At 37.9% G+C, this 144,179-nt stretch overlaps 7 protein-coding genes and 1 long non-coding RNA gene across 11 annotated transcripts; 3 read left to right on the top strand and 5 right to left on the bottom strand.

Annotated features, from left to right (window-relative positions):
• The first annotated feature begins 17,257 nt into the window (after window positions 1-17,257).
• On the top strand, window positions 17,258-19,836 carry LOC131301963 (uncharacterized). The gene is made up of 4 exons (XM_058328493.1): window positions 17,258-17,648; window positions 17,748-18,376; window positions 18,470-18,972; window positions 19,056-19,836. The coding sequence occupies exons 1-3, from the start codon at window positions 17,604-17,606 to the stop codon at window positions 18,756-18,758; spliced, it is 963 nt and encodes a 320-aa protein (XP_058184476.1). The 5' UTR covers window positions 17,258-17,603; the 3' UTR covers window positions 18,759-18,972; window positions 19,056-19,836.
• Window positions 19,837-19,985: 149 nt separating this feature from the next.
• On the top strand, window positions 19,986-26,505 carry LOC131301653 (uncharacterized). Its single transcript, XM_058328031.1, has 4 exons — window positions 19,986-20,288; window positions 20,439-20,622; window positions 20,715-20,860; window positions 26,329-26,505. Exons 1-4 carry the CDS (start codon window positions 20,001-20,003, stop codon window positions 26,503-26,505), a joined length of 795 nt encoding a protein of 264 aa, XP_058184014.1. The 5' UTR covers window positions 19,986-20,000.
• A 6,501-nt stretch (window positions 26,506-33,006) lies between these two features.
• On the top strand, window positions 33,007-37,553 carry LOC131301962 (uncharacterized). 2 transcript variants are annotated; one of them, XM_058328491.1, is made up of 8 exons: window positions 33,007-33,153; window positions 33,307-33,513; window positions 34,519-34,614; window positions 34,713-34,817; window positions 34,920-35,174; window positions 35,264-35,320; window positions 35,478-35,752; window positions 37,124-37,553. In XM_058328491.1, exons 1-8 carry the CDS (start codon window positions 33,124-33,126, stop codon window positions 37,134-37,136), a joined length of 1,038 nt encoding a protein of 345 aa, XP_058184474.1. In that variant the 5' UTR covers window positions 33,007-33,123; the 3' UTR covers window positions 37,137-37,553. The 2 variants fall into 2 exon arrangements, with proteins under 2 accessions (XP_058184474.1, XP_058184475.1); XM_058328492.1 differs by lacking the exon at window positions 34,713-34,817.
• A 16,992-nt stretch (window positions 37,554-54,545) lies between these two features.
• LOC131301961 (ferritin-like catalase Nec2) lies at window positions 54,546-55,931 on the bottom strand. The gene is made up of 3 exons (XM_058328490.1): window positions 55,533-55,931; window positions 55,227-55,452; window positions 54,546-55,054 (listed from the first exon to the last, which is right to left on the bottom strand). The coding sequence occupies exons 1-3, from the start codon at window positions 55,883-55,885 to the stop codon at window positions 54,674-54,676; spliced, it is 960 nt and encodes a 319-aa protein (XP_058184473.1). The 5' UTR covers window positions 55,886-55,931; the 3' UTR covers window positions 54,546-54,673.
• Window positions 55,932-70,946: 15,015 nt separating this feature from the next.
• Window positions 70,947-72,179, bottom strand: LOC131301652 (putative F-box protein At5g55150). Its single transcript, XM_058328030.1, has one exon. It carries the CDS (start codon window positions 72,177-72,179, stop codon window positions 70,947-70,949), a length of 1,233 nt encoding a protein of 410 aa, XP_058184013.1.
• Window positions 72,180-81,195: 9,016 nt separating this feature from the next.
• LOC131301958 (metal transporter Nramp7.2-like) lies at window positions 81,196-127,116 on the bottom strand. 3 transcript variants are annotated; one of them, XM_058328486.1, is made up of 13 exons: window positions 126,980-127,113; window positions 95,850-95,928; window positions 90,683-90,723; window positions 90,519-90,597; window positions 89,434-89,538; window positions 87,725-87,834; window positions 87,082-87,263; window positions 86,491-86,560; window positions 84,211-84,372; window positions 83,436-83,540; window positions 83,196-83,327; window positions 82,993-83,088; window positions 81,196-81,779 (listed from the first exon to the last, which is right to left on the bottom strand). In XM_058328486.1, the coding sequence occupies exons 1-13, from the start codon at window positions 127,097-127,099 to the stop codon at window positions 81,471-81,473; spliced, it is 1,590 nt and encodes a 529-aa protein (XP_058184469.1). In that variant the 5' UTR covers window positions 127,100-127,113; the 3' UTR covers window positions 81,196-81,470. The 3 variants fall into 3 exon arrangements, with proteins under 3 accessions (XP_058184469.1, XP_058184470.1, XP_058184468.1); XM_058328487.1 differs by lacking the exon at window positions 126,980-127,113 and adding an exon at window positions 96,195-96,400; XM_058328485.1 differs by lacking the exons at window positions 81,196-81,779; window positions 82,993-83,088; window positions 83,196-83,327; ... (7 more) ...; window positions 90,683-90,723; window positions 95,850-95,928 and adding exons at window positions 113,692-114,309; window positions 114,571-114,666; window positions 114,781-114,912; ... (7 more) ...; window positions 124,968-125,008; window positions 125,234-125,312 and having other exon boundaries at window positions 126,980-127,116.
• On the bottom strand, window positions 101,495-102,619 carry LOC131301960 (uncharacterized). Its single transcript, XR_009191484.1, has 2 exons — window positions 102,297-102,619; window positions 101,495-102,255 (listed from the first exon to the last, which is right to left on the bottom strand). It is a non-coding gene; the product is annotated as an uncharacterized LOC131301960 (long non-coding RNA).
• Window positions 127,117-130,531: 3,415 nt separating the features above from the next.
• On the bottom strand, window positions 130,532-139,919 carry LOC131301959 (metal transporter Nramp7.2-like). The gene is made up of 13 exons (XM_058328489.1): window positions 139,772-139,919; window positions 137,901-137,979; window positions 137,712-137,752; window positions 137,478-137,556; window positions 137,251-137,355; window positions 136,814-136,923; window positions 135,736-135,917; window positions 135,131-135,200; window positions 133,861-134,022; window positions 132,777-132,881; window positions 132,525-132,656; window positions 132,349-132,444; window positions 130,532-130,974 (listed from the first exon to the last, which is right to left on the bottom strand). The coding sequence occupies exons 1-13, from the start codon at window positions 139,889-139,891 to the stop codon at window positions 130,669-130,671; spliced, it is 1,587 nt and encodes a 528-aa protein (XP_058184472.1). The 5' UTR covers window positions 139,892-139,919; the 3' UTR covers window positions 130,532-130,668.
• Between the last annotated feature and the right edge of the window lie 4,260 nt (window positions 139,920-144,179).

Genomic DNA, 144,179 nt, shown 5'->3' with positions numbered 1-144,179 from the left:
CGATCAGGTATCATATACTTGCTACCTCTCATTAGTTGAACCTAAAAATGTGAAAGAAGCCTTAATGGATGAATGTTGGATTAATGCAATGCATGAGGAGTTGCACCAGTTTGAGCAAAACAATGTATGGGAATTAGTCCCCCGACCATCACACACGAATGTTATTGGCACGAAATGGATTTTTAAGAATAAGTCTAATGAACAAGGTGTAGTTGTCCGTAACAAGGCCCGCGTAGTTGCACAGGGTTACACTCAAATTGAGGGAATTGACTTTGACGAGACGTTTGCACCTGTAGCTAGGTTAGAATCCATTCGTATTATGCTTGCTGTTGCATGTTGTCTAGATTTTAAATTATTCCAAATGGATGTAAAGAGTGCTTTTTTGAATGGTGTGATCAAAGAAGAAGTATATGTGGCTCAACCTAAAGGGTTTGAAGACCCTCATAACCCTGAACATGTGTATCGTTTAAATACAGCATTATATGGGCTGAAACAAGCTCCCCGCGCTTGGTATGATAGATTAACTACATTTCTCCTAGGTAATGATTTCGTTAGGGGGAGTGTTGATAAAACTTTGTTTGTTCAGCGTAAAGGTAAACATATGTTAGTGGTTCAAATCTATGTGGATGACATTATTTTTGGTTCTACATCTCATTCCCTTGTGAACAAATTTTCAGATTTCATGCAAAAGGAATTTGAAATGAGTTATTTTCTTGGGATACAGGTTCGACAACTTGATCATGGAATTTTTGTCTCTCAAACAAAATATGCTCTTGGTCTTGATAAGAAATTTCGATTAGAGTTTGCTAAACACTCTCGCACACCCATGAGCACTACCACGAAACTCTCTAAAGATACTGATGGTGTCTCGATTGATCAAACTCTGTATCGTAGTATGATAGGCAGCCTTTTGTACTTAACCGCTAGCCGTCTTGATATAGCCTCTAGTGTAGGAGTGTGTGCTCGTTATCAAGCTAATCCTAAAGAGTCTCATCTTACAGCTATCAAACGTGTCATTAAGTATGTGAGCGGTACTGTAGGGTATGGTATTTGGTTGTCTAGAGATACTAATGCCAACCTGGCGGGTTACTCCGATGCCGATTGGGCTGGTTGCGCAGACGATCATAAGAGTACTTCTGGGGGGTGTTTTTATATTGGGAACAATCTCGTGGCTTGGCTAAGCAAAAAATAGAACTCTATATCCTTATCTACAGCTGAAGCCGAGTATATCGCAGCAGGGAGTGCTTGTACTCAATTACTCTGGATGAAACAAATGCTAGAAGATTACGGTCTATCTCAAGGTATCCTCACCCGTTATTGTGACAATACGAGTGCCATAAATATCTCTAAGAATCCAGTACAACATTCACGAACAAAACACATTGATATTCGACACCACTTTATTCGTGATCTTGTTGATGAGGGCATTGTCTCTCTAGAGTATCTAGACACTACTAATCAAAAAGCTGACCTTTTCACCAAACCCCTTGATTATCTCCGCTTCGACTATCTTCGCAAGTTAGTTGGGGTCTGCTGCATTGATTGAATTCTTTCCTTCTGTCTTAATTTCTTTGGCATATTTTTGTTTGTCTATAGTCAGTTTTTTTTTCTTTTATTTAAAAAAAATTAATTTAATTTTGTTTGTGTTTTGGGCTGCATTATCTATCAAATTGCTTTCATTAATCTTCCATTAGCATAGACATTCAGGACAAGGCATGAGCATCCGATGTGTTTTCTCTATCTTAGATACATTTAGACGGTGAGTGTTGCATACTACATGGACGTGTGTTTTCCACCATCTCACGGAAATACTAGATTGCCCCTTTTCACATGCTGTTAGTCTCATGTACGTGGCTATGTTCTCGTGTTCATCCCTCTTTGAGATTGACCTATGGCTATCATTCCCTCTGTGATGTTATCGTTGTATTTGCTCTTCTCTCCTAAAAACTCCTTTTGAGTATTAGTTTATTCTCTACCTATCCGGGCATTCATTTAGTAACCCGGCAATTAAAGTGAGGTATCACTACAAGAAATTACACCATTGCCGACTAAAATTTCCCGACTAAAGTAAATTTAGTCGCCAATTGTTGAACAAATACCGACTAAATAGTTTTAGTCGGGAAACAATAATTTTTGCCGACCAAATCCTATTTTTGTCGGGAAATAATAATTTTTGCCGACTAAAAAATGAATTTAGTCGGCGAATATAAATTTTTCCCTAATATAAAAAGTCAATTAATGAAAAACATTTTCCGACTAAATAATTTAGTAGGGAATAGTAATATTTGCCGACTAAAATTACATTTGGTCGGGGAATATCAATTTTTCCCGTAATATGAAAAGTCAATAAATGAAAAACATTTCCCGACTAAATAATTTAGTACGGAATGGTAATATTTGCCGACTAAAATTACATTTGGTCGGGGAATATCATTTTTTTTCCATAATATAAAAAGTCAATAAATGAAAAACATTTCCCGACTAAATAATTAGTCGGCGAATATCAATTTTTCCTAATTTAAATAAAAATCAATAAATGAAAAAATATTTCCCGACTAAATAATTTAGTAGAGAATAGGTTTATTTGCCGACTAAAATTACATTTGGTCGGCGAATATCAATTTTTCCTAATTTAAATAAAAATCAATAAATGAAAAAATATTTCCCGACTAAATAGTTTAGTAGGGAATAGGTATATTTGCCGACTAAAATTACATTTAGTCGGCAATTATTAATTTTTTTCCCTTTCAAACAAATTTCAAGGAAATATTTGTCCCGATGACATTGAGCACGATGCAACCTTCCCGATCGAAGCCGTTCTTTTTTTATCTTTCTTAATCATAAGATTTTTGTAAATTTTTGGTTCGATCGGGTTAAGGAAAGCCGTTTATTGGCATGCAAATTCTTAAATAAAAAGAATTTTGTTGGCCGATCACGTATCTATTCATATGCGGTTAACTTCATTCTTAGTATGAATGATCTATCTCTTCAAAAAAAAAAAGTATGAATGATCTATAATTCGTATTACATCAAAGATAGATGATTTGGATTGCAAAAAAAGACCTCAGGCAGGGCTTGGTTAGTTCACTATAACACTAAAACGTCTCCGAACTCATTAAATATCTTTTGATCATGTGGTCCCCGATATCGAGTGATCTTCGATTTTGGTGACAACGTTACAATTGGTAATAAGTGAAATCCTAACGGTTCAGATCGGGCATTATAAAAAATTACTCGACAATTATGTTTACAATCTATACTTTGATTTACTTGATAGTCAACTAGGTCTTATGTTGCACTCATTATTGTAGAAGGCACACGATCGCGAGAAAATCATTACGATCAACACCGTTCATGTTGTTACACTTGTTGAATAATTCATTCTGGTAAATTTGTGGCTCGATCAAGTTTAGATAAACCCTTGTTATCTCGTTAAAGAATGATTTTTTAACCCATATAATAAAACAAAAATAGATTGGTTCTAACTGGGCAAAAAATACCTCAAATGGGGCTCGGGTGATAATGGTTCTAATTGTGTATTGGAGAATAGGTTCTGTCTTTTTATGAATGTGATTGAAATATTATCTTTTAGTGTGTTGGTAAAAAAAAAATGGGAAAAATTTAAAAAAAAAAAAACCTTTGAACTTATACCGCAATGTCCCATAGGCTTTCAAACTTAACGTATTTTCAATTTAACCTCCAAAGTTTACAAAAAAAAGCGGGAGACTTAAAGAATAGTCCTCGGGTTCTACTCTTTGTAAGTTTTCATCCGGCACTTTTTGAACAGTTATGTTTTCATCCTTTTAGATGGTGAATTACCTATATTACCCTTTTTATAAGATATTCATATGTAGGTGTATATTTCCTTCCTACATTAGTGGAATTCTAATAATTATAGTCACCTAAAATCGTGGGTTGATTTATGGATAGAAATGGGGGGAATTTTCAAAATTTAAAATCTTTAATGGATATATACTAAACCATTCTCTCTCCTTAATTTCGTAAATTTTTAAATTCTTAATTTTTGTGACATTTGGTAAGTTCTTAATTTTCGTGAATATGGTTCGACCAATTTCACGGAAATTCATGATTTATTTAAAAAATATGAATACACCATTTTTATTCATGAAAACACAATGAATAAATTAATCAGAAAAATATGAATAAATTAATTGAAAAACATGAATACTCCATGATTTTAATCGATCATGAATAAATGAAAAAATTAATCAGCCATGTTTTTCATGAATACACCATGAAAAACATAAGTACACCATGTTTTATTCATGAAAAACAAAGATAAAAAATATGAAAATCATGTTTATTCATGATTCACAGTCCCTAATTTGAATCCCAATATTATTTTTTACCACAACAATATTATTGTACACATAAAGAATTTGTAACAAAACATGACAAATAAGTTACATATAGACAAGATTACTTTAATTGGAAGCACTGAATAGTTTCTCTTCTCTCTGTTCTATACATTTGGAAGCACTTGATATACTCCATGGAGGAAGGCGACAAGCAGATCAAATTGACGGCAACCCGAATCCGCAATGAAAAACAGATTAAGGGTGTACAACAACGGCAGCAATGGCGACTAGTTGATCGGCGACGGTGACTGATTGATCGGCGAAGTGGTGATGGAAGGTGAGGCCGTCGACCGAGGTCGCTGGGGGATGGCGAAGGGATCCCGCTTGCGTCCCGCTGCGGCAAATTGAAATGGAATTTTCCGGCTTCGGGTTTGTGCTCGCCACTGCAAATTGGGAAATTGGGGGGGGGGAAAGAGATGGGGTTGTGTGTGTTAATTATGCCGAAATTTTGGAATCCTAATTAGGGGTGGGGCGGTTTTAATTCATTGCCCAAATTTTTGGGATTCAAATTAGGGATGATTATCCTAAAATTAGGCTAGAGGACCTTCAAAATTATTTTTTGGTCCCCAAAGTCCATGCCTATATATACATATATTATATATATAAAGGGCAATCCTGGGATTATTTAAAAGTGGGGATGGAAACATAATTGTTCAAAAAGCACCGGATGAAAACTTACGAGGGATGAGATTTGAGGATGAATATTTAAAAACTCCAAAAAAAGCTTACAATTAAGCCTTTGCCATCATTTTCCGTCAAGTTACAAATAGAATTATGAAATGTGTACTGTTCATCCAATGTTTAATATTTATTTGGACCTATTACGGATCCTATAAAAATGATTCAAACTGCGAGTCATTCTTAAAATGTTTTTTATAGGTTTCATAAAAAAATTAGCCCAATCCAATATGGGTAGTGCTCTCATATGAGTTAAGGGATCTCTTAGGGTGATCATTGAAAGCTTTTAAAACCAAAAATTAATTATGATCATTTCGGATAAAATTATCAGAAAAATAAAATCTTCGCACCAGTTGAAATAGATTGAAAATTGGAGTACTTAATTTTTTATTCATATTTTTAAAAAAAATTCACAAATAGATTGAACCGGATAAAAAAAAATTAAGTCCTCTAATTTTCAATTTGTTTGGACCGATGAAAAGATTTTATTTTTCTTATCATTTTTTCCTGGATGGTCATATAATAAATTTTTGACTCTAAAGCCTTTCAATGAACACCCTAAGAGACCACTAACTCATATGAGAGCTCTATTCAAATCGTATTGGGCTAATTTTTTTAAAGAACCTATAAAAAAATATTTTAAGAATGACTTGCAGTTTGAATAATTTTTATAGGATCTATAATGGATTCAAATAAAAATATTAAACGTTGGATGAACAGTAAAAAACTGAGGGTAAAACAAACAAAATCCAATGGTATAAGTATTTTTATTACCGAAAAGTAAACAGAGAATACCGGTGGTTGAGTGCCAAGTTGGGTGTGAAATGAAACACAAGGTCTCAGGTTCGAGACTTTAGAGGCTCTGTTCGGAAAGGAAACCAACCAGGCAAATACAAAAGGTGCACAGGAAAGAGGAATATTATATATCCACTTTGGCCCTTTAATTATTTTGTAATATCACTTGATGCCACAATGCGATTATTATTGCCGACTAAATATTTAGTCGGCAAAAGTTACATTTCCCGACTAAAATAGAAACCGCGACCAAGTTTTTAGTCGCCCCATTTAGTCGCTAAAATCATACATTAGCCGACTAAACCTTATTTAGTTGGCAAATGTTCTATACATTAGCCGACTAAACCTTATTTAGTCGGCAATTACATTTGCCGACTCTCATTCCCCGACTAAATTGCCGACCAAATTATTTAGTCGGGAAAACCATTTTGCGACTAAAAAGGCCACATTAGGCGACTTAACCTTTAGTCGGCAATTGTGTTTTTTCTTGTAGTGTATTCTCCCTCTAAGCGTTCGCATAAAAAGATGGATAGACTTTGTGAAGGTATGCTTGTTGGACCACTTGCTTAGTAACCGGGCAATTGGGGTGAGGTACTCTCTCTCTGAATGTTCACGTCAAACGGCAGTGGGGTAAGAAAGAATTCCTTTGTTTGAGTTTAAAAAAGAAAGAGGGGTAAAAGAAAAATCAAAAGCAAAAGAAACTTTATTATAATAAAGAGGGGGAGTCTGTTCTTGAGGGGGAGCATTGCCTTCTAGTCTAGCTGATCCACATTGCGGACCTAGCTTGGTTTGACTTCTTGAGGGGGAGTCGTCTTGAAACTCCATGTGTACATGAGAACCGACCCCTATGTTTAATTGAGCTTGATATGATTTCCGTGATACACACACACTTTGACATTCGGCCATGTTTTGTGTTACACATTCGTCCTCTCGATATCTCTATGATGAGGCATTTCATCGGTTGTTCATGGTTTGCTTTTGATGTGTGTGTTGATGGTTGTTAATGATCGTGATAAGAGCAGGTGTGTTGCTCAAAATATACAGACGTTCATCTTGGTAGTCTTGCAGACAAGGATTTGTTTATGGGCCTAAGCTTTGCTTCTATTGCACTCAGTCAGTTTGCCCATCTGCATTTGGTCATAAGCTACTGTGTCTTTTTCACTCATACAATTCCTAATGGAGAGTTTTTATTAACTTTTAAATAATAATAATAATAATAATAATAATCAATCAGAATACACTAACAGTTGCAAAATCCTATTATCCAAATAGGAGTGTTTATTGTAGCATTTCCCTTATGTGATGGATTCAAATGCCTGGTGGACGTTCAAATCCTCTCTCCTTTCCCTCTTTGTTTCACCTTTCCATTTTGGTTTACATTTTAGTGGCTATGAGATGAGTTTGTAAGTGTTACTTGGACATGAAATGTGGTGGTTGAAGTGGGAACATTCTGAAGTACTAATTTCACACGAATAACTACAAATAAGGAAATTTCAAGAGTAGATTCAAAATCCCTTGAAAACTTTGGCATAATAAAAAGAGAAAAAACCGTCCCTGAAAATCTGAGATAACCATGATGAAAATGTTTTCTCCAAGCAGTTTTCTCCAAGCGTACTCAACTACTCGGCTTCAAGATTTTTATACCCACTATCTAACTTTACTACCTATCCAAGAGAACAATCAGAAACTATCACAGATTACCATGCTTTTTTAGCCCCATTGTCAAACAACTAACTTCAGACAAGAAGCCAACACACGGTTTGCAGAAAAGAACGGAATACCTTCTTCTTTTTCTGATGCTTTTAAAGACTATCACACATGGGGTATTGTCAAATAACCCGAAGCAGAGAAGGTCAGATGTCTAGTAATACATATATATAAGGGACTCACACATACAAAGCAGGACTTGTTGATCAAAGGTAACTCAAACTTACGGAGTTTCACTTGCAGACTTGTTGCGAGATGTTTGGGGTTTGATCTCTACCGAAGTAAATATCTATCACTACAACAAACATGAGTTTTAATAGCTTCATTTTATAGCATTCTTTTAAAAATGCTGTGATAGAGCTGCATCCTCATCTAAAGATAGCGTGCCCTGCACTGTAGGGGAGCAAAAAATCTTCCACAGCGTTCCATTAAATACATTACAGCGTTCACCCCATTTAAGAAAAAAGGCGCGAGTCTCAATTCGGTGGAAAATTTTCACCCGCGAAAATACTCGGTGGGAAATTCTACTCTCTCCCCAATTATGTACAAATCTATTTCCAGTCCCATTTTAAACCCTAACATACTCTGCCTCTCTCTCTCTCTCTAAACTAGATGGACAAGCCGATTCCCCTTTCCAGTATGGCGCCTGGAGCTGAGTAACGTCATCCTTGCAAAACCCTTCCGTCGTCGCAACCTGCGCTACCGTCTCTTCCCTCTCCACCTCCACGTTGCTGTTGCCGGAAAATCTACACCGTGAAGGGGCATCACGTTTTGCATTAGCTCAGCCACTTTGAAATTAGAGTGATAAGCTTTCGATAATGTACAAACCCAGCCACAAACCCAGTTGTAGGGTTGGATTTTGGGGTTTTGAAACATGCACAAACCCAGCCACTTCGACAGCGATTATCTTAAATATTTAACAGGCATATATGTACGATTAAGCAATTTTAGGGTTGGATTTTTGGGGGTTTGTGTAATACCCGTTCCGAAAATGCACGTGCATCGCATTTGACATGACATTATACATCTCATTTGATAATTGCATTTATAGATTATTTCATTTTATATGTTATAGGGTGTATTATGTGAATGTGTCTTATTAAAAAAAAAGAAAAAGAGTAGAAGATCGTGGAAACAGGGGGAAACATCCCCTTTGTTCTATTTTGTCTTGGTTAAATACATACCCATGTGGACCAAATACATACCACCTCATGCTTTTAATTGGAGTCAATTGAAACTCAAGTGAACCCTTGGCTCTTCTTTGCCGCTGCTGCTCACAGAGAGAGAGAGAGAGAAGAGGAAGAAGATTAGGGAAAACCTAATTAAGAGTAAGCCCTATATTTTTATGCTTAATTTCTTGTGTTCTTTGTTTTTGCTGAATCTGATATCGAAATTAAAATGGTAGAGGAAGAACGATTGAAAAGAGTTAGTGTTTGGTTATTGATTCAAGAAGAGTCTGCATTTTGGTTCGATTATGCAAAAAAAAATGGAAACGATGCATATTTCTTTCATGTTTTGGGAAATGATACAGCTAGGCCTGTCAATGGGCCGGATCCGATCCGGATCCGACAGATCCGGATCCGGATCCGGATCCGATAAGACAAAATCCGATCCGGATCCGATAAGACTCAAATCCGATAGTGGTAATCCGGATCCGAATCCGAAAAATCCGGATCCGATCCGAAAATCCGAATCCGATCCGGAAACTTTTTTTACTTCAAAAATTTTAGCAAAAAAAAATATTTTTTTCAAAAAAATACAATTTTTTTTTTCAAAAAAAAATTATTTTCCGAAAAAAAATTTAAAAAATAAAATAAAAATAAAAATACAACTTCTTAAACATTTTTTTTTTCAAAATAAAAATTTTACTATTTTTTTAAAAAAAATTAAAATTTTTAAAAAAAATGAAGTTCGGATTCGGATTGATAACGGATTTAATCCGATCCGATCCGGATCCGATCCGAATCCGTATTGAATTACCGGATCCGGATTATCGGATTATCGGATCGATGTTATCGGATTCGGATCCGGATCCGGATCGGATTTTTCGGATCGGATCCGGATCGAATCCGGTCCATTGACAGGCCTAGATACAGCCATGGATATCAGAATGTGTAGTTTAGGTTCTGATTAGGTCATGGGATCTGAGTTTTACTTCAGAAAATTCGTTTAGCCTATGGGCATGCAAGTTAGAGTTCAAACAGAATTGAATTTTCCAGGTTCTTGATGAATTTTTATGACCAACTTTTTGACCTCGTAATTTTTCAATATTTTTACTGGAGATGCCTTTATATGTCTAATCTATTGTCTTAGAATTTTAGGATTTTATTCAAAGTACATAAATTTATAAAAATCCGACACTGAGCTGCTGTCGTAGAACTCACTGTGCTGACAGCACCGTCGCACTTTACGGAAACGACTATATCTCAGCCTAGAAAACTCGAAAACACATTCCGCTTGTTTTGTTGGAAACTAGACACATAGAGCTTCAAAAATATGTAAGCCACGTGCCTTAGTTGTGCTTGAATAATATCAGATTTCAGCTTGAAGTTTGGCCAATAATCTGTTCTCTGGAATTCACTGCGAGTTTTGGGTCTGATTTGTATCTGTTTAAAAATAGTTATCAAGGTCAGAAAATTCTGGAATTTTAATATGATGTTCCTTTATGTGTCTGAGTTTTACGGTAAAAATCTCGTGGCAAACTAATTCATTGAAAAATTTTAGAAATTCGCAGAGCATAGCATGGTTGGATTTCATAGTGCATTTCATTTGCATTTGGCATGAGCTTTGGTAGTGAACCTTATGGGTGGAGCGTTATTCATATTGTTTTTCTAGGTGGGGATATCATAAGGACTGTCACTGTGACGTCTCCTGCTCGTAGGGAATAGATTCGGTAGCGGAGTCGGCATTTTTGTAAGGTGAGAATGTACAGCTTCAATAATAAATTGAAATGTCTCTTTTCTATTTATACAATTGTGGTGCTATCTCAACTATCTGAAAAGTGTTCCTTTGGTTTGAGAAAGTTTTTGGACATAATCTTTGCTTAGATGGATTAAATCTATTTCATGTGTTGAAAGGAATTATTTTTATGCCTCTAGTGCCAATGTTCTTGTTAAGCAAGCTTGGTTGTGGCTTGCCTATGGTTGATTGGCAAACTTGGTTGCTGTTTGCCGGTAAGCTTGGTTGTTGCTTACCTTTTGGTTGATTTCTAATCTAACTTGCTAGCACCTACCATTGGTGACAAAGAATGGCCCTCTTCACCGCCGCTATATGCGAGCCTGTGAATGAGGTCACGGTACCGTCTTAACTCTTGGTCGTGAGGTAGACGACTCGTTGGCACATTTGGTAAAATGATATACCACTATTTTGGAGTGGAGATGAAAGGTGTGAGTATTTGCAATGCTTTGGAACATGCTGTTGGAATGAAATTGCAAATTGAGAAAGTTTATTGAAATGATGAAAATGATGCACTAGGCGAGTTTTGGTCACTATTTAATCAAATTGATATTGGCTGGATGTTTTGACTTCAGTCCATCTAAAGTGTTTAATCGCATTTCTTTTTATTATGTTGCTAATGTACATTCTCCTGTAGCCTTTTTGGTTGCAGTTTCTCGTTGAGCAAGAGGTCGATCCACTACAGTGCCTGACAAGTGTATATAAAGGTTGCTCCTGTAGATCTTTTAATTGGAGCTATGTACTTTATGGTATGCAAGGTTGGTGTGGTTGAATAGGAAGGTTAGTACTTTAGACTTGTTCAGTTGTAAAAAAAAAAAATTAAATAAATGGGTTGGCACTTAGTTGTATAAACTGTTGGGTTTGATGTAATAAAATCTTTCGTTTGGTTTCTGCAGCGAGTTGTAGTTTATTTTACTAATTTATTTTCAAGGCGCTAGTTTCAATAGTTGCGCAGGCTGTTTCAGGTGTCATGCCACTTAGGGCGGGCCTTAGTCCTGCCGGAGTGGGGTGTGACAGTTTGTGATTCTGCATTGTGTATTAGAAATTAAGGTTTTTTTTTTTTAGGTCGGTGAGATTTTATAAACGTAGTTTGCAGAGGACAGAGCATAATTTATTTTAAATTATGTGAGCTCCTACACTACCTTTTGTGAAACAACTATAAAGAAAAGTTTTGAAGTGGTCCACTAGTTGTGTTTTAATGTCTGGGTTCTAGTGTCCCTATATTACTTGAGTTAATATAATATGCTTATTGATGTCGATGCATAAATATTGGTGTATTATTGTCATTGCATGGATTAACCTATGTTTCCTTATTAATATCCTGACCTTCCTCGTTCTTCTATTTCTTGATTCTGCAGTTAGAGAAGAAAACATACTGCATTGGTAGAAGTAAACAGCCAGTTCAGAGAGTGCTCAATAGGTTTGATTTGATTTTTGCTAGGATTGGCTGAGTATTTGATTTTTTGTACATGACTTACTTGCCCACATTATCTTGACATAGTGCCCAAGAGTGGATAGGTTGGTTGTTCTACAATAGTGCAATTTTAGAAGTCCACTGAAGTTTATGTAGTGTGTTTTTGTCTGAAGTTAATTATCAATTGATTGGTTGTTGGCTAGTCGAAACTAGTTGAAACAAGATTCTTGCAAAATCATGTGTTTTTTGTGAGACAAGTTTTGAGCGAAAGCTAATCCTAGTGGGAAAGTTAGAGGCATGGGTCCCGTTACTTTCCTACTAACTAACTGAACACAGTGCTTTTCCCACTAGGTGTGTATTGCTTCACCCCCTTGTTGGTTTCTTTTGAGTACAAGCTACAACCTGACCCTCATGGCACTCCCCAAGAGAGGTCCATTTTGCCACATAAAGGTTGACCAAGTGTTTTATCAAGATCATTATTAGACAATTAATGTTGAGATAGATATTGAATAACTGAGACTAAGCCATGAAAGCTTGAGAGACAATGGGAAAGAGAACTAAAGAAAATCAGGAGGTAGAAAACAGCTAATGAGCACAACTTCCCAGCTTCCCAAAATTCACTGTATCTCTGCAAAACTTGGCTGAATCAGTGAATAACGTTTGCTGTTCACTAAATATTTACCCAGTGTTTTAGTTTTTCTGAGTTGCTGATCATTTGGCAGATTACTCATCCAAACTTTCCTTATTCAAGTTTAGCTTCTTGTCTGAATATGCTACTCAACGAATTTAAGTTGGCACGGTGAAGTGCACGTTTTCATTTTCATGGCGAAGTGGAGAAATTTATAGCCAATTGGCTTGAAAATCCTTGTGTTTCCAAAATTTTACTGAACCTCCGTAAAACTTTACTGAATCAATAAGCAATCTTTTCGGTTATACACAGTTTTATGAGTCCAGAAAAGAATTCCGGTCTTTCTTGGATATGCTTAACGTTTTGCTAATTTTCATCTGGATTTTTAATTGTTCAAGCTCAGAGCTGGATCTGCCATTCCGAATTTTAGTACTATTGGAGTTCGTATTTGTATGTCTAAATTATATCGGGATAGGTTTTTGAATGCTTAAATCCTCACATTGGTCTAAGATATAATTTATTTTCTTTTTTGGTCCTCTTGTAGATTGGCAATGATGTTTCCCAGTTTGTGGGCCTGCTTATATTGAACCAGCTTTTACAGGTCAGTTACCATTTCGGATATCCATTACTTGGTTCAGTTTTTTTTTTTTGGGTAAATCAGCTTGAAATTAAAAAAAGAGGCTGACCGAATATCAGCTTGAAATTGAAATTGGTTCAGTTATTTGTATATTCAGTTGTTTGGTTTTTATTCGTCGATTTAGTAGGCCTCATTGTGTATAGTGGTTAGGATCAGTTGATGATTCTATTGTGTGGTAGTTATATCAGGCATGAAAACTATTTTTGCAAATTCTATACTTGTTGCACATTACACTTCAAGATAAAGGTGTTTCTGACTTTCTGTAAGGTGTGAATTTACATCTAACGTGAATATTTTTACTATCTTTTTCCTTTCCCTTTCTTACAGACCTTTTTCTCTAATTTTGTTGTTTTGTTCTGTTAATCAAGTTGGAAACAAACAAATGAAAGTCAAAACTTATGTTCACACAATATTGATGTAAATTCTGGATAAATAATGGGAAGGTAACATGAATCCATATTTTGATTGTCCTAACTCTGCAATTTGGCATCGAGAGGTATACATGGATAAAATTTGGCCAATTTACTTTACAGCACTACAGCGAAACAGTTTTGTAAGACTTAGCTAGCTTGATATGGTTGTTGGCTCATTTCCTAACAGCTTCAGCTTTTGGGAATCTTGGTGACAACACCTCCTGTCTCGAAATGCCTGTCGAGGGGAAATTCTGGCTTCCAATTCCTACTAACGCGCCTAGGACGCTTGGCAGATAACCTGGTCACTGGGGTGTATTTGTTTTCCCCATGTATATGTAGAAAAAATGTTCCCTTCCAAATCTGTCAAGACTATGCTCTTGATGTGTGCCTGTCAAACTCTAGTACCTCTTCATGCTTTGCTGACTCATTCTTTGCCTTCCCTCTATCGGGGTGATGTATAGTTCAAACGAAAGACTAGATCAGGGGTAACAAGGGGCAGAATTTGGCTTATGACGCATGAGCTAAGCTGATCTCTGCCCTCTTCTTAGAACTTCCAAACTTCATTATCACCTATGCTGTTTCATTGCTGAATGATGACTTACCCTTTTAAACAAATAATCTCAACTTATGCACATGGCAGTATTTTTTTCCTTGGGCTGGAGTTACTAATCAAGTTTCCTTTTTTGTTGACCTGTGGGGATGGTATTCTGCTTATTATTTGTTATAGGTTCATCATAATAGAGTAGAGTGGACACTGCTAGAATTATTGGGTATCCTTTTTATGCTCTCACTTATCTTATCTTATGTTCATCTTGCAGTCTATGCAACGCAGGGATCCACCTTATATTGGTTATATTTACGCCTTCTCAATTTTCATTGGAGTGGTATGTGTTGAATCTTTTGTTTTCTTTTCTAGATTGTCTTTTCTTTATTTAAAATGTTTGTTCATTTATGTTTCAGAGTTATGACCCGTCGTATACTTTGGTTCTTTTCTTACTTCGATATTTTACTTATTTTGAGTATAAGGACCTTGCGGTTACCTTGACCTTGTGACCAGGGTTGGATTCTAAATGAATTACTGTAATTGGACATTGCTGGTTCTAGACTGGCCGCCTAGTTGTAAGGTTCAGATAATTGGGCAACCTAGTAGTAGGTTCATGTATGATTATACCAAGATAGAATATGTTTTAAGTATTCTTGGGCCATCTTTTTTTGTGGTTGTCTGTGAAGCCCGGTATCTAAAAATGTACTTACGAGACTTTAATTAGGTTACTAAACCCAATTTATAGGCTAAAGAAAAATGATCAAGGTTTAAGGGATTTTTTTTTCAGTCGACGTTTTTTGGACATGAGGATAGCATGATATAATTTTAGGGGTTCAATACTTTTCTTTAGAAAGCGAACGACACCGTAATGATCTACACATTTTAATTAGTCTACGTTGTAATATTTTTTTGAGTTCGGAACTCGGACATGAATAATTGAATCAGAATAATTTTTAGTAAATAGCAAAATTAAGTTTAGTAATCCATTTACCTTAGCACCACGTGTCCAAGCTAGGAAGTCCAACTATTACAAGTGTCCAAATATCCCCTAAGGTAAGGATGAATCATCAGTATATTTCATGTCTCAAAATAACTAATAGCCATATATGCTGTTAATTGCCAAAGAAATAGGAAAAAAGAAAGAGAGATAAAATGGTAGAAAGGAATTGGAGGTGAACTGGCGAAGTGCCCTTTCCTTCCAATCGACCGTACATCTTTACGCACCACCGCTTGCCGTTCAGGAAATTCTTTGGGTAAATTCCTCTTTCCTCTTCTCTCTCTTTTCCCTACGCAGACCACCACACGCGGCGACGGTCCTGGCGGACTTTCCCATTCCGTTTTCCCCTTTTTCTGTGGCCAAAACCAGAAGTAGGGGTGCCGCTGCTGTGCGAGAAGTATGCTGCGTATCTTTGCATCTAGTATAAAATTAGAATGTGTGTTTGTGAATCGTAAGGGAGAAATCAGTAGATTAAAAGAACTTTCAAGCAATTACAATTTCAATTATTAAGAGCTTACTGGTTCTATAAAAATGCAGACAACTTAATTGCTAAACAAAGTCTAGTTCTCTGGGTAACTTGATTAAGAATAGGAGACCTATGTATTAAGCCCAAACCCCCTTCTGAAATCAGTTGGCCAACTCAAGATCGAGAAGGCCTCTAGTCTTTCAATTTCTTTATTGAACGTATCATGACACAAAGGGATTGACAAATAGGTCGGTCCGAGGAATAAGAATGAGAAGGATCGAGTCTTTTGCTTAAGCTCTCGAGAAGTCAAAGGTGAGATACTCTATTCTTAGTTATATTGAGCTTCCAAGCAAATTATGTTATGTGTTTTATAGGCCAAAAGTTATGATATGCATACAAGTTATAAAGAAAGCATGATCTGTTGAAAATGATGTTTGCTTCTCATTTTATGCCATGGAAATATGTTATGAACTCATTATTCAAAGATGGCGATTTTTATGAGAATGGCTATGTTTAAGAAGGGATTATTCCATGAACACCAGCCTTGCCATCTAAAGGTGACGGTGTAATGTTATTATGATTCTCTGAGCGCCTTGTCATCTAAAGGTGAAGATGTTATGACGTTATGATGCTATGAACTCAAAAGAAAGTTGATGTATCCAGACAGCGGTGTCCCGGGTCAGGGGGACGGATTTTAAAGATACCATGACCAACGAAGGGGTTATAAGGGAGGAATGATATGTGGCACCAGCTGCCAGTGATTTGATCATTTTACTGGGATAGGGTCGTGACATTGTCTTTTTTGTATTGATATGTTACTAAATCTACAATTGGTACTTTGGGTCTAATTCTTGAATCTCAAATGGTTGTAATGTGAAACTGTTTCACATAGGTTGACTTATAAGTGTTAGCATTCTCGTTTGTCAACGGATCATGAACTTATTTCTGTGAGTAGATATTTTGTCTTTGAAATTTTTAGCATTTTGGTGGAGGATATTGACGGGTCTAGGCAGCAATTACCAAACCAAGTTCCTAATAGCAGACCCATACTGCTATTTGGTAAGGATTGCAAAACACTAATGCTTCAATGTGCTAACTGAAAGAAATTTCATTACATTAGAAAGATTCATCAATTAACCAATATGTTCTCACATCAACACCAGTGATAATTCCCAATCACGATTATGAGCTCATCATCCATCCCTAACTGTTCACACTTCACTCAATATTCATCAAGCACTAGCTAACATGGCATCATTTTCTCAGCCTTCCACTCCATGGATCCTCTATTTCTTGTGTCATGACTCATGGCAAACTTTTCTTCTCTCTTTTGCAGTAATCTTCTTGAAGGGTTGTTTCCAGCACATTGACAGGTATTTACTTGCTTCTTGAAGCGTTGTGATTTATACACCCTATTTTGTGTTTTGGACTTCAACTTTTCTTGACGTTATCATGCCAAGAGGTTAAACTCTTTTATGTACTGTGGAGTGATTCGATTTGTCAAGTATACACCCATAGAGGCCTTTGATCTCTGTGTTGTGAAACCAATGATCAGTTAATTCACCTACTATTGTCTTTATAAAATTTTCCTTAATCGTTGAATTGAATGACTATAACTAGTTCCACATTCAATTTGAGGGCAATTTTAATGTGGACAATGCATGATTTTCCAGCATATGGGAATATTGCCGGGTGTGTGACGAAGGGTAAATTTGCATGTCCTATATGTGGAGAAAATACACATTCTCTATGGTTGAAATTCAGTAGGAAGACTGTATATATGTGCCATAGGTGCTTTCTTCCACCATCTCACCCCTTTCAGAAGAAAAAATCATGGTTCGATGGAAAGGAAGAAAAGGGGAAAAAACCAAGAATCATGACTGGCAAAGACATTTTGCATGCTCTGAAAGATTTTAAGAATGATTAGGGGAAAGGTGGAAATGGAAAAGAAGGAAGCAAAAAACGAAAGCGAGACAGTGAAGATAAACAAATGTGGAAAAAGAGGTCAATATTGTTTGATTTATCATATTGGGAGGTAAGTGTTATCAACCAACATTTTGATCAATCTACCTATTACAATTATATATATTGGTCCTAGTGTAGTTTATGATTGTTTCTCTACTATTCTATGTAGGAATTGCCAATACGTCAAAATTTAGATGTCATGCATATTATTAAAAATATTATTGAGAGCATTATTGGCACGTTGTTGGGTATCGATGGAAAATCCAAGGATGGTTTAAATGCTCGCAAGGATATGCAACATTTGGAAATAAGGCACGACTTGCATCCAGAAGATCGTGGGTCTAGGACATATCTTCCTCCGGCTTCCTATACACTTTCAAAAGATGAGAAAGAAATATTTTGCAAGAGGTTATTTGACTTAAAAGTGCCTGATGGGTATAGTTCAAATATTGGGAATTGCGTATCAATGGACGAGTTGAAGGTCACAGGTCTCAAATCTCATGATTGCCATGTGCTAATGCTTCAGTTGTTGCCTGTAGCCTTAAAGGGATTACTACCAACGGGACCGAGAAATGCGATACTTCGCCTTTGCGCATTCTTCAATAGATTGTGTCAAAGAGTAGTTGATGGAGAAGAAATGGCATCCCTTGAGGTTAAGGTGGTTGAAACGTTATGCATGCTTGAGAGGTTCTTTCCACCTTCGTTCTTTGATATCATGGTTCACTTAACAATTCACTTAGGACGAGAAGCACGACTTTGCGGGCCAGTCCATTATCGTTGGATGTACCTTTTTGAGAGGTGAACACCTTTTGCTTTTTTGATGCATCATCATCTACGTTCTTTTCCAACATCTATGGTTGTATAATGTCAATGTACTCTCTTCATGATTAGACATATGAAGATATTCAAAGGAAATGTTGGAAATCATGCACGACCTGAAGGTTGTATAGCAGAACGTTACCTCGTAGAAGAGTGCATGACATTTTGCAGCCGGCACATGAAGAAATCTGTGGAAACATGCCATAGGGGACCTCGCAATCAAGATTTTGAGAACGATGTAATTCTCGAAGGTCGTCCAATATCAGCTGCCACATCCATCACATTGACTGATGAAGTTTTAGAAAGTGCACATCGTTATGTGTTATTCAATACAGCCATAGTGGAACCTTATTTGGAGTAAGTTTGATGAAATTTTGGTTGCATAATTCACAGAATTTCGTACACAAATAAAAGTTTGTACAGCCATGTGAATCACTTACTTGTTTGTTTCATTTTCTATTAGGATTCATATGGAGGAGTTAAAGAAATCGAATCCTAGTCTTGGTCTTCCAAAAAATAAAAGTTTACTTTTGAAGAGGCAAGCTGACAACTTTTCAAAATGGTTGAAGGAAAAGGTTACCTCTTATTTTGTTTGAGGTTTATCAAGTTTAATATTGTAATCAATATAGTGATAATTGGTTTGTGTATACTTGAACAGATTCAGGTAAAAGCATGCGCAAATAATGAATTGGAGAGACTACAATGGCTTGCTAATGGTCCTAGAAAGCATGCCTTGAGTTATACAGGCTATATCATCAATGGGCAGCGGTTCCACACAAAGGAAGTTGAGAAATCAACCCAAAATAGTGGTGTTTCCATTGATGCGACAACTCTGTGTAGATCGAGTGTGAAGGACAATGCACAAGTTGTTGATGTAGTTTCATACTACGGGGTGATAAAAGATATAATTTTGTTAGATTATCACACATTTCAACTGCCATTGTTCAAGTGTGATTGGGCAAACATTGGCCATGGTGTTAGGATGGAAGATGGTTTTACACTTGTTAACCTTCACCAAGGTCAGACCCAATATGACAAAGAGCCATTTATCCTTGCATCCCAAGCAAAGCAAGTTTTTTATTCAAGGGAAACTGATTCTTCGAATTGGTATGTTGTACTAAAGGCACCTCCTAGGGGCTTTTATGACTTGGAAATGTACGAAGAAACCGTGGATACATCTTGTAGGCCGCAAGATGTTTCAGCACTTGGTATGGACAATGACGATGATGATGAAAGGATAACTAACATTAGAGGAGATTGTGAGGGTACATTGATTGAGGATTTGTAGCCATCGCACCTTTGTAACTTTTGGTTTTTCTTTGGAACTTTTGGTATGTTGTATTAAAGGCACTTGGTATGTTGGAACTTTTGGAAGTCTTGTCAGGATATTTTTGGTTTGGAACTTTTGCTATGTTGTATTAAAGGCGCCTTCTAGGATATTTTGGTTTGTCTTATTTATTTATTTGTATCTTGCCATCGTGCCTTGGTAACGTTAATTTGTTATTCATAATATACTTGGATATTTGTAACTTTAGTTTGTTATTCCTGCTACATTACTGAACAGAAACAGAGCTGATTTGTTTTCTTTTATGTATTCAGCACCATGTATGTTCAGCCGGGATGCTTTTCCAAGAAGTTGGCAGGCTATGAGAGGGTAAGGCAAAAAAAAATTGAACAAAACTTTTTAGAAATGAAAGCTTTAGGAATCAACGTGCCAAAGTCATTGCTTGGTAACTATGAAGAAATATGTGGTAGCGGTAAAGGTAATGATAAAAGAAAGGACATTGGGCATGTGGTCAATGGTGATCCAGACTATGAACCATGTGATGGTGAAGGAAGGGGGACTTATGATAGTGACAATGATGATCCCTCGGCATCTCAAGCAAATCAGGTAATGATTCTATAGGATGTAATAAACTCTTTAACAGATTAATGTACTTCTACTTGTTTTTGCATATACATGCTCTTTCTATTATTTACGTGAGCATTACAATGTTGTCCACTCTCTTTCATTGATGCATTGCTTCTCTTATGTTTTCAGGTGAAAGGTACAAGTCCAAGAAAGAAGAAGGGTTGTTCTAGTGCACAACTTTTGAAAAAATCACAAAGAACTCAAGAAGATGGTGGCAGCCCCCAAGAAGCAACCCAAGCTCAGCAGCTCCCCACATCACCTACTGATCAAACTGACATGTTTTGCAACCCACATACGGTTGTTGGCTGCGTGGGTGAGTAATAGTGTTATGAGATTATTTCTTCCTAGTACTCTTTTTATGTAATATTTCTGAAGTGCAATCATATCCAATGCAAAATTCTACAGCAACTCCTACAATCCCTTCAATAATGTCACAAAATCTCAAACGCAAAAGAGGCCCTACCAAGCTGAAAACAATTGCTGTAGATGGAGGTAGTCGGATTGAAGTTAAGTTTTGTGGGCACGCGCCCCGAAAATCGCTCGATCTTTGGGTTCCCTTTTTGAAGACTGGGCGCGGCCCTCCTTTGAAAATGCGCGGCGAAACGCCTCGATTCAGAGTCGCCACTCGGGTTTTAGCGGTAGGAACACCCAAGGAACCGAACTCGAAAACGTTTTTGCCACGTTTGTTTGATTTTGAAAAGGCTTGTAGACTGGACCGTCGTCACCTTCGATATCTGAGGTTCGGGAGCCAGGTTACGAGAGGGGAAGGGTTTTATGGCACCCCCTCTCGCCCAATCCGGAGATCGGTCTCTACTCGGGCATTTCATGAAAACCTTTGCCTTTTTCTCTCATTTTATCATTTTTTAGCCAGTTAGGGCGGGGGAACAGTTAATGGGGACGAAAGCGGTAACAAATTGCAGTTTATGTGACAAAATGCTTATGAATGATTTGATTGCGATGCTAAGTATAGATTGAGAACAAGCACTGAGCATCCCGAGCAAACTGCAGTACGCCGTCACAAGGTGACGTGAGCAGATTCTGCCAGCATGCACTGGTCGAGCCACTACATGGTGATACAACCTGCGCACGCCACACATAAACTGGCGTACTCCACTTGTTGGATCTCTCAGTCTTTGTTTGCAACCCTCTGGACTCTGGAAAAGGACCAGCGCACACCCAGGGCAAACCACGCAGTTTAATATAACAGAATATACACAGTCACAGGCAAAATGAATGGCTTTAGGCCATGAAAGAAAGCAGAACACCCCAAAACAGTGTGGGACAGAAGATAGGCCTATCTTACGCTTCAGATGCAAGGGCCAGTCACCGGACCCAGAAGCCTACTGCCGTACGCCAGTATATTACTGCCGTACGCCACTTTGCCTTTGATTCCAGTGTTTGGCTTTGCATCATCTGGGTTCTGGAACATGACCAGAAGGATCCCAGAGGCCTTTACATGACAGAAATGAACAAGATAGGATGCCACCACTAAACAGTTCTAAATATGGAAAGCAGTAAACTGGTTATTAGCATGCTAAGGTGGTCGACAGAAAGATAAAACAAAAGGAATGACGATCCATGATCCCCACGCCGGTTATGCCCATACTGCCATGACTGGCGTACGGCTATTGTAAACTGGCGTGCGCCATGTGTCAACACACACGATAGCTGTATTTTATCCATTTAAGGCCAGGACTAGTATTATCTACTAGCCTGGACCTTACTGACCCCCCTCAGGAGTTGAAAACGAAAAAGAACACAAAGGTGGTATACCTCTTGGTATTGTGGTTTGGTGGTTGTTTTTGAACTTGAGGGTTGAAGATGGTGGCTTATATGATGACTGGGTTCCAGCAGGATGTGTGGAAGTGTGTGACCTTTTCTTCTCCTTCAATGGATGAAAGGAGATAGAAGGCTTGAAGAAAGGAGAAGAAGAGAGATGGCACCTTCTTAATGTGGCTAACCCTTTTGTGAACTTGGTAACCCTTTGCAAGAGTGTGAGAGGGGAGTATATATAGAGGGGAAATGGACTGAGATCAGTTAAGGTCAGGCCTTGTTTGGCTGGTCTTAGGAACAAAAGAGGCCTTCCATGCATTAAATGCATGGGACTAGTTGATGGGGGGTGTAGGAGAGAGAGGGGACGCCCCTGCCGAAAGCAATCATCAAGGACACTGTGGCCGACGTCAGGGTGGCACAAAAGTCCCGCCCAAGTGGCTGAATAAAGTTGATTTGACTGGGTTTGACTGGCGTGCGCCATTTCTTACTGGCGTGCGCCAGTATAAGCTGGACCACTGGTCGATGACTGACACGTGGCAGCTTACTGGCGTACGTCACCAAGACACTGGCGTATGCCAGTTGGGTTTTGCTGGGGCCGTTTGGCTCTGGTTTGAAAGGTTTGAAATGGGTTTTGGACGCTCAAGGCTTAAGCACACCCTTGTCCTTGATCTGTTTTCGACTATAATCATCATTGGGGAAATAAAAGATCGACAAATAACGTTATCTGGACAGTCCAGAATGGGGTGTCTACAGAAGCCCCCCTTTGACGGCACTTGAAGCACCATTGACTGGAGACAAGTAACGTCAAAGGTTTTCTAGACACCCTCTTCAAGGCTATCCAGAATACGTAAATTTTTAAAGAACCTGTTTGATTTGAAGTTGGGGCGGACAGACCGCTTCTTTGTTGTCTTTGACGGATAGATCACACAATGCGGACTCTCCTGGGGAACAATCTTTTTTGCAACAGCATCGACTCTGTTGGGGAAAAAGACTGTGGGACGGATAGATCGTCGTTGATTTGAAATTGGACGGGTGGACCGTCGTTGATTTGGATTTGGACGAGTGGATCGTCGTTGATTTGAATTTGGACAGGTGGATCGTCGTTGATTTGAATTTGGACAGGTGGATCGTCGTTGATTTGAATTTGGACGGATGGACCGTCGTTGATTTGGATTTGGACGAGTGGATCGTCGTTGATTTGATTTTGGACGGATGGACCGTCGTTGATTCGGATTTGGACGGGTGGACCGTCATTGATTTGAAGTTGGACGGGCAAACTGTCGCTCGTTTGATTTGAAAGTGGACGGGCGAACCGTCGTTGAGTTGAGAGTTGGACGGGCAGACCGTCGTTGATTTGACTCTGCTTGGGGAAATGGTTTAATCGCGGAATGATGAACGTTGTTGGGGACCAAACCTTATCCGGCACACAAAGAACTCTAACAATCACGGGTAGGTCGCGTCAGGGAGGTTAAATTCCATCTGTTGGGAATCAGAGCCAATCTCCTTATCAAGGACCATCCGAGACAGAGCAATAGGACTGCTGGAAAATGTGCTCTAAGCTGGTCTGAAATAGAGGTAGTCATACAGAATGGATGGACCATCGTTGAACATGGATGATGGATCATCGTTGAGGATGACTCGGGAACTATCGTTGATTTGAGACGGTGGGTCATCACTGAAGGACGACTCGTTGAACCATCGTTGATTTGAGACGGTGGGTCATCTGTGAGGACGACTCGTTGAACCATCGTTGATTTGAGACGGTGGCTCATCACTGAAGGACGACTCGTTAAACCATCGTTGATTTGAGACGGTGGGTCATCACTGAAGGACGACTCGTTAAACCATCGTTGATTTGAGACGGTGGGTCATCACTGAAGGACGACTCGTTGAACCATCGTTGATTTGAGACGGTGGGTCATCACTGAAGGAGGACTCGTTAAACCATCGTTGATTTGAGACGGTGGGTCATCACTGAAGGACGACTCGTTGAACCATCGTTGATTTGAGACGGTGGGTCATCGTTGAGGACGACTCGTTGAACCATCGTTGATTTGAGACGGTGGGTCATCGTCGTTGAGGACGACTCGTTGAACCATCGTTGATTTGAGACGGTGGGTCATCGTTGAGGACGACTCGTTAAACCATCGTTGATTTGAGACGGTGGGTCATCACTGAAGACGACTCGTTGAACCATCGTTGATTTGAGACGGTGGGTCATCACGGCAGGACGACTCGTTGAACCATCGTTGATTTGAGACGGTGGGTCATCACTGAAGGACAACTCGTTAAACCATCGTTGATTTGAGACGGTGGGTCATCACTGAAGGACGACTCGTTGAACCATCGTTGATTTGAGACGGTGGGTCATCACTGAAGGACGACTCGTTGAACCATCGTTGATTTGAGACGGTGGGTCATCGTTGAGGACGACTCGTTGAACCATCCTTGATTTGAGACGGTGGGTCATCGTTGAGGACGACTCGTTAAACCATCGTTGATTTGAGACGGTGGGTCATCGTTGAAGGAGGACTCGTTAAACCATCGTTGATTTGAGACGGTGGGTCATCGCTGAAGACGACTCGTTGAACCATCGTTGATTTGAGACGGTGGGTCATCACGGAAGGACGACTCGTTGAACCATCGTTGATTGATTGAAAAGACGATATTCTGATCATTGTTGATTGATTGAAAAGACGATAGGACGACATGGCTGATCGCCGTTGATTTGATTGAGAGGGACGACATGGCTGATCATCGTTGATTTGATTGAGAGGGACGACATGGCTGATCATCGTTGATTTGATTGAGAAGGACGACATGGCTGATCGCCGTTGATTTGATTGAGAGGGACGACATGGCTGATCGTCGTTGATTCGATTGAGAGGGACGACATGGCTGATCGTCATTGATTTGATTTGAGAGGGACGACATGGCTGATCGTCGTTGATTTGATTTGAGAGGGACGACATGGCTGATCGTCGTTGATTTGATTGAGAAGGACGACATGGCTAATCGTCGTTGATTTGATTGAGAATGACGACATGGCTGATCGTCGTTGATTTGATTGAGAAGGACGACATGGCTGATCATCGTTGATTTGATTGAGAGGGACGACATGGCTGATCGTCATTGATTTGATTTGAGAGGGACGACATGGCTGATCGTCGTTGATTTGATTGAGAAGGACGACATGGCTAATCGTCGTTGATTTGATTGAGAGGGATGACATGGCTGATCGTCGTTGATTTGATTGAGAATGACGACATGGCTGATCGTCGTTGATTTGATTGAGAAGGACGACATGGCTGATCGTCGTTGATTTGATTGAGAAGGACGACATGGCTGATCGTCGTTGATTTGATTGAGAAGGACGACATGGCTGATCGTCGTTGATTTGATTTGGGAAGGGACGACATGGCTGATCGTCATTGATTTGATTTGAGAGGGACGACATGGCTGATCGTCGTTGATTTGATTTAAATGGGTAGCACAAGCCATTGCTGCTTTGAATTGTATTCTAATTGCCAAAGTGTGCTCCAAGTGCTAGTGGAGTGGGACAGTGAGGCTGTGTGCTTGACATTTGCCATGGAGAAATGGATAGGGAGAACAACATGTGGCACCCCCCTTACAATTGCACTTTCCCAGAGCAGCAGCTTCGGCTCCAGTTCCAGTAGTGACTAGATCCCAGGTATGAACCCCCAAAATCCTGATTACTGGCTGCTTTCGATACTGGATAGGCATGCTTTGACGCTGGATAGATTTTCCCTGTTTTCAACAGTTGATATACAATATGCAATGATATGTACGAAATTGAATGCATAAATTGAAAATGCAAGGGCAGACTAGGGCGGCCTCTAGAGGATTGATGGCCTAGGATGGCCACATAAACAAGAGTTACAGAAAGCGGTACTGTCACCTTAGCCACAGCTCAGAGACACGAGAGCAATAGATAACCAGTGGCTAGAGGTGTGCAGTTGAAAGAAAGGCCCATAGAAAGGGTGGCTCGCGCCAAAGAGTTTTTTAGAGGCCCAGAGAGAGAAGTCTGAGAGATTAAGAGAGAGTGAGAGAGAAATAGTCCATCAGCGAAAGCCCCCTCAAAAGAGGCGGATGGGATAGGAGCCCCAGGTACTTCAAAGAGATCAAGAGTGACGACAACGACGAGAACGAGGCTGAGCTCTACCACTGAGGACTACCATTGAGCCTCTTTACTTCACTGTCCTTTCCTTCTGAGACGCGCTTCTAGATAGACGTTGAGCGGGCCAGCATGCCTCAGTTGACATTTAGGAGTGGCATTGGGTCGACGTACCCCTTTTCTTTGATGCTGGGGCGGATGAGCCCCGTAGATAAGCTTTACTTGGCCTTGAGCCGACATGCCCTCGCTGCTCACAAGACTCCACTGCTTGTGGACCACAGATGGTAGAGTAGCAATGTAAATTGCATTTTTCAGTTTATTTGACTCTCTTTTGAGAATGTCTAAAAGAATGCATAAACCAATCACTAATATCTAATTTGCATTGACAAGCGAACTGAATCGACAAACACACACATATGTACAGACTCGCCTAGCTCAAATGAGAAAGGAAGAAGAGCCCCGGATATGTCACGGACTCCTAAACATATGGAAAACAATGAAATTTTGGGCATTAATGTGCCAAAATTCACAGTATCCCTTAGACAGGTGAAACTGACACTTGCATAAGATCCAATAAATGTACATTGACCCGTACAAATCGGTAAAATTAGGAAAAGCATCCCGATATGACAATGGATTGAGAAACTTGAAAAGTGTCGCAAAGATGGACAAAAGACACAAATGATGACTCATATAGGCCCGGACTGACACCGACACCCCTGTACAGCCACATTAGGACCATATGACTCGCACAGCATGACAAGACTTGGTAAAAGCCCCTTCAACAAGATTTGAGGTGCTTTGAATTTGAAATGTGCCCCCGAGCGGCCAAAAATCTTTGTTAGGCGTGATGGCTGCCTACTACTGTCTGATGCAGGAAATGAAGAAGCGCGCGCATGCTTGAGATCAACGCGCATCACTTTTGTACGAGTGCGTGTGAGCCTCAAACTAGCGCGCGAGATTGCAAAGCTGCTGCAGCCGCTTAAAATAAACGTTTGCTGAACTTAGAATAAATTGTGAGCCGTTAGGCCTCATAAGCATTTCGTTCTGTTTTTGATGCTTCAAAATATTTTAAGGCTTTTGCTCAGCTTTAAAATTGAAAACAGCAGTTTGCATTAAACTTGAAAGACGAATGACATCCCCCTTCTGATTCTCCAATGAATCAATGGACTTCAGCCTACCAGTCAGCACTTCGGCTTGTCTTGTTCTCGACCTTTCTTGACCCTTGATGTGCACCAAAGCGTCAACCATGGATCCAATTGATAAAGTATGACCGAGCCTCGAAGAGAGACTGCCTATGTATCCCTTTCTAGGAATCAGGTCAAAACGTAGTTCAGGCAAAGGTTCACTCGTGTGTTTCACCTCTCTTTTTATGCTCTAACTTTTGCCTAGTACCACCCTTTCAGGTTTTCGGTCTAGGGAGCTTTCGACTTTTTGCCAATTCATTTTTGCCTAGACCGCCTTCATAGGTTTTCGGTCTAGCAGGCTGCTCTAACTTTTGCTTGGAATTGCCCACCCTTGTGGTTTTCGATCCAACGAGCATCTCTCAGGGATAATAACGCTTGAGTTGATCTGGGTTGACCAAGGTATTGAATTTGCTGCCGTCGAGGTTGATGATCTTTGATTGTAGCCCCAAATAGAATGACTTTGATAGTGAAAAGGGTCCTGACTACTACAATTAGAAATGCCTCGCTCCAAACCACTTTTGCACCCTTTTAATGTGCGCTTGACGGAACACTGCTGTTACTATTTCGAACATGGTACGAGGCCTGGAGCCTTCTGAGCTTCTGCTTTCTGGCTTGGCATTCGGCGGCAGGGGATTTGATACTTCTTTATCCCATGATCCACGCCAAGCGTGTCTTTGTGAGACCATGCCAAGATATTGTTGAATTCTTTGAACAAGTCTGAACGGGCGCAATACTCTTATGGGGACAGCGCTGAACCAATTTGAACCATCCGGGGGTCTGCCCCATCTTTCAAGTTTATTTGAAATTACTTCTTCTTTTTAGAGGCTGAGCATGCCTTTCGTCTTCCCTTTCGGCGAGGGAACACATTTCCTTGGGGATGATCCCATCGAAATCTATCCCTTCGTCGTCGGAGTCGACACGGTTTATTCAAAAGCCAGCAAAGTACTTAAAAGCAGGATAATGCATATCATAAGAACCCTCGGGGTAGCCAAGTACAGCAAAAAGACTCAAATTGAGAATAGAAGCTACGACATGGAGGGCCAAGAGGCACGAGCTCCGACTCAGAGCTAGACTTAGACGACTTGACAGACACTGCGTCAGACTCAGACTCGAAAGTGTCAATGCAAAAGAGACGCGATTTGAAAATGCAACTTTTATAGTTACCCTTGACTTCCTCGCAGAGAGGTGGGAGCTAGAGGACAACAGGCTCAAGCAACAACACTTCGGCTTCTTCAGCTTCTTCGTCCAAACCCACTTGAGAGAACTCCTTGAACAATAGCCCCAAATTCTCATGATTGAAGGATCCGAGCCAGTCCGTTTTCTCCTTTGATTGATTAAGCTTCCTCTTGAATTCTTCCTTTGTAGGCTTCCAGGTATCGGCGGTAAGGACCACGACTGCACCTATGGCCATCATGTTAACCTCGGGTTCGGACGGGAGAGACAAAATTGGCTTGGTTTGATTTTCGGGCTAATGAAAAGGGTTGGGTTGAATATGGTGGAGCTAGGTTTGATTTGAGTGGAGCTTGAGTTGATTTGAGTAGAGTTGATGGATATCTGGTTAACACATGGGTTGGAACCGTGTTGGAGCATGAAGTTGGATATGACACTGGGCTTTGATGGGAGTGGAGCTTGAATGGTGCCATTGTCAATGAGATTTTGAATTTCATGTCGAAGGCGGAAGCAGGCATCGGTGAGATGGCCGGGCATTTGATGGAAAGCACAATAGGCGTTTGGGTTGTAGTATGCTGGGAATGTTCGAGGCGAAGGAGTTGGAAGGAGTGGCTTGAGGAAGCCAGCTTCGAGGAGCTTCTCATAAACCAAGGACAAAGGCGTGGAGAAACGGAGAAGGTCCTTGGTGGGTTCCGGCGATTGGATTGAGGAACATGACACACTCTTTTGCCTTTGGGATTGATTTCTTTGTCGCGCATATCCTCCCTTTCAGCGTTGGCTTTGAACAAGGATTCAACATTCTCCTTCGGGTGAGTCCTGGCTTCATGAAACTCAGCCAGGTCTTTGAACATGTCCTTCGAGCACTGCTTGGTTCCGACTGCAGGAGTGTGGCAAGCTTGAGAGGATTCCTTGATCAGCCCCATATCTGGCTGCGGGGCTATGGTGGTAAAGAGGTCAACCAATCCCTGGACCATAGCCATTTGTTTGTCCATTTTCTGGTTCATTTCTTGAACAACCCTCTTTAGCTCAGCCAGCTCTGTTTGTGCTGCCATCTTGGATTGATGAGTGAGGAAGGTGATATGGCTTTGGAAGTGACGGTGAAATAGCCCTGGCAGACGCTCCTAAGTAGGTTTGGCTCTTTCCTTCAGTGAAATGGCCTAGAGCTCTTGACAGCAAAGTAAATGAGAACTCAGTGGTGTTCCTGCAGCAAGCTTTTGAAAGAATTTGAAAGAATGCAACGCGCATGTCATTGTCGTCGGTGTCCTCCTAGACTCTATGACTAAAGAAAGTCTGCCTTACGACACTCGGACAGCTGCCATAGAATCCTCGGATTTTCTTTTCGACGGTGTATCCTTGATTGAATCGAATGTTACTAAGGGATGCCAAGACGGCCTAAGTCTTTGACTTCCTCCCCTCTCGAGGTTTCAAAGTTGGATTTTGGAACACCTCGGCGTAGATGGCATGATACTATAACCGAAATGGCGTAAGCAGCACTGTGCCGGAGCCTGGTGTAAGTGATTAGCACTTTTAACCCGAGTGGTGTAAGCACCATGCCATTCTCTCCGTTGTTCCTAGTTTTCGGTTTAAAACCTCGATGGGGTTTAAGACAAGGACTTAGGAAGTATCGATTTCCCGAAGTCTCATGGATTAAGGATTTGAAAATTCTGGTAACGTGCAACATCGAGATGCACGACTCGTCATCGGTCCAAGGCAACGCCGAACGGGCGCATGACAGACTCGACAAAAGATATCCTAAAAAAAGCCGCCCTAGCATGCTCCTACGCAAAACGATCATGAATGTATGTACAGGCATGCGATATGGAAAGCGGTAACACATAGACAGGATATGGGGTTAGAAGCAAGTAATCCTACCCTGCGGGTTCCTGTCTTAGGTTGAAAGGTTCTAGTGCTTTGTACACGCTGTAGAGGCCGGTTTTGGCTTAAAGGGGTTCCTCTGACTAGAGCCGCGATATACCTCCCATTGCAACGCGTAGAGCAAAGCAATGGTCGAACGGTAGTACGACTCATCATCGTCCAAGGTTGTTGGGCGTTCGAGGACCCCAGGCTCCAGTAAACTGTGCCGGTTACCCAAAACACCTCAACGGGGCTGACCAACCATCGATACGAACGGAGAATGCCGAAGAATGATTCAATGAGAGAAAATGCCACACTTTTAAAAACAAATGCCTTTTGAAGCTTGGCTCACTTTTGTTAATTGATACTTGGAGAAAACTACACAAGAGAACAATAAGAAAAAGCCCCAGTTCGGATTGGTCGGATGCTGAGATCCTGTTACGTTACCATTCCGTTCTTCAGCAGCGCGAAGCGTACTGTTTTGACAAGCTTTTGAGAATTGTTCCATTATGTTTTAATCGCCAAATATCAACCAACGCAATTTTCCCCAACGGAGTCGCCACTGTGGACACGCGCCCCGAAAATCGCTCGATCTTTGGGTTCCCTTTTTGAAGACTGGGCGTGGCCCTCCTTTGAAAATGCGCGGCGAAACGCCTCGATTCAGAGTCGCCACTCGGGTTTTAGCGGTAGGAACACCCAAGGAACCGAACTCGAAAACGTTTTTGCCACGTTTGTTTGATTTTGAAAAGGCTTGTAGACTGGACCGTCGTCACCTTCGATATCTGAGGTTCGGGAGCCAGGTTACGAGAGGGGAAGGGTTTTATGGCACCCCCTCTCGTCCAATCCGGAGATCGGTCTCTACTCGGGCATTTCATGAAAACCTTTGCCTTTTTCTCTCATTTTATCATTTTTTAGCCAGTTAGGGCGGGGGAACAGTTAATGGGGACGAAAGCGGTAACAAATTGCAGTTTATGTGACAAAATGCTTATGAATGATTTGATTGCGATGCTAAGTATAGATTGAGAACAAGCACTGAGCATCCCGAGCAAACTGCAGTACGCCGTCACAAGGTGACGTGAGCAGATTCTGCCAGCATGCACTGGTCGAGCCACTACATGGTGATACAACCTGCGCACGCCACACATAAACTGGCGTACTCCACTTGTTGGATCTCTCAGTCTTTGTTTGCAACCCTCTGGGCTCTGGAAAAGGACCAGCGCACACCCAGGGCAAACCACGCAGTTTAATATAACAGAATATACACAGTCACAGGCAAAATGAATGGCTTTAGGCCATGAAAGAAAGCAGAACACCCCAAAACAGTGTGGGACAGAAGATAGGCCTATCTTACGCTTCAGATGCAAGGGCCAGTCACTGGACCCAGAAGCCTACTGCCGTACGCCAGTATATTACTGCCGTACGCCACTTTGCCTTTGATTCCAGTGTTTGGCTTTGCATCATCTGGGTTCTGGAACATGACCAGAAGGATCCCAGAGGCCTTTACATGACAGAAATGAACAAGATAGGATGCCACCACTAAACAGTTCTAAATATGGAAAGCAGTAAACTGGTTATTAGCATGCTAAGGTGGTCGACAGAAAGATAAAACAAAAGGAATGACGATCCATGATCCCCACGCCGGTTATGCCCATACTGCCATGACTGGCGTACGGCTATTGTAAACTGGCGTGCGCCATGTGTCAACACACACAATAGCTGTATTTTATCCATTTAAGGCCAGGACTAGTATTATCTACTAGCCTGGACCTTACTGACCCCCCTCAGGAGTTGAAAACGAAAAAGAACACAAAGGTGGTATACCTCTTGGTATTGTGGTTTGGTGGTTGTTTTTGAACTTGAGGGTTGAAGATGGTGGCTTATATGATGACTGGGTTCCAGCAGGATGTGTGGAAGTGTGTGACCTTTTCTTCTCCTTCAATGGATGAAAGGAGATAGAAGGCTTGAAGAAAGGAGAAGAAGAGAGATGGCACCTTCTTAATGTGGCTAACCCTTTTGTGAACTTGGTAACCCTTTGCAAGAGTGTGAGAGGGGAGTATATATAGAGGGGAAATGGACTGAGATCAGTTAAGGTCAGGCCTTGTTTGGCTGGTCTTAGGAACAAAAGAGGCCTTCCATGCATTAAATGCATGGGACTAATTGATGGGGGGTGTAGGAGAGAGAGGGGACGCCCCTGCCGAAAGCAATCATCAGGGACACTGTGACCGACGTCAGGGTGGCACAAAAGTCCCGCCCAAGTGGCTGAATAAAGTTGATTTGACTGGGTTTGACTGGCGTGCGCCATTTCTTACTGGCGTGCGCCAGTATAAGCTGGACCACTGGTCGATGACTGACACGTGGCAGCTAACTGGCGTACGTCACCAAGACACTGGCGTATGCCAGTTGGGTTTTGCTGGGGCCGTTTGGCTCTGGTTTGAAAGGTTTGAAATGGGTTTTGGACGCTCAAGGCTTAAGCACACCCTTGTCCTTGATCTGTTTTCGACTATAATCATCATTGGGGAAATAAAAGATCGACAAATAACGTTATCTGGACAGTCCAGAATGGAGTGTCTACAAGTTTGACGAGAATGGTCAACCAATCGGTGCTGGATCAATCAAGTTGTCTTCTTTCTTAGGACCTCTAGTTCGAGAGATTGTACCATATACACTTTCAGATTGGCGAAAGCTTCCTACGGGAATGGCAGAAATCCTATGGCAATCCGTTCAGGTATGGTATAGTGCCTAAGTATAATGCTTTTAGTTACATAATTCTATCCGACCAAATGTGGTGTCATTATTTCAACTCTATTTTTTCTCATACTATTACTCTTCTGGATGTAAAAATTATAGAAAATCATGTAAGTTACATTCAAATTTTTAGGTAAGATTCAATCTTCATGAAGAATGGCATAGAGAAATGGTTTTCCGGAAAATGAATGAAGATTGGAGAGCCTCAAAGTCGACATTAGTCAGAAAAGTAAGAAATGCTTCAAATGAGGAAGAAAGGCTAAAGCTACAGCCTGATAACATCAAATCGCTCCAAGATTGGAAGGATTTTGTGAAGGAAAAGACTAGTGAACAATTCAAGGTATGTGCACCTTGTCCATACACCAGGTTATTCCTGATTTTTTTCTTCATTCTCTCAAAAGAATAAAGCATGTTAGGTTCATCTTGGTTTGCTGTTTTTGTAGCTGTGCCTGCTGTTAGTGTTTGCTGTTATATGCTGCTGTATGTTAAAAGCTTTCATAGCATCTTTTGGGAGATTTTAGTGCTGTTTGTGGGTGTGTTTTCTTGCTATTTTGCTGCAGTTTGCATACTGGTTTCAGCTGATTTTGATGCTGGTTTGTACTCTTTTTTCTGAAAACTTAATTTTTTAAATTACTGACTTATGGCAGGGTCTTTTGATAATAAAGTTGACTAAAGTGGTCAATGGTGCTTAATTAATACTATACTGCCCTAATCTTATTCTTCCTCTCAATGAAGGTTTGTTATTTTGTACCAGTGGAAATATAAAATCCGTTTGATGCCTCAAGACAATTGCCCAATTCCTAAGTCATCGTAGTCATAGCTAACCAAGATAAAAGTAAGGCTGGCCATTATAACTGAAATTCCAACTGTTCCCTGCTGATTTATATCAAAAGAATGGTCGTGGTTTCCTTTGCTGCTTCTTTTTCTAAAGAAAAATGGATCCAAGTTCAAATACACGTGTGCAAAATGCATTGCTTGCTTGCATGTAATCTGCTTTCTGATAACTGGAAAATAAGATGCGGTAAATAATTTATTATGTTTGGAATCTAGCTAACACTGTATTTGAGTACCAATAAGTGAGTTACATCATTCATTTGGTATGTTGGCGGACAATTCATTCGAATACGGAATCTCATAAACAAGAGGAGAGCTGGAAAAGTTTTTAAGGCAAGGGCCGGGGAAGAAAGATAGTTTTCTACTTTGGTGGACAAGTCATTCCTAAGTTGTTGTAGTCATAGCTAACCAAGATAGAAGTAAGGCTGGCCATTATAACTGGAATTCCAGTGGTTCCCTGCTGATTTATATCGAAAGCATGGTTGTGATTTTAGTTTATTCTTGAGTTTAGGTTAGAAGCAATAAATTCAAAGGTATGAGACAGAAACAATTGGAGCTGCAGCATACTATGAGTCGTAAGGGATATGCACGGTTGACTATTGAGCTGGTAATACCTTTATTATTTTGTTTATTATCAAATATCATTGTACTTCACATTTATAAACTATAACTTCAATTCTGACTAGATATTTGTTTTTACTCTAGAAAAAGAAAAATGATGTGTCCTCTATAAGTAGAGCTGTTGTTTGGGCTGATGGACATACAAACAAGAATGGTCAACCCGCAAACAAAAAAATTGCTCAAAAGATTGTAAGGCCATGGCTCATTCTTTATATGTATGTTTTATTGGTTATATATGTTCACAGTCTGGTCCTAGTCATTTACGTTGGCTTATCGTTATGCCATTTTTAGAAAGATATGGAAAGAATTGAACGGGATAAACCAAACTCATCTTCAACTAATCTGAAAGAAGATGCTCTTTCTCAAGTGCTTGGTCCTGAGAAGCGTGGCCGGTTAAGAACATTTGGAAAAGGAGTCACACTAACAAGATTGACTATATTATCACAAATGAATGGTCAGTTTGATGCACTACGTGAAGAAAATGTTCAGTTGAGGTCTGAAATGTCATGTGTGAAAAATACAGTTGAGGAGTTAAAGAAAAGCCAAGTAAGTAGCTTATCATTTTCTTCATTGGTGGTCATTTCGGATTACTTTGAGTAACGACGTTTTATTTGTTCTGTTTTTGAACTTTCTAGGTTCAAAGTTCGGCAACAACTGAAGGAACACCAACTACACCCATTGTTTCTCCCTCGGTAAAAAAATGTTTACTTTAGCATTTGCAAAAAATAGCATAATCTTACATTGTTGCATAAAAGATGCTGAAGGGTAAAAAATTCCATCGATTACATTGTTGCATCGAATTATGTTGTTATCATTGTTTAATTTTGTTATATCAATTTGTTGGTAAAGATTGTGAACATCAGTCCGAATACCAAGTGCAAGTTGCTAGATTGGATGGGGACGGGAGACGTAGTTGCTGAAGGGCGTTGGTCTTCGAGTGATCCAAATGAAACATGTCATTGTGTTCCGATCGGACCTAACGCAATGAAAGTTTGGGTGGATGTAGCAAAGAAACCTGAAGTGTTTCTTTGGAGGCCTACAAGCGATCTGACCTATGTCGTCGATGCAGTGGGAACTACCATCGCATGGCCTGCTAGTCAAGTTATTATGGACTCTTCGCCGGGGTAATGTACATTCCCTCCTTCATATTGAGTGAATTCTCTTAGATGATAAATGTATGACTGATTGCTACTGGATGGGGGAATATAACCATTTGGTTCTCTCATGAACTAACATTCTACATTCACGAATAAATAGTAGATTTTCAACATGGCTTGATACATACAATGGGCGTACAATCTGGTGGTTGAGCAAATAACCCATAAGAGATGACTAATGCAGTTCATACCTGGCTAGGCTATGTGTAAATAGCGGATTGTTACAAACACGTCTAAAGGCCTAGGAGGTTTGATTAATATTGGTTCTTGGTTATTCACAAAACTTTGGTAATAGATCCTTGGCTTTCATCTAATATGCGCATTTTACTAGTAAGTGAATGTACCTGCTTTCTGTACCAGCGAAGAGGACATGATTTGTCAATTGAACTTTTTGTATTGAAGCTTATTAAAGGAGTTTTTGGTCTTCCATGTATTCAACAGCCATGTATTGGTCACCATGTGCACCTGGGGAAATTTTCACCAAGGAGGGAAAATGCAAGAAGTATTAATTATGCAGTATTAAGTTTCTTTATTTGTTAGTCATATATTAAACTTGGGTCTTAATTGGGACTACACTGGTATGGCGAGCAGGTTTCAGATTTAAGCAATAGCACCCTAGCAATTGAATACATTGTTGTTTTAGTGTCAAATTGTACTATACCTGTGGGGCATCTTTTCCTGAGCTTTAGAGTTTTCTAGAAGTGTTTTTGGGATATAAAAGGATGTCAGACAAGCTCTGAGTCATTCACATAGTAATGAGATTCTTATGGTTCTATTCATTACTCAGTTCAATTCACGGTTCGTGTATCGATAAAAACTTTTATAGGTGACCTGTGAAACTTCCGATTCATGATTTGATTTGCAACTTGGGATTGCATTGTCTTTGTACAGTTGTGGGTAGAATAGTCAATATATTGGATGATGACATTGGCAAAAGATGTGGTAGTACCGTAGTAGCAGTATGATGGCAAGTTAATAAACAAAGCTCGATGCTTCTGAAGCTCCTTAGTTGAACAAGTTTGGGCTCGTGTTCGGCTTATTTAAAAGTTTGCTTGAGATCTGTTGAAAAATAAACAAGTGAGATATCTTCAATCCATTTTAAAGCTTGCTAAGATTGAACAACTTGCAATTCATATATGCTCATTAGCTCGTTCAGTGTTGTTAGGGTTGTGAAGTTATTTGTTTTACTCAGAGTTCGTTTGTTATAATATAGCATAGATTTTGCTCGTGGCCATGAGACTGTCACAGATATTGGACACAAAATATATATTTGTATACGACTCTTCAACAAGTAACATTCTTGCACTCTTCTAAGTCTCTTTCTTGTATTGTATGTAGGTCGATTGGTTGAAAGAGAAGATCGATATTTCATCACTTTTTGCTAGAGATGGAGATTATGATCTTGCTAGTGTTGGATGTTGAAGTTTTTGCATTGATGTCTCCTTTTTTTTTGTAGAGCCTCAATGCTCCTTTTTTGTATGAAGACATAGCTGGGATGATCCTCTTTTGTATAGCTGGGATGCTCTTCTTTTGTATAGCTGGATGCTCCTCTTTTGTATAGCTGGGATGCTCCTTTTTTGTATAGCTGGGCAACTTTCCTCCTTGAAAATGTTAGCAAGATGAAGGCTATAGCTAGCTAGGTACTTATATTTAGACTTAAGTGATGTTAGATGAAGTCTTCTATTGCAGGATTTTGTATGGAACAATTAATGTATAACTATATGGGAGCTTCTTTATGGCAATTATTAAACTTGACGATTGGTTTTAATTGGTTCTTTTCAAAGCTTTGTATAGGATGCGATGAATGCTTACAATTGTATATATGAAGATGACAGGTTATAGCGGGCATAAATGCTATGGAATGTACCATTACTGCAGTTGCTTATTCATAGCAATTTTTGAACGCTAGGGAAGGTCTCCAATTTATAGCAGGCTTTGAATGCTATGGAAGGTCTCTTATTCATAGCAAGCATTGGACGCTATGGAATGTCTCATATTTATAGCAGACATTGAACGCAATGGAAGGTCTCATATTTATAGCAGACATTGAACGCTATGGAAGGTCTCCTATTTATAGCAGACATTGAACGCTATGGAAGGTCTTGTATCTATAGCGGACAATGAACGCTATTGAAAGAAAGGACTTTTAATTGCGTCGCCTAATAAGGCGTTCGTCAGAACGCTATGTATATAGTTTTATAGCGTTTTTGGCACGCTATAAAAGGGCTTATTTGTTGTAGTGTATTTTGAACCGATATGAACAATTCCTCTTTGCCATGGTGAACCGAGAAAGTTTACATAAAAATTCAACTCCCTATAGTATCCACAACAATGAGTCGGACATTTGGCTTGCAAGCTGAAAGAGGCTTTGTAGAGTCTCCTTCAGAACCGTGACTTCAAACAGATAACTACCAATCCCTCTTTGTTTACAAAGCATTGCAACCTAGTACAATTGTTCTATTGTTCTGTTATAAAAAATCCAGTTATCACTGTGGGTGGTTTCACTGAAATTTAGAGCTTCGAGCACCTTCTACGCAAAAAATCTGGCATATAGGATTTTTAGGCAAACTAACTTGTACTGGTTGGTTTAGAATAGCCTACTAACATGAAAAAGTTGAGAACAGGACTCGATAAAGTATGTGCTGGGCCTTGTTTAACAGAATGATAAATGATGAGAGTGGAGGCCTTGAGTGACAATTAGAAGTTGGAGATGCCTTGTTGATTCTGAATGGGAAGGGCTTGTGTCTGACAGAACTAGAGGGGATAAGGGCAATGCAAACCTAGCTTCCAAAATGCAGATACTAGTACTTCCTCGGCTCATGTAGCTAAACAATGGGCTAACCCACCAAAATTCCTCGAACTTAGCTAGAAGTGAGCCTAGAACGCAACAATGAACCTTAATTTGCTCGAGTACCAGTCAAAGACCACACATCTACTGGAGCAGCAGGGGCATATCCAATCTCCCAAGGTTCTACTACCCAAGGTCATTCGATACTAGGTGGCACCTCTAAAGTATCTAACTTCCTTTCCTAAAATTGATTAAATGAAAACGAAGCAATTATAAAAGACTGAGAAGCGCCGTTCAAAAAAAATAAAAGACTGAGAAGCACCAGTATCAAACAAGTATAAAAACACACATGTTCTTTTTGAAAAGAAGATACCACTGATCACAGAATTGGCTGACTGATCCAGCTCCATGTCTCAGCCTTTTCCTTGACCAGAACTCTACCTGCGTTGGTACTGAAGTTCCTCAGTTGCTACACCTAAGGGCCCAGCTGGAGTTGAGGAAAACACCATAGTAAATTCGATTTTTTCCGTAAACCTAGGCATTGAACATATGAGACAATCGGCGAAAGTAATATATACAAATTAAGAAACACGCACATTTTCCTGTGTCTCCCATATGCCCTGGACATGGTATGGCCAAATTGTTGTTTTGTTTTTTTTGTTTTTGGGTAGTGAAGGAACAGCTCTACAGTCAAGCCACTAAATGGACCCGACTGCAAAATACAAATCTCAGGGGGAGCTGGCTCGGCCACACCAGTCACGGCCCCCACTCACTGCAAGGTACTCACCCTGTGGGGAATCTAATCTCAGACCTTGAGGAGTACTCCCAAAGCCTGGCCATTCTTGTTTTGATATTGGTTGCATATGTGTTTGCTGCGGATTTCATCTTAATTACCTCTTATTGACTTGCAAGCGCATGCTTAACTCCTTTCATATGTTTTATAAGAGTTGCACCGCCCTAAGCGGTTGAAATCAATCAATTTACGTAACAATGCAATCAATATCAAAAAATAAGAATTTGGCCATACCTCTTACGGTATTGCAAGCGCATGCTTAACTTACGTTCATCTTCAGCAGGCTAGAGAAATTTTGGTTATGCTGAGACTCTGAGACAATATGAGGTTGTGCAATTAATCCTTCACGAAAGCAAAATAACCAAACTCCCATCATTACAAACCATGAAAAAGGAATAACAATGACAAAGTAAAAAACCAAGACCAAAGTGAAATCTAATCAGCATGAACCATGGTATAAACTAGCTAGTTAGAATGTTGCTAATATTGCATTGGGGTAATCCACACGGTTGGTGGCTTTGTAGATTCAGAGTGTGTGGAGTAGAGAGTTTCAAAGATGGAGTCCGCTATGTTGAATACACCAATGTCATTACCCGAGCGTATACAGAACCTGTGACTTCCAAGATTAACAGTGCAAAGGATTGATTCAAGCCAACGAATACTGCCCCACCTTCAAGATCTTTTACATCAATCCACTTTGGCTCTAAACCACTGCTCATGTCTAGCTTGAATGCTTGAAAGTCAGAGGTTTGGCTGATAAAGTTGCGGGTACTTGTATCACAATTGTTGTCATAATCAAACGATTCAAACTCATCAAATTCTTGTTCTTGATTATTGGCATCATCTTCATTAGCGTTATTTTGTTGACCTTCATCAATATCCTATTCGTCAGATTCAACCTGTCTGTCAGATTCAACTAAATCGCCAGAGATATCAACTTTTCTCAAAATTTGAAGTAATTCTCCGCCAAACTCCGCCAAGTACCACTTTTACACATAAGGAATCAACCGTGGAGGGGATATGCAGAGTTCAGTCACTTTTGGGTGAGGTAAATTCACGTCGAAAATACAAATTCCTCCATAGTGATCCATTATATGAAATACTTCCTTACAGAATATAGCATCTATGTATCTCCATCGCTTCGGCCCCTCAATCGCTGTCCAAACTACATCTCCAACCTTACAATAAGCCAGCTCATAACACCCATAGAAAACTAAAACAAAGCAATCCATCGAAGACCAAGACAATGGAATCGTGGATAGAATTGCTTTGCTTACGTACCACTTGGACATACGTGTATTTCCTGGTTCCGGCATCGGGAGTGAAGCCACCGGAGGCAGGCTGATCCGGACACCCGAGATTGGCTTATAAATATACATGGTCATGTTTTTTTGAATTTTTCCGCAATAACAAGCCAACCTCGGTGTCACCCGCGACAAAGACTCTCATGAGCGACAGATAGGACTGGCAAATCATGGTATCCTTACCCACAGGAAATGCTAGGAAGCCGCGGGTTCGGGTTGCGGTGGTGGGCCCGCCGGTTATCATTAGTCCCGGGACATTAACAGGGAATTTGTTGCTACGGTATTCTAGTACGTCCTATTGACCTCCATAATCTACAGACGCCCCAAAAAGTGATTACTGTAACCACCTTTTAAAGAATCAAACTCCATTTGTCTCTTGGGATTTCATTCCAATTAGCCATGGTTTTTCACAGCCGAATAATCTATTGTGGAAACAAGGCGGACTGTAAACACACAGAGAGAGAGAGAGAGAGAGAGTACCAGGAGGATATGTTGAGCGTTGGAGGTGCCCTTTTTGCATTGTGCTTCCTTCTGCTGTAAACCCTAGTTTATTTTTTTTTGAAAGGAACCCTAGTTTATTTATAGGAGTACTTTCGTAAGATGATTTGAATTCCTTTCCCAAGACAAATTCCGGAATAGGGGTTTTGATCATAATTTGACTAAGGTGGTTTTTCACTTTCCAGAAAAGTAACTTTTTAAAAAGTAATGTAATTTTAAATTAAAAAATTATGTGTTTACGTAAATAATTTTCTATTAATATGAATTATATTTGATAGATTTCATTGAGATCTTTTAAATGGTGTACAAAAATATTTAAAAAATTATTTCTTATTTCTTAGAGTTTTCTCATTGAGAGGAACTACTAATGCAAAAAGTTTTACGCAAAATTACAAGTTGAATTCTTTTTGAAAAAAGGTAAAGAAAAAATTCCACCAATATTATTAAGGCAAAGTACCTATGTACATATAGACTTGCACACATGCTCGTTAACTTTCATAAGTCTTGGGGCAAGCTCTTTCCAACTCAAATACTATCAATAGAGTTATTGCCCAAATAACAAAATAGTGGATTTTACACAAAAATCACATTTTTGTTAGTACGTTCACTTTTATAATACAAGTTTACACAAATACACACTTATAGGGCTATTAAATGAACCAAATAGCTCGAGATTGGCTCGAATTTTGGCTTGTTCAAACTTGTTTATAAAAAATATAAACTAAGTTCAATCATGTTTTTTTGTTTGTTTATGAATTCAAGCTAACCTTGAACATACGAATGTTTGGATTGATAGGCTCGTGAACAAAGGAATCATTTTGTAAATAATAAACATATAGGGGTACGTTAATAAATATTCTAAAATATGATATATGATTACGTTCATTATAGATATGTCAGAAGTTTTTATATAGTACTATTGCATCAAAAAGAAAACCTTCTAGGTGAGATGTGAAAATTTAGGGCTACATTAAATCATATATAACTCTTCCATGGAGAAATTCAAATGAGATATTGAGCAAATTTGGGGCTACTATCACATTCTTCTAGCTAGGGTTTTCTTGGCAAAGATTAGAGAGGTAATTTAGTGGTAACTGTGGGCACGCACCCCCGGAAATTTTATGATGAAAATTTTGGGTGTGGCCCTTTTCTGGGAAAAAGAAAGCGCGGCGAAACGCTTCGATTCAGAGTCGCCACTCGAGTTTTAGCGGTGAAACACCCAAGAAATCGAACTTAAAACGTTTGCTACGTTGTTTGATTTTGAAAAGGCGTAGACCAGTCCGTCGTCACCTTCGATATTTGAGATTCAGGAGCCAGGTTACGAAAGGGGAAGGGTCTTATGGCACCCCTCTCACCCAATCCGGAGATCGGTCTCTACTTAGACATTTTATAAAACATTAGCATTTTTCTCCCATTAATCATTTTCAACCAGTTAGGGCGGGGGAGCAATTAAGGGGGATTTAGACTGTAACAAGATGCAGTTATGACAAAATGTTTATGGATGATTTGATTGGAATGATAATATAGGAAATAGGTTGAGGATAAGCACTTGTGAGTGATTTAAGCAAGCTGAGGTACGCTGGCCCAAAAGGATGTGTGCAGGCAATAAACCAGCATGCACTGGCCAGGCCACTACATGCTAATAAGACCTGTGCACGCCACTTTATAACTGGCGTACTCCAGTTGTCTCAAACTCGCAGTTCCTGTTTTTCAACCCTCTAGGCTCTGAAAAAGGACCAGTGCACACCCAGGACAAACCACACAATTTAATATCAGCATATATATACAGGTACAGACAGATTAAATGGCTTAAAGCCATGAAAATTAACAGAACATCCCATAAACAGTGTGGGAAAACAAATGGAGACCAAGACTTAACTGCCATGCAAGGGCCAGTCATTGGACCAGTCATAACTATCGTATGCCAATCATAAGACCCCGTACGCTAGTTACACTATTTGGTCAGCGCTTGGCTTTGCATCATCCGAGCTCTGGAATATGACCAGAAAGATCCCAGAGGCCTTCCAAAGCAAATGAAAGTGAATATTGAGATACTACAATTACGCAGTTCTAAAATACAGAAAGCAAGAGTTTAGTTATTAGCATGCAATAAGGTGATAAAATAAGAATGAAAGAAGAACACAGCTGATCAGTGATCCCCACCCCAGTATTGTACATTCGACCATAACTGGCATACGGCTTATTGTTACTGGCGTGCGCCACTAGTAGCTATACACGATCCTTGAAACTTGCTAGCTTCAGGGCCAGGACTGGTATTGATCACCAGCCTTGACCCTGCTAACACCCCTCAGGGGTCAGAACAGATTACAGAACAAAAGGTGGTATACCTTTTGGTTTAAGCTTTGATGATGGATTTGAGCTTTGAACTTAAGATTTGGTAAATGGATGGAGAGTTTATGGGAGTGAAGAGAGTATGAGGAGGCTCCTTGGTTCCTTTTTCAGTGGATGAAAGAAGAGGAAGCAAGAAGACCAAGGAAAAAGAGAGAGAAAGAGACTTGGGAGCTTGATGAATGTAACCCCTTGCCAACTTGGTGAACCCTTTGCAAGAGTGAGAGAGAGGGGTATATATAGAGGGGAGAGGGCTGTAACCAGCTGAGTTGGGTTGGTTGGCTTTGAAGGGAAGTCTTCCTTCTCATTAATGAGAGGGAAGAGTGATGGAAGACTTGTGTGAGAGTGGGGGAACATCCTCTGCTCGAAATCACTTCTAAGCCGATCAACCAGTGTACTGGGTGGCACAACAGTCTCGAGTACGTGGTTGAATAGTGAAGTTTTTATTGGCTTTGACCGGCATACGCCCACTTGATACCGGCGTGCGCCAGTAGTAACTGAGTCGATGGTCGATGACTGACACGTGGCAATTTACTAGCACACGCCAGCGCAGTACTGGCGTAAGCAAGTAGGGTTTTGCTGAGACTATTTGGTTCTGGCTTGAAGGGATTGAAATACGGTTTGAATGAGGTTCGGGAAGCTCAAAGCTCAAACATACCAACAATCTCGAGATGTTCTTGACCATATTCATCATTGGGGATCAAAGACCATAAATAAACTAATCTAATCTGGACAGTCCAGAATATGGTGTCTACAGTAACATACTTCATCTTCCCTTCTTCCATTTAAACTCTAGGTAGCTTGCTTTTTTATGTAATTGTTCTTCCTAAAAGCTCAAAACTTCATGAGCCTAAGTTTATGCTTGGAAACTCGAGATTGGCTTGTATATTCACAAGCCAAGTCAAGCTTCTCACGGACACAAAATTTCAAATGCAAGCCAAGCTTGAACAATTAGTCCCAAAAAGTTTTCAAGCTCAAGCCAAGCTTGTAACGACCCGAATTTTCGATCTTTTTTTTTTTTTGTTACAATCCATATTTTTTTGTTAAAAGCAATAATAATAATAATAATAATAGAAATCGTTTTTTTAATACAATTTTTTTTTGCATGCAATATAGACATGCATGCATTTTTTTTTCCCCAACACATAAGCATGCATGGGTACACCACTTCATCTCCCTTATCTCACTCTCCTGCAATGTCTCTCTCTCTCTCTCCCTCCCTCCCTCTTCCAGTTCACTCTCTCTCTCCAGCCATTACTCCCTCCATTTCTTTTTCTCGAAGAAAAAAAAAACAAATTCATCCCCCATTGCCCAAACTGAAAATTTCTTGATCACCAAGCTCAATTCGAATTCAATTCGTTCATATCTGTTTCCTGCCTCCTCTTTAGCCCCAAAAACAGTCACAATTCATCCAATTCAAGTTCCATGAACCCAACTCCATTAAATTCAATCTTATCTTTTCCATCCAAAATTCACCTATAAATACCCTACCCCGTTAACCCACGATCACATCACGATACTCATCACACTCCAACGGTCTGAAAATAAGAGAAAAATCGAAGGAAACCAAGCTCCAAGCTATGGAGTTTTAGAGAGAGAGAGAGAGAGAGAGAGAGAGAGAGAGAGAGAGAGAGAGAGAGAGAAAAGTGGGTTTCGTGCGTAAACCCAACCGAGATCTGATCCAACCATCCCAATCACTTTCTATAACCCCAAGCATCCCCAAAAACATTCAATTCGGCCCCAAAGTTCCCGAATTGCCAAAACCGAAGTCGTTTTCCCCAAAAATCAAGTTTTTGATTTTCAATCCAATTTGATCAAACCAAGGTATTATAATCCATTCCAACTCTTCTCTAAGTATAATTAAGTGTTTTTTAGCTTAACCCTATACCCCAAATGGATTCATGCATCGAAACCGAAGCGAAACGACGAGAAAAACCGAACCTGGTAGACCTTCGAGTTGTTTCAGCCGCAAGAACCAGGCCTCGAACCTTGCAAGCCACAAGGTCAAATCGGCTAGACCTTGTGGCAAGTATTGTTTTGTTTCGAAACCATTTTGCGACCTCCCAAACAATATTTTTGACACCTGGACTATTTTTTCTAAACTTCTCACAGTTCAAAGATCATACCTTGTTAATACCATTTTTTATTTTTTTATTAATTATTTATTCGTTATCTTTCAAGATTTTGCAAACGAAAAATCTTTGCGACCTTCCGAACAACGCTTTTAACACCCAAACTATTTTTCCTAGACTCCTCGCACCTCAAAAATGATATCTTGTTAATCTCATTTTTTTTATTTAATTTACTATTGATTATTTCTTTTACAATGTTTCCAATCAAAATTACCTTATGACCTTATAAACCTTGTTATTAATGCCCGAATAACTTTTTTTAGACACTTTACACTCCTAAGATAAAACCTTGTTAATATCAATATATTTTATTTATTAGATTATTTATTTCCTAATTATTTAACTTTCGGAAATTTTCTGTAATATCTTTACTTTTTAAATATCCTCGCGACCCTCCGGACCCACTTTTTGATACCCGAGCATGTTGCGTAGGACCGCTAGGACTTTTATTAATATCATGTTTATTATTCTAACATTTTGATCGATTTAATGTATTTATTAATCAATCTAATTTCATCAATAGACTAATAAAAGCCTAGACTTACTAATATTTGAATAAAATTATTATTGTCATTTTTTTATAATAATTAGATAAAAGTTTCTTGTATTATTATTTAACTTATTGGTCATACAAGATTAAAGGCAACGGCCCATTTATAAAAAGTTACATGATTGTCCTCCTTATTATTTATTTCAACTATCACTTTAATTGCTTGTTTATTTCTCCAACTCTTAATTTATTGTGGAAGATTGGACCTTAGAGACATGGGATGGTTCACGAGTAAAATTTGACCTAGATGTTACTAGGCAATGGTTATTTGGGAGAAAGAGATGTTAGAAGATGCATGCGCAGGCAGATTGTGTGAAATGATTTGAAACTAGCGAGTAGTCCAGTGATGTGATTTGAAACTGGCGGGTTGCCTGGTGATGATTTCAAACCTGGCAGGTAGTCCAGTGATGTTTTGATAAAACCTGGCAGAGGTCCAGCGATATTTCGCGTGTGACAGTAAAACCTGGCGAGTGATCTAGCGATATTTTGTGATGATAAAATCTGGCAGTTGGTCCAGAGACGTTTTGTGATGATAAAACCTGGTGGATAAGCCAGAGATGTTTTGTGATGATAAAACTTGGCGGTTAGTCCAGTGACGTTTTGCGATGATAAAACCTGGCGAATAGTCCAGAAATGTTTTGTAATGATAAAACCTGGCAGGTGGTCCAGTGATATTTTGCGATGATAAAACCTGGCAGGTGGTCCAATGATATTTTGATGATAAAACCTAGCGGATTGGCCTAGTGATGTTTTGTGATGATAGAATTGACGAGAGTTCAGTGGTGATCTCAGTGTGGTGATTAAGGTAGGCGAATCCTAATTATGGTCCGAGCGTGACTAGCTTTTCTTTTCTTTTTTCAGGCTATTGGACAAAGTAATGAATAAATTTATGTGTGTTTTACTTTTCCGCATTGATGATATATTGTTACCTGCTAGCTGTCATGTAAGAGGGGTGGTTGGGTTGGATTATTTTACTGGGTGATTTATTACTCACATGTACATCTGTATCCTGGTAAATCGGTTGCTTCGGCGATCAATTTGCCAGTGGGTGTAGGATTCAATGGAGGAGCAGTTGGACACAGGAGGAATATCAGGGGCAGAGATCGAGTATACTTGGAATTTGTATCAAGACTAGAGTCGCTCTGGAGTTATTTCAATAAAATTTTATTATTTTAAAGCCTTCGAAGATGTTTGAAAAATTGGGGCATTACAAAGCTTGAACTCTGGTAACAAGGAGTTAAGCTAAGCCTGAACAATGCAGTGTTTGGCTTATTTGACTCAATTAGCACCCTTACACACTTATTCACAAAGTAGGGTTGCAAACGAACTGAGCCGCTCGTGAGCGGCTCACAGCTCGGCTCGTTAGTGGTTCATTCAAGCTCGGCTCGGAAGTTAAACGAACGAGCTCGTGCCATTTTTTTCAGCTCGTTTTGTAAACGAGCCGGGCTCAAGCTAGGATAACTTCGGCTCGAGTTGGCTCGGCAGCCGGGGTTTATATACTTAAGTTTAGGATTTTTATTATTATTTTATAATTTGTTCTTTCCGTTTTCACTTTCTAGTCAACCAAGGGAGGCGAGAGCACACGCACACCAATACACCTCCGCTTCATAGAAAAATGAAAGATATATACCTTCACAATCAAAATATTTTTGATTGTATTAGGCCTTTGCAAGGATATGTATACATTTTTCATTGGTCCATTGAGACTCGTGAACAAGCTCGAGCTCAAGTTAAGCTAAGGCCCGCTCGGCTCGACTCATTAAGTTTTCATTGAGCTCGAGCTCGGATTCGTTAAAAACTTAATAAACAAACCTAAACACTGTAAAACTCGACTCGACTCGTTTGCAACACTTTACACAAGACACAAAACAATCTTCAGCACAAGTAGTTATCCAATCGAGTGTTCGCCCCACCATCCCACGGGATCGACCATCCCTCTCGGGCCAACTGTGAGCTCTAACACATTTGACACAAATCCGGTTCGGCGCCCCTTGACATTTTAGTACCAAGTGAGCAGAAGAACTGCCACTGCCCGCCTAAAAAGTATTATTTCCCATCACAAAAAAAGTACAGTATTATTTCCTGTAGTGAGTCCCAAGTGAGCAAAAGAAAGAGATTTTTACCTCTTAAGTACATAAAAATGAAACTTAATTCCTATTAAGAAGAGATGGAATTAATTAACACTAGGTCCATTTTTATAAAAATACATTTACTATTAATGAAAGTGTCACCCTAGGATTTTAGAGTATACTAGAATTTTATGGTACCTTAGTGAGTTAGTGGGTACCCTAAAATCTTAGGGTATCCTAGGATTTTAGGGTTTTAGGGTACCCTAGGATTTTAGGGTACCTTAAAGTTTTAGGTTTTAGGATACCCTAGGGTTTAGGGTACCCTAGAGTTTAGGTTTAGATGTTTTCATAGAGCCCTAAGGTTTAGATTTAGCCACTTTCATAGGGGTTTTATGGTGCACTTTCATATTATAGGGTTTTAGAGATTTAAACACTTTCATAGGGTACCCTATGGGTTTAGGCATTTTTATAGAGTACCCTGGGGTTTAGGCATTTTCATAGGGTGCCCTAGGGGTTATGCAATTTCACTGTTTAGAATTTTAGGCACTTTCATAGGGTTTTAGTGTTTCGTTAATTAGAGGAGACCCGGTGGTAATTACTTTCTATTTTCTGGACTTAGAGGTAAAATGCCCGCAAAAGAACTTTAGAGGGGGATTGAGAGTGTTGAATATAAGAGAAGATATATATTATTGACTTCGAGGTAGACAGACTCCCAATTTTTTTTTTAAAAAAAATCAATTTTACTTCCAAAGTTATCGTTCATTATTCAAATAGACCATTTTCATCAAATTCCGTCAAATTGATAACGAAAATTGCTAACAGGTGTTGCTTTTTGTTAAATCTTGAATTTGTACCCCTCTCTCTTTCTCACGCACCCCCCACCAATCTCTGATTCCGGGGGTGTTTGGAAGCTGCATTTTCAGCTTCTCATTTTTTGGTTTTTACATTTTTGGTATTTGGTTGCTGCTTTTGAAAATGTGTTTTGGAGAACACATTTGCTGCCTACTTTTATCATTTTCCAGTTTTTACATTCCAAGTGTTTGGCAGCTTTTTTTAAAATGAGTTAAGCCAAAATGGCGTTGACAATTTTTGGTTTAGAGAGCCAAAGTGAAAAAGAGGTCCGAAGGTGCTTTTTCCATTTTCTGATTTTCTGATTTTACATGCAATTACGAAAATACCCTAGCCTTAGTTACCTTAATTTCATTCTATACCTTCACCTTACTCTTGTCTCTATCCAAACCCTGCGTGTGTTTTTTTTGTTCGGTGGGCTGGTACTTGTAAATGTAAAAAAAGTTCTTTCCGATTGAAATAATGTATCAACGCAAAAGATCAGTTTGTCTGAACATCGATAGGTATGTTAAAAGTTGAGTTTATACACGGAAAAATGGACAACCGTGATCTGTCAACTGTTTTTAAAGTTAAATTGTTCACGGTCATCCATTTTTTCAAGTAAAAGCTCAACTTTTGACATACTTATCAATGTTCGGACAAGCTGATTTTTTGCTTTGATATATTATTTTGCGGGCCCTACAAGATGCACGGTTCGAATTTTTAAAAATACGCGCGAAGGAGGCCCACACTAGAGCTGTCAGACAGCCCCTTGTCCGGTTGATCCAGACAGAACTTATTCTAATAATAAAGTTTGTGTGGTTTATTTATTTTATTTATTATTTTAATGATTCCTTAATTTAATCGTTCTCTTATTTCTAAGAAACTTATACGACAATATTTAATTTTTTTGTATGAGCAAATAAAAATTAAAGACTGCATAAATTTATTTTCCAAAAACTATATAAGTATAAATTTAAATTAGTAATTAACATTACTTATGATAATTATATATATATAATAATAAAGAACCAATGGCAACGTGGTAAAAAAATCAACCCATAATTCATATTCATCATATATTTCCCAAACACTACTCATATTATAAAATACATTATGGACATATTCATCCAAACACTACAGATTCAAAATACATTCTGACCATAATTTAAAAAGGCAAAAAGGCAAAAAGCTGAAAATGAAAAGACAAAAAGTAGACTTCCAAATACTTTACTAAATTCAAACTATATTCTAATCAAAAAGCAAAAAAGTTAAAAACGAAAAGCCAAAAATTAGGCTTTCAAACACCCCCTAAATAGAAAACGTGAAAATGAGAATGCAAAAGCTTATCTAAGATGATTTTTGGATTTTGGCGTTTTTTTTCCTTTTCTTTCGAGAATGCATTATGGTATGCATTTTGGATTGGGCGCCCATAACACTCAGAAACAAGGAAAAAAACAGAAGAAAAAAAAAGGCATTATGCAGATAGTTGAGTGGCCAAACAGGCCCTTATTTGGGGATTAGGGGAGTAACATATAAAACCACGTGAGGTATGCAAGGAAAAGAATACGTACTACTAATACTCTCACTTCCTATATCAGTATTTGTTACTCCCTCCGTCCCTTATTTATAGTCCGGTATTCTACTTTGGGCTGTCCCTTAATAAGTGTCCATTTTGTAAAGTTAGTGGTTAAAAATTGGTGAATTATCTATTTTGTCCCTAAAAATAGATTCCATTTTAAAAAGTAAGAGAGTAAAAGTGTAATGATGATGGGTAAGTAGGAAAAGTGGAGGAAAAAGTTGATGTGAAATGTATAATGATGATATCTTTTTAATAAGTTGGAATTACGAAGTAGGACACTTAAAAATGGACGAAGGGAGTAGTTCATTTTCGACATTCTTGTCATGTATTGAATGATTTATATCTTTTAATTTGTAATGGATTCCCTGATTTTGGAAATTCTGTATAGTAGAGTGAAGTGAAATCTATCATTTAAGATCTATAGGGCGGTTCCGAGAACATCTAAAACATACCTAAAAAATATCTCAAATTTCAATTTCATAATTTTCGATCAACTTTTGATGATCTGAGTAGCTCAATGTGTACAAAATGTGATTTTAAAGGTACATATTGAGCGGCTCGAATCATCGAAATTTTATCAGGAACTTTGGGGTGTTTTTTTACCTGTCCCCGAAACCGCCCCGTAAAATCTATATTACATATTTTTAAAAATTCTTTTTTAAAGGCAAGTATATTTTTTTAAGGTGTGTGAAATAGTAAAATGAACAAATAAACACGGACGTAGTATATTCTATTTGATAATACATTTTCATCCGCGCTCAAGTGAATGAATAAGGAGTCAAAGACAGCGCCTAGTCTGTTGTCAGCTACAGTAATTGTTAATTCTTAATTAATTAAACTATTTTTAATTAAAGTAATCCTAATTAAGGACCATAAGCCACATGGATCTATCGATACAGCTTCCTTTTGGTTAAGCAATCTTTCTCTAAGAGTCAAGACTCGATAAACAAAGAGAACGAAGTACGGAGTATGTATCAGTCACCTTTACACGGGGGTTCGCACAATTAATTAATACTGTAATGTCCTATGAAGTTAATTGAATATAGCTAAAACAATACTTATTATATTACTCCTTCCTTTCTGATCTAAGTATGTATACTGATTGTAGGGCTGCTACGGGAACCGAACGGGGAACCGACAGGCATGCAGGACCCATTCAGTTTTTAAAAAAATATCATTGTACAACTCAAATCATCTGTACAAACCCCGGAGTGGGCCCAGCCACGGTGGCCATCGGTTCCCCTCGTCGGTTTCCTTAAATTTTCGATGGTGATTGTATTTTGTTTTATCAACTCAAGTATCAGTTTTATTGGCCCTGCCAAAAGAAGGTAGAAGCAATTTTACCAAAAATGATAGGAGCAGAAACTACAAATTCATACAAAGTAAAACCAATACTGAATTTACAGCAACGAATGATGCTAAAAAAAATATTAAATTTGTGTAATACCGTACCAGTTAGAGTACCAATTTTTCTATTAGTACAGTAAGGATTGGTACCGGTGGTATGGTTTCAAATTTATTGTTATTAGTGTTATTTTTCCACATCAAATAATTTTTTTTGTATAATTGGGGCCTTAGGGTTTGGGTTGGCCCTTTTAGGCCTTGCCTTTGTTTTGGGTTGGATTGTAAATCTCGGCTTTAGGCCTTTGGGTTTTGAGTTTTGTTGTTTAAATCTAGGTATCTTGAGGCCCATAGCGTGTCTTGGGCTTAATCCCAGCAGGGATATTTCCATCCAACTTTTTGTTGAATTCTCCTTTCCTAATTTGATGTACTACTTGTCAAGTTTCTTATAAAACTTTTGCTGCCTATAAAAAAATACACATTTTGTCGTGGGAAATATTTCATTTCATTTTGTTAATTGGGTTTGGGTTAAGAAATATGAAAAACTAAGCTTAGGTTCAGTGAACAATATTAAAATTAAAAGAGCAATAAACTATGTATTAAGAAAAAGTCTATCCACACATCTTTTACTTATATTCATCTATTCTTGTAGTCTTGTACTAGAGAGAATTCTACACGGCCCCTCCGTGTAGAATGGGTTGAGCGGCAAAGTGATGAAGAATTGACACGTGGCAATGTGAAAGCAATTGTTTCATCCTTGCTTATGTGAGCTCTTTTCTGGTACTTTGTAAAACAGATACTTAATTATGTGAGTGCTAGAGACAAAAAATAAATTATGACCCTTTAGAATAAAATAATAAAAAAATAAAATTTTTGCCACCGGTTCAAACAGATTGAAAATTATAGTACTTAATTTTTTTACCATATTTTTTAATATATAAACAGTCTAAAAAATTAAAGTGTTCCAATTTCAATCTGTTTGAATCGGTGTGAAGACCTTATTTTTTGGGTCATATTATTCTTTACGGTCATAGTTAATTTTGGTTTCCAAGACTCTCATAATTAAGTATCTGCTCTATATTATCCCAAAAAAAAAGTAAATACTTAATTATGAGAGCCCTATAGACAAAAATTAATTATGATCATTTAGAATTAAATGACCAAAAAAATAAGATCTTCGCATCGATTCAAACGGATTAAAAATTGGAGCACTTAATTTTTTTATAGCCTGTTTATATATTAAAAAATATGATGAAAAAATTAAATGCTCCAATTTTTAAATCGTTTGAACTGATGCGAATATCTTATTTTTTGATTATTTTATCATAAGTGGTCATATTTATTTTTTGTCTCCAGGGATCTCATAATTAAATATCTGTTCTTTCTGTGGGATCCTGTAAGACAGATACTTAATTATGAGAGTCTTGGAGAAAAAAATTAACCATGACCCTAGAGAATACTATGATTAAAAAAATAAGATCTTCACACTGGTTCAAACAGATTGAAAATTGGAACACTTTAATTTTTTAGACTATTTATACATTAAAAAATATCCAATTTTCAATCTATTTGAACCGGTGCGAATATTTTTTTATTTTTATCATTTTATCCTAAAGGATCATAATTTATTTTCATCTCTAACACTCTCATAATCAAGTATCAGTTCTACAATGTACCAAAAGAGAACGCGCATATGCAAGGATGAAACAATTGCTTTCAAATTGGCCACATGTCAATCATTCATCACTTTGCCGCTCAACCTATTCTTCACGGAGGGGCCGTGTAGAATTTTCTCTCCTTGTACTAATATCAAGTCTATGTTTTTTACAATTTTTTCTTCCTTAGAGTTGTGCGCTTGTTCTGGCATTCTCTTCTGCTTTTCTCCCCCATCTCTTTCTTTCCTAAGTACAAGAGTATCTGGTTTGCTAAGAAATACGAGCACTTCTAAGGAGGCGGCGTGCATGACATTCGTCTAAACACGTCTTACTAATTCATCATCATTTTTTGGAATTGGACACTCTTAATTTGGTTATTTGGGACGCTCATGTGAGTCAGGTCCATTATTTAGACATGCATGAAGCACATTGGTAGCTGTTAGAAATAGGTCTGCTCCATCTATGGTTGAGTTATTTAGTAGATTCTCAAAGATACATGGACTGTCTATTGGTGGATTCTTTTTTGTTTTTTTGTTTTTGAGTTCTATGTCGAGGTTGACTAGAAAATGAATGATGAATTTATCTTTTGGTGAACATGTTTTTCTGAAGCTTGACAAAATTTATATATCATTACCTTCTGAACAACAAAATTTCTAATGCCGGTCTAGTTAGTTCGTATTGGCTTTATCGATAAATTACCATGGAATTCTATGCCGCTTTCACTTGTGTCTGTTTTCTGGGGGCTTGGCAGACATCTTTTGCCTGTTGCTACAGCTTCCAAAAGCAAGTTGAGTGGAATCTGTTTTTTTCGCCAATCTTGCTGGTGTTTTTATTGAAACACCAGTGAAGCAAGACACAGAAACAATGCACAAACACAAATGCCCATTGTATTATTTACTGTAATCATCACAACATCATTACATCTTAGCAGTCGTCGTTTAATTATTTGCTCCGCATATATTATATCTTTGTATAGAGCAAATTAAGCCAGTAATACGTTCAATGAGGCATTTTCAGGAATTCTTTGGCTATTCTTCCATTTCCTCCGAGAGGGTAGAACCCACCGGGCAAATGCTCACTGCCAGTGTTATACACGACCCTCAGTATCTCCCCCGGAGTTCTCTCATAAGAGATGGAGTAGAAATTCGCTGATAACACGTTGGTCTCTGTACGATTTTCCGCTCCTAGCTGAGGTGGGACTATGATGCCTTTATCCTTGATGCCGCACATCGCTAACTTATTTCTGAGCTCTGAAATGCGGATGGTAAACTCGGCCACCGTATGGTTATATGGATGCACAAGTTCTTCAGCTCGCTCGTAGAGGTACATTCGTATAACCGCGTCTTGGCCGGATTCAACTCCCAAGAGTCCTGCCAAGAGCTGTGCGAAACAGATAAAAAGGGGAAAAAAGAAAAGAAAAAAGAAAAGTTACTTGGGTGATGAATCTACACAAACAAAGTTCATTGCAGCCCCTTTCCGAGAGATTACCAAATAGAATGGACTATTTGTGCAAAAAAGGACAATGAAAGCTATTCTGTTAGGAATTAATTACCCGCTTAGTCTGGTAGCCGTTGATAAGAGGATTTGCTCCAACGTAACCAACAAGTCCCATGTATGGAATCACGTAGCAACTCAACATGTAATTGAGGCTATCACGATATGGGTCGAATGGAGGATCGAGTTCATACCCGAATGCTTCATCAAACAGTTTTGCAAAGTTTTTCGGGCTTACATCCAATAGAGGCCTTGGAAACAAACCTACTGTTTTTTCAAGGGCCCTGCAAACAATTGGTTTATTCACGCATTAGCCAAATAAAAATTCGTGTAATATTGATTGTAACGGGACAGAAAGATGAACCTGAGATGACCGACTTCTTGATACGCAAATTCCGTGATGATATTCCTCGTAAGAGAATCAAGTTTGGCTTTTTGGGTGCCAATTGGTGGGGGACCGCCCAGAACTAACTGCGGCGCAAAGTGGTCGAGTCCATACCCGAGTGCTGCCCACAAGAAGTATTCAGCTTCCAAAAACTCAAGGTTCACTGCAAATTGCAATGTATCCACGTCTTCTTCATATACCGGGATTGCGTGGGGTGGATATGGTGACTCGCAAATAGGGTTGGATGAAGAGATGGAGATGCAGTTGCTCATGATTGACATCCATATTATTAACCTAATCAAGGAGAAAGTGGAGGCAAAGAGAACCCCCATTATTGCTGTGTTTGTATGTGTGTGTGTGAGAGAGAGCGGGAGGGTATGAGATGAAATACATGAGAGAGTTTAATGGAATTTATAGAGAGGATAAGTCTATGGAAGAGTAGCTTTCGCTTGTAGGATAATTCATACTCCTATTTCAAATGACCAAATTAAATTTTGTAACATTTATTAATCAACGAATAGGATTACTTTATTTCGGAGAAAACACCCACTACTCCTCTTGCGTGTTTAGGAAAACAAGCACAAATCAGATTTAGAGGCATAGGGGTTGTTTGATATCCCATATTCAGCATTTGAAATTGAAATAATTAAGTAATACATGATTAAGTAGATTTGATAACCACATTTTACATTGCTTAAAAGATTAAATACCACTTAAAATATAGTGCAAAAAAGTGATAAAAATTAAGTAGCTTTGAGCTACTTAATTCTGATTGGATTCTTATATTCTTGTATTCAACCACCACCACAGTCATCACTCAACCACCGCCACAACCGCCACTGCTCCACCACCATTACTACTCCACAACTACCACTACCACGCTACCACCACAACCGTTACCACCACAACCACCATCACTCCACCACCACCAACACCGCCACCACTCCACCCCCACCACCATCACTCTACCACTACCACCATCATTACTCCACTACCACCACCATGACGCTACCAACATTACTCCACCACCACCACTACTCCACTACCACTACCACTCCACTCCACCCCTACCACCATCACTTCTTCACCACCACCACCACCACCACCACCACCACTACTACTCCACCAAGCTACCACCACCACCATCACTCCGCCATCACCACAGCTAACTTGCCACCCTTACCACTACTACCATGTCACCACCACCACCACCATGCCACCGTTGCAACACCATCACTCCATCGCCACCATCACTCCACCGGCCTCACCACTACCATTCCATCACCACCACCACCACAATCACCAAAATTAAAGAGAATCAGAATTAAAATTAATTCATTAATTTTTAATTCAGTACTTAATATGTTTATCAAACAGCTTTTCAACTTTAAAAAATCAGCATTCAGCTTTCAGTATTTAATTTTTCAGCTTTCAGCTTTCAGTTTTATCAAACAGCCCCATAGTTTCTGACTTTTACCCCATAAACTAGAGTTAATTTGGACCATGTGATTTAATGTATGAGCATTTACTTGATCACACAAGCCAACCGTGCTACGACCACCGCACGTTGTGTGGGACGCATCCCGGGTCTCACAATAATACAAAAAATATATGTATTGTCACGCCCTGGGTTTTCAACACAATAATAAAGGATTTCCGTATATAAAACCTCACACTATTTAATACGATATCCCAAAATGATACAATGTCCCCCATTTCCATAATTTCATTTCAACATCCAAAGTCCCCAAAAATATTACATCATTGGCTCCGAGGCCCTAAATTAACACAAGTACAAAGTATTTAAAGAAAGTTAAGAGTTTACAATATTTCAAATCAAAAGATTTACAAATAAAGTTACAAATACATCTTCCAAAAGGGATTTACAAAGATGGATAAGTAACTTCTCCACGTTAGCTTTCAAAATGTGTCCACGTCCAAGCATTCAATCGTGCTAGCTACTGCCCTGAGTTAGTACCTGAAAATGATGGAGGGTTTGAGCTATACTAGCTCAGTAGGAAATTCTAATCTAACATTATATGCAAAAGAAATGCAAGGATGATCAAGGGATAGGAACATAAATAAAGGGCAACATAGTAATCAACACTCTTGGCTTATTAACCTCGAAACAACAACTTGACGATCACCGTTCAACTCACACTAGAACCATTCCCACCTTCTATGTGTCCAACACCATCTTATAGTATGTGTCTTAAGCCGAAGCTCCTGCCGGACTTATTATGGGACCCCGATATCCCCTGTCAAACACCCACCTAAAAGGTTGGGTCTTGAGTGATCAATTTGAGCATTAGCTCCTGTCGGGCTAATTATGGGACTCCGATATCCCATGCCAGGCACCCACCCGTCGATGGGCCCTGAATGTTCTCGTTGTGTTGATAAGTGTCCAGGAATCTCGTACTCACACAATGTGTCTTTTCATTCCATTTGTGATTTAAGGGATATTCAATGAAAAATTTTATCGAACAAGGGCAAGAGATGCAAGGAAGATCCATGAACCCAACGGATACAATTAATCATGTTATGGGGTGATTTGGAAGTACTTAGAACGAGTTAGAAACAATCAGGGGTCAAAACGATGAAGTTTGGACCAAAGCAGCAAAAAGTATCCACAAGCAGCTGGTATCGATACAGCAAGCAAATAAGAAATTCTAAAGCTTCTGTTTTCTTATGGTATCGATACGGCAGAAAGCCCGTATCGATACAGTGACATTTCGAGCAGATTTTCAAGGATCGAACGACAACAACAACCACAATAGGTAAGGATTCAAGGTTAGGAAACACTTCTTTTACATATATTGAGAGGTAGAATTCCTACCTAGAAGTCGAAGCTCAAAACCCAAGAAGTTACGAGACCTAGCTTTCGAATACCTTGATCCAACTGGATTACGACTTCCCCGAGCTCAAACCAATGAGATACAAGTCACAATACGCGTAGGGATGAAAGATTTGAGGTAGTTTTGAGTGGGTTTGGAGTGAAATTTGGAGAGAGAGCAAGAGAGAGGGAGAGAGCCGAGAGAGAGGGAAGAGGCGTGAGGGGTGGGGGAGAAAAATGATCTCCTACACTCTCACCCTCATATATATATACTCACATATATGCAAACTACACATTGTATCATTCCACAATCAATTCTAACACTTTGGCCCCAAATCACATAATCACTAACATTCCACATTTTCCATTTTCCTCAATGATAAACATTTAAAGTTAAATAAATTAAATACAGGTCTCTACATGTATAATTTCTAAAATAATTATTTATGCACCCTGTAAAAAATCAGTTCCAACGAATATAAATAAATATATTTTCTAAATTTGTACAAGCAAAACTGCTCGCCCCTACGAATTCAGAAAATATACGTATCGATATCTGTTGGAGCTGATTTTTTTTTGGGCCCCATAAATAATTATTTTAAAATTTATAGATATTTTCTTTATTTTTGTGGAGCTCAAAGTGGGCCCCACACCGCGTGCGGTGGCCCATACTGTGGTCCTAGACTTTCTCTAATGTTTACTAAAAAAATTATTTGGCAATTTTTGGGGACCGCCACGTGATACCCCACCAACACTTTTATTCACCATACATTTTTTTGGAGTTTAGTTCTTAGGCCCCGTTTCTGCTAAATACAAGTTATAGACTACAACCCCTTTTTATTTCTTGTCGTTGTTCTTTTTTTTTTTTTCACGTTTCTTAGTCTTGCGTTAAATTTTTATGTATTATTATTTTGTGTCAATGAGAGGAATCCTAGAAGAGAAAAATTGACTTTTACTCCAATTTTGTAAGAAATATCCAAGAAAATTGGGCATTCCTGACAGGTGGTGATAAGATACATAAAGTAAGAAGAAAATGTGCCATTTTTTTTTTTTGGTAAAAGACGATTCATTAAAATAAATTAAACATTTACAAGTCTAGGGTTTGCAATCCCGGCCCCGCTCAAATTCGCATACAATAATATAGCAATACAACTTGGAATAAAATGGTAGACATGAAAATCTCCCACCGACACCGGGTCGTCATTTGTCAAAGCATCCGCACAGCGATTTGCTTCCCGATAGATATGGTTGATGGCGACCACATCAAGCTCTAGCATCAGAGACCTGCAATCAAGCAATATGTTACGAAGCGGATGATTCACAGCATTAGCATCGTTGAGCAATTGAATGACACCCCTAGCGTGCCATTGCTTCTTTGTATCAGACCCTTTGTTTTTTCCCTCTCCGTCTCTCTTTTCTTCTTTCTTGTGTGTATATAGGTGCACCAGCCACCAAGGAAAAACGTAATTATCTGTTCAAAAATGGAGAAGACGTAATTTTACTTCCATTCACACAGATATATTTATTCAAATTTTGTGGGACTCAGAATAGTCAAATAACTCGGCGATTATTGAGTAATGGTCCGATGTTGGTGGTCTCTGTGTCTTTCGGGCTACGCAGCAGTTTCGGCTGGAAGAAGACTGGTCTTCGGTTGCCGTGGTCTGCTGGTGTTCAATGCTCATCCTGTTCAAGCCGGTGCCACGTGTGGTTTGTCCATGAGACCTGTTAGATTTTAGTTGATTTATTGTTGTTTTGTCTTCAGATTTCAGCGATGCTTATTTGTTTAGGGTTTGAACTGTGTTCTTATGTACCAGCGTTATTGCAGGGCCTGCTTCGGCTGTAAGTGCCTGAGATCGACGTTTAAGTTACTTTGGTTCTTTCCTGTATCTGTTCTGGAATCTGTTTGCCCGATGGGGCTTATGTTGAATGAATGACTTTTTTCTAAAAAAAAAAAAAAAAGGTTCAATATTGAATATTTCATGGCAAATATATCGATGCTGATTGAGGAAACCAACTTCAATAATCAACGAAGGTTACGATAATTTCTAATGGAATCAAATATTAACCGCACAAGTTCTTTAATTCAAAGGGGGTAATTTCGATGGTTTCAGATTCTCAATTTCTAGACGGTAGAGTTATTTTCTAGATTCATGTTTGTAGTCTGTTGTCAGCTACAGTAATTCTTAATTAATTAAACTATTTATAATTAAAGTAATCCTAATTAAGGACCATAAGCCACATGGATCTATCAATACAGCTTCCTTTTGGTTAAGCAATCTTTCTCTAAGAGTCAAGACTCGCTAAACAAAGAGAACGAAGTACGGAGTACGGAGTATCGTGTATGTATCAGTTACCTTTACACGGGGGTTCGCACCATTAATTAATCAGAAAGTCTACACACACAGATTTCGTTATGGGGCCAATCACGGGTCCCACACAAATCATCCAAGCCGTTCATTAAATATAAACATTTTTTCAAGAGTCCTTTAATAAAATAAGCTCAATCCGATACCTATAAATGCTCTATCCAATCATATAACTTTGCATTATCCGAAAATCTGAATGAAAAGTTAGATGGTTGGATCGATAAAGCATCTATAGGTATTGGATTGAGCTTATTTTTTGCGGGAACCCTTGAAAAAATGTTTTACATTTAATGAATGGCTCGGATGATTTGTGTGAGAATCGTGGTGGGCCCACAACAAAATCTGTGCACAATATGTGCACAGATCTGTTGTGTGTGCAGCAGGACTCTTAATTAATACTGTAATGTCCTATGACGTTAATTGACTATAGCTAAAAACAATACTTATTATAGTACTCCTTCGTTTCTGATCTATGTATAGTCATTGTAAAGATGCTGCGGAAACTGAACGGGGAACCGACTGGCATGCAAGACTCATTTAGTTTTTAAAAACATATCATTGTACAGCTCAAATCATCTAGATAGACCCCGGAGTGTGCCCGGCCACCATGGCTATCAGTTCCCCTTGTCAGTTTCCTTAACTTTTTCGATGGTGATTGCATTTTGTTTTATCAACTCAAATATCAATATATTCTATCGGCCCTGCGAAAAGAAGGTGGAAGCAACTTTACTAGTAAAATGATAAGAGCAGAAACTACAAATTCATACAAAGTAAAATCAATACTGAATTAACAGCAACGGAGTACGCTAAAAAATATTAAATTTGTATAATATCGTACCAGTTAGAGTACCAATTTTTCTACTAATATGGTAAGGATCGGTACCGGTGAGATATTAGGAATCGTTTCAAATTTATTGTTATTAGTGTTATTTTTCCACATCAAATAATTTTTTCTGTATAATTGGGGCTTTAGGGTTAGGTTTTACCCTTTTAGGCCTAGCCTTTGTTTTGGGTTGGATTGTAAATCTGGGCTTTAGGCCTTTGGGATTTGAGTTTTATTGTTTAAATCTCGGTATCTTTGAGGTTCATAGAGTGTTTTGGGCTTAATCCCAACAAGTGTTTTCATCCAATTTTTTGTTGGATTCTATTCTCCGAACTTGATGTACTCTTTGTCAAATTTCTTAATAAATCAAAGGCTGAGATTTTATTTTCGTTTGGGAGTCTACTTTTTGGCTTTTCATTTTCAACAGTTTTGGTTTTTGATTTTTTAAAATATGGTCAAAATAAATTTTGAATCTGATAGAGTGTTTGGATGATATGTCCGTAATACATTTTGCAACAGTAATAGTTTTTGGAAGATATGTGATAAAAATAAATTATAAATTGATTTTTTACCAAAACCCTTAATTATTTAATGGAAAAGAAAAGGACCTCCGACGTTACCAATTTCTTTTGTGATTCCTTTTCCCTTCTTCTTTTCCATTGTTTTCTCGCACTATAGTGAGAAAGCAGAAATAGAAATTGCAGATCATGGGCCAAGGCCACATAATTCCCTTCCAAGCTCTATCCCTCCAACTAGAACAAAGAGGATTCAACATAATCTTTCTCAACACCCCACTCAGCTTTCGTCTGCTTCTCTTAGACTCTCTCTCTCTCTCTCTCTCTTCAACAGTGGAAGAACAGATTTGGAATAGAGAAGGAGATAACGTTCAAAGGGTTTTTTAGAATTATCTCAAAACAGAGAGGGTAGGGATGTATTTTGGCGTGTCTCAAAAACAAAAATGGGAAAAAGAGAATGGGAAAAACTCCTATGGACCTCTTTCTCACTTCTCTTCTTCTTTCTTCAAATCTGAAAAACCATTCTCGGAGAATGAGTTCTCTAGTTTTCAACCAAACAGCCAAAATGAAAAAAGGAGAAACAGAAAATGTGAAAATGAGGCTGCCAAATGGGCAATCCATATACTCCGATATTTTATTGACTTCGAGTGGTTTCGTGGGAGAATTTTTCATAAATCCACTATAACACTTTCCAAATCCATCTAGTTCACTTCTAAGTTTCATAACCTACTAAGTCCACTAATAATTTTAATAACAAAAATACTCCAGCTAAGAAACAAGGACCTTATTTGGCTAACATGAAAATATATTTTTTTCATTTTTTTTAATTTTGTTGCAATCAAGCCGCCGCCGCTGCTGCCATCACGCCACATATAACGTTATATGTGTAACAAAAAACGTATTTTTTCATTTTTCTCGATTTTTTTGTTGAACCTGCTACTCTTAACATTTAACGTTATATATGTGACAAATTTCTCTTTTTGTTTTTTCCTATTTTTCTTGTATTGATTTTTTTAATGTTATATGAGTAATAAAAATTTCCTAACATACAAAATTATATGTGTGGCAAAATTTTTCTAACATGCAACATTTCTTTTTGGTTTTTTTTTTCATTTTTAGTCTTTAACGTTATATGCTGGTCCATACAAAATATATAACATTATATGTGAGTTTTTTAATATCTAAATATCGCAAAAAAAAATTTATATTATATTTGAGTTTCTGCAACTCTGAATCTCACAAAAAAAAAATAGAACAGAACATATAATATTATATGTTCACATATGTGAGTTTTTGTAGTTCTAAATCTCATAGAAAAACAGAATATATAACATTATATCTGAGCTTCTATAGCTCTAAGTCTCACAAAATATGATATATAAAATTATTTATTTTCAAAACAACATCATATCTTTCAAACAATATTATATATCTCAAAAAGTAATACTATATGTTCACATATCATGCCACCATTATCTTTCTAACTAAGAATGTTTTAAAAAAATGACATTAAATAACAACAAAAACACACAAAAATATATTTTTTGTGTGACATGAAAAACACACATATAACTTTATATATTTTTTCAAAATACACAACATGCTCCAACCTTATATGTCTAGCCCTAGAAAAAACACACATATAACCTTATATATTTATTCAAAAAACTCCAAATATATCAGAATCAAGTCGAAGAGGCTGCTGTGCGGACCAAATCAATAAGTGATTGATGAAAAACACAAATATAACCTTATGTATTCATTCAAAAAACTTCAGATCTTTAACCCTAGGAAAAACACACATATAACCTTATGTATTTATCCAAAAACCTCCAAATTTGATGATAATTGGACACGGGACAAACAAAAGACCGGATCAACCTTCTTCACAAGCCTCAAGATTTCAAATACCACCACTATGCTCACCATCATTTCAAATACCACCACTAGAACAATACCACTAATCAAAATGGGAAGAAGAAGACAACAAACTACATAAAAGAGTTCATGGATCTACACCTCTACAAGTCAAACACAAACTCATTTTGTTTGAAAAAGAAAGAACACAAAATTGCATCTGAAAGGCCACTGTGCAAAACCAGAGGGGCTCCGGCTCGTCGTTGGGCAATAGACCCTGGTCTCTGGCCCGTCGTTGGGTTGGATCGGAATCGGGGGGTGCGAAACCAGAGGGCCTGGCCGGAACCGGGTGTGGTCGGTTTGGGTGCGACCCAGGAGGGAAAGGACCCGCTTGAATTTCGTCATGGCAACGTCGGCCACGGCTTTGCAGTTGGTGTTTAGTTCCACAGACGAATTTTGGTCAGAGTTTGGAGGAGGGATTTTGAACTCAGCTTTGATCTGTAGGTACCCATCACGAGCTCCATGGCCATGGCGGCAACGGCATCAATCGAGAGAGAGAGAGAGGAGGCTGTACTCCAGATTTGTTTTTGGTCTAGGGTTTCTATCTATATGATAGCTTATATAGGAGGACATTTTTGTTTTGATTTAATTTCTTTTTTAAAAGAAATGGACTTAAGGCCTACTAAACTATATTAGTGGACTAGAGAGGTTACAAACATTAGAAGTGAACTAATTGGGTTACAAGTTCTTTATAGTGGACTCTAAACCAATTTTTTATAGTTTAAATGTATATATACTTTGTATATACAGCTGTCAACAACAAATCAGGTGGTGTGTCACTTTAAAAAAAGTACTTTTTTTTTAAACGAAGGTAATTTCAAACTCAAATATAATAAAAATGAGAAATATTTTTTTAATTTTTTTTGGACCGTTCAAAAGATTTTAATGAGATCTATTAAACAAGATCCATATTGATAGAAAAATTATTTGCGTAAATTATTTTTGAGCTTGAAATTGCCTTCTTTTCCAAAAAATTCATTTTCGGAGAAACCGAAACACCCCGTCATTTTGTCTATCGTTACTGCTACTATCATCATCCTCGTCATCGTTATCGGCACGATTTTTTGAGGGATTTTTAAGATCTATTTACTTAAGGATAATAGGGCATGTAGTCATTACATAGGTCAGGAATTTAATTAGTGAATAACATAAAAATTCCATCAGATCATTCAATGGATGGAAAAGTAAATTTGTGCGAGATTCATTATGATTTCTTTGTTTTTTAGCTTGTTGCCTTCTTATCTCCATTATGTTCTCTAGGTCAATATTGGTATGATTCAGAGGCCAAAGAAAAAAAGAAACTATCTTTCTCTTGGGAGATGCAATATGTGTTGGAACATTTTAGTAAAAATATACATATTAAATTCCTATTCCTCAAGTTTCGTGTTAATTATTTTAACGTCACAAAATTAAGTGGATATTTAATTTCGGTTACAAAATAAAAGCAATTAATATTTATCCTTATGTATAAACACCTTCATTATTTTACCGTTACAAGATTAAGTGGATGTTAAACCAATTTTGGTTACAAAATAAAAGAAATTTACATTTATCATTATGTAAAAAACATTATTGCAATCATGAGGCATTCTCCTATTACACCTATATATAGCTACAAGTGTTAGAGCGAGAAAAGATAGACTCCATAAGAGAGATATAAACATACGAATAAAATTATGAGGGGGTGGTTCTGCTCACATCCATTTTGACACCCGATAGTGTGAGAGATTTGAAAGTCTTTTATGACAACTTCTCACAAAAATCAGAAGAATCTAGGTTTTTCATTTCTTGAATTGATGAATTACAGTTTGTGCTTTGTTGAGTACAATAGAAAGAAGAGAAAACAAGTATATAAAGCCCTAGCACACCGACTTACAAACTTGCCAGCTCATCAAGCTTAACTAATACGGAGTAACAAACAAACTACTAACCAACTAGTTAATCTATAGTTTAACTAATTAACCCCAGTTTGACTAACTAACTCGTCTTGACTGGTTGACATTTTCTATATACTATTATGTTCTATACCTTGGGCAACTCGGTTCGGAACTCGTTCAAACCTCCATATAGTCGTGAACATTAGATAAGTATTGCTTGTGAGCACTTGGGTTTAATCTTGGGTGAGTAATAGTCATAATTAATAACAACATGCGATTCCAAAACTATATATAGGTTTGAATAGTTTTGGTTCATTCCCCACTGGAAAAAGCAGTTATAGCAACAACCAAAAAATAGTCACAAATGTGAAAAATTACTTGTTCAGTGAATTACCTTTGTTCCCCTTAGAACTCATCTTTTCTTCTTCACTTGCTGCAGGTAACCAGTTTTGGACATGTCTTCCTTTACATAATTTGAAGGCACTACCTATCCATTTCCCACTGTAACTGTAGTTGTAGGAGCACAAGATGGCACGGAAATCTGATTCACATCCCTGGTAACATGAGTGGTTGCACTAGAATCAAAGAACCAAGGCATACTGTTGGTATTGGCTGTCTGTGTAGAGGTAGATGGAGTATAAGAGCCAGAAGGTGGTCCAAAGTTCTGAGCAGTAGGATACAAACCAGTAGGGGCATTGGAAGAACTACTATGCTGAAAAGGAGCAAAGTAAGGATTTTGCCGCAAATTTACAGAAGAGAACTGTGGTTGCTGTGGATAACCTTGATGGTAGGGATTAAAAGAATCAGAAGTGAGCATCAAAGCCTGTGGTCTTGGTGGTATAAACCCTGAAGCTTGTGGCATGCCATTCTGACCAAATTGAGATCCAAATGGAGAGCCAAACTGTGAACCAATTTGAGGACCAAAATGCGGTGGTCTATACCCCAAATTTTATTTGTAATAACAGCTGTAAGCTTGATGATTAGTTTTGCCACAAATCTGACAGCAGTCAAATGGAAAGGGGAAATCATTAGGAAAACTGTTTCTAGCAAACTGAGAACCTCTGAAACGATTTCCATTATAGGAATTCCTGTTATTCCTGTTTCCTCCATAATTGTTAGAAGCAAAACCAGACATCTGTGAATTTCCAGGCCCAAACTGAGGAGCTTGATTACCAAATTGAACAGGAAACTGGAACTGAGATGGTTGTGGAACAGAAGCAGATTGTATAACAGGTTGCATAGGTTGAATTTGCATAACAGGTTGCATGGGCATCAAACCAGAAAAGTTAGAAGATGATGATGCAGTAATGGAAGAAACACCATTATGTTGAGCGACAAGTATGGTGGAAGTTTCTTCTTGTTCTGTATCCAAATACAAGTCTTCAGCCATTAACATAGAAACAATACCACAAAATGTAAGGGGTGAGGTCGCAAGACGAGTTCTCACGGCTTGTTTAAAGGATCGATATTCGCTATTAGGTAGCCCCCTTAGGGTATGGAAAACAAGCTCTTCATCATCCATGTGTGATCCAAAGGACTCTAGCCTTTGAATAAGGACTTTGATAGAATCAAGATACTGCTCCATAGATGTAGTCTTTTTCAGGCTATAGATTCGACATCTGAGATCATGAACATGAGTTCGCGATAGACTACTATATTTCTCTTCCAATTTAGACCAGACTTCACAAGTACGATGAGATCCAACGATATGTGGTAAAATAGAAGGGGTTACTGTAGCGATAATACAAGACATTAATATCCGATCTATGATTTCCCATCGCACATAAGCAGGATTAGTGATTCTGTTTCCAGAAGTATCTTGAACTTCAGACGAAGGAACTTGAACAGATCCATCAGCATACACTACAAGAAAAATTGCATTGAGTGACGAATGAAAATCGTCGCAAATTGTATGTTTTTCGTCACAAATAATATAGGTGACGAAAAAAAATTTGTCGACTAAAGGTTGTCGAGGATTCCTACCTGGTGACGAAATCTATTTTTCGTCACCTATAGTGCCTTTTGGTGACGAAAAATTTCGTCACGGAAAAATGACTTGGTGACGAAATTTTCTTCGTCACCTATTGTGTTTTTTTGATGACAAAAAATTTCGTCACAAATTATTCCTTTTGGCTCGTCAAAGGTGACCCATCGGTGACGAAATTTTTCGTCGCGAAAGACATTCTTATATGTGAAAAAAATTTCAATTTCTTGCTCCTGTGGGGTTTCGAACCCGAGTCTCCTAAGTTTTGCACGCAAGTTTTAACCAACTACACCACACAAACTTTTCAACATATGTTTGAAATATTTAATATATAACACATACATTGAACATTAAAATATATTTTGAACGGCATTTTGAACTATTAAACATTAAAATTAGCAATTTTAATAAACATGAAAGTCGTAGCTCTTTATGTTATTGTTCAAACCCAATTTAAATTATCTCAATCGGAGTTCTGAGCAAAGAGTTATTCCTGAAATATATTTGGTGACAAAGCGTAATTCATAAAATTTGTCACCAAAGGATACATTTTTCGTCATTGAAAACGCAAAAAGAAGACGAAAATATTTTTCGTCGCCAAATTGGTTCATTTGGCGACAAAATATTTTTTCCGTCACCGAATAGTTATCTTTGGCGACAAAAAATAATTTCGTCTCCATTTTTACTCTTTTGGTGACTAAAATTTAATTTCGTCGCCAAATAGGAGTCTTTGGTGACAAAAATATCTTTTTCGTCGCTAAATAGTTATAATTGGTGACAAAATAATTTTGTCAAGGAAGTTATCAAAACAATGACGAATTTATTTTTTTGTCGCCAAATATACTCATTTAGTGACGAAATTAAATTTTGTCGCCACTTTTTCGTCACTAAACATACTTTTTCTTGTAGTGATAATCGAACAACGAATTAGCGCGCAAGGCATTCTCAACTTGAATTTTCCAAGCAAATATTAATAGTTCGACGATTCTAATTTGATAGTAATGAATGACTGAAATTTTGCAATTAGAAATGAAAGAGATGGAGGTAAGTACTCAGTAGAAGAACTCGCAGAACTTGTAGAATTTGCAGAACTCGCCATTGTTGATCAAGCCAGTAATTGACGAAGAAGAATTGAAGAAGATGATGTAGACCTAGAAGCGGATTGGAACCAAAGCTTGGACTTGCGTCTTGATAGGCTCTGATACCATGACAACTTCTCACAAAAATCAGAAGAATCTAGGTTTTTCATTTCTTGAATTGATGAATTACAGTTTGTGCTTTCTTGAGTACAATAGAAAGAACAGAAAACAAGTATATAAAGCCCTAGCACACCGACTTACAAACTTGCCAGCTCATCAAGCTTAACTAATACGGAGTAACAAACAAACTACTAACCAACTAGTTAATCTCTAGTTTAACTAATTAACCCCAGTTTGACTAACTAACTCGTCTTGACTGGTTGACATTTTCTATATACTATTATGTTCTATACCTTGGGCAACTCGGTTCGGGACTCGTTCAAACCTCCATATGGTCGTGAACATTAGATAAGGATTGCTTGTGAGCACTTGGGTTTAATCTTGGGTGAGTAATAGTCATAATTAATAACAACATGTGATTCCAAAACTATATATAGGTTTGAATAGTTTTGGTTCATTCCCTACTGGAAAAAGCAGTTATAGCAACAACAAAAAATTAGTCACAAATGTGAAAAATTACTTGTTCAGTGGATTACCTTTGTTCCCCTTAGAACTCATCTTAATTTTCTTCTTCACTTGCTGCAGGTAACCAGTTTTGGACATGTCGTCCTTTACATAATTTGAAGACCAGTTTCAATTCAACTTGTGTTTTAAGGTGCTACATTGAAGAGATTACAACTATATAATTGGATTTTTATTCAACGGAATGCCAATAACTTTTAATGCACCCATTTTGGAGAGATCACAACTATGTAATAGTAATTTTATTGTGGTATCCTAACAAATAAAGCCGCCCTACGAAAGTTAAATTATGATGTAGAACACGTGGAGGCCCAATTCCATGATCAGCTGGACCGAGCCAAGCCTCGAAAGTCCAAACGGTGTTTAATTTCAGATTACCCAAATTGGTTAAAATCGGACGAGCTCGGAATAGGCCCAAACTTGGTGGGCTGACTTATTTTCGCGCTCCGGTCAATACTCATAACCCTAAGTTGATGATCGATGGTGCTTTTCGGCCTAATTCCTTCGTTTAGGCATTCAATTGCGTTATTTTGCTGTTTTAGGAAAGATTTGTTTCGTTAATAACTCTTAGACCGTAATTCCTTTTAAGTTGATTCTTTTTGGGAAAGTCTTGTTTTTCTTTCCCGTTTTCAATTTTAGGAAAAGCCCCAAATTCTGGGACTTTTTATTTTCCAAGTTTATTTTTAGGGTTTCTAGGGTTTCAGCCTATTTAAGGGTTTGTAATCTAGAGTTTATGCAGCTTATTATCAATAATATTCAGACTTTGTCTTTTTCTCTTGAAGATTCAAGAACTGCTCGTGGCTACGAGTACCTATCATTCGGGAAAGTCTTGTTTTTCTTTCCCGTTTTCAATTTTAGGAAAAGCCCCAAATTCTGGGACTTTTTATTTTCCAAGTTTATTTTTAGGGTTTTTAGGGTTTCAGCCTATTTAAGGGTTTGTAACCTAGAGTTTATGCAGCTTATTATCAATAATATTCAGACTTTGTCTTTTTCTCTTGAAGATTCAAGAACTGCTCGTGGCTACGAGTACCTATCATTCGTTTGATTAGTACGCAACTAATCTCTTTGTTAATTCCGCTGCGTCAAATTATCTCCGAATCTGATCATTTGAATCATGTATGTAACGTTGAATATCTTTTTTAATTTTGTATGCATTGCATCCATCCTTCATTTCTTTCTTTTTTGTTTGAGTAAGAAAATTGATAGAAATTAACCATGAAATAAAATATCCAAACTCCCATCATTACAAACCATGAAAAAGGGGTAACAAGGACTCAAAGTAAAAAACCAAGACCAAAGTGAAATCTAATCAGGATCGATGAACCATAGTAGTATACACTAGCTAGCCAGAATGTTGCTAATATTCCATCGGGGTAATCCACACGGCCGGTGGCTTTGTAGATCCAGAGTGTGTGGAGTAGAGAGGTTCAACGATGGAGTCCGCTATGTTGAAGACACCAATGTCATTACCCGAGCGTATATAGAGCTTGTGACTTCCAATATTATCATCTGTATAATAGATTCTGTCTCCTTTGTAGCCCACTAGATTCGATTTTGTTAGCGCAAAGGATTGGTTCAAGCCTACGAATACTGCCCCACCTTCTAGATCTTTTACATCAATCCACTTTGGCTCTAAACCACTGCTCATGTCTAGCTTGAATACTTGAAAGTCGGTGGTTTGATCGATAATGTCGCCGGTATTTCTATCAAAATTGTGGTCATAATCAAACTCATCATCTTCATTAGCATTATTTTGTTGGCCTTCATCAGTATCCTCTTTGTCAGATTCAGCGAAATAGATTAGAATTTCTCTCAAAATTTGAAGTAATTCTCCGCCAAACTCCACCAAGTACCACTTTTGCACATAAGGAAGCAACCGTGGAGGGGATATGCCGAGTTCAGTCACTTTTGGGTGAGGTAAATTCACGTCCAAAATACAAATTCCTCCATAGTAATCCATTATATAAAATACTTCCTTATAGAATATAGCATCTATGTATCTCCATCGCTTCGGCCCCTCAATCGCTGTCCAAACTACATCTCCAACCTTACAATAAGCCATCTCATAAAATCCATAGAAAACCAAAACAAAGCAATTCACCGAGGACGAAGACAATGGAATTGCGGATAGAATTGCTTTCTTTACATACCACTTAGACATACGGGTATTTCTTCGTTTCAGCTTCGGGAGGGTAGTCACGGGAGGGAGGCTGATCCGGACACCCGAGATTGGGTTATAGATATACATGGTCATGTTTTTTTCCACAATAACAAGCCAACCACGGTGTGACCCGCGACAAAGACTCTCTTGAGGGACAGATAGGACTGGCAAATCATGGTCGTCTAACTGGGTTATATCCTTACCCACGGGAAAAGCTAGGAAGCGGCGGGTTCGGGTGGCGGTGGTGGGCCCGCCGGGTATCATTAGACCTGGGACATTAGCAGGGAATTTACTTCTTCTGTATTCAAGTCCTATTGACCTCCATAATCTGCAGACGCCGCAAAAGGGTATGTGATCAGTGATTACTGTAACCACCTTTTGTAGAATCAAACGCCATATGTCTCTAGGGATTTCATTCCAATTAGCCATGGTTTTTCACAGCCGAATAATCTATTGTGGAAACAAGGCCGACAGTAACAACGAGAGAGAGAGAGAGAGAGAGAGTACCAGGAGGATATATTGGGCCTTGAGATGGAGAAGTTTTTCAGTGACGGGTAGGCACCCACCACGTGGCAAGCACGATCTCGCCCATCCAAATGTGTTTTGAACGCCCAAATTTGTTTGGGTAATTCTTAAGTGTAAAATTATCAGAACACCTCCTTAAGCTCAAATCGATCTGGGCCGTCCAAAATACGTTTAGACCGCCGAAATGCGTGCTCGGCACCACGTGGCCGGTGCCCGTGCGGCACTGAAAAATTTCTCCTTGAGATGCCTTTTTTTGCATTGTGTTTCCTTCTGCTATAAACCTAGTTATTTTAGGAGCACTTTCCTCAGATGCTTTGAATTCTTTTCCAAAGACAAATTTAGGAGATAATAAAGCAAGAGGAAAGAAGAGTTAAATATTTTTGACCTTTATTAGTTTGCGCATATTTATATTTTTTCTCTTCTCGACTAGAAGTGTTAAATAAATAAGTAAAAATTAAACCCAAAAAAAGCTGAATAAAGACAAAAAATAATCAAAGAAGTCTGCTGGTTTTAAATTATTTAGAGTTAAATACGTAAATAAAAATTAAACCTAAAAAAAGCTGAATAAAGATAAAAAATAATCAAAGAAGTCAGTCGGTTTTAATTTTTTTTTTGATCAGCAACAAATTTTATTAATCTCTGAATTCGAAAATTACAAAGATTAAAAGGGCAAGGGCTCAAGGAAATTAAAACTACTTCTCCAAGGGAACCCGAGACCCAAACGCTAGTCAAAGACCAACAAAATCCTAAAATACACCCAATCGATCCCCAAAAAAAACCCTAACTGCCACTTATATAACACCCGATCTACCACCACTTGACTGGAAACGAAACGCTTCCGACGCCGCTGCGAGGATTGCCGTGAACCTGCCGTTTGTCGCCGGTCCAAAAATCAATCCGAGAGACGTTGCAGGTCCCAAAAGTCAATCTGAGGTTTTAAATTATTTTTGTCATTAGTTAATTTCTTTTAGGAGTTTTGATCATAATTGGCTATGTTTAGTTTCTAGAAATTTTCTCTTTTGAGACCAACTACAACACTCAACAACTAAGGTTCCGTTGGTTTCGAAGTAAAATATTTTCCACCAAAATATTTTACGTATTTTACGTTGTTTGGTTGGATACACATCATGTAAAACATTTTTTGTGAAAAATGTTTTACTTCATTCGGTGCAAAATGTTTTACCCCCGAAATTCCCGTAAGTCGTTTTTGGAAATCTGTTCAGAGCTTTGGTGCCGGTGCTTCACACTCGCATCTACAGCATTAATTACTCTCTCTCTCTCTCTCTCTCTCTCCCTCTCTCTCTCTTTGGGGAATGAACCAAACTCATTTGGAAAACACAAGCAAGTTACGTGAATAGTCAGCACAGTTTTTAACACACAAAATTTGACACAAATATTTTTTTTTGGAGCCACACGCTAATAATTGGAGATATTTGATTTGTTCAAATTATGTTTTTAATAATCAAAACTTGATCGATTCGTTCAATTTTTATCCTGTCAAAAGTAGGAACGAAAATCTTAAAAACATGTTTTAAACAAGTTAAACGGCACGAGAAACTTCAAAATGCGTCCCACACAAGATTTGTATCAAAAGTTGTATTATTTGTTTTGTCCACGGAACCGGTCCCATATTTTTATGAACGTTCACAAGGAAATTGAGAACGGCTTTTTTGGATTTTAAAGTGATTCAATTTTTTGTCCTGAAAAGTATTTTCCAAATCTCAACCAAACACCGAAAAACAAAAATAACAAAAATAATTTCAGCAAAATCATTTTACAGGGCAAATATTTTTCATTGTAAAACATTTTGCGTCAAAACAAACAGAGCCTAGTACACAAAAGATTTACACGAATTTTACAAAGTTGAATTTTATTTTGAAAAAAGATTTAAAAAAATGCCATTAATATTATTATTTATTTAGGCAAAATATCTAACACATAAACTCACACACCCGGCACACATACTCGCATAAGTCTTGGTGCTCACACAAATCTAAATAAAAACTCCCTAAAGTAAAACCGAAATTGAACCGGCTAGTTTTTTCAAATTAAGAATTATCGTGGTAAAAAACACTATTCGGTCGAAAACCATCCCGATTAAATCGGTTCGTTGTGGTTTGGGTTGAGAACTTGAGACTGCCATTTCTAAATTTTTTCATCTTGGTCATGGACTGCTAAAGCTGTTTGATCCTTTTGTTAATGTTATGTTTCGATCTCAACCATCAACATCGTAGCGATTGGAACCATAAACATGTTAACCACAAAACCCAACCTAACCGGTTCCAGACGGTTTTGGTTATGAACTAGATAAAAAAGAAATCCGGCCGTTTCAGTTAGTACCGATAAATTTCAGTTTCGCCAAAATCCGATGCCATCCCTGATTCCACTTTGGGAAATCAGTAATTCATTTGCCAAATTGTCGAAAACCTGTAGAAAACACCAAAAATTTCCCGCCCACGCCGCATTACCCTCCGGCTACCACGGTAAGCCTGTTTTCCTAGCTCCATTTTGTCATTTCTTCCCCGGGTATTGATTTGATTCGTTACTTTCTGTTATTTTTTCATACTCCCTCGTAATCACTCCTCTTTTGCTATTACTAGGAATTTGTAGTTTCTAAAACGATCTCCTTCAGAACCGCGACTTCAAACAGAGTACTACCGATTCCCCTTTGTTCACAAAGCATTGCAACCTAGTACAATTGTTCTATTGTTTCTTCTGTTAGAAATGATCCAGTTATCAGTGCGGGTGGTTTTACTGAAATTTCGAGCTTCGAGCTCCTTCTGCGCAAAAAAATCTGGCATGTATGATTTGAGGCAAACTAACTTGTACTTGTTGACTTAGAATAGCCTACTAACAGACGAGAAACATGTGAGCGGAACCCAATAAAGTATTCACTCAGTTCAATCTTGGAGATCTTAATCATGTCCTGAATCTAGAAAAGACAGTTGGAGGCCTTGAATCCTTGATTGACAAATTAGAAGTCGGAGATGCCTTGTCGATTTTCCGAATGGGATGGGCTTGACAGAACTAGAGGGGATAAAGGCAATGCAAACCTAGCTTCCCGAGTGCAAATACTAGTACCCCTCCGGCTCGTGTAGCCAAACAAAGGGCTAACCTACCGAAATTCCCAGAACTTGGCCTAGAACACCATGATGATCCTTTGGTCGAATACCAGTCGAAGACCATAAATCTCCTAGAGCAGCAGGGGCATGTACAATCTACAAAGGTTCTACTACCCAAAGGTGACTCGATAATCAGTGGCACCTCGAAAGGTATCTAACGTCCTTTCCTAAATTGACAAAACAAAAAGGAAGCAGCTATAAAAGAACGAGAAGCACCAGAATCAAACTAATAGGAAAACATATGTCCTCTTTGAAAGGAAGATACCATTGATCACAGATTGATATGCTAGCTGACTGATCCAGCTGCATGTCTCTTCCTTGTCCTTGACCAGTAATCTACCAGTGTTGGTACTGAGGTTCCTCAATTGCTACACCAAAGGGCCCAGGTGGAGCTGAGGTAAACATCACAGTAATTGTAGATTTTCCATAAACCTAGCTTTGTATGGATGAAATGATCCGAGAAAGTAACGTTGATATGATCTGAGAAAGTAACGTCGATAAATTAAGAAATACACACATTTTCTCGTGTCCCCCATGCCCTGGACATCGGTGATTCAGTATTAAGATGAAATCAGCAGATGCATACCTACATTAGTGCATTTGAATCATTTGATATCTGTGTAACATAGCTACCATTATCAATCCAACTAATCCCCAAGCCAGACGTAGTTATGAAAATATGATCTGATATGAAGCTGTCATGTCCCAAAAATCCAGGGTGACAAAAGCGTTCACAATCTAAATATCAAAAAATAAAAGTAGTAGCACAAGATCCCTGACGGTAGAGCTTATACAGATGTTGTCATTCCAGCCCAAAAGTAACCCTACTCTTAGTCCATCAGGCTTCTTAGGAAACTGTTCGGTTCCGAAATGGCTCAAGGACTGAGCGGGCGTGCCAAGACTTGTCGCGTCTAACGTAAAGGGCTGAGCGTCCCTGTTCTGACTTCTAGATCTGAGAGGGCGATAGTGCTGCAACCTAAGGGCTGGATTGCAGTGAAGGTCCGTGGTTTTGCCTCTTCGTACGAGAACTTAATAATTTCCTAACCGTGTAGGAAAGAAAGTAACAACATAAAATTACTTTACTATATCGTAATAATAAAGTAAGGGATGAAGAGAGATATGAATAACTTTATTATGTTTCGTAATAATAAAGTTGGGGTACAAGAGAGATAGAAACCCGAATTACTTGGTGAAGTAATTGAGTGAGGGTGAGAAAATAGAGATAGTTGCTTCGCTGGGAAGGCTTTGGTTTTAAGCGTTGAGCTTGATTGGTGTGGGAACCCTTTTTTCTTCTTGTCTTCTAGTATTTATAGGCCAAGGGTCTTCGATTTTCTACATCTAAAGGACTTGTTGTCCTCTTCTCATGGCGCCATGTGTCTTTTGTAACTTCCCCTTCATGAGATCATGGGGTAATGGGTAGTTATTGGAAGTAACAAAAGATCATGGGCAAATAGTGCACTGGTCCAGATCTGAGCCGAGTTTCCCGCCTTCGCCATGAGCTGACATGTGTCCCGAGTAGGCCTCAGATGTTGCCACGTGTCCCAAGTAACTACCCATTAACATATTTAGTGGGATCATAGGTAGTTATTGGAGGTAAATAACAATTACCCATGTGTTTATTTGATCATGTGTTTCTTTAGTGGGTAGCAAAGAACCCCCAGCCATTTGACTCGGTCAAATGGCTTTCGCCAAGCAACAACTTCTTTCTTTCTTTCCACTTTTCATGGGCCACCTGGGTAATGAGCCATTTAATTAAATTAAATGGCCTACTAACATATTTAGCCCATATCAACATTTGGGCCAGCCGAATTTTTTTACAAATTGGCCCAAAACCTCCAAACTCGAGCCCGAACCAAACTAAAATTAATTGGGCCTAGTCAATATGGGTTTGACCCATTAATTTTAACCCAATTCATATCTATTTTTTGGCCCAATTTAATTAAAAGATAATTAAATAGCCTTCTAACGCTTGCCCAGGACTGGGTGCCAAAAACGGGTGTAAACAATGTCCCCCCATGCCTTGATTTTGTTCAAAATCTAGGCTTGTAAATTAGGACAGAGCACAGTTTTTGGCATAATCAAGCGAGTCCTTATCGCTAGATTTGAAAAAATAATCAGGCTTATTTAGCCTAAGAATTTTTCAAAAGTTCGAATGGTTACACTTAAAAAGATAATCAGGCCATAATAAGCCTAACAACTTTTCGAGTTCCAAAGTATATCTCCTTAATTGAGTTTGGATTCCTCCATTTTGAATCTCAACAATTTTCGAGATAAACAACCCCCCTAGGGAATCCTGCTGGCAGCAACAATTATCACCATTTTAGGCCTAAGAGATACGTGTCATCTCCTCAGGCCTTGCATTGGCTGCCATGCAGCTTTCCAAGCCGTCAAGACTCTTTGCGTCAATCAAGAGTCCAACTTTTGAGTTGCTTCTTCAATCTTGATCAATGAGATAGAGAGAGAAAGGGAAAAAACAACGGCATCAATTGTGCCGCCATCCACAAAGCTCCATTTTTGCTTTTCATTCTCTCTCTACATCTTCTCTGCTTCCTCTCCTCTTGCACGAACAAAGTCCAGAAAAAGCCCTAAACCGCCATTCTTTCACTCAAGTCTTCTGATCTGCACCAGAAATGGTGACCGCAAAGCTAATGCTCCTTCTCCAAATCCCAATAGCCTCGCCATCCAAATCCGCAAGATTATTGACGAAGAGCACATAGCGATTACCAATGACGTCCTGGTCATTGCAAACGCTGATCAAGTTGGGTTGGGGCCTGCGTTTCAATTAGGGTTTCCTTCTCAACTTGCACCGATGTACCCATTGGCTGAGGAAGTCCTTCCCTTTGAATCTCCGTCTCTTGACTAGAATCGTTTCAGCTCTGATATTCCCAATCGCCTTTGGCACAGACCTGACGCCAAGTACGTAGAGTGGCTTGATCGAATGCTTGAGGCCAAGGGTGATCTGTGGAAGCAAATAGGGATCCGAGACGCCATTCTGCTCAGTCGATCACTTATTGACATGGACAAAAATCTCTTCCTGGCTGCTTCTCAATTCTGGTCAGTTACCACGAACTCATTCCATTTTAGGGCAGGCCTCATGAGCCCCACTCTTCAGGACCTGTCTTTCCTGACAGGCCTCCGTCCCCATGGGACAGAGGCCAATTACTTTCTGTCACAAAAAACTCCTTACTTCGAGTATAATGAACCATTGTCTTTTGCCCCTTTCATTTACCATTATGCCAAAAAGGGACCTATTGAGGATAGCGAACACATGGCCTTCCTCCTATATTGGTTAAACAAGTTTATCTTCTGTGTTTCTGCGAATAGAGTCACCAATGATTTTATAGACTTGGCCTGTGCCCTAGCTTCTGGGCAGCAGCTGGCACTAGGCCCTTTGGTCTTAGCCCATCTTTACCGTGGTATGAAGGAACTGATAAGCAACAAATTTATCTTCGCCCCTGGACCCCTGTGGGTCATGACCCTATGGTTATGGTCCTATTTTCCTAAACTTGCCCACCCATGACCAAAAAGTCAGAACACATCTGCTATGGCCTTCATTACACTGATGCTCGTGGCCCTAGATACGCCTTCGGGACCTACTTCAAATTCTTCTACCATGAACTCACTGGGATGGGGAAGAACTGGCTGCCCTTTGTTAGGGACATGGTGCCCTGGTGGCTGAAACGAGAAGCCTCAAATCCGGGTGATGACTTTGATGACCATTTCGAGATCTGGAGTAGCTTTCTGATTTCCAGGGACCTCATGTATGGCATGGCCTATACTCCTACCAATTACAAGTGTGGATTTGAGTACTATAATGCAGCCCAATTTGCCAGGCAGTTCGGCCTTTGTCAACTCACTCCATTACCTCCATACCAATCCTTGAATGAGGACTTCACTGACAGGCCAGTGGTTCAACCAAATGACTTAGAAAGGGGTTAGGAACATTCTCCCTGAGCTTAGGAAGGCCTTTTCCCTTCATACCTATACTGAACGCACTGACAAAGGAGCTAAATTTGATAGCTGGTGGGAAGGTTACACAAGAATGCATTTCGTCAAACCCTACCTGGAGGTCTTGGCCACACTTCTGCCGCAATCTGCTGGAGTTCCTGAGCCTGGCATTACCATGCCCTTGCAACAGATCAGTCCTTCTCCATCCTTGAACATGAAAAGAAAAGATAAGACCCACACCTTTGCTGTTGCATGGGCAGCTAGACTGCATATCTTTCTTTTTTATGATCAAGTGACTGCTTATCATGATTGAATAATACACTAAATACTTGCACCAAGACTGCTACCCTTGTGCGTCCCGAGACACTATTTAAAACTTTTGATGAGAGCCAAACTTCTTTTGTTGAGTGATCCCGAAGACTTCAACATTGCACTAGAAAGCTTCAACTACATGTTCACATACTTGGTTGTCTGGATGGACATGCCTCCTTCTGAATGCCCAAGTAAAAATCCAAGGCACAGTTAAACAATAGGCTACATGACAATCTCACAACCATAAGCCCCAAACCTCCCCACCAAACACTTTTCAGCTACTCATAAGTGTTGGCTTGGACCCCCTTTGTTTATTGACAACCCCCTCTTTGCTCCTTAACTCAAAACACCAAATTCCTACAGCAATCAAGCTTAAATCTAAAGACACTGATTCGGAGAAAGCCTAGCAAAGATTTAACAGACACCACTTCCACTAGCACAAGAAAAACTTAAATATCAATCACATGAAACAATGAAGACAACCAGAATTAGAACATAAACTGGGAAAATATAATTGGCTTATAGCCCTCGGTGATTGGATACTCATAAAAGACTGGTCTCGTGACAGTTTTCGTGATGCCTCCAACCATGCAGCCCACCTTATATAACCTTTAGGGAAAATTTCAGTTTGACCCCTTATGGTTTGGGCCGGGTGCAGACACACCCCTCCTGCTTTGAATATCACCACATAACACCCTGTGGTTTGTGGACTAATGTGCACAGTTAGAGTTTCTGTCCAATTTAACGGGAGGTGTGCTTCACTCGCCAATGTGCTTCACTCGCCGGTGAAAGGGTGGGGATGGCAGTGACAAGCAGGGTAAAGAGGGCATTGGCGCTGAAGATGTTACGACGGTCGCAGTGGCGGACGAGCTCGTTGGTGTTGGGCAGCCATGGTGGAATTGACTGAGGCTGCCGATTCGGATTTAGGGGCTACCGGAATTTATTTTGTGTGGTGGGGTGCAACGGTTATGGCCGGGTGGTGGCGGGTATGTGTATGGTGGTGGTGGTGGTGGTGTGAAATTTAGGGTTTTGATAGGAGTTTTGGGGAAGAAGACCTGGTGTTAAATTTCACAAGGGCATTAGAGTCATTTCGCAAGTTCTATTAACAGAGTTGGATGTGCACATTAGTCCACAAACCACAGGGTGTTATGTGGTGATATTCAAAGCAGGAGGGGTGTGTCTGCACCCGGCCCAAACCATAAGGGGTCAAACTGAAATTTGCCCTAACCTTTATTGATGACAATGGTAGGACTATTTTTTCGGATTGAGGCCTTGTGTCACAATTTTTATTTGTGGTGGTTCTGTTTGTTGGGGTTAGTGTATTGTTGTGTCACGGGCAAACCTTCTTTTTTCTCTAACTTTTTCTTTCTATGTTTGATTGTTTGGTGTACGGGTGAGAATTCAATGGCCAAAACTCACCATACTAACCTCTATCTCAAACAATCACGAAACAGATGACCAAGCCAATGTTTTAGATTTAATTTGAAGGATAGTCACTTTGTGCATTTAATTTCCATTTTTTTAAAAGCAAAAGGGTGTTTAATGAGTAACCGCACTTAATTAATGGATTATGCACACAAACATACATGATATCTATTATACACGTGGAAATGATTCATACAGAAACGTTAAGCAACATTCAACATAAAGTACAAACTAGACTCCCTGCCTCAATTCGATCCAACAAGAACGGATGTTTTAAGTCTCCTTTCTTGCGGAACCAAATGAGGCCATAATTTCATTTGAGGGCTTCACGCTTCATGAAAAGAAGATAATTTCTGGCATCACTTTCAGCCTTAGCAGTAGTATTCCCTTATTCAGGGAGTGGGATATCAGCCAAATCCTCCCTGTAAGGAACAAGGTCGGAGTCTTCCATAGGGGCCAGAACTGCCGGGTCATTTTTTGTTGTGTCGATGAATGTTACAACCCTGTCTTTGCGAACCATTAAGTATATCACTGAGGCTATGTAGACGACTATTAGTGGAAACACTAGGATTGCGATAAAAACAGTTGCAGCTTTAGGTATATTGTTGTGGATCATCCACCCAACGAATGCTGTGCTGAGGTAGTAAACGTTTATGCCGATGATTCCTAGACCCAAGATCCACGAGATCACGATAATCTGCAATCACAGTCTTCAAATGTTTAATTTCGGTAATTTGCATGCATGATTCTCGCTTTAAGTGAAGTTTTGCTAGATTTTGACCACATCACTTTTAAAAAGAAAAAATATTGGCAAAATTTGAAATACAGAGGACAACAAATAGAAGCTAAAAATCTTGGTTTATTTCTGTCTTGTTTAAAATTTGTGTTGTGGGTTTTAAAATTTCGACTTGTTTTGCGGATTATTATTCAAATTGTAACTATAATAGTCGACCCTTTGAACTTGTCTCATGGAAACAAATTAAAAAATTGATCTTTTTTTGACAAAACCATGAAACAAGTCAACTAAAAAAAGGAAGGTATAATTTTGTGGATACCTCTCCCAAGTTTTTGAAGAAAAACATTGATGTGTTCTTTGCTTTGAGTCAATAGTACTCTAACCTCCCTTCTATTAACTTTCATTAGTCAGGTTAACGGATTATGCTGATTTCACAAATTTTTTTGAATGAGGAACCAATATAGTTTTTTAATGAATTGCTTCACACGTTGTAGGAATAAATCTTAAGAATAAGAAAAGAGACTTGGTACTACCATTTTGAGGATTTGAGGAATCCTATCAGCCATTGAACATAATGCATGCTACTTGCTGTTTTTCGATTGAACTCAGAGTCAATTTGGACCATATAATACAATGTACGTAGATATTCCTTGTTTTTTTTTTTTTTGAAGATGCCAAAAAGTTCTTTTATGTTAATTGTTAAGTTTTTGAATAAACAACGGTGAAATGTTATTAGTTCATTCACTTTATTTAACTCTTCTTCTTCTTCTTCTTTTGTTATTGCTTCCAAAAATAAAGGATTCCAAAATTTATATAGAATTAGATGTGATTTGTTTCGAATATCCAAAAAGGATTCCAAAATAAAGGATTCCAAAATATTGTAGCTAAATTTGTTTCGAATATCCAAAAAGGCCCAGTTTTTTGAACATCCAAAAGGTTTGCTCAAATTGCCATTGCCATGGCCTCGACATTTCTGCCGAAGGTTGTTGAGGGCCATCTCATTCCTTGTCCTTAGACCTAGGCCAGATTATTTTCTTCTTACAGCAATTTCTCAAAGCCTTGTTAGGTTTTTTAACCAAAAAAATCACAAGCAGAAACATAAGCAAAGTCTAAGACCAGAACATTACAAAATAACCCTAGTTTTGGCAGAGTAACAAGAAAATTAGTTGCTTACATATATTGAGCTCTTGTATGGTCCCATCTTGCTGGCACTGCTACTGAATTTAAGGAGTGGGATAAGAGAAAATGGAAGTTCAAATGATAGTATCATCTGCCAAAACAAAATCCAATCGAAAAGAAAAATGGCAATTCGTTGTTAGTAATTGAATCAACACAATTGAAACTGGAAAAGAACTGCACTATGGAGCAACAAGCTACCGCTGAAATTACGATTAGATTGCCAGCTGCCGCTGGTCCGCCGAAAAGCGAGACGATTAGACTTGGTGCAATGGAAATGGACCTTGTCATTAGGTTCCTCTGCCATCTCTTCATTTTCAGATCCAAGAAACCCTAAAGATTTCACAGCAAGAATACCCATTAAATTCCTAACTAGGAAGTTAGATGCTCATAATTAGCTGCTACACAAACCATGAACTATTATTAGATATCATTCACTACCTGCATGATAAATTGTCCAGCGTACGTGCACGTAATTGTGGAGCTCTGTCCTGAAGCTAGTAATGCGATGGCATAAATGGTTGAACTTGATTTCCTCAGGACGTTCTGAAAGTTGAGATATGAAAAAGTTGATTCAATTTTTTGTTTTTAATTTGTCAGTATATACGAGCTAGAAAAGCGTGAAGTGGGGGGAATGAAGCAATTATCAATATAGAGATTAGTAGTATTTAGTGTCTTTGAATCAGTAATAATTTGTCTATTTCATCTTTATTTGTTTTATGTAGGAGCTAAGTAGAAGTTCATGCCTCTAAAATTTGTCAAATTAATGTGTAATAACACGTATGAAGTAAGTTAAACTATGGAAATCAGAAATTAGAAGGTTAAGTTTCTACTGCAGTAAAAGCCATATAATTAACTTGAGAGAAATCTTGACTATTAGATTAAGTAGAGTGGGATAGATTAGTATATGGCCATATTTTTTATAGTTGTGGAAATAAGCACAATGACATTGAAGTACGATTTGCTTTTAAAGTTTTATTTAGATAGGACCTCAACAAAATATACTCCCTAATTGAAGTTTAAAAACAGAACAGATATAAAAAAACCAATTGGGTGGGCCAACTTTAATCATGTTCGATCTAAAGAAATTACACATTACATTGGCACCACTAAGGACAATGACAGATGTTTGAAGTAAACACTACCTTAAGTTCAACACATTTTTTATTAGCACTTTTTAACAAGTTAGATATGAAGATTGAAGGGTAGTTTAGACCTTTAGAAGGAAAGAGGCAGAGTTGAGATTGATGTCATTGCATTGTTCCGAGACGTCTTCAGCAGAACAAATAGTTGCTGTTACTGAGATCACTGCAACATTAATGAAAAACGCCACCAGCAATGCAAAACCACTCTCTATCAAGAAGTAACGACAAGCATCCTGCAAAATTAAAGAATTTCATGTTAACAATTTCTCGTAATTAAGCTTGCAGCTCAATTTTAATCAACACTTTTGAACAATATAATAGGGAAAAAGGTTTGGCCTTTGATTTTCCAACGCTGGGGGAAGAATGGGTGTGCCCCTCTTCTATCTATGAGTTATTATGTTGGCGGATGGCAAATAAATATTACAGTGTGGAGAAAAACTGTTGGGAGGTGTGTTTCTTTGCATGCATATGGACAATATGGTTGGCTAGGAATCAGCTAGTGTTCAGAGAAACTTCTTTTGACTATGCAGACTTGGTGGATGCTATAAAATTAAGATTGCCTTTTGGGTAAAGGCAAACTATGATCTGAGGGAGTACTCTATAGATAATTTCAAGAGAAGCATACGTGCTATTAGGAAACTAAACTGGAAGAAGCTGTCTGTCTGAGTTTGGGTACGAGGTCACTAAGCATGGGATGGTGGTGATCTTTACTATTTTGGAATTTGGTCCTTGAGTGGGCCTTGGGAGTTCTTGTTTACTTTGTTTGAGTCAGGTTCGGTTGGGTTGTCTTATTTTGATGTCTGTGTTTTGGGGGTGGGGTTTGGGTTTGGTCTTTCTTCTCTTGGTCTGGGATGTGTCTTAGGTTAAGGGGTTGGATTTGACCTGTCTCTTTCCTTGGGGTCATTGTGGTACCTTGGCTTTGGTCTGGTGGTTTGGGGTTGTGGTGTTTTTTTTTTTTTTTGTTTCCTGCATTTGTGCCCAAGGATATTTTGAAGTTTTGAGTTTGTTGGATCTTTGTTCTTTTGGCCTGCTTAGTTTCTATCAGGTTCTGTGGGCTGGCTGGGTTATGTGTGGTCATGGAATTGTGGACTGTGGTGTATCTCAGGACTCCTGGGCCCGTGTGGTAGGGGGGTTTTCTGGATTGTGTCCGGTAGGAGTCTTGGTGGGGGCAATAAATTGGCAGTCAGCGAATTCTCTAGCTCAAAACAAAATTCTCCAAAAAATTGCTAACTCTCAGCAAAATTTGAAGAATGTTGTCCATAAGAAGTTATCATCTTTGAAATAGTCTGGGCTAAAGGGGTCTGTGTTTCTGTCGGTCTCAGTCCTATTGCAGCTTATACCATTGCTGCTGCTGGTGACAGCCTACCTATGATCTTCAATATTATGGTGGACTAATCATTGATGGCCTAACCCAACTATCTCTTGTTGCTGCTGTGACTATGCTCTGAAGCCATTCTATGGAGTTGGCCACGGGTGGATCCAAGACTTGCCAAAATGCAGTTGCTGATAGATCTAGACTTCTGAGTTTTCCTCTGATGGCCTAGTTCAGGAAGAAGTCATGGCCTTTGTCTTCTGGTTTTGCTGTTAATTGCTCTGCTACCATTGCATCTCTATGGTGGCCTGTCGCAGCTATCTCAAAGCTGTCTTCAAAGTGGCAGTTTTTGGAGCCAAGAGGTGCGGATTTAGGCCTACGGTTCTGGTACAATCATAGATGAAATGGTGCTGATAATGATGGCTCAGAATTGATTGTGGCAGCTGATGATGGAGCTTTCATAGTGCTTGATGCTGCTTAGGCATCAATTTCCTGCAGCATGGAGTGACAGATGGTTTGGTCTCTCATAGCTATGGACAAGTTATAAGAAGAGTTGGTAGCATTTTATTTTTCAGAGATATGGACAAGTTACTTAATCTAATTTCTTTGTTTAATTTCAATGCCAATGGTTGGAAATTGAACCAAACTATTCAGTTTGGATTAATTTGGACTAGATTCGTGGTTTAACGGTTTTTTTCTCATCCCTATTCAATTCCAATGCCAATGCAATTCATCAATATTTAGCTCCTAGGATGTAAAGCAATTAAGTTTGGGCTGGATATAAATCGATAGCAAATTCTATGTTTATCTTTTAAAATAGGGTGGAAAATGTCTAGGCATACAAAGAAAGAAACATTCACAGCCATTCGACACAGGCATCTACTAGTAAAAATACAAATTACATAAGTCGGGTAGGGCGAGTAGTAATTTATTTAAGTTGGAAGTATGTTATGTTCTGACGTGCTTTTAAACATGGGCATCTGCTAGTAAAAATATAATATATGATAGGATAAGGAAGTGAAGGCTATTGTTGGCTTACCTTTATGCCACGGACTGAATTGGGTATCTTCCTGGAGAGTACAAGGGCTGAATGGAGAAAGAGGTTATGCCTGTTGAGAAAATAACAAGAATATTTACCAACACTTATTGCAAAACAAAAAAAAGGGGGGGATGGAATTCAGAAATACCTTAAAGAAATGGACGGTTGAACAACTACTTGTTATATTTGTATATAGTTCAAATTCTTTCCGTCGGTGGTAGAAATTAACCGTGGTCCCACAATGGCAATAGCGGAAAACCCACGGTTTCTACTGCCGGCAGAAAGAATTTAAACTCATTACTACTATATACTAATTGAAAATGGATATTTTCTTGTCCAAGTTTTGGATTGAATAAGACAGTCCACATCTAAATTGTTCATTTGCTGCAATTAATGGTTTGGATTCATTCAAAAACTCATATCGGTAAGAGTTTATGTGCCATTCCGAACAATTGATTATACTAACGTACGGATCCGATCTGGATTGTCTCATTCAGTCAAAGTCTTGGACTGCAGAAGATCCGGACTCGTACTAATTATTAGATCAAGAAAATTAGGGTGACTGCAGGAAGGATATTTAGAAAATCTTACGGCATAATTAAGGAACCAAGTAAGGCAATGGCGTCTCCGGTGGCAGTTTGGCCATTGAGCTTAGGAATAAACAGTCCCTTAACCAAACCATCAGTTGGAGGCTTCACATAACTCATTTCCCCAAAGAAACATGCTGCCATTGTGAACACCATAAATGCTACCAAAAATTCCAGCTTCCTCACCTGTTCCATCCAGTTAAAAATGACAATATTTGAAAAGAAAGGGAGAAAAAAAATAACGAATAAGAAACCATTTATAATAAAGTAAATCGACAATTAGCGGTGAATAAAAAAAATTACAGGATGTATATAACATAAAGAAATATGCGTTGTTAAGTGTATGATTGATCATATAGTTCATAACATAATGTTATTTTTCTTCGTACTGCATCTATATTATAGAACAGAGCGATTTTTGTTAAAAATGTATAGACATATAAACGATAGCAACATTTACAATTCTTAGATTACTTTCTGTTAACTTTGCAACCATTGGATTATGTTATATTCCAATTTGCCTTTAGGCACGGATATTTATTTATATGTTACGTCTGTCCATATAATTGTTATGTTTTTACTCGATTGGTACACATATATGACTTATAAAGAATATAGAAATGGTACAAGGGTATATGAATATATACCCCATATCTCTGAAGGCCAATAAGAAGGAGAGTGCTTAAACCAGTGAGAAGGACTCCTGCCCAGACTGGTATGTGAAACAATATGTTCAAGGCAAATGCTGTTCCAATAACTGCCAAAAATATATAAACAAGACAAAAAAAAAAAAAAACAATTACCACATGTAGACTATTTAATAAGTTTGCATAAATTAGGAGATATATATTCATGAATTATATAGATACTAGAATGAACCCGTGCTATGCATGACGTACCATTGGAAAGAAAATGAAATAAAAAAAATTTCAAGAACTTATGTAGTTTTTACCGCAACACACACACATGTAAATAGACGTAAGATTCTTTTATCATTATCGTTAAATTAAATAAACATTGATAGGTGAATAGATCTGATTGCTCCAAAACTAATAGGATTTTGTTAAATTCTAAGTTATCTTATAGTTTGGACCAATTGAATTTTAAAATATGTAAAACACAAATGTATGCTTATATTTAGAAAATTTAAGTTATGTCACTAGTCACACTCTGGAGACTTCATACAAAAACACTCCCGCAATGCTATATAGTATTTGCCATACTGTATAGTATAGTTGTATGGTTATATACATTTATATTAATTAAGTAGATGTTAATTTTTTGGTAGGTCCATTATAGAAAAACAAATTGACAAAAATTGAAATAATGTTATATTTCAAGTTCTTTTCATTATTTCAAATAAAAGCGCTAATCATCGCACCTCAAAAAATTGAAGATGTCACTATCAGGCAAAGGGTGGAGCCATTGTGGTACAACTGGGGCAACATGACCCCACATACCATGATTTATTTTTAGGATATTTTATATTTTTAACCAGTTATTGCTATTTTGACACTACGAAAAATTCTAATATTGTCCCAACTTGGTTCAAAGATCATATCCAGTACAAACTATCATACATCAGTGTCTACTCCTTGAGAGTTGATAGCATAACTATGATGTATCGGTTTTCAACACATGAAAAGTCCTCCTAATCAATTATAAAGCAAAATCATATAAATTACTCTCTCCGTCCCTTTTTAAATGTCCTGCTTCGTAACTCCAACATATTAAGAAAACATCATCATTACACTTTTCACATCAACTTTTACCTCCACTTTTCTTATTTACCCTCTATGGAGACATCATTATTACACTTTTACTCACTAACTTTTCAAAATGGAATCTATTTTTAGGAGCAAAATGGAAAATGTACCAACTTTTACCCACTAACTTTACAAAATGGACATTTATTAAGGAACAACTCAAAATGAAATACTGAACTTTAAAAAGGGGACAGAGGGAGTAGTACATATTCACTCTTTTGATCAACCTCCTAATTTAATCAGTTCTTTTGATTACCACTTCAGAAAAATAAGTTGGATATTATTGTAGTTTTTGACTTTACTAACTAAAAATCTTGGCTCCACAATATTTTAATGCGCCCCTGTAAGCAATACAAACAAAACAAAGCGAATCTTAGTCTTAAGGATTTAATAGTCACGATTTTGAATTATGATGATTTTACAAGATCTCCTCATCCTTATGGGGCGGCGACTCTTCTATGTAAAACTCCTATTTAGAAATTATTTTTTCTCAACTGGCGCTAGCTTAGTTTGTACTTAATATGACGATATAAGTGATCTCTTCTATCCGTTGAAAAAAAAAATGTTATTTTTTCTGTTTAGCTCCATACCTTCTGGAACATCTGCTGCTATAACAGCTACTTCTGCCAATAGCCAGATGCAATACTTCACAAATGCTGGGTACTCGACCTTGCATAATTCCGAGAGGTGTTTTCCTTGGGACCAAAACAAACAAAAGAAATTAAAATTTGAAAAAAAAATACGTGAAATAGGAAAATCGCTGAATTAATCATGTTAAAAAAAATAATATCAAGCTGTACTGTTCGAACAAATTAAGCTAGCTTTAGAACGATTTCTTCGACTAGAGTGATGTGGTAGGAGTATTCCCTTCTTTCAAAGTCAAAATGATCTAAGCCGTGCATCTCTTGAAATTTAGAAAATGTTGATGCAGTGACATTATTTAGAGTGGCAATATATATTTTCACAAATCTTATTAGCTACAGAGATCTTCCATAATCTATATGCTGCAATCAAGAGATTACTCTGTCATGGAAACAAGAGATTTTTTATTACCAACAGAAAAAGATTTTATTAACCTTTCAAACATAGGAAGCGTTACAAAGAAAATCACAAGAATCAAGAGATTATGAGCCCTATGATCCCTCCACAATCACTGATCTTCAGTCAATATGCCTTAATCATAGAGATTTGTAGATTCTATGTAATGTAGTATATAGCTGTATAGAGGACACAAACAATAGTATAATTCTCTCTTCTTTTTCCTTTATCAGAGTAGACAATAGATTCTGTATTTGAACCTACCGCCTACCTAATGTTAAAATATTTACACGTGTTTATCTCGCTTATGGAGAAGAGCTCAGCTACACGTGAGGGGGCGTGTTGATGGTATACATAATAAAGTTGCCCCCCCCCCCCGCTCTAACAGCTTAATCTTTTAAATAAGTTAGCGATTAACATTCTAATATGGTATAATGTAAAACTGTGATTGCAGCATATTGATCATGGAAGAATCTCTGTAGCTAATAAATCTTACGAGCAGAAGCTCTTATTTCAATATTTGCTATTCCTTAGATAATTGTTTATACTACAAGAACTCACATTTGTACGTACAATATAATGTACTCGTTTTGTTCCTTAATTGTAGCTTGCAGTAGTTCATGAGTTTAAATCTTACCGGTGCTTACGCCAAGATTTGCGGCCAGTGATTGAATTATGAGGGCAAAGATTAACCCGATAAGAATCACCCAGAGTAGCTGAAATGGTGATTAATTGATAAGTTCTATTGTACATAACAAACTTTAAGATTGTTTTTGTTATACTTTCATGTTTATAGTTTACCTCAAATCCATCGTTAGCTCCGGCTTGCAAGTCAGTTTCCACTGTGGCATCATACCAGAAAAATGAAAGTTAATGCACGAACAGCCCGACTATGGGTATACCATTTGTGTTGGAAAGCGGAAGCGGTACAATTCATGCACTAAACAAACTCAACTTTTATTGATTTCTAACACAAATATATTTACAAAATTACACTTCTCACACTCACATCCACTGGTGGTGGGGGAGTCCCCAAAGGGGCTAGCTCCCTCTTCCTACGTCTCTCCCTTTCTTTTCTCTCTTTCACTTCCAACATACTTCTCTATAAAAACACAATTATATATAGGATTAAGATAGGGAAAGAGTCAGAGATTTGGATCACACTAAATCTCAAACTGATCATATCACAAATACAATCACGTAACTAGCTACATAGTCAACATATGAGGTTTATCCACAAAGCCTCCAAACCAACAGTAGAAACTGTTGTGCCGAACACGAAATTGAGAATATAATAAATCAACAAGCGATAAACAAGAACATAAGGATATACGTGGTTCCGTTCAAGAACAAAGCAAGAACGTACTCCACGGGAAAAAGAGCAAGAGGATTCACTATAAACGGGGAGAGAAACAAAGAGCCGGCTATACCCGTAACTCTACTTGAAGCACCAAACAGATATTTAGGGACAAATCTCTGGTGGAACTCAAAAGGGAGACACAAACCCTTGGTGGAACCCTAAGAGCATAAACAAAACCCTAATATCTAAGCCCTTGAACAAAAGACCATAACCCTAGGAACCCCCAAGGTCCTTACTTATTGGAAAACACTAAATAAACCTAAACCGAATAGGAATAGGAATCCTAGTCAATTTAGAAATTCTAGTCAATTTCCAACAAATCTCCACCTTGACTTGAATTCCATCGAATTCAACACTATAGGCAATCCTCTCTTTTAATCGCTCATCTCCCCCAAAAGCCCCCCCACGGGGCCATCACCAACGGCACAAACGAGCAAGGCTCAAGCACACCTGCTTGACCTTGTAAACGCGACTCAGGAAACCCAGCCGCACATGCCTCCAAATTGAGCCTCTATCTTCCAACGGGCACCTCCCACCTAACGCATCCCTCCCGAATGCACTCAAAGATCTGCTCAAACTCCACACGAAGTTAATTACCGACTCTACCACAGAGTTAAAAACCCAACACTGAGTCAACCTCAAATTCACCGATGAAGAACCCAAAGATGTAGCACCCACAATCGTACTACCATCAAGCACATAGAGGTTATTCGATTTTCGACCCTTCATCAAAACACGAGCACCCTTCAAAACCCTCAAGACTCCACCTTCAGCGGTATGCTTCCAACCCAAAGAGTCAAGAGTACCCAAAGAGATAAGGTTCCTCTTCAAATCTGGTATATGTCGAACACCAAACAACGTCCTCACAAACCCATCATGCATTCTGACTTTAACTGTTCCAATCCCAACAATTCTACAGGGCATGTTATTCCCCATAAGAACTGTACCACAACTGACAGATTCATAAGTATCGAACCAATCTTTATTCGGACACATGTGGTAAGAACATTCAGAGTCCAGAATCCATTCGGTATTCAAACAGATATCACCGACACTCACAGAAAGAACCATAAGTGAATCGTCGGAATCTTCTTCAACAATACCAGCAACAACCTTCTCTTCAAAATTATCCTTATTTTTCAACCTAGCTAGGACAATTTCTCACCATGTGCCCGTATTTTCTACAGTAAAAACACTTTACTTCCTGATTTGTGGAACGAGAGCCAGAAACCCCTCTACTGCCATAATCCCTCTCAGAAGTTCTTCCTTGCACCATCAAACCCTGAGCATCAAAATCACCATCCTCACCGGATACTTTTTTCCTCAATTCTTTTGAATACAAACTAGACTTAACGTCCTCCATGGAAATCGTATCCCTTCCGTAAAGTAGGGTAGTAACAAAATGCTCATAAGATGCAGGCAAAGAACATAACTCAATAAGGGCTTGATCTTCATCATCAATCACAACATCAATATTTTTTAAATCCATAATAATTCGATTTAACTCATCTAGATGGTCTTTTACGGGCGTACCTTCCCTCATACGAAACGTATAAAGGCGCTGCTTCAAATACAACCGGTTGGTAAGAGACTTCGTAATGTTTTCCAACTTCAACCAAATACAGGCAGTAGTATCCTCCTCCCCGACCTCGCGAAGCACATCATCGGCTAAACACAACTGAATCGAACTGAGCGCCTTCGCTTCGAGATCCTTAAACACATTATCCTGCATATCAGCAGGCTTCTTCGATTTTCCCAACAAAGTCTTGTGTAATCCTTGTTGAACAAGCAAAGCCTTCATCTTAATACGCCATAAACTGAAGCTAGTGCTCTGCCCATCGAACTTCGCAATTTCGAAACGAGTCGCCATTGAAACGATCATCAATTGCACAATACACAGCGGAAAACAAAAGCCTCGGATTGAAACCCGGAGCTCTGATACCAGTTTGTTGTGCCGAACACGAAATTGAGAATATAATAAATCAACAAGCGATAAACAAGAACACAAGGATATACGTGGTTTCGTTCAAGCATAAAGCAAGAACGTACTCCACGGGAAAAAGAGCAAGAGGATTCACTATAAATGGGAAGAGAAACAAAGAGCCGGCTATACCCGTAACTCTACTTGAAGCACCAAACAGATATCTAGGGACAAATCTCTGGTGGAACCCAAAAGAGAGACACAAACCCTTGGTGGAACCCTAAGAGCATAAACAAAACCCTAATATCTAAGCCATTGAACAAAAGACCATAACCCTAGGAACCCTCAAGGTCCCTATTTATAGGAAAACACTAAATAAACCTAAACCGAATAGGAATAGGAATCCTAGTCAATTTAGGAATTCTAGTCAATTTCCAACAGAAACACATGTTATTCATTCCTAAATCAAGCTAACTTTTCAACATCCCCCTTAAGCTTGATTCTCTTGTGCAGGGCATCCGTCTCATTGTCTCGACACCTTGTCTCGCTGGACAACTGTCTGTTGTTAAAATTTTCTTCTATAGGAACAACCGTCTATTGTTCGTCTTGGCTCCCTCTCCTTGAGCCTCTTCAACCACTTTGTTGGTTGATCTCGTCATACAAGGAGTACGTCGCTCCTTGTTCCACATGTCAAACTTTGGTCCGAACATAGCTTGAACCGCTTGGCGGGTCAATCCTCGTCATCTCGTCTATATTGGTTTCCAATCACGAATTGGTCGTGATTCTCTCGCCCGTCTTACCGAAATCTCGTCTTATTTTGGTATTTCTCCTCCGTCACTCAAGCTTGGGGGGCTCCTCTCGTCTATGTCTCGTATTCTCATACTTGTTCTCGTCACAAACTTGTCTGGTTTAGTGCTTCTCATCTGATCGATCACATCTCGTTTGTCGTGTTTGGCCAAAAATTTACCTTCGCGTGTCATTATCTCGTCATCACGTCTCGTCTCATCTCGTCAGTTCTTGTTCGTCCTCTTTTATTTTAGGCATGGAGTGCCCAAAATCTCTCGTCATATATTGGCAAAATCACGTGCGATTTTGCTCCGTCACGTGGCTATGGGTAGCCAAAACAAATCGCACCGTCACGTGGCTATGGGTAGCCAAAACATCATCTCCGTCTCTTTCTCATCTGGCCGTGATCATATTGTCTCGTCTACTCCGTCAAATTCTTGTCACTTTTGGCCTTTAAATGGTCGCCAAAAGTTCATCTTCAAATCGCTTGGAGATTGATTTTCTCGTCAACTCCTCATGCGGTACTATTCATCCGTATAGTAATGTTCATACATACGGTTGCACCATACCCTCATAGGTGCCTCCCACACCGGATAATTTTTCTTTGAGGGGGTAATAAGGGGGTGTTCCACTTGCTTTTAAAACATTTTAAAAAAAAATGAAGGTAATTTCAAGATCAAAAATTATATATTTACGCAAATAATTTTTCTACTAATATGGATCTTATTTGATAGATGTCATTGAAATATTTTAAACGGTGTAAAAAAATAAAAAAATTATTTTTTATTTTCGTTATATTTAAATTTAAAATTACTTTTTTTTTAAAAAAAGTTTAGAGAGAAAATGGAACGGGAGCATTGATGCGTAATTGATGGCTGGCCTTGATGACTCTGCACCAATAATTGATGGCTGGCGCATTCTGCTTCTTTTTTTACTTCTTCTTTCCTCCTTTCCTCGTGCGCACCATCCTCTGATTCGTCTTCTTTCTCTTCCTTTTTTTTTTCCCAGCTTCTTTTTCCTTTTTCCTCCGCCGACAGTTCATGGAGAAGAAATAGAGCATTGGAGCTCTCCTTCCGGCAACCCGGGTGTGCACCTCTGTGCACTGATCTTTGCACCGTTCACGTCGTTGAACTCCTATAGACTAGAGCTTCGCATTGGTGTCATCAGAATTTGGATTTGACTACCTTCGTTTTCGGGCAATTTTGTGCAGAGCTTCCGTTTTCTGCTCCTCTGGGCTTTAATTCTTTTGTTTTTTTGGCCCGTCTCTCCGACATTCAAAATCTCCCATCCTCCTCGTCTCAGAGTTTCTTCGTCAAGGATTGCTTGGCTCGCTCTGATACCACTGTTGGAAAGCGGTACAAATTCATGCACTAAACAAACTCAACTTTTATTGATTTCTAACACAAATGCATTAACAAAATTACACCTCTCACACTCACAACTCTATTTCTCACATCCATTGATGGTGGGGGAGCCCCTAGCCCCCCTTTCTATCGTCTCTCCCTTTCTTCACTCTTTCACTTCACACATATTTCTCTATACAAACACAACTATATATCAAATATACATAGGATACAAGATAGAGAAGGAGTTAGAGATTTGGACCAGTCTGAATCTCCAACTCATATCACAAATGCAATCATGTAACTAGCTACATAGTCAACATAGGAGGCTTATCACAAAATCCTCCAAACCAACAGTAGAAATACATGTTATTCATTCCTAAATCAAGCTTACTTAATTTTCAACAATTTGATGTACACGAAATATACACCAGATTGTCCTACACTACACTAATGATCCCATGCATGCAGGTGTACCCATAGTATTTTTGTTGCACAAAGGGTGAAACGATTGAAGCACAAAGAGAAATAAAGAGATGGAAATAGAGGTATACGTACAATTGGCAGGGTCAAGATAAGCCAATGACACAAGGAAACCAGGCCCGACATATGCCATAAACTTTCTCCATCCAGGTTTCTAATTAATCGTTAACGAAAACAATACAAGAAAAAGCATAATTCAGTTTAAGGACTTACGGAAAACATGAGAGCAATTAATTAAAGTCCATGAAATTAACCAAGATTTAGGGACAGATTGCAAGTGAAGTGGTAGCCTAACGGTAGGGAGCATTTACTCCCATCATTTGATTGCAAACCTCACTAACTGCAATTGACACAACTGATCACTTTTCCCGAGGGGAAAAAAAAAAACACTAAGGAGGGATTCTAATTGAGAGAGTGGACCTGGTGCTTCTGATGTTCAATATCAAAGCCTTCAAGGGTGTTGTTGGTTGGAGTCTTCATCTTCACATCAACCAATGAGATGTGGTTGCTTCCTCCACTAGTTTGTTTGTAAGCTTGCCATCTCTCTCTCTCTCTCTGCGCAACTCTTGTACGTACGTAGTGTACTTCACTTGTACCCTTCTTCTTCTAGCTAGCACGAGCTTAAGGTGTTTTGAAAGTGAAAGCATGTATGACATAGTTATTCCAAATCTTGATATATGACATTGTTTAATTAGAGCATCTCCAATAGGAATTCTATAATCGGTAACGCAGAGAATACAGATTATTTGGAAATTTGTTGACGGATTGCAAGTGGAATGGTAGCCTAGTGGTAGGGACTAGGGAATATGTACTCTCATCATTTGATTATAGTTCAAACCTCACTAACTACAAGTTTACAATTGATAAAACTGACTTTCGATGTGGAAAAAAAAAAAAAACTAGCGACGGATTCTAAATAAGAGAGAAGACATTGTGCTTTTGATTTTCAAAATATCAAAGCTTTCAAGGGTGTTGTTGGTTTGAGTTTCCTTCTTCACATCAACAGCTGTAATGCGGTGGCTTCCTCGATCCACTAGTTTGTTGCAAGCTTGCCATCTCTCTCACGATCTCGATCTCGAACTGTTGTACGTAGTGTACTTCACTTGGACCCTCTATTTATTTTTTATTTTTAAAGGCGAAAAGAATTTCATTAATCTTTGAAAAACAATTACAAAGATTAAAGGCAAACGCGTGAGAAAAGCATCACAATAAGGAGAAAGCATCCCAACTATGTTGACACTCACCCAAACCCTTGACAATCATATGCCAATCATGAACCCGGAACAAAGAAGTTGACAAGTAGTCAACAAATGATAAAAAAAAAACGTTTGTAGACGAAATTACAACCAAACTGAATTATAGCGTGAGCTTAAGCTATTTTGAAAGTCAAAGCACGTATGACATAGCTAGATATTCCAAATTTTGATATATGAAATTGTTTAATTAGAGCGCATCTCCGGTAGGAATTCTATAATCGGTAATGTAGATCAAGAATATAGTTTATTTGGAAATGTGTCTCTTTTTTTTTGGTCAAGCAGAAATGTGTCTCTCTCCTAGCCTAATTATGTTAAAAAATAAGCATGTTCACAAAGCGTGGCCACTGTTGCATAATCTCATCTCTTCTAATGCCAGGCACAAGTGCTTGATGCAGAATCCCATCTGGTCACGTTTTGTGCAAATGCTTATTTTGAATCCAAAAAGTAAACGGAAGCCAATAGAGGGATCACATGGAAACGTAACTCTAAATCCAAGGTTAGGATTGTCCGAATTGGAACAAGAAGGACCAAGGTGAATTTTTCGGTAGAGTCAAAGGGATATTTAGCCAGCAATTGTACTCCTAAATTTGTTTTGTTTCTAAATTCTCAGTAACTTAATTTAATTAATATGTGTCCTTCCTCTACTTATGGTAACTTTGTTTTCAGCAGTATGCTATCGAGTTGAACTCTAAATTAATTGAGAATAAATTATATACACCGGCGAAGCAAATATTTGTTTTCTCCAAATTAACTGCATTGCTCTATATCGTCAAAACAATAGTCCTAATTAATAAAATATGGCGACGTAACACAATGTAATAGATTTGGAGAAAACAAATATTTACATGCACTAGCGATGTAAATAATTTAATCTCAAATTAAATTAATTACTGTATGGAATGCTGGATTAATTGGGCTCTCATATCTTGCACTTGGATATGGATACTCTCAAGTCCATTAAACGGTCATGCCTATTGTGGTTCCTTTTTGGTTGACTTTGACAATCAAAGCTGTTCATTTGTAGACCTTGTTTAGAACATCAACGTGGTCTAAACAAGACGGTCCAGCCCCTTAATTTTGTACCTCTTAGACTTGAACCCATTCCTCTATTGTGAAATAACTATCTTGTTTTGAGATTACGTACGTTGTTATCCGAAACCAACAAATTATCGAACAAAGATAATCCAGCATGATGCGAGAGTGCCTTTGTTGGCCAAAATTAGAAAACTGCAAATATTAAATGAATCAAGAAAGAAAATTTACCGAGTGGACTGGAGTGCAGTTGGTGCCTCCCTTATACTCTCATGCAAATGGACAAGATTCGATTCCCGTAAACACACATGCATTCGCTCCTCAAGTTCCCTAGAATAGAATATCGGGAGTGGGGTTCCGAATTCCAAACTTCAATTATGTTGGAGATCATATATATTCTTTAATGCTTCTTTCTGGTTAGTACTTACTCCCACTACATTTTCAGTACTCTAATTTATTCCATATATCTATCTACTCTACTTATAAAAACGTGATGCACCAAAAGTGTTTCCCGCACTTTTCACTTCCAAAAATACCCCTCAAAAAAACCTCAAATAACTGACCAAGCCCCAATTCGAAACAATACCACACCTTCCCGAAACACGGAAAACTCGAAACGCCACATTCCAACTTTTGCATCTCTATAAAAATCTCTTGAAAACCACATTCCTCAATGAACCGTGTTCTCTTCAAGCATGGACAAGTGTTGCATCTCTCACAACTCCCCCAGACCATTTGAAGCCTCTCGAATGTCCTCCTTCCTCTCAACTCTCCAACAGTCGAGAGTTCCCTTGAATTAGCCTCTCGATTCTCCTCCGTTCTAATTTCAAGACTGAATTATGGGGAAGAAATTGCCAGTCATCCAGACTCTTGGTTTCCAAATTAAAAGTTCACGTAGAATCCATTGGTAAGTTTCTGAAAAAATGTGTATTGCTCTCTCTCTCTCTCTCTCATAGTGAATCTACGTTGAAGCTTTTCTTGCGTATATGTTAAATATAATGCTCAGAAGTTCGACAAATACTGATTGCACATAAGGTGTTTGATGAATTGCTTCTATTGCCCTTCCATTTATTCCACCTGTCAATTCGTGAGAAAAGTTCAGGGAATATACAAAGTGGATGTTTGAAACTTGGAACATACAGAATGCATATCCAACTTGGAAAAAAAAGAGGAACAAAAATAGCACAATTGAATCGTGGTCAAATTCCAAATGCCATTGTAATGAACGGGCACGTACGGTTTACAAATATGATGGACATATAACAATAAAGATATATAGAAAACATATCATTAATAAAAAAAGAAAAGAAAAGAAGAATGCCAAATAGTTTACCGATGTATTCTATTTGGAGAGAATTAGGTTCCATTTGTTTCGAAGTAAAATATTTTTGGGTAAATATTCCACCTATCTGCCGTTGTTTGGTTGCACAAAATGACAAAAGTGAAGTTAAAATATTTTTCAAGTAAAATATCTTCCATCGGAAGGGTGAAAATGTTTTCTCCTTCATAATTCTGTAAGCTGTTTTTTGGATTGTTCACTGACAGAATGTCAATGCTATAGATATATAAAAAAAGGCTCAGTCATACATGTAGCGAAGTCCACAAGCTCACTGACTAAATGCTGAATGTTAACAAATACATATTGAGCACTTACCGTATTGTTGGCCCTTTCAATATATATGTCTTTTAGGAAATTGACAAGGAGTGAAATTTTAGAGAGGAGAGCACTATCGTTTAAGGATCTCTCCAACCTGCAGGAAAATGTCGGGCAATTATTTTTGCTAACGCGTCTTAGTAAATTTTTGTGGACTGTGACCAAATAGATCATGGCAATCCTCTCAGAGATATTCTGGTCATTGTTTGATCCCTATCTACCTAGATGTGAGATACCAAGCACTTCCTATCTGTTCTTTGCCTTTAAATTTGGTTAGTGCTTTGTAAATTCAAATGCTTTGCCCAAATAACCGATTTGATATAAAAATGTTACATCTCAACGACATTAATTGATTTCAGAATGAATTAATTTATCTCTCTTTTGGTTTCTTTCTCAGATTTTGTTAGATTTTTCTTTAAAACAAAATGGCATTTTGCCACGGATTCCATGAGAACGCATGGTGCATTGGCATGACAATTATCCTCCACTTCCCATTTTATGCAAGTCTAAGATCTCCTTCAGAAAAGTTACTTCCAAGTTCTAGATATATTTCAATAACAGGAAGAGAAGAAGTTCTATCTTTAGCTATCCATGATCCATAGCTATAATGAGTGTTAAAGCAGATACTTATGCTTTGACTTTGATTTTTGGGGTCACCCTTACATCTTATTGACGACTTGTAAGAATTCTGGTACTCAAATTATTAATATCAACGTAGAGAAACAGTAGGAAAAAAGTTTAGGCCATATACTTTGGGAATATGCAATCATTTGTTTTGTTTTCTTTCAGTTAATGATGGAAACTTATTATTGTTTCCTAAGCCTTGAAATTACCTTAGGATATACTTGCAGTGGCATAAATATCAGTCTATATGATCACCAACACTCCTTTTCTCCTAGAAGTGAATCCCAGGACTCTGAGCAATCTAAGGAGTTCCAATCAATTTGTAAAGCTACTTACAGCTATAGCAATATTCTGGTTTAGACTTGATGTAATTGTGTGTTTCTTTGGAATCTGCAATTCATAAATTCAGCACTTCCGGACACCTTTTTAATAGAAATGAGCATCAGCTACCCTTTGGGCTTTGTCTCATAACTCTTTGATAGATATGGAAACCTATATATTCTCTTGATATAACATAAAGTTCGGGAGATCTTCATTTCTTCTTGTAGTCACAAATTGCATGGCAGGAAATGTGTGGATCATGCTGTTGAAGTTCCAATTCCTAACTATTTTATATTTTCTAGAGGCAACAATTCCTCTTAAGAGAGATGGACAGTGGGTATCATGACAAGCACTTGCAAAAGGAAGAGGAAGAACATGCATGGTTCATGCCTTTTGCTTTTGAGTACTGTATGTTGCAAGCGTCCTTGTTTATAGTATGTTATCCTTCTTCGATCACTTTCAATTGCCAAAATTAATTAATATATGTGTCATGGTTCATGCCGTGGAAACTTTGTTGTTTTAATTTAATATTTTGCAAAAAAATATTTGCTTATATTTGTCAACTGATTGATGTATTATTTATCTCATATAAGTCACAATAGTGGTGAGCAAGCGAAGGTAAGGCGTGCGTGTGTGCGTAACTAATGTCTGGCACGGATGCACACATGCACGCCTTACTTTCATGACTAAGTCTCCTAATTTTCCTCCTAGAAATTGAGACCACAAACGTTACTTTCAGTTGGCATACAAGCCACTTTATACTTAACCAAAATATCAGAGTAGTTGGTTGCATATATTGTATATAAATCTAACACCTATCAGTTGGCTTTTCCACAACCAATCCTCAGAGACTTTTGCTCTTTGGAAAAGAAACGCATAATAGTGCTATAAATCTCTCTCTCTTGCTCTACTACATTTCACAGTGCTCTTCCTACCTTTCCATACTACTACTTCCTCTTCGATCATATATATATTCGTCCATCATTTATCCCAGATATTTGGTACAACATTTTATTTGGATTTCGAGTGTCGGAAAATTATACGTTTCGTGAGTTTGATTCGCTGCACCGAAGAGAACTTGAAAATCGTTGTATCTTGGGAAAAGAACGCCGTCCAACTCCATGCAGAAAGGGGGTGTATCCTTCCTTAGGAGGGCGCCATCTCGTGCCTCAACCACCCCACAAGCTATTCTTGTCTTTTCTCTAATAATATTTATTTGCGTTACTTGGTTTATTATTATTCTTGTTTAGGCATTTAATTTATCTAGCAGAAATATCCTAATCATATAATTTTCCCAACAATCTAAGGTAGGATAGTTGTTAGGATTTTCTGTTAGAGTTATACGTGCTTCACTATTGAGTGGCTCTGTTTTGAAAAAACAAATGGCATTTGACGAGTCGAGTTCTAGCAAGTCCGAGAAGTTCAATCGTCAAAATTTCAGATGTTGGTAAAGACAAATGAAATTTTGGCTTACCACTTTGGGTCTATATTCTGTGATCCACAAGGGTTTGGTTTCAAAAGGAAAAGAAAAATTTTCTGAAAAAAGTGGAGTTTCTCAAGCTATAAAATTTGTCAAAACTGGCAAGGAGTCAACCTCCTTGGAAAAATCTAAAACTAGCAAGGAGTCGGAAAAACCTACCGATGATGATGGTTTTGATGAGAAAGATTATTTGTGTCATGGTAGGATCTTGAGTGCATTGTCAGTGATGGAGCAGGCCCATGAATTTCAAAATTTAATCTATGACCTTAGGAGGAAAGGCATGGATTTAACTAATACTTTTCTTGTTGCTTGCCTCATTAAAAAATTGCCTCCCTTGTGGTCTCAATTTTCTAGAGAGCTAAAACAAAAATACGATGTCTATACTTTTGATGAGCTTTTAGTGTCTCTAAATATTGAGGAGAAGCGTCGTAAAAAATAAGTTGAAATTCCTGATTCAGAGGTTCGGGCTAAGGCTCTCTTTGTAGAAAATCCTCATAAGCCTAAGCATCAAAGTTTTAATTCTACTGAAAAGTTTGTGAGCCACAACAACAATAATAATAAACCAAAAGGCAAAAATATTATTCAGGGAAAGGTAGTGCCTTGTTGGGTGTGTGGGAATACTAATCACAAAGTCAAGGATTGTTACTATTGAAAATGCCAAACTCCTAAGCCTCGTGGAAATACTGTAGCTCCTAGACCACAAGCTAATGTCGTCACCGTGGGGGCCAGCTCCTCTATCCCTGCTAACAGGTATTTTGTTAGTAGCCCTGAGTTAAATGTTGTTTTAAACTCAAACGATTGGTTTATAGACTCGGGTGCTAACGTTCATGTGTGTGCTGATAAAAATATTTTTTTATCTTATTATCAGGAATTAGGAAAAAGAACTATAAGCATGAGAAATGAGAGCATGGCCAAGGTACAAGGAGAAGGAAACGTGATGGAGTCTTGCATGTTCCAGACATTAAGAAAAATTTAGTTAGCGCTTCTTTATTAGCTTGTCATAGTTTTAAGGTTGTTTTGGGGTCAAATAAAGTTGTGATTACTAAGAATGGTAGTTTTGTTGGTAAATGTTATTTAGTTGATGGTTTGTTTAGTCTTAATATTATGAATTTTGATTCGAATAAAATTGCTTGTTCTTTGCCTATAAATTCTTCAGTTTCTAATGTTGAATGTTGTGATACTTGGCATGGCAGACTTGGGCATGTAAATTTGAAAACTATTAAAAGGATTATGAGTTTCGAACTCATTCCGAAATCTGTAGTTAATTTTAAGAAAAAATGCCAAGTGTGCGTACAAGCTAAACTTACCGAATAAAATCAGTTGTTAGAGACACAAGTTTATTAGAGCTTATACATAGTGACACTTGTGACATTAATAACATGTGTTAGAACCACAAGCCACGGTCTCTTTATGTTGGCAAATTCCAAGACAAAAACACATATTTATTTGTATCCCCATTTATCGAGTTGTATTTTATTTATTTTTGTTTCTAGAGTGTCTATTTAGGGAGTGGAAGGAAATCAAATCTTTTGTATTTGATAGGTTGAGTCTTTAGGTAATGAGAGTGGAAGACAATCGAGAAGATCAAGGCAAGAGAATTTCGGCATATAGGAGCCATATTTGGAAAGGCAATTTCAAGGGTAAAGTTGGTCCATCCACTGGGCTCATAAATACATGGTTCAAATTATTATTTCTCTGATCGATACAAAAGAGATACGGCAGTCAAGGGATATTGCGTGGGTGTCCAAAATTAATCCAGAAACATGTTCTCCTTTAATCTTGGTTTCGCAAATTGACTACGAGAACGTGATGTGCTATCTTGGAATGGCTAATTAACTGGTGGAATGTGGAAGCATTTTACAACTTTATTCCAACAAAGTTAGAAAGTCCTTCGGTGGATTCCGGAAGGCAAACGGAAGGCTTGTGCATTCAAGGCAGCAGCGGTCAAGCACTGGGTGTGGTAAACGTGGATTCGGCAAGTAAGTCTTATGGCGATTTGTGAGGATTCAGAATCGTAGGGTAGGATTATTACTTGTAACCGCACAATGTTTTATAGTGTTTGATTCCTTCCCGTGGTTTTTTTCCCGTTTAGGGTTTTCCACGTATATCTTGGTGTTCATCTTTTTATTGCTTCTCGTTCGTGTGATTAGCTTATTTATCGATTGGCGGATTGTTTTATTAAAAAGATAAAAATAGCAAATATTTAAATACCTAGGCGAGCTAGGATTTTTCAATTGGTATCAGAGCGGGTTGCTCGTAATATTAGGGTTTATTCCTAGAGCGGATCCTTTTTTTTTTTCTAATTTGCTATTATGGAAAATCCTAATTTTCATAACTCTGCTGTTGCGAAACCTCCTATTTTAGATGGGTCTAATTATGCATATTGGAAAGCTAGGATGAAGGCTTATTTAAAGTCTCAAAATAATCGAGTCTGGCTCTCAATTGTTAATGGTTATACCGAGCCTACATCCACCGTGGATGGTAAAAATGCTCGAAAGCCTTATGAGTCATGGACCAACGGTGATCATCAGAATGAAACATATAATTCATGTGCTCTTAATGCTATATTTGGTTGTGTGTCTTTGCCTGAATTTCAACGTATTTCCACTTGCGAAATTGCTAAGGATGCATGGGATATTTTAGCCATTACTCATGAGGGGAATAGTCAGGTGAGGCAACAAAAACTTCAAAGCATCATAACTGAATTTGAGATGATCAGAATGAAAGATAATGAGATGTTTGGTGAGTTTTATGCTAGGTTGAGTGAAGTGGTGAACTCAAGCTTTAACCTAGGTGAGCCTATCTCTCAAGAAAAAATTATTAAGAAAATCATGCGTTCATTACCTGAGAGGTTTATTACAATAGTTGAAGTTTTTGAATGCATGCCTAATTTTGATTCCATGAAGGTTGAGGAAATTGTTGGTCACCTCTTAACTTTTGAAACTAAATTGTCACAATACAGACCTCAAAAAGATAAGAACAAAAACGAGAAAAAATCCTTGGCTTTTTCTAGTTTTAAAGATAGTTATAAGGTCTCGGATAGTGATGACGATGAATTGGACCAAGAGGAAATGGCTTTATTTGTTAAAAAATTTGGAAAGTTTTTTCAAAAAAAAAAAAAAACCTTTGGTCCTAATTCGAAAGATAAGAATGGTAGGTTTTCCAAGGGTAAAGAGAGGAAAGAGAGCAAATCAACGGGTCCCCAGTGTTACGAGTGCATGGGGTTTGGTCATATTGCCCAAGAGTGTGCTAACAAACAGAAAAATAAATCCTATAATGTCAAAACTTGGGATGATAGTGACTCTGATGAAGAAGAAAATTGTGGGGGAAATAGTAAAGTCATGGCTTTAGGAGCTTCTGTGCATCCTCATGTGAGTGAGTCTAAGTTAGGAGATGAGAGAGTGAAAAATGAGTATTTGAGCAATAGCGAGAGTGAGGAGGAAGAGAGTTTGCAGAAAGCCTACAATGATCTTTACAAAGAAAGCCTGAGGTTGACTAAGACTAACATTGAGCTATCTAGTGAAGTGAAGAAGAGCGATGAGTCCTATGTAAAACTCAAGCAAGAGCTTTTGAAAGCTCAAGCTCGGGTGAGTCAAGTTGAGAATGATAGAGATTCTTTGATTAATGAACTTGTTGATGTTAAGAGTATGAATGGTAAACTTGGGATTGATTTGCAAGCGTCTTATGAAACTAACAAGCTTCTTGACTTGAAGGTAGCTAATTTGCAAGTTGAGCTTACTACAACAAATCTGACTTTTGGCAAATTATTATTATTTCTACAACAAATCTCACTCCATCCATTGGCCTTATAAATACATGGTTCAAATTATTATTTCTCTGATCGATAAAAACGAGAGATACGGCAGTCAAGGGATATTAGGGATGGCATTCGGGGCAAATGGGGCGGATATTGGGTATTCCGTACCCGATACCCGAAACCGAAGTACCACCCATATCCGCCCCGATAACCGAACGGGGAGGGAACTGGGTAACCATAACCGAACCGAACGGTTATCGGGTACTAACCGAACCGAACGGATAACCGAAATCAAGCAAAAATATTGATCATTTTAATGAAGAAAAAAAACTAATCCTACCAAGTTTATAGTGAATAACACCTTTAAATCAAGCAAAAATAACCTTGTAAACAAATAATTGACCTTTTCTTGACAAAAAACAAAAGACTAATGTAAGAGCATTTCCAACTATGAGCCAAAATTGCAGCAAAAGCACTATTTTGGCTAGCTTCCAGGTCAAATTCCGAGATTCAATGGGAAGCCAAAAAATGGTTTGGCTATTTCTTCGGCCAAATTTGGCCATGACCATTTGTGCCACATCAAAATTTCTACCAATTTCAAGTACTAAAACAGCCACAACAAAACACCCACCACATCCACATGCTGCCAATTAGTCCACAAAACAACTACAAAGCAAAATAAAACTAATACAAACTTCAGTCAGTCCAGTGATTCCAGTCACCACATGCACACCAATCAGTCCAGCCAAAGTTGAAATAATACAAAGTTCAGTCACCACATCGCACCACATTGCAAATTTTGAAATAATACAAAGTTCCATTTGCAGAATTAAAAGATGGAAAAATAGAATCAATTTTGATTTCCATCTTGAAATGCCAACTTCCATTTGCTGAGTTCATATCTGTTAAATTGAAAGGCAAAAAAAGTGAATTAATATCAACAAAAAAAGTTCAATTAATATGAGCAATATGTAATGTTAAAACCACAAGAGACGTAAGAGAAATGCCAATTACCTCACGAGTCACGCACGAATCCCTCGTTTCTGCATCATCTAATATAGTGGCGTACCCTGATGTTGATTCACCTAACAAATATAAAGTAAAAAATTCATAAGTACTAGTTTTAGTTTACTAAAGTAGAAAAATGCAAGATACTAAATTCACTACCTTTCATTTTAGCAGCCCACAACCAACTTTGAGCACACATCAAGGCTTCCATCGTATCGGGATGAAGTCTACTACGATGTGGACTCACTAACCTACCACTCGTGCTAAATGCGGACTCAGAAGCAACCGTCGATACCGGAATAGCTAACAGATCCCTAGCCATGGCTTGCAAAATTGGATACTTGGGTTGATGTGATTTCCACCAATTCAAGACATCAAATCCCACGGATTTTGGCAAGACATCTTCCGATAAATAATGATCCAACTCCAATTTTGCAGTATCGATTGTCCTACTTCTCTTCGACTCCCTAAGCATGTAGACATCATACTTTGATAGTGACTCTTCATCAATGGAACTTGATTGGGAAGAAGAGTCACCAATACCCTCCATCATTGAACTAGGACATTGATACTCCTTAAGCAATTTATAACAAAGTGCACGAACTTTCTCAACTTCTTCCTTATAACTTGTTGGAAACAATAATTTGAAGTAGAATTCCAACACGTTGATCTTATACCTAGGATCCAACACAGCAGAAACCCCCACAACACCATTTACCACAGACCAATACTTGTCAAATTTTTCCACCATTCTTTTGGCCATTTCCCTAATCACATGATTCTCAGAACGGAGCCAATCTCTTAATTCAAGTCTAATCTCACATATATTTGGAAAGCATTGATTAGTAGTGGGGTATTTAGTTCTAGAAAATAACTCTGTCACCTTAAAAAAAATTTTGAGCTTCTGACAAACATCTTTAGCAAACCCCCACTCACGTTCACTCGGTAAGGAATTATATTGAGCATCCCGTTTGCTTAAGCGAATGAACACATCCTTATAAAGTAGGGCTGTTTGAAGCATCAAGAAAGTTGAATTCCACCTAGTCGCACAATCAAGTCCTAATTTCTTAGTACTAGTCACATTCAATTGGCGGACTGTTTCTTCAAATTTTTCGTCTCTTTTTTGTGATGCTGTCCAATAAGCTACGCTGTCCCGAATTTTCTCAATACTCACCTTGATAACATCCAACCCATCTTTAACAATAAGATTAAGAATGTGCGCACAACAACGCATATGAAATAAATCCCCACCCAACATGAGCGACGCACTATCAAGTTTGTCCCACAAAAGATCAATCATGGCATCATTGGTAGAGCAATTATCAACCGTTATACTTGAAATCTTCCTATCAATGTTCCAATCCATCAAACAATTCAACAATTGGTCATATAGAACTTCTTTTGTATGTGGACATGGCACATATATGAACCTAACATGCAATATTGATATTTAGTTAAAAATGAAAACATGAAGATTTACATTGCATAAAGGAATAAATATCGATATAAGTTAGAAATACCTCAAAATGCGACTTTGCAAAGTCCAAGAATCATCAATAAAGTGTGCTGTGACAGCCATGAAGCCTTTCTTTTGATTACTCGAAGTCCACATGTCCGTTGTGATAGCTAATCTACTTGCATTACTCACCACCAAACTCATTGTCTTCCCCCTCTGGTACTCATAAATCTTAAATATTTCAGCTTTTATTGTGTTCCTACACGGCACCTTAAATAAAGGTTGAAGAGCATTTGAATACCTCCTAAATCCAACATGGTCCACAATTGAAAGGGGATACTCATGCATGATTATGGCACTTGCAAGTTCTTTCCGTGCCGTCTCATGATCAAAACTATATGAAGTTAGTAGCGGAGGACGGTCTTTGTTCATGAAATTGTTTGTTAGAACTTGTTGCCTCATGTTATCCTTCTTTTGGTGTTTCCTTAAATAGTGTTCTTTCAAATGCGAAGTTTCATTCCTTGTTTCTCCGGAAATTTTTGCTCCACAATACTTGCAAATCGCCTTGAAAACCCCACTAATTTTCATCCTATTATAGTGAGCCCAATAAGGACTCCTTAACCTTTTTCCACCATCATCATCATCGGATTTTTCTGATACAACTTCAACTTCATCAATAGGATTGTCACTTGGATGAGTAGGATTGTCACTTGCATGGTTATCAAGAGGGGATGATGATGGTACGGGGCTACCACTTGGTTGTGATGGTCCAGAACCATCAACTGGATTTGTTGACTGAGCACTTGAACCGACAGGTGATTCAGACATAATTAATCTAGTCCTAAGAAAACACCAGCAGATTCAGACATGATTCAAGCTACAATTACAGATTTAAGCTACAATTATAGTTCAAGCTACAATTAGATCACAAGCGTGCTCCCAATCAAATCACAAGCTACAATACCGAAAGACTACAATCAAGCTAGTTAAGCAGACTGGAGGGGCTATGCCGCCGCCTCGCTCTCAACATAATTCCGTGGGGTTATGCCACCGCCACGTTATATAACTAAAAGCAATAAAAGGCAATTAATGCTCAATTTAACTTCGTTACACCTCAAGTCGAATTGGTGGCTCAGTTAGAGGTATCCGCTAAATTGAGCTAAATTGACCCACAAACAAACAAACATACAGCAAATTTTAACAACTACCAACTGACCCACATGCAGCAAATTTTAACAACTAGCAACTGACCCTAATCAAACAAATAACTCAGCCTAATCGAACCCCCACTCACTCGACTTGAATCGATAAAGATTTTGATATATAACAACTGACCTATATATATCAAATTTTAGTCCAGTCAACTCATCCACTGGTACACTAGTCTATGAACAAAATCAAACACTTGGCCCACATGCAGCAAATTCAAGCACATAGATCTGAAGCAGATTATACTTTCGAGCACATGAGAGAGAGAGAGAGAGAGAGAGAGAGAGAGAGAGAGAGATAAACCAACGATAACAGTCGATTGAGTCAACTGGGCTCTGAAGAGTGGCGACTGCAGACTGCTGGACTGCTGCAATCAATTTCCTGAAAAAACCGAGAGATGAGAGACAAGATCGAGAGAGAGAGAGAGAGATAGATAGAGAGAGAGAGAGAGAGAGAGAGAGAGAGAGAGAGAGAGAGAGAGAGATCTCACGATTGAGTCAACTGATCGTCGTAGCCTGCAAAAATAACCCATAAAAATAGAGTTACAGAGCATGAGATCGTGCAACAGAGATTCGAGAGTCCAGATTGAGAGAGAGACTAGGAGAGATCGAGAGAGAGAGAGAGAGAGAGAGAGAGAGAGAGAGAGATCTCACGGAGTAGTCGCTGCTCTGGAGCTGTGGAGTGGAGTCTGGTCTGGAGACGTCCGAGAGGACTGAGGAGTGGCCGAGTGATCAGAGAGTCCAAATTGAGAGAGAGACTAAGAGAGATCGAGAGAGAGAGAGAGACATCGCTGCTCTGGATCTCTGGAGGAGTGGAGGGGCGTCGATCAGCTCTGGGAGAGTGGGAGTGGCCGAGTGAATTGATTTTGAATAAAAACCCTAAATGAATGGGAAGTGTGTATATATATATACAAGGGTATTTTGGTAAATACCTTGTTTCGGTTCGGTTCGGGGAACGGTTCGGTTCGGGGAACGGTTCGGTTATTTACTCCACCGTAACCGAACCGAACCCGTTCGGTTATCTTCCAACCTCCACCATATCCGCACCAACGGGGAATTTTTCGGTTATGGTTCGGGGAAAAAAAGCGGTTACGGTTCGGGTACCCATCGGTTCGGTCGAGATTGCCATCCCTAAGGGATATTGCGTGGGTGTCCAAAATCAATCCAGAAACATGTTCTCCTTTAATCTTGGTTTTGCAAATTGACTGCGAGAACGTGATGTGCTATCTTGGAATGGCTAATTAACTGGTGGAATGTGGAAGCATTTTACAACTTTATTCAAACAAAGTTAGAAAGTCCTTCGGTGGATTCCGGAAGGCAAACGGAAAGCTTGTGGATTCAAGGTAGCGGCGGTCAAGTACTGGGTGTGGTGAACGTGGATTCGGCAAGTAAGTCTTATGGCGATTTGTAAGGATTCAGAATCGTAAGGTAAGATTATTACTTATAACTGCACAATATTTTATAGTATTTGATTCATTTCCATGGTTTTTTTTCCCGTTTAAGGTTTTCCACGTATATCTTGGTGTTCATCTTTTTATTGCTTCTCGTTCGTGTGATTAGCTTATTTATCGATTGACGGATTGTTTTATTAAAAAGATAAAAATAGCAAATATTTAAATACCTAGGCGAGCTAGGATTTTTCAACATGCTTGCCCTTGGTGGCCAAAGATATTTTATAACCTTCATTGATGATTTTTCAAAATATTGCCATGTGTATTTAATCCACCAAAAAAAGTAAGCTTTTCAAAAAATTTAAAGTTTTAAAAGCACGAGTATAAAATCGGCTTTTTGACTTTTTTGGTCCCCAAAATATTTTCGCCTTGCCATTTTGGTCCCTAATATTTCAATTGCTAACATTGCATCCCAAAGTATCAATTTTATCTTTAAATGGTCCCTTGATGTCGTTCCTTCCTTTCGTGAAAACCAAGGGCAAGCTTGGTATTTCACCCTCGGCTTTTTGACTTTTTTGGTCCCCAAAGTATTTCTACCGTGCCATTTTGGTCCCCAATATTTCAATTGCTAACATTGCATCCCTAAAGTATCAATTTTGTCCTTAAATGGTCCCTGCGGCTGACGTCATTCCTTCCCTCCGTCAAAACCAAGGGCAATCCCTCAAAATGGTATCGTTTGGTTGGAATTTGGAAATGTTGATTTTTTTCTTCCATGGTTCTCTTAGGGTTTTCATTGAAAACCTTAAAGTCAAAAAAATAATTACTCCCTCCGTCCCTTTTTAAGTGTCCTGCTTCGTAATTCCAACTTATTAAAAAGACATCATTATTATACCTTTCACATCAACTTTTTCCTCCACTTTCTCTACTTACCCATCATCATTACACTTTTACTCACTTTCTTTTTAAAATGGAATCTACTTTTAGAGACAAAATAGACAATTCACCAACTTTTACCCACTAACTTTACAAAATGGACACTTATTAAGGGACAGCCCAAAATGGAATATCAGACTATAAATAAGGGACGGAGGGAGTATGACTCTTTAGGATAAAATGATCAAAAAATTAAGATCTTCGCACAGGTTCAAATAGATTGAAAATTTGAACACTTAATTTTTTTACCATATTTTTTAATATATAAATAGCCTAAAAAAATCAAGTGTTTCAATTTTTAACCCGTTTGAACTGGTGCGAAAATCTTAATTTTTTGATCATTTTATCCTAAATGGTCATAATTAATTTTTTGACTTTAAGGCTTTCAATGAGAACCGTAAAAGAACCATGGAAGAGAAAAATCAATCTTATATATTTTTAGGCTGTTTATATATCAAAAAATTAAGTACGACCCTTTAGAATAAAATGATCAAAAAATTAAGATCTTTGCACAGGTTCAAACAGATTGAAAATTTGAACACTTAATTTTTTCACCATATTTTTTAATATATAAACAATCTAAAAAAATTAAGTGTTTCAATTTTCAACCTGTTTGAACCTATGCGAAGATCTCAATTTTTTGATCATTTTATCCTAAATGGTCATAATTAATTTTTTGACTTTAAGGCTTTCAATGAGAACTGTAAAAGAATCATGGAAGAGAAAAATCAATCTTATACTCCCTCCGTCCCTTTTTTTGTGTCCAGTATTCCATTTTGGGCTGTCCCTTAATAAGTGTCCATTTTGAAAAGTTAGTGGGTAAAAGTGTAATAATGATGGGTAAGTAGGGAAAGTGGAGGAAAAAATTGATGTGAAAAGTGTAATAATGATGTCTTTTTAACAAGTTGGAGTTACGAAGCAGGACACTTAAAAAGGGACGGAGGGAGTATATTTTTAGACTGTTTATATATTAACCCCAAAAATCAAGTGTTTCAATTTTCATATTAATCCCAAAAATTTTAAAAACGTTACATTTCGACCCCTAGCCTTGTCCTTGCGGTGTTCCCCGCGTGTCCCCTATCAAAAAATAATAAAAATTATTGGAACATGACGTGTCCAATACGTGTCCCCTTTTTTCCCCGTATCCAATACGTGGATACGGCGCCATTTTGGAGTGTCAGTGCTCCATAGCTCCTCACAAGTGCTGGCTTGTACCCCCTTTATTCTTTGACAATCCCCTCTTTGCTCCTTCACTCAAAACACCAAATTCGTAGAGAAATCAAGCTCAAGTCTTAAGACACTGATTCGGAGAAAGCCTAGCAAAGATTTAACAGATACCACTTCCACAAGCACAAGAAAAACGAAATATCAATCACGTGGAACAACGAAGACAACCAGAGCTAGAACATGAACTGGGAAAGCATAATTGGCTTATAGCCCTCGGTGATTGGATACTCATAAAAGACTAGTCTCGCGTCAGCTTTCGTGATGCCTCCAACCATGCAGCCCACCTTATATAACCTTTATCGATGACAAAGGTAGGACTATTTTTTTCGAATTGAGGCCTCGTGCCACAATTTTTATTTGTGGTGGTTCTGTTTGTTGAGGTTAGTGTATCCTTGTGTCACGCGCAAACCTTCTTCTTGTTTCTCTTACCTTTTTCTTTCTGTATGTTTGAATGTTTGGTATACGGGTGAGAATTCAACGGCCGAAACTCACCTTACTAACCTTGATCTCAAACGAACACCAGACAAACGATCAAGCCTATGTTTTAGATTTAGTTCCCAGGACAGTCACTTTGTGAAATTAATTTCAATTTTTTTAAAAGCAAAAGGGTTTTTAATGAGTAACCGGCATTTTTTGTGTGCATAAGACAACTTTATTAATGGATGATGCACTCAAACATACATGATATTGACATCTATTATACATGTGGAAATGGATGATACAGAAACGTTAAGCAACATTCAACATAAGGTACAAACTAGACTCCCTGCCTCAATTCGATCCAACAAGAACGGATGCTTCAAGTCTCCTTTCTTGAGGAGCCAAACGAGGCCTTAATTTTCGGCAACACTTTCATTCAGCCTTAGAAGTAGTATTCCCTTATTCAGGGAGTGGGATATCAGCCAAATCCTCCCTGTAAGGAACAAGGTCGGAGTCTTCCATAGGGGCCAGAACTGCCGGGTCGTTCTTTGTGGTGTCGATGAATGTTGCAACCCCGTCTTTGCGAAACATTAAGTATATCACTGAGGCTATATAGACGACCATTAGTGGAAACACTAGGATTGCGATAAAAACGGTTGCCACTTTAGGTAAATTGTTGTGGATCATCCACCCGACAAATGATGTGCTGAGGTAGTAAACGTTTATGCCGATGATTCCCAGACCCAAAATCCACGAGATCACGATAATCTGCAAGCACGGTCTTCAAAAGTTTAATTTCGGTAATTTGCATGCATGATTCTCGCTTTAAGTGAAGTTTTGCTAGATTTTGACCACATCACTTTTAAATAAACAAATATCGGCAAAATTTAAAATACAGAGGACAACAAATAGAAGCTAAATATCTTGCTTTATTTCTGTCTTGTTTAAAATTTATGTTGTGGGTTTTAAAATTTTTTACTTGTTTTGCAGATTATTATTCAAATTGTAACGAGAAAATAAGTTGCTTACATATACTGAGCTCTTGTATGGTCCCATCTTGTTGGCACTGCTACTGAATTTAAGGAGTGGGATAAGAGAAAATGGAAGTTCAAATGATAGTACCATCTGCCAAAAAAAAAAAAAAAAACAATCGAACAGAAAAATGGCAATTCGTTGTTAGTAATTGAATCAACACAATTGAAACTGGAAAAAGAACTGCACTGTGGAGCAACAAGATACCGCTGAAATTACGATTAGATTGCCAGCTGCCGCTGGTCCACCAACAAGCGAGGCGATTAGACTTGGTGCAATGGAAATGGACCTTGTCATTAGGTTCCTCTGCCATCTCTTCATTTTCAGATCCAAGAAACCCTAGAGATTTCACAGCGAGAATACCCATTAAATTCCTAACTAGGAACTAGGAAGTTAGATGCTCATAAATAGCTACTGCACAAACCATGAACTATCATTAGATATCATTCACTACCTGCATGATAAATTGTCCAGCGTACGTGCATGTAATTGTGGAGCTCTGTCCTGAAGCTAGTAACGCGATGGCATAAATGGTTGAACTTGATTTCCTCAGGACGTTCTGAAAGTTGAGATATGAAAAAAGTTGATTCATTTTTTTGTTTTTAATTTGTCAGCATATAAGAGCTAGAAAAGCGTGAAGCGTGGGGAATGAAACAATTGTCAATATAGATGTTAGTAGTATTTAGTTTCTTTGAATCAGTAATAATTTGTCTATTTCATCTTTATTTGTTTTATGTAGGAGCTAAGTACAAGTTCATGCCTCCAAAATGTGTCAGATTAATGTATAATAAAACGTGTGAAGTAAGTTAAAAGTGTGTAAGACATGTACTAAATGCCGGGTGGGTCGGCAGACGGGAGAGGGGAGGAGAAGGGGGGCAGACGTAATTTTAAGTTTAGGAGTGGAGTGGGATTTAATCTCAGCCCTTGAAATGGAGGGCTGAGATGGGCTGTTTTTTTAGAGGTTTTTTAAGCGGTTCCCGAAACCACCCCGTATGTATATATATATATATATATATATAGAAAACTTCTAGCGAGGGATTCCACACTTTCTTGCGTGCGAGATCCCTCACTAGAATATATCTGTGATCTAAATAGATACGTCTCACCATTGTAAACTATGGAAATCAGAAATTAGAAGGTTAAGTTTCTACTGCAGTAAAAGCCATATAATTAACTTGAGAGAAATCTTGACTATTAGATTAAGAAGAGTGGGATAGATTAGTATATGGCGATATTTTTTATAGTTGTGGAAATAAGCACAATGACATTAAAGTACAATTTGCTTTTAAAGTTTTGTTTAGCTAGGACCTCAATAAAATATACTCCCTAATTGAAGTTTAAAAACAGAACAGATATAAAAAAACCAATTGAGTGGGCCAACTTTAATCATGTTTGATCTAAAGAAATCACACATTACATTGGCACCACTAAGGACAATGACAGATGTTTGAAGTAAACTCTTCTTTAAGTTCAACATATTTTTTATTAGCACTTTTTAACAAGTTAGATATGAAGATTGAAGGGTAGTTTAGACCTTTAGAAGGAAAGAGGCAGAGTTGAGAGTAATGTTGTTGCATTGTTCCGAGAGGTCTTCAGCAGAACAAATAGTTGCTGTTACTGAGATCACTGCAACATTAATGAAAAACGCCACCAACAATGCAAAACCACTCTCTATCAAGAAGTAACGACAAGCATTCTGCAAAATTAAGAGAATTTCATGTTAACAATTTCTCGTAATTAAGCTCGCAGCACAATTTTAATCAATACTTTCGAACAATATACTCCGTAATAGGAAAATAGGTTTTCTTACTAATATACTCTCGGTGTTCCTCCTAATATTTGGAACAATCAAGTCTTCACAAGCATTGGCAACCTATGGGGTGAGGTCATCCGCTTTGATGAGCTTACCGCAAATAGCCTGGCGTTTGACAAAGGAAGAGTGTTCATTGTTACAGAAAGGTTGGATTGTATCAATGAGACTATTCATCTTAGAATCAAAGGTAAAATCTTTCCTATTCGTATAGTAGAGGATCCTTATGTTGAAACCTCTTGGGATAACAGAGTTGTTACTACAATCTCTGTCAAAAAATGCCATTGCATGGACTCGAATGAATTAGAAGAGAATGTTCAATCTAAGGATGGAGTGGAGGAGAATGAAGGCCGGGATTTGGTGAAGAATATTCAATCTAAGGAGAATGGGTACAGTGGCAGCAAATCAATGAACGCTGGGGATAAGTCTAAGATTGATGGATCTCCGTCAGGTTGTGAGCTCTCTCCGGTCACCGAGCTCCAGGATGGTATCAATGATTGTGCAAATTCGTATGTTGGGGAGAGGCACTACTACAAAAATAGATAAAGATCTCGATCATTTGGTGTGATCTTTCACTTTTAATCTCGCATTCAAAACTGTGATCTATCAAAGTGTAACTAAAAGTTTCTATCTTTTAACCACAGGATAAAAATCGTGATTAAAACTCATTAAAACCGTTACTAAAAACATAAAAACTGTGATTAAAAATTACAAAACCGTGACCTTTAATAGCTTAACATCTCAGTTTCATTATAAAACCGTGGTTGTTTAGACAGTAATTAATCTCAGTTTTTGGAAAAACTGAGATTAAAAGTGGCGTTTTCCTAAGGGAAAAAATTCCACTTTATTTTTCCTGTTAGGTTTTGAACCTAAGTCTCTTGAGTTTTGCATAGAAGCTTCAACCAACTGCACCACACAAACTTTCAATATATAATTGAAAATATTTAATATATAACATATGCGTTTAACAATAAAATATATTTCGAACATCATTTTGAATTTTTAAATATTAAAATTAGAAATTTTGATAAACATGAAAGTTGTAGCCCTTTATGTTATTGTTCAAACCCAATTTGAATTATCTCAATTAATGAAGTTTTGAGCATAGAGTTATATATACTTGAAATACATTTGGCGATGAAACGCAACCTTCATAAATTTTGTCACCAAAGGTACCCATTTGGTGACAAAATATATTTTCATCGCCGAAAGTACCCCATTTTTCGATGAAATATTTTTTTGTAGAATGGTTGAGAGTGACATTTATTTAGGGTTATTGCACGCGGAGTCGATTAACGGGTAAACGACTTTCAACTTTTCCTATATAAGAGCTTTCATCTCAAGTCTAAAAAAAAAAATGTGATGTATTCTCTAACTGACCATCTCAGTTTCTAGATGATTGAGATTAAAGGTTCTTTTTATCTCGATTTTTTCGAAATGAGATATATTCTTTCATATAGAATCTCAGTTTTTCAAAAACGAGATCTATTCTTTAAGTTACAATCTCACTTTTAAATTATTGAGATTAAAAAATCTTTTCATCTCAGTTTTTTTTGAAACGAAATATATTCTTTCATATATAATCTCAGTTTTTTGAGAATGAGATCTATTTTTCATGTTACAATCCCACTTTTTAGATTACTGAGATTGAAAAATCTTTCCAGCTCAGTTTTTTTGCATAACTGAGATTAAAACTATAATCCACAACATTTTATTATGCTTTTACAAAAAGTGAGATCGTTTTAGTTTTTGGACCGTGATCTTTATACCACTTTGTAGTAGTGAGGGTAGTTGAAGGTTCAGATCTTAATTTCAAAATTCAAAATTCTAGTTCCAGGGCTACGGAGTCAGTGGTGGTTGATTCTTGTTTTGTTTCAATTTCTTGTGTCGGGGAAAGCAATTTGGCCTTGGAAGATGGCGAAATTGCAGCAGAGAATATAACTCCTTTGTTGGGAGTTGACACAGCGATCCATGATTTGGCTTCGGATGTTGAGGAGTTTGATAAAGCATTTTGGAATATTTCAGAAGTGGGTTTCTTAAATCAAGCAGATATGGAAGTAGTTGAGCTTAACCCGGCTCAAGTTAAATCTATTGATGGTATCCAGTTAGTTGTGGACCTCGACCCAGTTGTTAAGGCTAAAGAAAAGGGGAATGATAATTGGAAGCAGAAGTCGGTTGAGAAAATGTTGGGTATTCCTAAAGCTAAGAAGAGGGTTGGAAGAAAGAAGAAAAAATGTGTCATGTTCAGATCTGCGATTGCCGCTGCGGCTTTATCCGTTTCTTCCGAAGGCACAAACATGATTCATCTAGATGAGGCAAGGGCTACTTGGTCTATTGAGAAAATTTTGGGAGCCGATTATTCGGGTAATGATGAGGATATAATAAGCAAGTTCATGACTACGGAAGCCGAAGATGGCGCAATGGCCAATGTTCAGGATTCTCAATGTAATGATTGATCTTTAGTCATCTCAAGAGCGGGTTTTGTTTTAGGTGTCTTATTGCATTGGTTGGGTTTGGGTGTGGTACTTCTTCTTTGGGGTTGTATGCTTTGGTTGGCTTCTTGCCATCTATGGGTGGTTATTTTCCCTTCTGGTTCCGGGTGCTTCGTGCTTTGGATCCTTTTAATTTTTGTAATTTGTTTTCAAAGATTAATTAAATTCTTTTGGTGTTCAAAAAAAAAAAAGGTTTTCTTACTTGTTTGTTTGGCAAGCCATTCAAGGGAACACTCCTACCTCTAGTGAACTGTTACAGAGACATATTTCTCTTCAGGGGGATAATGCAGAGGGCCTTTACCCTTTGTGTTGAGATAAAGAAGAGACAGCTCTGCATGTACTACATTGTAGGGTTTCATGGCAAGTTAGGTCTTTGATTTGCAATGGCGGGGGAAGAATGGGTGTGCCCCTCTTCTATCTATGAGTTATTATGCTGGCGGATGAAAAATAAATATTACAATGTGGAGAAAAATTGTTGGGAGGTGTATTTCTTTGCATGCATATGGGCAATATGGTTGGCTAGGAATCAGGTAGTGTTCAGAGTCTTCAGACTTGGTGGATGCTATAAACTATGATCTGAGGGAGTACTCTATAGATAATTTCAAGAGAAGCATACATGGTGTTAGGAAACTAAACTGGAAGAAGCTGTCTGTCTAAGTTTGTGTATGAGGTCACTGACCATGGGATGGTGGTGATCTTTACTATTTTGGAATTTGGTCCTTGAGAGGGCCTTGGGAGTTTTAGTTTACTTTGTTTAGGTCTGGTTGGGTTGTCATATTTTGATGTCTATGTCTTGCGGGTGGTGTTTGGGTTTGGTCTTTTTTCTCTTGGTCTAGGATGCATCTTAGTTTAGGGGTTGGATTTGGTCTCTCTTTCCCTGGGGTCATTTTGATAGTTGGTGTAGGCTAGCTTACCTTGGCTTTGGTCTGGTAGTCTGGGGTTGTGGTGGGTCTTGGTTAGATTTTTTTTTTGTTTCCTGAATTTGTGCCTGAGGGCATTTTGAAGTTTTGAGTGTGTTGGATCTTTGTTCTTTTGGGCTGCTTTGCTTGTATTGTGTTTTGTGGGCTGGCTGGATTGTGTGTGGTCATGGAATTGTGGACTGTGGTGTATCTCAGGACTCGTGAGCCCGTGTGGTGGGAGGTTTTCTGGGTTTGTGTCTGGTAGGAGTCTTGGTGGGGGCAGTCCTGGCTAAGGGGGTCTGTGTTTCTGTCAGTCTCAGTCCTATTGCAGCATATACCATTGCTGTTGGTTGGTGACGGCCTACGTGTGATCTTCACTGTGATGGTGAATTAATCATTGATGGCCTAACCCAACTATCTCTTGTTGCTGCTGTGACTATGCTCTGAAGCCAGCGTTTTGAAACCAAGGGTGGATCCAAGGCTGGCCAAAATGCTGCTGGTGATAGATCCAGACTTCTTAGTTTCCGCTGATGACATAGTTCAAGAAGTTGTCATGGCCTTTGTCTTCGGGTTTTTCTGTTGATTGGCCTTATCTCTATGGTGGCCTGTCGCAGTTATCTCAAAGCTGTCTTCAAAGTGGCAGTTTTTGGAGCCAAGAGGTGCGGATTTAGGCCTACGGTTCTGGTACAACAATCGATGAAATGGTGCTGATAATGATCGATGGCTCAGAATAGATTGGTGCAGCTGATGATGGGGCTGTCATAGTGTTTGATGCTGCCTAGGCATCTATTTCCTGCAGCTTGGAGTGACAGATGGTTCGGTCTCTCAAAGCTATGGTTTTGGTTTTTGTTTGTGCTAGTTTTTATTTCTGCTGTTTACAACCTATGTTCAGGCTTTTGTAACTTCTTTAATTAATTTGGTTTTTCTCTGTGGTTGGGTGGTTGATTCCTTGTCAGCCTCATCCGCGGCCACAAACTGCTACTACTTCTTGTTCCTTTCTCTCATTTATAATATATATTTCTCTTTGCCGATTAAAAAAAAAAAAGCAATGCGTCCCATGATCAAATAAAAAAACGTCTCAAAATGGCAACTTGTGTTATGTATAAATTACATTAGACGGATAGAGCAGTCGGATAGGGCGAGTAGTAATTTATTTAAGTTGGGACTGAATTACTTTATGACGTATTTTTAGATACAGATATCTACTAGTAAAAATTTAAAATAAATTATATATTATGATTCAATCGACGAGGTGAAGGCTATTGTTGGCTTACCTTTATGCCACGGACTGAATTTGGTATCTTCCTGGAGAGTACAAGAGCTGAATGGAGAAAGAGGTTATGCCTGTTGAGAAAATAACAAGAATATTTACCAACACTTATTGCAAACCAATAAAAAAAGGGGGATGGGAATCAGAAAGAACTTATGGAAATGGACGGTCGAACAACTACTGGTTATATTCGTATATAGTCCAAATTCTTTCTGTCGGTGGTAGAAATTAATCGTGGTCTCAAAATGGCAGTAGCGGAAAACCCAAGATTTTTACTGCTGGCAAAAAGAATTTAAACTCATTACTACTATATACTAATTGGAAATGGATATTCTCTGGTCCAAGTTTTGGGCTGAACGAGATACAATCTACATCTGAATTGTTCATTTTCTGCAATTAATGGTTTGGATTCATTAAAAAACTATTATCGGTAAGAGTTTATGTGCCATTCCAAACAATTGATTATACTAATGTACGGATCCGATCTGGATTGTCTAGCTCATTCAGTCAAAGTCTTGGACTGCAGAAGATCCGGACTCATACTAATTATTAGATCAAGAAAATTAGGGTGACTGCAGGAAGGATATTTAGAAAATCTTACGGCATAATTAAGGCACCAAGTAAGGCAATGGCATCTGCAGTGGCAGTTTGGCCATTGAGCTTAGGAATAAACATTCCCTTAAGCAAACCATCAGCTGGAGGCTTCACATAACTCATTTCCCCAAAGAAACATGCTGCCATTGTGAACACCATAAATGCTACCAACAATTCCAGCTTCCTCACCTGTTCCATCCAGTTAAAAATGACAAGATTTGAAAAGAAAGGGAGGAAAAAAAAAAACCGAATTAAGAAGAAACCATTTAATAAAGTATGTATTGACAATTAGCGGCAAATAAAAAAATTGTCAGGATGTATATAACTGAAAGAAATATGCATTGTTAAGTGTGCGATCGATCATATAGTTCATAAAATAATGTTATTTTTCTTTGTACCACATCTATATTATAGAACAGAACGATTTCTATTAAAAATGTATAGACATATAAACGATAGTAACCTCTACAATCCTTAGATCACTTTCTATATATTAACTTTGTAGCTATCGGATTATGTTAATTATATTCCAATGTGCTGTTAGGCATGAACATTTATTTATATGTTATGTCTGTCCATATAATTGTTAATGTTTTTACTCGATTGGTACACATATATGACTTATAAACAATATAGAAATGGTACAAGGGGATTATATGAATATATACCCCATATCTCTGAAGGCCAATAAGCAGGAGAGTGCTTAAACCTGTGAGAAGGACTCCTGCCCAGACTGGTATGTGAAACAATATGTTCAAGGCAAATGCTGTCCCAATAACTGCCAGAAATATATAAACAAAACAAAAAAAAACAATTATCACATGTAGACTATTAAATAAGTTTGCATAAATTAGGAGATATACATTTTTGAATTATATATATACTAGAATGAACCTGGGCTATGCACGAACACTGGAAAGAAAATGAAATAAAAAATATTTCATGAATGTAGTTTTTACCGCAACACCCACCCACACACACGTACACAAAATAACCATAGATTGTTTTATCGTTATATTAAATAAACATAGATAGGTAAATAGATTTGATTTGTCCGCAACTAATAGAATTTTATAATCCTTTATAAAGATTAATAAATTCCTTTTGCTTAGCCAAAAAAAAAACTAATAGGATTTTGTTAAATTCTAAGTTATCTTATTATTTGGACCAATTGAATTTTAAAATCACTAAAACACAAATGTACGTATTTAGAAAATTTAAGTTACGCGCCACTGGTCGCACTCAAGAGACTTGTCACAATAAAATACTCCCGCAATGCTATATAGTACTATTTGCCATACTGTATAATATGTATAATATAGATGTGTAGTTATACATCTTTATTAATTTTTGTAGGTCCATTATAGAAAAACAAATTCACAAAAATTGAAATAAATATTAAATTTCAAGGCCTTTTCATTTCAAATAAAAGCGCTAATCATTGTGCCTCAAAAATTGAAGATGTCACTATCACACAAGGGTGGAGCCATTGTTTAACCAAATGTTGCTATTTTGACCTCACAAAAAGTTTCTGTATTGTCCCAACTTACAAACTATCATACATTATCTTCTCTTTGCAATTTGATAACATAACTATGATGTATCGATTTTCAATATATGAAAAGTCCTCCTAATCAATTACTACAAAGCAAAATCATATAAATTAGTACATATTTACTCTTTGATCAACCTCTTAATTTAATCAGTTCTTTTGATTATCACTTCAGAAAAATAAGTTGGATATGATTTGTAGATTTTGACTCTACAAACTAAAAATCTTGGCTCCACAATATTGTAAGAGGTTTGGTAGGGTACGGGAAACCCATCCGTGAAAGTGTACATGAAAAGAGAATAGACGGTTCAGATTCACTGTAGAGTGTACATAAAAGGAGAATAGACGGTTTAGATTCACAGTAGATCTGAATTGTCCATTCTCGTTTCATGTACATTTTCATGGATGAATTTCATATACCCTACCATTTTCGATATTTTAATGCGCCCCTATAAACTATGAGCGAAACACACTTGTACTTCTGCAATACAAGCAAAACAAGCGAATCTTTGTTTGAAGGATTTATTAGTCATGATGATTTGAATTATGATGATTTTTATAAACTAAACCACTTAATGAACTATTCTGGATCAAGATTACAAACACGTCACTAGATCTCTTGGTCTCTTATACTTATGGGGCGGTGAGTCTTCTATATAAAACTTTTGTTTACAAGTTATTTTTTCTCTAACCAACGGGGATAGTTTAGTTGGTCAGAACTTTTGCATCTTACTAGGAAGTCAGGAGTTTGAATTCCCCTCCTCGTGTGGAAGTTCTTTCTTTAGAATTTAGATGAATTTTTCCTTTTTTTCTTTGTTTTTTTCTTATGATGAGCTTATTTCTTATATTGGTTGACTTCTTGGGATTGGGTTATCTCGTGGACTGATGTAGTGTCCTGGGTTCGTACTTTGTACTTCATATATGATACATGATGTAAGTAAACTCTTCTATCGATTGAAAAAATAAATAAGTTATCTAATTTTTCTGTTTAGCTCCATACCTTCAGGAACATCTGCTGCTATGACCGCTACTTCTGCCAATAGCCAGAGGCAAATCTTCACAAAAAATGGGTACTCGACCTTGCATAATTCGGATAGGTGTTTTCCTTGGGACCAAAACAAGCAACAGAAATTTAAACTTTGGAAAAAAAATACATAAAATAGGAATATTGCTGAATTAATCATGTTAAATAAATATCAGGCGGGTACGCGATCGAACGATGCCACCTTTACAACGATTTCTTCTAGAGTGATGTGGTAGTAGTATTCCTTAATTTGATCTTTCAAATCAAAATGACGCAGTGACGATTTTTTGGCAATATTTTTCACAAATCTTATGAGCAGAAGCTATTATTTCAATATTTTCTATTCCTTACACAATTATTTTTTTTTGGTAAATTAGCTTGAAATAGAAAAAATATTAACCAGATAAACAGCTTACAAGGGAAAGACCTCAGGGGGAAAAGGAAAAAAACAAGGAAAGGAGAAAATCTAAAACCTAAACAAAACATAGAAGATATCCAACAACGCTCAGTTGTACGTAACAATGGAAACAAGGTTATTTGTTGTTCCTTAATTGTAGCCTGCTGTGGCTCAGTTTCAATCTTACCGGTGCTTACACCAAGATTTGCTGCCAGTGATTGAATTATGAGGGCAAAGATCAACCCGATAAGGATCACCCAGAGTAGCTGAAATGGGAATTGATCGATAAGTTCTATTATACATAACAAACTTTAAGATTAATTATTTATGTGATACTTTCATGTTTATAGTTTTACCTCAAATCCATCGTTAGCTCCGGCTTGCAAGTCCGTTTCCACTATGGCATCATACCAGAAAAACGAAAGTTATTGCACACACAGCCCCACTATGGGTATATAATTTGGTGTACAAAAAAAGTACACCAGATTGTATAGGACTCATCACGGATCCTACACTAATGAATGGATGGTGTATATACCGTAGTATTTTTTGTTGCACAAGGGGTGAAGCGATTGAAGCACGTACAAAGAGATTAAAAAGAGAGGGATAGAGGTTTACGTACAATTGGCAGGGTCAAGATAAGCCAATGACACAAGGAAACCAGGGCCCACATACCCCAAAAACTCTCTCCATCCAGGTTTCTAAATACAAATAAAACATAACTCAGTTTAATATGAGTTGAGGAAAAAAGAAATGTTAACAAAATAAAATCCGCAACATGATAGCAGTTAATGATATAAAAAAAATAAAAACATGAGAGCAGTTTAAAGTCCATGAAACCATTAGGCCCCCGTTCGGCTAAGGTTATTATTTCTTAAATACTTATTTTCTGTTTTATGAGACAAGTTATTCTCTTCCTATACATCATATTTAATTCAAAAAATGAGTACTTATTTTAGTTAGTGGAATACACTTACTTTCTGCTCTAAAAGTAATATATGATCAATTGTAATTTGAAAAGTTTAGATATATGAAATTTCTTTTGCCAACGTAAAAGTAATACTCATTTCGTTCCTTTTTAAGTGTTCAATTTCGTAATTCCAACTTTGTATATGAAATTTCATTTTAAGTGTCTCCCTTGGTTTTTGTTCTACTGTTTTGTATCTTTTCTTTTTCTTCTGTGAGTTGGCTTCTCGCCATCTCCCTTTATCTTTTTGGGTCTTGGATTGGCAGATGATTGTCCCTATTCTTATGTGCCAACCTAGTTGAGATGTTTGATGCGGGTTGTGATGCTGTTGTTATCCATGTTCCCTTTAGTCTTTGTAATGCTTATTCAAAGATTAATAAAATTCTCTTTGCCGTTCAAAAAGAAAAACTTTGTAATTTCAACTTATTAAGGAAACATCATCATTACACATCTCACACCAACTTTTCCTAGTTACTGATGCAGGGCATGTACGAACTACGGAATAATCGTGTAACAAGAAAATCACAACAATAGAAGTTAGAGAAAACACTCTCTAGACTCTTTTAATTTTAATAATAATCAACAACCGTCTTGCCCAGAAGGCTTACAACTTAGTATTAAATAGTAGAGAAAATCCTAACCCTAATTGATTCACCGCAAACCGAAAATCGAATCAATTAATGACGAAAATTACAAAAAATAGAATAATTCAGAATAATAGCAAACTGGAAAATAGAGAAAATTCTAAGACTTCTCCCAAAAGAACGGCTTAATTCAGATTCTCCTTGCCCAAGTTATAAGCAAGTCAAATCTTTCCTTAAACGGCAAATTTGGGCTTTTAGGACCCTAAACGGCTAAAAAACACACGGCACATGGTTCATGTGTCTTGACCGTTGGGCCATCGAACCCATATGGGTCGCTTAACTCCACAGTCGCATATTTACGATTTTGTCATCCTTTGCTTAAAATGCCTAAGATAGTCCTCCGTTATGGCATCTGTATCAATTACCCTCTATGGAGACATCATTATTGCACTTTTACTCACTAACATTTGAAAATAAAATCTACTTTTAGGGGCAAAATGAAAAATGTATCAACTTTTACTCTCTAACTTTACAAAATTGGCACTTAGTAAGGAATATTCAAAATGAAATACTGAACTCTAAAAAACAGACAAATGTAGTAGTACGTAGTCTGAAAATTAATTTGAACCAACAAAAATAAAAATGTTGAAGTTAGGATCCCCTAAAATTTAGGGATGGAATTAATATTGCAAGTGTTATGGTAGCCTAGTGGTAGGGAATACGTACTCCCATCATTTGATTGAGGCTACAATTAACAAAATTGACTTTCGCCCAGGGAAAAAAAAAACTAGTGACGGATTGTAATGAGAGAGAGGACCTGTTTCTTTTGATTTTCAATGTCAAAGCCTTCAAGGGTGTTATTGGTTGGAGTCTTCTTCTGCACATCAACAGCTGCAATGCGGTGGCTTCCTCCACTAGTTTGTTGCGAGCTTGCCATCTCTCTCTCTCTCAAACTCTTGTACGTAGTGTCCTTCACTTGGACCCTCTATTTATAGCGCGAGCTTAAGTTGTTTTGAGAGTGAAAGCACGTATGACATGGTCAGCTATGCCAAATTTTGATATATGAAATTGTTTAGTTAGAGCATCTCCAGTAGAAAATTCTATAATTGGTAACGTAGATCGAGAATATAGTTTATTTGGAAACGTGTCTCTCCTAGCCTAATTACAGTTAAAAAATAAGCATGTGCACCACTGTTGCAAATCTCATCTCTTCTTAGGCTGGGCACAAGTGCTTGATGCAGAATCTCATCTGGTCACGTTTTGTGCATATGCTTATTTTGTGTACAAAAAAATAAACGGAAGCGAATGCAGGGTTTTTACATAAAAACGTAATGCTAAATCCAAGATTAGGATTGTCCGAATTGGAAAAAAAAAAGACTAAAGTGAATTTTTCGGTAAAGCCAAAGGGATATTTATTCACCAATTTTCCACCTAAATTTGGTTTGTTTCTAAATTCTCATCAACTAATAATTCACTTAATATGTCTCCTTTCTCTACGTTGTTTTCAGCGGTATGGTATCAAGTTGTACTCTAAATTAAATTCTCTATGGAATACAGGATTAATTGTGTTTTCATGAATTGGGCTCTCATATCTTGCACTTGGATATGGATACTCTCTAGTCCATTATACCGTCATGCAGGGGCTGTTGTGGTTCTTTTTTGCTTAACTTTGATGATCGGGACCGTTCAGTTGTAGACCTTGTTTAGAACAATATCAATCGCATCCAAAAAACACGTCGAGCGACTATCATTAAACATGATTTCATAACTCTGTTATATTCAGAAATTAGGTTAATTCAAATTAGCTGTTGCTAATATATTTTGTTTTAATATAAATGTGTTCTGAAAATATATCAAACGATACCCAATCAACATAAATTTTGGAGTGGTTAATATTCTCAACGAGGTATAAAATATAAGAGAGATGATAAGGACACATCACTTTGTCACACGCCAACCACATTCCTTTCATATACATGTGGGTCTCATTCTAATAAGACCCAGCTGTATGTGTGTATGTGAGAGGGATGCGATTGTGGTGTGACAAAATGATGTGTCACTAGCATTTTGGAAAATATAAACGTTCAATCATTAAAATTTCTTAGGGTCCCACAGAGAGCACAAGAAGACTGTCCGGTCCCTTTGTACCCCTTAGACTTGAACCCATTCCTCAAGGGAAATTTTTGGGTGTCGGATAGGTATTACGTGACCGTACCCATGTGGTGCCCGAACAGTACATCTGGACTGTCCAAAATTATGTTGGACAGCCCGCCACTCTCACTCCTCTTTCTCTCTTTAAATTCGAGCCATCCAAAACTGAAATGAACGGTCCAGATGAGTTGCTAGGGCATCACGTAATGCCAACAATTTCTCATTGGGAAATAGCTATCTTATTTTGACTTTTGAGATTACGTCACTCCAGCATAATGCGAGAGTGCCTTTGCTGGCCAAAATTAGAAAACTGCAAAAATTAAATGAATCAAGAAAGAAAATTTTGTTTGGGGTATCGGAACTGGTGTTCCGAATTCCAATTTTCAATTATATATGTTGGAGATCAGATATATTCCATATATAGATGATCAAAACAAATTATTCCATATTACGATTTTAACATAACATGTGAAATATTAGGTCTTACACAATTTCAAAAGGAAGAGGAAGAACATACATGCATGGTTTATGCCTTTGCTTTTGAGTACTGTATGTTGAAAGCGTCCTTGTTTATAGTTTGTTATTATGCTTCTTCGATCACTTTCAATTGCCAAAATTAATTCATATGTGTGTCATGATTCATGCTGTGGAAACATTCCCTTTTTATATGCGCAAAACAACAGACGATAAACGTACATGTTCCATGCCTTTTTTCTTTCTAGGATTTAAATCCTTCTGTCGCGCCCGGAATTTCCACCCCAATTGTTAAGAGAGAAGAAAAAGGAAGCTGAGCAGGAGAAAATCTTGACTTTTACAGTAAACTGTGACCGAGTTGAAACATGAGAAAATGGTTACAGCGAATAATAGTGAATTTGAATTTAACCTTAAACCATCCCTTCCAAATGATTTTTGTTCCCGCAGTTACCGGTTTTTGACCAAGCTGATTTTTTGGCCACGTACTTACGTGCGCATGCGAGAGCTATAGCTCCGTGATGAACTGTTCGGATATTCTTTTTGAGCCTGAGATAGAGTCAAAAAAAATTAAGTTTGGTATGGTATGGAGGATAAGGGTGTGGATGGAGCTCAACCCAAAATCTTGATGTAAGTGAAATTACTCTTTTATCCTTATGTGTTAAAAAAAAATGTACATTCAATGAAGGAAGACAAGGAGAGGAAAAAAGAAATTTTTTGGGAAAAATGAGACAGAGGAATTGGAGGATGATGTTGTGCACAACATCGTGCTTTGCACAATCCGAGCCGTCGGATTGTGTGTTTGACGACTTGGGTCTTATCTTGGCAATAGAACGGCTCTTGGTCATCCATTGCCGAGATGAAATCCAAGCTATCGGATGCACGATCCGACGTCTTGGATCACTCACAACACACACCCCAGTTCTGAGATGGAGGCATCTGAGGGGAGAGAGAAACTAGCCATGGTCAGTGTTACTAGTGTTTTATTTTTTTGGGAAGGGTAACTGGTTGAGAAGGTAGGGAGCATTCCCCGTTATAAAATTTTATTGGCAAAGATTTGCTTATGAAGATCTAAGGGCGCCGGGAGAAGGGTGATACCATATCCGAAAAACAAGAGGGGATACATTAGTAGATTCTAGAGGTTTCAAACTGTCCCGGCCGGTACAGGCACGACACGAGTAATAAATGGGCCGGGCTAGGCACAACAAAAAGTACGGGTTAAACAGGTTGGGCCAACATGGCACGACCCATTTGACACTTCTAGCTTATCCCCTCTATGTGTGCCAGTGCCGACGAACTCTCACCACTTAACGTATTCCAAGGAGAGTCACTCACTATAAGTACATTATATATACATGATATTGATATTTATTACATATACATATATATTCTGGCTTCTCTGCATGTGTAGTCCAATATGGACAGTTCATATCGACAATTAATAGTTCAAATAAGTTGAATACTCTTACCACTAAAAGTATATTTTTACTAGTAAGAATATCAAAACAAATCTGAACCATTAAAAACTTCATCCGATCGATGGTTACGATCACTCCGACTGCACCTCTGTAGTCTAAAACTAGACTGCAGACAAGCCTTGTGCACATGATATTGATATTTATTACATACATGGTAACATTTTTTTTTTTTGCTCGGCATACATGGAAACGGTTGATACAGAAACGTTAAGCGACATTCAACATATGGTACAAACTAGACTGGCTCCCTTGATTCGATCCAAGAAGACAGATGTTTTAAGTCTCCTTAATTTCCAGCAGAACCAAACGAGGCCTTAAAATTTATTTTTTGAGGGCTTCACACTTGAGAAATAGAAAACATATTCTTGGCACCACTCGGAGCCTTAACAGCAATACTACTAGTACCTTACTGGGGGAGTGGGATATCAGCCAAATCCTCTCTGTAAGGTACAATGGAGTCTTCCCCGTCCTCCGGGCCGGCTGGTTCGATCTTCGTTGTGTCGATGTATGTCACAACCGTGTCTTTACGCCACATCAAGTAAATGATGGAGGCTACGTAGATGACCATCATTGGAAACACTATGATCGCGATGAAAACGGTTGCGGCTTTCGGTAGAGTGCTGTGAATCATCCACCCGACGAAGGATGTGCTGAGGTAGTAAATATTTATGCCGATGATTCCGAGCCCCAAAATCCACGAGATCACGATAATCTGCAGGCACAAATGTGTACTCGAACTTTTGGTAATTGCATACATGATTTTTTACCACACATTCCTATTTTTTTTTAACTAAACAAAGAACGATATAAGTAGGAGTGTCGAGCAGTCGATCAAGCCATTCATCCCGGCAATCGACGATCAGAATTAAAAAATGAAGGTGGTTGTGGTGGTGCAACGGCAGCAAGCAGAGGAGATCGTGGGGAGCTGCAGCGGAGGACCAAAGGAGGACGTGGTGGAGCAGTAGTGGAGGAGCAGAGGCGGAACCAGAGGTGGTGCACCAGAGGAGATTTGGGGGAGTAGCACCAGCGGCAGTTAGGTTGATAGGGTTAGGGTTTGTTGTGGGCTGTTTGTTTGGGGTGGGCCGGCCGATTGCAAATGGGTTTGGCCCAATTAGGTTGCAATTTGTGTGCTTGTTTGGGCTCAGGGTGTTTTGGGGTTTGTACAAACATTAGGTGTTTTTGGTCTTGTCTCATTGAGTGTTTATTGATTTCTTATTGACAGTATCATAGTACTAAAAATTCGAGAGGTAGAAAAGTAGGTTAAGATCTCGCGAGAAGAAATTGCTCAATGCATTTCTTTTTCTACTGTATTGTACTGATTTCATCTTATATCCTTGTGATGACTGAAATTATTTTTGCCGATAAAAAAAAAGGATTAAAAAATTTGTTTTCAATCTAGACCATTGAAGTTATGTCTTCTACAATTGCTCTGTAGATTTTGATAATTTGACTTGTTTTACGGATTTTAAAGTAAAATTCGCTGTGTAACAGTTTGCTTGTTGCATTTCTGTCAAAAAAATAAAAATTAGAATATGTTTATTGACAAGAAATGAAACAACTCAACTTGATATGAGAAAGGATAAAAAAAAAAAAAAAAAAAACTTGACATGAGAAAGCACTACAACAAAAATAGTCTTTCGCGAGGACCACTTTTTATTTTAAAAAAAAAATTTGATGGTTTCTTCGCTTTCTGAAAACTGTTCTCTAACCTCCCTAAAAAGTTAACGGGAAGGGAGAATTAAAAAAGATGTTAGAGTTATTATAGAATCTGGCTTCTCAGTAGTTTATTGTTGGACTGCAGTGTGCCGTTTGCACGATCCTAGCCGCCTAAAAGTATGTTTAACAGTTTAGATTTTAACAAAATTCTTCCAGAAAAGAGTTAACTTTCCTAGACGAGTTTTTTTTTTTTTGAACTGTTGAATGCAAAGATGAATGACTATAATAAAACGGCAGAAGCCTCTCTATAGTTCAACTGTAGAGAAGCCGGGTCCTTATTTTAACAGAGGGGAAATTAGCGCAATCTATCCAAGTTAACAACAACAAAGCGAAAAATTGATCTGTTCAAAACATTTGCTCGATAACTTACATATATTGAGCTCTTATACGGTCCCATCTTGCTGGCACTGCTACTGAATTTAAGGAGTGGAATCAGAGAAAATGGAAGTTCAAATGATAGTATCATCTGCCAATACAAAACCAATTGAATCAGCAAAATTGAAAAATTGGAAAAACAATTCTAATATATATGGAGGAATAAACAACCGATGAAATTATGATTAAATTGCCAGCTGCCGCAGCTCCACCGACTAGCGAGGCGACCAGACTTGGTAAAATGGAAATGGTCCTTGTCATAAGGTTCCTCTGCCATCTCTTCATTTTCAGATCCAAGAAACCCTAGAGATTGTGTGACCAGATTACCCATTAAATTCCAAATTAGGAAGTTATATGCTCGTAAATTAATAGCTACTGTACAAATTATGGACTACATATTATTAGACATGATTCTTGATCTACCTGCATGATAAATTGTCCAGCATAGGTGCATGTGATAGTTGAACTTTGTCCCGAAGCTAGCAACGCGATGGCGTAAATGGTTGAACTTGATTTCCTAAGAACATTCTGCAAAATAAGAAACGAAAATTTTCAATTAGATTTTTTGTTCTTAATTTATAACTACGCGCAAGCAAGAATCGCGGTGCCTGGGAATGAAACAATCTTTAATATAGAGGTTGGTAGTAATTAGATTTTTTTTTGAATCAAAAGTACTTTGTCGATTAGATCTTTATTTGTTTTAAGTTAGAGCTAGCAGAAGTTGATATATGCCTCTGAATTTCTGGGGTGATTTAATGGCCATTTTTAAATGTAGTTTAATTGAATTTATACAAAAGAACAATATAAATAACCAATTGAGTGGGCCAACTTTTTTTTTGATAAGCAAAAATATTTGAAGAGGAATTATTATTTTGAGTGGGCCAACATGGATTATTATTAAATAGGAATTAGCTAGGAATTATTAATTAATATTAGAGAAATTACACATAGGCAGCAAAAGTAAACACTACTCTAAGTCCAACATGAGAGTTTGGAATTAACTATACATTTATGTGTTTGGTAAACTTTTTAATTTTAAGATCTTGGTCATAAATTTTTTTTTAATTTTTAAATTCTTATCATTGAGACTATATAATTGATATAATAAAAAAATTTGACTCAAAAACTAAAAAAAGAGCAAAAAATAATTCAGCAAAAAAAAAAAAGTTAGGCCAAATCACCTCTATAGTGTTATGATTAAAGGGTAACTAGTTTTTGTAGCTACTATTTGCTCATGTTATTGTTCCTATATTTCATTTGGCATCAAAGAAGAACTTCATATATAATAAACTCTGGTTGATTTCCTCGTGGTAAAATAGGCTCTAGTTTTTATTGACAGTACAAAAATTATGTTGATTCTTGGAAGAAATTCAGTCAGCGAAGACTTCTCTGGCCGCGATTGAATACTAGGTTGAGATATATTGTTACGCTGATTTAGTTTAGTATGCATGAATTTCCGAAGTACCAAAAAAGAACGAGAAAGAAGGGTAACTAGTTTAGTTTAGACCTGTAGAAGGAAAGAGGCAGAGTTTAGAGTGATGTTATTGCATTGTCCCGAGAGGCTTGGGTCTGAACAAACAGTTGCTGATACTGCGATGATTGCAATATTTATCAATAATGCCACAAACAAGGCAAAACCCATCTCATACAAGAAGTACCGACAAGCATCCTGCAACAATGTAGAGGATTTCAGGTTAATTCAATTTCTCGTATTGAAGCTTGTAGCTCAATTTTAATCTGTACGAATCTAGCTTCTCCGCAGTCTGTTGTTGGACTGCAGAGTGTCATCGCCCGCGTGATCTTAATCGTCCAAAAGCTTTTTTAACGGTTCAAATTATAAAAAAATTCTTCTAGGGTAGATTTAACTGCAGAGATGAATGACTACGATGAAATAACAGAGACCTCTGATCTGCAATCTAACCGCAGATAAGTTGGGTCCCATTAGTAATTTCTGAAACAAGCCCCATGACTGGGACAAGTGGCCTAATATAAAAAAGTCTAATTACATTGGTCAGTGAGTTTTCTGTGAGAACCTTAAATAATCTCTTTAAGTGCGGACCTCCCCATTTCTCCCATTTTCCGATTGAATTTCGATGATCCAAGACGCTCAATGTAATCAGAACGTGATTTTAAGGGTACCTATAAAAAATGGGCAAAAAAAATGACCGGAAAGGGCTTGATTTGAATAGTTTTTTTTTTTGAACCGTTCAATAAAAAATTGTTCGGATGAAGCCCTTCCTGGCCATTTTTTTTGACGATTTCTCGCAAGGACCCTTAAAATCACGTTCTGATCACATTAAGTGACAAAGATCATTGAAATTCAATCGGGATTTATGAGGTCTGCACTTAGGCTAAGTAGGGGATCCCTAATAAGAAGGGAACTCTTACATTTGTATCTTAACTATTTAAAAATCCAATTGGTCCAAAGAAGATAACTTACAATATTCAAAAAACTCTACTAGTTTGGGATCAATTAATTCTATTTTTACCTATAAAATATAAGTTCTTGAATTTTTTTAGTTTTTGGTAATCGTCGTGTACATATAGCACGGGTTGATTCTAGTTTTGTATTCAGATAAAGATTTTATTTAATTATTATAAAGGGGTTCGAAAGTCATGATCAACAATGAATCGTATGAACTGGCTCTAAAAAAGTTGATACCACTTGGGAGGTTTCAAACATGAGATTTTAGGAAAGTGCAAAACTCTATATTTCAAGCCTTTATCACGAGGCCAACCGCTTGCATGCAGTCATAAAAAGGTTATTGTTGGCTTACCTTTATGCCACGGACAGAATTTGGTATTTTCCTAGAGAGCACCAGAGCTGAGTGGAGAAAGAGGTTATGCCTGTTGAGGAAAGAGTACAAGAATATTAGTAGGAGTATCACTTAGTGCAAAACCAATTGAGAGGGGATACAAAGAAGAAACACTTTTTGAAAATGGTTACATAATCTATATTATAAAACAGAACGATTTTTGCCTAGGCATATAAACAAAGTTACATATCCACAGCCGTTCAATCAAATTTTCACATTAAATTGTAGCTGTCAGATCACTTTCTTTTTCAAAAGATACAGACAAGATCCTCTTAATAAGTCTACCCCTCCCCCTCTCCTCATTTTGAAGATAATGTATCCATATTTAAATGTTGCTTCCTATATATGATCAAATAGGAAAATTTCTTAAGATGGTAACTCACGCTATGTGTAGATTATACGTTTGTTGTTAGAGAATGTAATAATTTATTTAAGTTAGAACTATGTTACGTTCTAACGTGTCTTTAGGTACGGGCATTTGCTAGTTAGCAATTTGATCATGAAGTGAGAATATAAAATATGTAACCACAATTATCGCAATATCAAGGATATTAAGACTATCTTACGGCATAATTAGGGCGCCAAGTAAGGCAATGGCGTCTCCGGTGACAGTGTTGCCGCTGAGCTTTGGAACAAACAGTCCCTTGAGCAAATCAGCAGCAGGAGGCTTCACATAAGCCATTTCCCCAAAGAAACATGCTGCCATTGTGAACACCAGAATTGCTACCAACAATTCCAGTTTCCTAATCTGTTTCATGCAATTCAAAAGAGAAGGTTTTAAGAAAAAAGAAAAAAATAATAATGAAGAAGAAAAGATTCGATAAATTTATATAGACTGCTAGTGGCAAATTAAAAAATTTAACAGAGTAGAGACCTACTAGTAACCAGGCCTGCTGCTTGCACGTAACTCAGCTCAACAACAACAACAACAAAATCCATGTAGTCTTCAATCATTGCACGTAACTCAGCTAGTGGCGAATTAATCATAGTGCGTTATTTGTCAACAAAACCTTCTTTTTTTTTGTTTGCACGCCAAATAGGGGTTGACAGTTCTATTTTCATTATCCAGTCTTCTTATTGGATGCTTAATTTGTTATCTCCTATTTCCCTCGATGTACCCCAATCGAGTTTGTATAATATTACCTTCTTTTTCCGATTAAAAAAACAGGGGTTGACAGATCGATTGTACAAGATTTAAGTTGACAAAATTAAAACTTCAGATGCGTAGGGGATGCTATTTAATTTAAGAGTTTAAAGCATAATTACCCAAAAAATAAAAGAAAAGAACTTTCTAAATTGTAATCCTTCGAAAATTTTGTGGAACACCCAAGGCAAATAACCTAACTTTATGGTTATTTTGCTGTTATGTTGTTATAGAACAGTTTGTATTCCTTTTTGCTCGGTATGTTTTTACTTCATTGGTCAACATGACTTAAGGAACATGAAAATGATACAAGTGGATGATCACAATAAATACTCCAACCCTAAGGGGTTGGCCAAGTGGTCTTGGCCTGGAACTTAGGACCATCGATCGATCTCACCCTGATCACGACTGTGGGAGGCCTCCAGTCACACGTAGGCGCAAGCTTACCCGCATTACCAAAACAAAAGAACAAAAAAAAAAAAAAAAACAGTATATAGTACCCCATATCTTTGAAGGCCAATAAGCAAGAGAGTGCTCAAACCGGTGAGAAGGACTCCTGTCCAGACTGGTATGTGAAACAATATATTCAAGGCAAATGCTGTCCCAATAACTACAAAAAATAAAATAAACAAGACAAGAAAAAAATTACCACATGTATTTCTCATACATAAATTAGGAGATACAAACATATCTGATGGAGATGTTGTAGGGTGCTTCTCTGTAGTGCAGATCAGGACCGTCCATGTCAGCAATCAATGGTTCAGATATATTCTTTAACTTTGACCGGTGAAAAAATATATCTGAACCATTGATTTGACGAAATGAATAATTTGAATTTGCCATATAGAGTGCACTACGGGGTGTGCCCAAAAGCATTCCCGGATCCCTGAGAATGTACGTTTTGTTTTACAACTAATTTTAATCTTTAGCTCCATACCTTCAGGAATATCTGCTGCTATGACAGCTGCTTCTGCCAACAGCCAGAGGCAATACTTCACAAATACAGGGTACTCGGCCTTGCATAATTCCGATAGGTGTTTTCCTTTGAACCAAAACAAACAAAAAAATTTGCAACTTAGACTGAAATAGAGAAAATTTGAATAAAAGAAATACTCATTAATTGTTCCTTAATTGTAGCTTGCAATAGTTCATTTTAAATCTTACCGGTGCTTACGCCAAGATTTGCAGCAAGTGATTGAATTATGAGGGCGAAGATCATCCCGATAAGGATCACCCAAAGTAGCTGAAATGGGGATTGTTAAGTTTCATTATACGTAACAAACTTTGAGTTGAAATTTTATCATTACCTTCTTCTTCATTAATAACGAATCTTTTTTTTGGTTTTTGGTTTTTGGTTTTTGGATATATTTTTTTAATATTTTGATATTTTAGTTTTACCTCAAATCCATCCCTAGCTCCGGCTTGCAAGTCAGTTTCCACTGTGGCATCATACCAGGAAAATGAAAGTTATTGCCCAAATTGTGAAACAATCAACACTCTATGAGAGAGAGAGAGAGAGAGAGAGAGAGAGAGAGAGAGAGAGAGAGAGAGAGAGAGAGAGAGAGAGAGAGAGAGAGATTTACGTACTATTGCCGGGGTCAATATAAGCCAACGACACAAGGAAGCCAGGGCCGACGTATGCAAGAAATTTTATCCATCCAGGTTTCTAATCATTAAAAGAACCAAAATAAAAAACCCATAAAATGAATTTCAGGGCTTGAGGAAAGCACACACACGGAGTGCACTATAGAAGTGTAGTACGTGACTCGAGTCCATCTTTAACAATAAATTGTCCATATTTCAAAAAACATTGGCAGAGCCAGGATTTTGATCTGAAGGGACCGGCTTGTAGACATATGTTTTTTGTCAGAACGTATACTTATTATATCATAAAATTTTTACTTTTCAATACATTACATTACATTTGTATATATATTGAAATGATTCCCAATTATTATTTTTTTCTTTAGAGATCCGTTTTCCAATACATTTCATTTGCTATTTTAACTGTCACATGTTTATTTCTTTAGACTACTTGAATAATATTCAAAATCAAGTAAATACAAAAAAAAATAAAAAATCAAAGCCGTGAGGAGCCAGGGCTAGGCCCCAACAGAGCTCCGCCCCTATCTAAAAGTATCTTACATGTAAGATAACTGTAGTGCAAGGTGCACTATTGAAATGTAGTACTTGATTCAAGTCGTCCATCCCGGTATTAATGTACCATTTTTCTTAAGGTTTAATGGTGAGAGATACACCTACCCTACCTATCCAATCACCAATCACGATTCCGCTAACCTGCACTCGTAGAACCCCAATTATATTAGAATTAGGCATATGTGTCCAATTTTAAAATGTCCGAGGAACCTATTTTTAAATGTCGAATGACCCAACTTTTGGCCTGTAAATTTACTATTTTCTCTTTAACTGCAAAACAAAATATTATTTTCTATTTATCGAGTATTCTATTTGAAACCTTAAACATGATTGGTACTCGCTTACGGCCCGGGGTCAAAAAAAGTTAGAATTGCATTGCAAAGGGGACGAGAAAACAAAATTTAGATTGTTTTGTTCAAATTGCATATCTCATTATTTGAAGAGATTTTTACCACCATGGATAGAAAAGTGAATTTAATTTTTATTAAGAATATACTCTTCTTCTTTTTTTTTACCTCTAAGTATAACCTCATTGATAAGAGTACCCTCAATACAATTTTACACTTTACTTCCCTCCCACTCCCCACCTCAACCCACCATCCACTTCCAACTGGGGACCACCTCTGGCCGGGGACTTTTTCAGGCCGACGAAATTTCACTTTTTTTTTTATTTAGGCTCTTTCATAGGGTTTTAGAGTGCATTTTCCTATTATAGAATTTTAGCGATTTAGGCATTTTCATGGGGTTTAAGGGTGCACTCACTTTCTTAGGCACTTTTATAGGGTTTAATGTTTAGACTTTAGGTATTTTATTGAGTTTTAGTGGATTAGGCACTTTCATAGGATTTTAGGGTACACTCATTTTCATAAAATTTTAGTAGTTAATTTAGGCATTTTCATAGGATATTTTTTGTGAAAATAGGCAAAATTCTTATGCGTGCTTTTTTAGAAGTGGCCGGACTTGCGTGTGTATTGGGTCCAAAATTTGGACCTAACAGTAATAATACAAAAATGATTACGGATCATTCTTTAATTCATTTTGGAACCACGCCATGCACATATATTTCTACATATTTTTGGAAAACTAAAAAGGCATTTGTTTGAACAGTGCAATGACATCAAAACGAGAAGATAACATCCTAACCGGGTTGGCACCTAATCCCCATGAAGATCATATGCCACTAAACCATATGCAAGTACAATAATTGTGTGATGATCATTCTGCACGGGTCAAGTACCTTAAAACTACTTACGTTTAGTTTTCTATACCATTTTCTGTTTACCAAAAAAAACAAGAAAGACCTGTTGCTTTTGATTTTCAAGATCAAAGCTTTCATGGGTGTTGTTGGTTGGAGTCTCCTTCTTCACATCAAAAGCTGCCATGGGGTTGCTTTCCCCATTTACTTGTTCCAAGCTTCCCATCTCTCTCTCTCTCTCTCTCTCTCTCTCTCTCTCTCTCTCTCTCAAATATATATGCAACTCATGTAGTGTTCTTAACCTCTATTTATAGCGCGGTTTTAAACTCTTTTGAAAGTGAAAGCACATAAACACTGGATGAAATCGTTTTGAGCATCTCCAAAGAATTATTTTGGAAAGTTGTGAGAATAGTTTATTCAAAGAATTTGATTTAGGAACTGTGCTATTTTCCAACAACGCATGTTTATTTCTCTCCTTGGTTTATTTAATTTCTGTTAAATATCTACGACGACTTTCCTCCTAAATTTTTGTAGTCTCTGAATTCTTATCACGATTTTTTAGTCAAGCGGTAGGAGAATACAATATAAGAATTACATGAAACATGAGACTTTATGATCACTATAAGCCGAACTCAGCTCCATTAGAGGGAAAAACAATCTCAAACAATTTCACAATCATTACAAGTCCAACCCAACAAAACTCCATTAAAGGAAGAAATATCCTAAAACCCTCAAAACCATAGCCGCCACAAATATCCTTCGTCTCCCTTCCCCTCCTCCCCTAGGGTTTCACACCCTTGTACGGCGGTGGTAGGGAAAGGCCATGGTTTTGTTTTGTTTTTCTCTTGTCTCTTCAAATCAACAACTTGTCGTGATTTGTAAGAATTTTTTCTCTCGTATTTTCAAGAGTTTTTAGTTTCGTCTTTGGACAAAGATTTCATCTAAAGATCATGTACTTTCAGTGACGATGTTGCTTCACAATGATATCTATGCCAACAATGTTCTTATCCTAGATAATGTTTTTGGTGGAGCAACTCGTATGACTTGTCAGATCTGTAATTTCTGGAAGTTCATTAATGCGTTCATACTTGTTTAGAGTTCATATAATCGTTTGGGTATTTGTTACTCCATCCGTCCATTTTTTAGAGTCTAGTATTTCATTTTAAGCTATTCATTAATAAGTGTTCATTTTGTAAAGTTATTGGGTAAAAATTGGTGTATTTTTTAATTTGCCCCTAAAAGTAAATTTCATTTTGAAAAGTTAATGAGTAAAAATGTAATTATGATATCTCCATAGAGGGTAAGTAAGAAAAGAGAAAATAAATATTGATGTGAAATGTGTAATGATGATGATGATGTCTTCTTAATAAGTTGTAGTTACAGAAAAAACAACAATTTAGGAAGAACAGAGTCAACAACCCTTCTCTCTCTAAAAAAAACAAAAAGTCAGGCCTTAGGGTTTCAATCACCGCCGAGGGGAGGCGCCGCCTCTCCCCTCCTCCCCCGGGCTCCCGTCCTCTATCTTTCTTCTCTCCCATCTCTCCCTTTCCGTTTTCCCCCTGTTTTCCCCCTCTGCGTTTGTTTTTTTTCTATTTTTCCTCATTCACAAAACTGATCGGCAAGGCAACGAGAAGGCAGTGATGGTGGCTTCCGGTGGCGGTGCTAGCGTCCTTGGATCTCAACGATTGTTTCTCCTCTAGCCCTTGTTAGGAGCCGGATTGGCATGCTTCACGATGGCTACGCAACAGAGGGATTGATCGTCCGACGAGATCGACTATGGTATGGTCCTCGGTCCCAAGTCGTCTCTTTCTCACCTCTTTTGTTTTTGACCCCCTACCATCATCGTGGTTTCCCTATCTTCACAGTTTCTAGTCTACCCTTTGTATCCCTATCAAAGTACTGTTGGGTCTCCAATTGCTTAACGACGAGGGTTATTTCGGGTCTTGATGAAGCCGTTGGCATTGGCTCCCGTCGTGGTCGTTGTTGAATGGCCCGGTATTCGCCTAACGACAGGGTGAGCTTCCACTGCAGATCTGGTGATGTTTGGTTCATGTCCATTTCCCTGGGTGGCTAATGGTGGCTTGAAGGCAGTTAGGGTGTGATTTCCAGTGGTGGTGGTTATTTATGTTTGAAGCGGTGGGCGGCGGCGACTGTGCTGTTTCTAGGGTTAAGTTTTGGATATTCTTTGGGCTGGGCTTTATTGTATTATCTGGGCTTTTTAAGCCTTATGGGTGGTTTGTGTTCCATTTGCACTTATCTAGGCACTTTCGGCCTTCAGGTGTATGGGCTTTGTCTCTATGGTTGTGCTTCTAACTTTTGGTTAGAATCCTTTTCCCTATCCCTAATAAAATATTACTTTTGTCGATGAAAAAAAAATTTATAGTTACGAAACTGGACACTTAAAAAGAGATAGATGGGGTATCTTTTATTTTTGACTAAAACTTTCTCTTTTGAGACTACTGATTCTAGGTATGAATATACAACATATTGTGAGTGCCGCTGTTTGCGTCAAGCTACGTTTGGGTCGAGTGAAAGATGTCGAGTGAAAGATATCGACTGCCTTGTATTTTATCGTTTTACAATACTTAGATGATTAATTTAGCTTTATCTAAATTTTTTATAATGAACTCTGTTATGTAAGTGCCGTTGGACAATTATTATAATATACAATCTTCTCAATTTTGTCAAAAAAAAAAAAAGGAGAGAGAAATAATCCCAACAAATACAAAGAAAAAAAATGTCCGCACGCAGATGGGAGGTTTTAACTACTGACCTCCTACTGAAATGCAAGAGTCCTAGCCAACGGATCGAGATGGTACCAGCTAGTTGGTTAATTCTTACTGTAGTATCACATTAATTCTTAGTATGTTTAGTGTAATTTTGTCATTACGAAAGATTATACATTGCCTCGGGCATTGAATCATTTTTTTGTTTAGTACCAAGTTGACTCTAAATTAAACTACTGTATGTATTATTACTCCTTCTGTTCTTATTCTTTTATTCCTTTTGGGAGTTCGTATCACTTTTTAATTGATTATATCTTGTAATTTAATTATAATGTTTTAGGTGATTTTAAAAATATCATTTAACAAAACTCATTGAGATCTATCAAACAAAATTCATATTGCATATAATCGGTATAACCAATTAAAAGTTATAATTAGTTTTTTAATCGGTTATGATAGGACGAGGGGCAATAGAATTGAAACGGAGGGAGTATGTTTTAGTTGGCCTCTGATATCTTCGACTTGAATAAGAATACTCTCTGGTCATTTGTAAGGACTGAAACGTCCTGCCAAGCCTCATCAAATACCCTTTTTTCTCTCTTCCCCTCCCCTTTCACACCCTTGTCTGGCGGTGGGAGGAAATTAAGGCCATGGAGTAATTTTGTCTATATTTTATTTTTCTCCAGTCTCTTCAGATCAATGACTTGTGATTTGTGAGAATTTTGTTTTTATTTTGTTTTTCTACATATCGGATTTTTTCAAAGATGATGTTACTTCCCAATGATATCGGTGTCAATAATATTTTTACCCTACATGATATTTTTGGCGGGGTAACTCGTGGTGCCTTGTTAGATTTGTAGTTTTTGATAGTTCATTGATACGTTCATACTTGGTTGGAGTTTATCTGATCGTCTAGGTATTTATTGTCTTTTATTTTTGTCTAGCACTTTATCTCTTTTAAGACTGCTAATTCTAGATAAAAATATACAACAATTTGTGAGTGTTGCTATTTGCATCAAGCTCAACATCTGGGTAAGGGTGAAAGACGTCAATTGCCTTGTGTTTTTCTTGCTTTGCAATAATTAGATGATTAGTTTTGATTTATCCTTTATCAATATTATCTTTTCCATTTTGTAGAGAGAGAGAGAGAGAGAGAGAGAGAGAGAGAGAGAGATTTTAAAAGTAAATATTGACTTTGATAAATTTCCACAAAATTGATTCATGCATAAGATTACTGAATTAATCCAAACATTGGAATGAAATTACTTCAGGTATTGTATTTCTAGGAATTTCATTTCTTGTAATCATAGCCCTATTCCCACTCAATAAAATTCTTAGAAATTTGATTCCTAGTAATCACATTCTTATTCCTACTAAATGTTCCGGTCATCGAAATTGAACCCTATATTAATGCCACATAGGGAGCTACGTTAGTGCCGAAGAGGTGGCCACGATTACTGTCATATCAACCGGAACCGGTAGCAAATTAAGGGTAAAAATTGTATTACAAAATTAGAGGCTGGCCCGTTTTTTAGGTTCGGTTCGATCCCAACTCTAGATATTATTCCTAAACCTGTGCAAGCTTGGATATGTTATATCATGACTATTTTAAAGACAAAGCTACAAAAAAAGGTTGGGATCTAAAATCCCAACAACTCAAATTATATAAAAAATAAGTCCATTATAAATTAGAAACAAGAAAAGAAAGGAAAAACTCTCTAAGGTACGTAAGAACACCAATGAACCTATTATAATGAGATGCAAGAGTCCTTATCAACTAAATTAGTG

The sequence above is a fragment of the Rhododendron vialii genome, chromosome 9a (assembly GCF_030253575.1).
Source record: "Rhododendron vialii isolate Sample 1 chromosome 9a, ASM3025357v1".
In the NCBI taxonomy this organism is placed as follows: Eukaryota; Viridiplantae; Streptophyta; class Magnoliopsida; order Ericales; family Ericaceae; genus Rhododendron; species Rhododendron vialii.
The sequence above is the reverse complement of the archived record's forward strand: the minus strand, read 5'-3'. Positions and strand labels throughout refer to the sequence as shown.

Coding starts and splice junctions, on each gene's coding strand:
- LOC131301961 (XM_058328490.1), bottom strand. CDS start 55,885: ATGGGGGTTCTCTTTGCCTCCACTTTCTCCTTGATTAGGTTAATAATA. Junction 55,453..55,532: donor CAAGAAGTCGGTCATCTCAG/GTTCATCTTTCT, acceptor AATTGTTTGCAG/GGCCCTTGAAAAAACAGTAG. Junction 55,055..55,226: donor ACGGCTACCAGACTAAGCGG/GTAATTAATTCC, acceptor TGTTTCGCACAG/CTCTTGGCAGGACTCTTGGG.
- LOC131301959 (XM_058328489.1), bottom strand. CDS start 139,891: ATGGGAAGCTTGGAACAAGTAAATGGGGAAAGCAACCCCATGGCAGCT. Junction 137,980..139,771: donor TTGAAAATCAAAAGCAACAG/GTCTTTCTTGTT, acceptor TTTAATGATTAG/AAACCTGGATGGATAAAATT. Junction 137,557..137,711: donor GAGCTAGGGATGGATTTGAG/GTAAAACTAAAA, acceptor TCCCCATTTCAG/CTACTTTGGGTGATCCTTAT.
- LOC131301962 (XM_058328491.1), top strand. CDS start 33,124: ATGGCAGAAATCCTATGGCAATCCGTTCAG. Junction 33,514..34,518: donor AGACTAGTGAACAATTCAAG/GTATGTGCACCT, acceptor TCTTGAGTTTAG/GTTAGAAGCAATAAATTCAA. Junction 35,321..35,477: donor CACCCATTGTTTCTCCCTCG/GTAAAAAAATGT, acceptor TTGTTGGTAAAG/ATTGTGAACATCAGTCCGAA.
- LOC131301652 (XM_058328030.1), bottom strand. CDS start 72,179: ATGGCTAATTGGAATGAAATCCCTAGAGACATATGGCGTTTGATTCTA.
- LOC131301653 (XM_058328031.1), top strand. CDS start 20,001: ATGTATGTTCAGCCGGGATGCTTTTCCAAGAAGTTGGCAGGCTATGAG. Junction 20,623..20,714: donor TACGGTTGTTGGCTGCGTGG/GTGAGTAATAGT, acceptor AAAATTCTACAG/CAACTCCTACAATCCCTTCA. Junction 20,861..26,328: donor GAAAATCGCTCGATCTTTGG/GTTCCCTTTTTG, acceptor ACGCGCTTCTAG/ATAGACGTTGAGCGGGCCAG.
- LOC131301958 (XM_058328485.1), bottom strand. CDS start 127,099: ATGGCAAGCTCGCAACAAACTAGTGGAGGAAGCCACCGCATTGCAGCT. Junction 125,009..125,233: donor TTATCTTGACCCTGCCAATT/GTACGTAAACCT, acceptor ATGATGCCATAG/TGGAAACGGACTTGCAAGCC. Junction 122,417..124,190: donor AGCAGCAGATGTTCCTGAAG/GTATGGAGCTAA, acceptor TATTTCTGGCAG/TTATTGGGACAGCATTTGCC.
- LOC131301963 (XM_058328493.1), top strand. CDS start 17,604: ATGTGGAAAAAGAGGTCAATATTGTTTGATTTATCATATTGGGAG. Junction 17,649..17,747: donor TTGATTTATCATATTGGGAG/GTAAGTGTTATC, acceptor TATTCTATGTAG/GAATTGCCAATACGTCAAAA. Junction 18,377..18,469: donor TGGATGTACCTTTTTGAGAG/GTGAACACCTTT, acceptor CTTCATGATTAG/ACATATGAAGATATTCAAAG.